The sequence below is a fragment of the Meriones unguiculatus genome, chromosome 16 (assembly GCF_030254825.1).
Source record: "Meriones unguiculatus strain TT.TT164.6M chromosome 16, Bangor_MerUng_6.1, whole genome shotgun sequence".
Lineage (NCBI taxonomy): Eukaryota > Metazoa > Chordata > Mammalia > Rodentia > Muridae > Meriones > Meriones unguiculatus.
Window position 1 is genome coordinate 17,312,030 of NC_083363.1, and position 144,179 is coordinate 17,456,208.

Below are 144,179 nucleotides of genomic sequence, written 5' to 3' on the forward strand. Positions count from 1 at the left end.
CTTGGTATGTATTTTCCTTTTTATATCAAACATTCTTGCATTATTTCAATGCTAGCTACTACAGGGTGCTGTCTAAATCCCAATCTCCAGAATTCTTAATTCTCTTCCTACTATTTGAAGGATGAATTTGAATGTTTCTGGCCTGATCCTCTAAAGAATTTCATGGGTATCAATTACTCAATTGAAAACTTCAGGAAAGGTAGTGTTTGAACTCTTAAGACACTGTGAATCTCACTTATGACATTATTTCATCCATTGTTCAAGAATCTGACTGATACTTAACATGATCCAAGGAAGATAGAATCATGAAGAGTGAAATTAAAATGCTTAGCTGTTATAAAAAGGAACTGTGAGATTTCAGGATCACCATGTTTGGCCACATATTGCTGTATAAAGCCATCAATGTTCGTCATCAAATTAGATTCTTTGTATGTCGCTGCGTGCTCCTCTGGGGTTCAAGGGCACACTTTTCTTCAGCCTCCAGCCTGCACTAGAGTTAGAAAAAAATTCTGAAAATGCTCATCGCCTCAGGTATGGCGACGGCAGCACTTTCATTACAATAACGATCTAGCTAAATGATCAAATAACGTCAAATCACCCCACGTTTTATAAATGTGCCAAAAGTCAGAGAACATTAAAAAATAAAATAAATAAATCACTGTAAACTCCAAGGTCGATTTTTTTTTCTCCTTTCCAGTACTAAAACAACAATGTAGAGCTAAGGAGTGGCAGTCTGCGGGCTTCACTTAGAATCCTGTAAGCTCAAGAGAGGCCTGAGCAGGAAGCCTTAGCCAGCCCTGATGAGATGTCTTCCTCAGCGTCAGGTCTCTCCCCAAACAGCGAGAGGCTAGTGTCAGCCAAAGCTTCTACAAGTTAAAGAAGTCTTCAGGCTGATGGGTTTTCAACAGTGTTCTATCCTGGGACAAGCATTCTGCCCCATAAAAAAGCTTCCTCCCAACTCGGTTCTCTACAAATTACGACATTAAATGTGGTTCTCTATAAACTACAACATATAAATGTATCAAGGTAAAATTTGGAATGTCATGTTTCCTTGAGGTAGCCCTCCCCGTCCGCCCTGTCCGCTGACTCCATCTTTAATGTAACATTCCAGCTACTTCTGAAGTCCCAAACTAGAAAAGTGATGAAGAGAACTATAAAATTGCCAGAGAAAGGGCAAAACAACTAAGGGGCCGCTTAACGAGTCTCTCAAAGTCCTAGGAAACCGCAGACTGCTGTTAGGAGAAATAAATGTGTTTGCAGTTTAGCAAACACTAAACTCCGGGGACGTGAGCCCATGCGAGCCCTTCTAACCTCGCAGAAGGTGGCTAGCTGCACTCCATTTCCTTGGAGCAAAGATCAAAAGGCGAAAGAGGAAAAAAAAATTAACCATTTTAATGAGTTTGGAAGTTGGCGGCTCAAATGAAGCCTGGCAATCACTACGAACTGAGTATATTTTCACTAGCCGAACACATTCTAATATAGCCTTTCATAAGTGGAGTTGAAAGTCATAACGACATCGTCGGGTTTATGCTTTGTACGGAGGCCCCAGCCAGTCCCCTTGAAAAAGAAAACTTCCAAGAAAAGGCAACATTACAACCGCTTGAAGAGATGGACCACATTTGAACTACCAGGTCTTGGATTGTTTAAACTTGTGAAAACACTTGCAGGAGAGGCACATTTGGGAAGCTACGGAAAGCAACACGTTAAATTTGCTCCGAAGGGCAGCAAGAGAGGTACACACTGACCAACGGTACATGCGGGCGGTAAACGGGTAGCTTTGTTCAGGATGGAACCAGTCTGGGGAAATATGATACAAACAACCAGCATTTAAGAACACTAGGAGGTGCCAAAATCCCCCAAACATTTCTAATGTAATAATCTGTGCAATCTCTTTGGGAAGCTTTGAGGTCAAGAGTGGTTGTACTTTTATTTTATGCTGTGGGGTGAACGGAGCCCTGTACTTTCTGGATTTGACAGTAAGCACCTTGCAAAAGCGACTGTAGGTAAATGCATGGTGCATCAAAACGCGTAGGATCGGGCTTGTAGGTCAGTGGTTAGAGCGCTGGCCCAGCACTCCGGCGACCGAGAGACCCTTTCAAAACAAACAAGCATGGTGTATATCTTCATACCTCCAAAATAACACCTACTTGTTTCCAGGTCTTTGACTATGGAAATTTTAAACACGTGCAAGGCGAGAGTACCTCCCGGCTACAGCAATCTCAATTCACAAGTCCATCCACCTCCCTCGGGATTTCGGAGTCGGTTGCAGACTATCAACTCCATCACTAGCTAAATATACACTTCTAAAATTAGGGTCAGCTTTCCTTCTAAAGACCACAAGGCCACGATGCCACTTTTAAACGTGACAAAAATTGTTTAAGGTCGTCCATAGCCGAAGCCCCCAAACGTTAACCACCTCCCTTTTATAGTTAGCTTTCTGCGTCAACACCCGGAATTGCTGCTTTAAGTAAATGTCTCGGTTTCCACTGTAATTCGAGCAGCAGGTGGCCTCGTAAATCCCACGAATGGGCGGGGTCCGGGTTCCGGTTCCGTGCGCCACTGGGTCCCACCCCTGTTGCCTAGGCGACGGCGACGAGGGCTGCTTCCTCTAGACAAAACATGGCAGGGTCGTCCTCCGGAATGACCTTAGGCTCTGTGACCCCCGCAGTGACTCTGGCAGGCACCACGGATGACTCCGAGGTATGCACCCCCTTACTGTCTTGGCATTAGGTCCTCTGCTAACGCCAAGGTCACTCAAGGTCAAGGCCAGAACCACACAGACGCAGCCTGTGATGGCTTGCTACCTGCTCTGTTGTGTCAGGGGGTCCCCAGGACCCTGTGAGCTTACTCTGGAAAGGTCCATGCTTACACAGCTTCAAAACCATGCAAATCTTCAATTGAAAAAAAAAAAAAGTAATCTCTGATCTTAAAGGGGACCAACCCTTTTTGCAGGTGCCACTGATTATAAAGATTAGTCACAACTGATCAAAAGGTGTTTAAAAGATAGTTGTTATCTGAGTGGGTCAGGTTTAGTTTCTGTTGTCGCCAGGCTCCTTTGCCAGGAGACAGGACCAAACACCCTGAGCTTGAGTCTGTTCTCCCTCCATGGCTTCCTGGCTCATCACGAACTTGTCCCTGGTACCTCAGGGTTCTCTTGGGTAACACAAGGTCTACGATCCCCTCCTGGGGGGATTCTAAGGGGGACGACATTAAGTCATTTTGCCCATTGACTTAATGCTTCGTGGTTTATTTTTATTAGGTTTTTACTTATTCTTGGGTGGGTGAGTGGGCGCCTGGATGAGTGCCAGTGCTCATTGTGGAGGTCAGGAGACCACTTGATGGTGTCCACGCGGGTCCCAGTGATGAAGCTCAGCCCTGACAGCAGGTGCCACCATCCTGTGCTAAGATTTTAACCACAAGTGCATCGGCTAAGCCGTCTATTGCTAACTTTTTAAATGTCTAGATCTCCTCGCTATCAGCTTATCAAATACTGTTTCAAGGATGTTATTTTTTTATTGTTATTATTTCCTTTCTTTAAAGACTCTGAAGAGTGAATAATAAAGTGTTAATTAACAGGGCTTTGTTCAGGCTCCATATTAGTCTAAACAACAGCCTTTGTGAAGAAGATAAGTATTCGCTACGGTCTCAGCACTCAGGAAGCACAAAGCCAATAATTTCATGCCTCCCTCTCCTACAAGCGAGCCAGTCCCCCGCTCTCCAGGTCCCCCAGTACTGCAGGCATACAAGCCTGCAGGCTCTCCCAGGAGCCTTTCGAAATAAAATTAGCATACGTTAAATGCACATTTTAACATGATAAACTGGATTCTAAGCTCATTCCTCCCTTGTGATCTCTAATGTAAGTTAACATAATTTTAAAACCAGCATAGGAAACTTTCTAATTAAGTCCTGTGTCATTTAAACGTATACAAAAACTTCTAAGACTATATCACTATATCGTCTTCTTGTGCACACACACTAACTTAACCAGTGAACGTAAGGCCCTCTCCAAGAACATTTAGTGATTTGAGTTTTAATGAATCGGTATTTAAGGGTGGGGGAGTAGGGTGGGAGGGTTTGTGCGTGGTGTAATGAATAAATCTTTTTATTAGTAAGAAAATGAAGAAGCCCAGTTGTATCTGGGGCCTCGCTGAGCAGTGCTCTTTGAGTAAGAACGACAGTTAATACATAGAGGGGTGGACGCTCCATTTCCCATCCCTGTAAAACTGAGTTCGTGTAGACCACAGCAAGGTGGTCCACCCTCAGGACTGCCCATCTGTCTATGGACTTTGAGGTTAGAAAGAAAACACAGCAAAAGGCGCTCTTATGGGCCATTTCCAAGGCTGCTGCAGGAAAAGGCCCTGGGGGCAGATTTCTTGCAGAGTTGACTCCCTTACAGTTATCCACTTTAGGGTTTTCTGGTAAATCCTATCTCTAAAAGGATGTAGCCAGAAGACCGTCCAGTCATTCAGGGCACGCAAGGATGAAAAGTTTCTTTTTGTGGTCCAATCAAGGAGAAATAAAGCACAGGCTTCCATCACTGTGGGTTCCCTACGTGTTGGCGAGGGGCAGTGTCCAGGATGAAAACAGTTGCCCTGATCACATAGTGGGTCCTGAAGCAAATATGGTTGCACATCAAAATCATAGGCAGCCTTCCATGTACCAGAGAAGGCAGTCACCAGAAACTACAATCCACACTGGAATGCCCTGAGCAGAGGAGAGGGCACTGGGGCACAAACCGAGAAAGCAGATTTTGGGTGTGGCATTCCCTGAGCTCTGCTTGCTAGTACCTGAACGATACAATCCAGGTTTTAAGCCTTTTTTTTTCTATGAATGTGCAAGAGCAAAAGGAATAACCAAAAAAAAAAAAAAAAAGAAAAGAAAAGAAAAAAGAAAAAGAAAAGAAAGGTTTGCTATGTATAGAGACCTATGTGAAAATAGTTTATAAATAAACACCTAGCTCAAATTCTGCTGCCTCCCAGCCAGTTAGTTGTTAAATTGACTTTCTTAGTATCTTCAAAAATGTTAATTAGTAGTCTTAAAAGGAATGTGGTTTAGCTCACATTAGAGAGCTCAAGGGAATGAAAGTGCTTCTGTCCAAATCACTGATGCTGAATATGATTCATAGCGTGTCCAAACCAGGAGATGTGAAGCCATTGTCTCTGGGAACTCAACAGAGGGCAGACATTAACTGCCAGGGACAAGTGCTGGTGTTCATCTTACAGACTCTTTGACATGTAGTCCGGTAGGATTCTGTAGACAGATTTCATCTACACGCGAAAGTCCTCTAAGATGGCGGAGGTGGTCCTCTCAAACACCCTGTTAGCTAGGAGAAGCCTGAGGCTCGGCTTGAATAGCATACCTTCAAGTCCCTGCATTTGCAATACATTCTATGAATTACTTACTGAAGTTACGCGCTGAAACTGACATGTAACTTAGACATGTAACTAATTCAAGTTACGCACTGAAGTGTGGCATTTCAGTGTGGATGAACCGTGGTCTAGCACAAGTCAACCTGGGCAGACACTGGGGTGACCCTGGCTAGTGTCTGCCTGTGCTTAGAGCTTACGTCCTCCCCAAGCCGTCCTGTTCTTCCGCCGGCTCTTCCTTTCGGTGAGCCCAACTCACTTTCAGTCTTCCAGTATTGAAAGGGCAAGGCTATAAGGACAAGTCTTTAAGAAGTCCAAACTCTTACTTATTAGTGGGGGAGTGCCTTGCATATGTCGTGGGGGGCACACAACAAGGTCAAAAGGCAACACTGGGGAGTTAATTCTTTCCACTGTGAGTACCAAAGATCAAACTCAAGTTATCAGGCTTGAGCTACAAGCACCTGACCCACTGAGCCATCTCGCAGGCCCCATAGATGCCCAATGTATATAGAGACACACACACACATGTAACAGGAGGATCCTTCCTATTGAATTTGCCAGCCTGCCTCCTCCCATCACACACATAACAGATGGAGCTAAAATGAATGGACTAGCCATTGAAGCAGAATACAGATTTTCTATGTGTGTGTAAATTAGATATTTAAGATTGCTCTTCTGTGTGTGTGTGTGTGTGTGTGAGAGAGAGAGAGAGACAGAGACAGAGACAGAGACAGAGACAGAGAATGTGTGTATGTGGAAGTCAAGAGGTCTGCATCAGATGTCCACCTCAGGCTGTTTTCTCCTTTCCTTTGTGAGACAGGGTCTCTTACTGGGACGTGAACCTCAAAACCAGCGGTTTTCAACCTCCCTAACTCTGCCACCCTTTCATACAGTTCCTCATGTTACGGTGACCACCCCCAACCGTAAAATCATTTTCATTGCTACTTCACACTTGCTACTGTTATGATCCTAATGTAACTACTTTGGGAGACAGGGTGTTGCATAGGGGTCTCAACCCATGGGTAGAGAATGCTGCTCTAGACCAGCTGGCCAGGGAGCTCCCAGTAGTCTGCCTGTCTCCCCCAGTGCAGTGCTATGATCATTGACGTATACCACCTGGCTTTTCACGTGAGTTCTGGGGATCTGAACTCAGGTCCTTGAGACTTCAGGGCAGGCACTTTACCCACTAAGCCATCTCCCTAGCCCGTAGTCTGTCCATTCTTTACTGTTGTCATACCATTCTTTATATTCAGCTAGTTTGGGAAGGTCCTTCCTTCCCATCATCTTAACTCCTTCCACATGTCTGTCTCTTCCTGTAAGAATGTAAAAGTTATCTTGTAAAGTCCTAGGAAAATCCCACTGGAATTCAGAATTGCCCCTGTGTTACATTTGTTATGTGAGAGGAATTTTCATTTCTTGAAACTGAAGGAGTTTCTAATACATTTCATTTATCAATTCTTATCCTTCAGTTTCTGACAAAAAATTTAGGAAAGAAAGTTTTAGAATTTTATGATAATTCCTATGCCTTTTTTATACACAGAACAAAGTATAATTTAATAAAGTCTTTGGCCATTTCCATTTCTAATTAGTTTCTCAAATAGAGAAGAGAGCCTGGCTTTGTGTATTTATGTTATGGAGAACCATCTTACCCAGTTTCTTAGCTGACTGTTAGTACAATGTCAGCCTTCTTAAGGACACTATGATGTAATCTTCAAATAAAGGTCTTTTTGTTCCTTTGTGTCTAATGTTAAAGCCGCATATTTCATCATCTTATCTTCTTACCGTAATAGAGAAGAATGACTCTATGTTGAATTACAGTAAAGTTGCAAGCCTGGATCGCATTTCCAGCTCTGGGTTCCAGCACTGATCACTATTCCAATGTTAGATGTGATGGTGATGTCCGTTTTGGCAAACAGTCTCTTGTCTAGCTCTGTTTTCTTGTTCCATGTAAATTTACCAAGCATCTTGCTGCTGAGTTTAGAAGGTACCCGCTCGGCATTTACCTAGCAGTCCGAGAATTCATGTTGAATTAGACATAAACTTATGTTCCCTCTCGCAGTGATGGTTCTGTCCAGGCAATGACCCATTGTCCTTAAATCGCAGTCGGATTCACATTTGCAAGATCTTTTAACTTAGACCACAGCCCAAGTTCATTCCTTGGGTTTCTGTATTCTTTTGTTTTTCTTTGGGCTCTTGTATGTAGATGTGCAGCTTTTTAAAAAAAACGGAACCTTTGCCAAGCAGTGGCGGTGCACTCCTTTAATTCCAGCACTAAGGTGGCAGAGGCAGGCAGATCTCTATGAGTTTGAGGCCAGCCTGGTCTGAAAGTGAGTCCAGGACAGCCAGGACTGTTAAACAGGGAAACCTTTTCTGGAAAAAACAAACAAACAGACAAACAAAAACCTGAACTCTTAATAGCCTATCATCATTTGATTAACACAGGTTTTGACCAAGTGTGATACCAGATAGGCAAACTGACTTCACAAAAGGTAGAGTCTAGTTTGCATCCTGTTTGGTAAGGTCAATTTTCTCCTTTACCCCCACTAAGTTTAGACAATTGACATTTTCCTAGGAAATCATTCATTCTCTTGTACTTTCTAATGTTTTGCCACCTGCTGTGGCAGACATTCACTTTTTTATTTTTTAATCATATTTATCAGAGAGTTGCCTTTTTACCCATATTTTTAAATATCTAACTCTTTATTTTGCCTGTTTTTCTTTCCTCTAGTTAGTTATTTTCTTCTAAAAATAATTGGCTTCGAGCCCCAGTAGGAAGGTCACGATGAAAAGAGTGAGGCCCTGCCCCACTCAGCACCTCAGAGTGCATCCAGTGCCTTAGAAATCCAGACAGGTGATGCTTCAGTGAACCACAGTGATAAAATCAAAATGGATGCAGGAAAAGCTGGGATGGATCAAATTTTAAAGTAATGACAGCATCAACATTCCTGATTTTTCTTTTGCCCCGGACTCTGATATGGTCTAATACAACACAGCTCCTTAATTTGCTTGTTTTTAGGTTTGAAAAAAAAAAAAAAGCTTTCAAAATCTGGCATTTGTAGAAAAGCTCATGTTCCTTCTGACTGGGAAAGACCTCTTTTCTAATCAGATAAATCTGTTGTCTTTCCACTAATGAGGTTTGTTTTTCAGAGACTCTCCTATATGAAGCCCTCTCAAGGATGGAGCAGACAAATTCCTAAAAGCCTGTGTTCTGGGAAGAAAACATATTTACAAGGGTGGAGTGTTTAGGTGATGCCCAAGGAAGAGAAATCACATGAGAGATGATCTGGTGAAGAATAGGAGGCTTAAACTGCTGTTTTTGGAATAGGTGCTTAAATCCAGCAGGTGATGGGATGAAGTGAGTTAACGGTGCTACATAGCGACAGAATGTCCAAGCTGGAGACCCAGAGACGACAGGAAACCACAGAGACAGGAGTGCAATTTTAGCCTGTTTGTGAAGCACTGTTGTATCTTTGGGCTGTGCAGATCAGAATGTATGCACTGAAAGATCAAAGGATTTTAGTCACCTAATACTCTTTCTAATTCATGGCAGCATAGAAATACAAAAAGAAAAAGAAAAGAAAAAAAGGAGGAGCTGGGGAGAGTCATCATTTAAAATAGGTCCAGAAATATCTATGTGTTTAAATGCTGCTATTATGAGCAGTAATACTAATAAAAGAGACAACCTCTGCTGAAAAATGATTGTCTTAAAACCAAAAAATTTGAGTAAAAACAGTGGCACTAATATCAGCCATCATTGCTTGAGCTCTGACTATCAAAGCGTTGATACTATTGAACTCTCTTTCATATAGTTCTTTCTACATGACCTTTTTTTCCTATCCTGAATTTTTTTCATCAAGTAAACTGATTGATCTGTATGTCCGTAGCATTCTTTTTCCATGTATTTCTTTTTTTGTTCTGATTCATCGTGGAATCCTGTGAGTACCCAAACATAGAAAATGATTTAAAAAAAAAAATCTGAATCCAAATTTAAGATCAAATGACTCGGCTTAAGTAATAAAATTAATCAAAAACAAAACTACCACCTCATCTACCGTTCCTCTAAATTCCCGGTTCTTCAACGCCATCATGGGATGAAGATGAACCCCAGCAGTCCCTTAGTAACTCATGTTGACCCAGCAGGGTTTACAACATTCCAGACAGGAGGGGAGGTAGAAGCAGTGTGTAAGAGAATCTTACACTGTATGAGAATCTTGTCACTGTAGGGGGAAGTGTACTTTAGTTCTAATAAAGGATGTGTGTAGGCAAAACACACTGAAGCAAACATAACCCCATGTGTCTGAGGAAAATACTATCGTCTACCCAAATCCATCGATCTGATTGGGTTTACAAGTGTCTGAGAGCCCAGCAGGTGCAAAGCATATCTGCTAAAATATCAGATCCAATCAATCATATGACCTAGTTGAGATTAACATGCTCACCCTATGTTAATAATACACCACCGCTATAACAATGTAATACTAAGTTTTAAACACTGGACCCATAACAATTGTGTTAGCTTTGGAATTGTCCATTAGAAAGCAGAGGGGCCAGTTCCGTAGCTCAGTGGATGGGGTGCTTGTGTAACAGGCAGAAAGGCCTGGATTTACCTCCTGCACCTCATGAATTCGCCGTGGTAGAGCACACTTGTAATTCCAGCATCAGGAGACAGAGGCAGGAGGTTCAGAAGTTCAAAGTCATCCTCTGCGATATAATAAATTCCAGGCTCTCTTGAGAGATGGGAGGAAGGACATGATAATTGTGATGTGGCCTGGTTTTTGGCTACAATGAGCATCTCCTCCTTGCTCTAACCCTGGTACATTAAAAAGCATTCGCCTGTGCCCTCCACTCCCTGAAAGCTTTGGTTTCTGTGCAGCTGCCTTCATCTCCTGGCTGTATCGTGTCTCCTCTTCCATCTTGATTCACAACCCTTTCTCTTCTTACTGTAAACAGGGACAGCCTCATCCATTAACCAGCGTCTTTAAACTTGAGACCTTCCTGCCTCTGCCATTTCTAATTAACGTCTAAATATTTGTACCTCGCTCTGCACGACTCACTGTCAACTCTACTGTTGAAATAGGGCATGTATCACCATGAAGGGCCCTGGCTCATTTGCTTTTGAGACGCCAACTCTCCATCGAAACTGTGTGCTTAAGAGTGTTTTCTTTAAACCCTTTCTCCACATCCTTGCATTACCCATTTTCTCCACCTCTGCCATGGGTTATAGTTGTTTCTGTTGTTTCCCTGCTCAGAAACTTCACGCGTCTTCACACATGTACTCGTGATAGAAAACGCCACAGCTTACCGTTTTGTCACTGGCCACAGTCTAAAATGTCTGTGATTCCACGTGAAGTTGTGCTTTCTAAGCCTTGAGGAGGCATATATCGCCCCTTAAGTTTAGGACCGCCCACAACCTGCTGTCGTGGGCACAGGCCACCCGACCCTATCTCATTCCTGATACCTGTCCTGGGCACTGCTAGGGATTGTTCACCCAGAGTTCTGGTTATGCGGGTCCTGGAAGATCATTCCTAGAGCCCCTTTCTGTAAGGTCACCCATGACCTTGCGTTGATACTATTGAACTCTCTTTCATATAGTTCTTTCTACATGACCTTTTTTTCCTATCCTGAATTTTTTTCATCAAGTAAACTGATTGATCTGTATGTCCGTAGCATTCTTTTTCCATGTATTTCTTTTTTTGTTCTGATTCATCGTGGAATCCTGTGAGTACCCAAACATAGAAAATGATTTAAAAAAAAAAATCTGAATCCAAATTTAAGATCAAATGACTCGGCTTAAGTAATAAAATTAATCAAAAACAAAACTACCACCTCATCTACCGTTCCTCTAAATTCCCGGTTCTTCAACGCCATCATGGGATGAAGATGAACCCCAGCAGTCCCTTAGTAACTCATGTTGACCCAGCAGGGTTTACAACATTCCAGACAGGAGGGGAGGTAGAAGCAGTGTGTAAGAGAATCTTACACTGTATGAGAATCTTGTCACTGTAGGGGGAAGTGTACTTTAGTTCTAATAAAGGATGTGTGTAGGCAAAACACACTGAAGCAAACATAACCCCATGTGTCTGAGGAAAATACTATCGTCTACCCAAATCCATCGATCTGATTGGGTTTACAAGTGTCTGAGAGCCCAGCAGGTGCAAAGCATATCTGCTAAAATATCAGATCCAATCAATCATATGCGTTTGTTTCGAGATGGAATGCCCCATTTATTACAGCTCATTTGTCGTGTTCTGTTTTCTTTGAAGTGGTCTTTCTTGTTGTTTGAGAATTTCATATATACACACAAGGTGTTCTGATCAACTCCACCCCTACCCTGCCCCGCCATGGTCATGCCATGGTTTACTCACCTGTGGCTCCTTCCCCTGATTCCATGTTGAACTCCTTGGAGTGAGCAAGTCTCCCCTGACCTTACCGACATCTTCAGCCTGCAGTCCAAAGGGAAATACATAGACGGTCTTAATTGCTGAGTTGTAAAGTAGCCCTCAGTTCTGCATACGCCCAAGGACGTAGAACTGATCATCTAACCATCTAATCGTGTGACTTTTCAGAGGAAAGCCACTACCACATAACAACAGAAAAGAAACCGACTAAGGGTCTTATATCATGAGGTTACTATGCAACCTATACAATGCAGATAACTCCTTCTCTTTTGTTTGTTTGTTCGTTTAATAGAAAAATGCTGAATTCCAGGAGATTGAACAGATTCTGTCTCCAGATTTTCTCCCAGCTGACCAGATAACCAACTTGCTGAGAGAACACAACGTGGATATAATTCAAGAGTAAGGATTTTAGAATCTCCCTCAAGTGGAGATCAGTTCCAGGCCTTCATTGCTAAGTGACCGTGGTGCATTATCTATACACATTTAAACTTTTATTTCAAACTATGTGCTATTACTGTACTTACTAAAATATGCCAGGTCTTGGTCTCTCTCTCTTTCTCTCTCTCTCTCTCTCTCTCTCTCTCTCTCTCTCACACACACACACACACACACACACACACACGTAAAAATAATTCACTCTTTGCACAGCTCAGCAGCAAACAGCGTTTGCTGGTTAGTAACATGCCTTAGGAATCTACCTGTTAATATGACCATGGTCCACCTCTATATGCCCTGGGCCCTCTTCTCTTCTATTCATGAAATTGTCAGTATGTCCAATAATCTGAAGGACATCCTTTTGTAACATGAATTATGTTAGTATAATATAGTAATGAATAGTAATTAATAGATATTAATAGTAATTAGGCTGTTGTCTTAGTTTGGGTTAGAGTTGCCGTGATAAAACATCACGGCCAATGCAGCTGGGGAAAGAAGGCTGTATTTGTCTTACACTTCCATGTCACTGTTCATCATCCAAGTAAATCAGGACAGAAACTCAAACAGGTCAGGAACCTGGAAGCAGGAGCTGATGCAGAGTCCATGAACAATGCTGCTTACTGGATTGCTCATCACGGCTTGCACAGCCCGATTTCTTATTGAACCCGGGACCACAGTCCAGATGTGGCCCCACCCACAATGGGCTGCCCATCCATCAGTCATTAATTAAAACTATTTCCCATGGATATAACTGCAGCCCGATCTTACAGAGGCATTTTCTTAATTAAGTTTCCCTGCTCTCAGATGACTTTAGCTTGGGTCCAGTTGACGGAAACCTATCCAGCAGAGTTATGGTTTTGGAAATTCTGCATACTAACCATTTACCAGTGACATTTATCTTTTAAAAAATGATGAAAAAGGATACTATATCCTAGACTCTTTTTTTGTTTTGTTTTTGCTTTTGTTTTTGAGACAGGGTTTCTGTCCGGGACTTGCTTTGTAGACCAGGCTGGCTTTAGACTCACAGAGCTCCATCTGCCTCTACCTCCCTGAGTGCTGGGATTAAAGGCATGCACTACCGCACCCAGCTTATACTCTAGACTCTTACAGTAGGTGTTGTTTTAAAATGTAGGTAAGACTGAATCGGTCACAGTAATTCTAACATCATGCTGTCTTGGCTATACAGTACTAGGGAATGTATAGCAGCTAGAAAGGTGGCACAGGGCTAACAGCACATACTGCTCTCATAAAAAGGAGCCAAGTTCTGCTCCCTGCGCCCACTTTAGGAAGCTTACAACCACCTGGCTCCAGAGGATACAACACACTTTCTGGGCACCTGACTCATTTACACATAACCCCCACACAGGCAGACAGGCAGGCAGCACGCTCACATGTGCACACACACACTCTTAAAAACACACACACACACACACACAAATGTTTTAAAGAAAAAAAATATTTTAGTAATCACCCATTTTAAAAAAGTTATCCCATCTTGAAGCGGAAACCCACTTGGCTATAAGGAGCAGTATTGGGTTGCTGTGAGGAGACGACCTTGAAATCTGACCTTTGCAAGGCAGTACCCAGGACACAAGCACGGTGTCACAGACCATAATGGACACATAGAAAAGGACTCCGTCAGCGGTGACCACACACAGATTTTACAAGTGTTATGTCATTGAAATGATTTCCTCCCGAGGAACTATGACAGATGTCCTGGAGGGGAGAGGAATCTAAGAAGAGAAGGCTCCCCAGGAGGAGGCAAATAGCACTGACAGCTTTTTCCCAAGATGCACTTCACCTCCATTGCTTGTAGGCTCTTCTGGGAGGTGACAGCAGTGACTGGGCCATCACAGTCTACTGCCTGCAGCTTCCCAAGAATTAGTCAGAGAATCCAAATTCCACCAGTTTTAAGTGATTTCCCAGAACACTTTTACCACTTCTCCAAAACAAACATTCATTGGGAATTCTGATTCTTCAGGTAGGGATTGATTTTTAAACAACAAAAGCAAAACACTGATTGTAGATGGAGCCTGATGCCTGAGTGTGAGTCCTGATCTACATAGTGGAAGAAAAGACTCAATTTCAATCAGTTGTGCACTGTCTTCCATACATGTGTTATGGTGTGCAGGCACACACACACACACACACACACACACACACACACACACACCATACACAGAAACATAAGCAAATTCAAAACAATCTTGAAAACTTATTTAAAATAATTGCTCATGGTATTAATAAAACACAATATGATTTTACGTAAAATGTATTTTTCCCCACATTCAGGCCACTATATGAAAGCGATCTTTGTCATGCAGAGCAATACTCAACAATAAGTGAGAGTAATTCATTGCAAGTGACAGGTATTTAATCCAGCTTCCAATTTACTTGTATTAAATAGTAAGCAAAATGTCAGCATTAAAAATACCAAACATCTATTATTTAATAGTAATTAATATTAAATAAAATGTTAGTTTTTAGACTCGTGTGTTTTTACCACATTTTAAGCTGTGTTGGGCTTATGTGTCCTCCCATAGAGAATACATTTTTTTTTTAATTATTGACCGTCCTTTGTTGTTAGATATCCAAACTCAAAAACTATTTTTAAGCATCAGTAGCGTACACGTTGAACAAAGTGCAGGACGCTGCCAGTATGGAAGCAGCCAGAGAAGAACCGGACAAAGTGGCTTATTCAGGGGCAGAATCACAAGCTCTCCACCAGTTCACAGCCAGCCTGCTGTCCAGAACACACCCAGAACAGCCAGGGCTGCCTGGCCAGATACTATCCCAGAGAACCAAACCAAACCAAACACAGCATAAGACTTAGCAGTATAGGAAATACGTACAACGGCTGTGTCAAAAGCTGGGTGACATTTCCAGTGACGGGCATGTACAGTCCGCACAAAGGGATGCAAAATTTTAGGACAGTGTTATCTTCAGAGCCATTTTTTGGGGGGGGAGTTTTCTCGTGTTTTTAAATATAATTTCTGTAACAATAATCTACATGTATTTGCAATCATTTCCAAGTTAAAACAGCATTATCGTAAGTGATGGTTATGTATTTTTCACAGACAGTAGTATAATTTAATTATCCTCTCCCGGGTGACCAAAATAGTCCCAGATCATGCCGTTTGAAAAGCTACAAACTTACTTAAATAAATTACAACAGATCATCATATTTCCCTACATTTCACAATTCTGAATTTTTCTTTATACCGACAGGCAACCCTAAGAAATATAAGGGATTATTCAAAATACATTTCGAAATAGACTTCACATGTCTGGTATTCTCATGAATTCTAACTGCTCTCAATGTTTTATTTGCATGTAACTCAGTAGTACTTACAAACCTACCCCCAAATTTCATTAAAAAAAAAGATGTCTACAAAATTGACTCAGCAGCTAAGAGCACTGGCTACTTTTGCAGAGGACTGGGGTTTGATTCCCAGCACCCACACTGTTGGATAACAACCATCTGTAGCCCTAGTTCCAGGGAATTAGATGCCATCTCCCAGCCTCCTCAGGTACCAGGCATACAAGTGGTGCTTGGGCATACATAAAACAAAACACCCATACACATAAAAAAATTAAAAATAATTTTTTAAATCTTTTAAAATGATAGAGGCTTATTAAAAATAACTTTATAAACACAGAAGTAATGCCGAACCTTGGTTTTCTTTGACTGTGTGTTTGGAGCTGAGTCTTACTTTGTCACCCAGGCTGGCCTCAAGGTCAAGGGAACACCCCCGCCTCAGCTTCTCAAGTGCTAGGCTTTGGGCTGGGCACCACCAGCACCCCACATCTACCATGATGCTTCCTAATAAGCTGATGCAGACAGACCTCTCAAGCTGCTTAACTGGTCCACAGAGTAAGTCTCTACATAAGGGCGCACTGCAGAAGGAAAAGGCATTCCAAGGGAATGACGGGATAGTTTTCCCGACACTCCTGATAAGGCAAAGAAGATGGTTCCATTATCTCTCGCTGCATCACAACGTCCCGAGAATCCACTGAACTCCCTCCTCTTCGTGTGCATGAGCCCACACTAGCTGTGGTTCTCCCCCAAGCACCTCTTGCTCCACCCTACCTTATGACCAAACTGGCCAGGAGAAGACACGGAAACTGCTCTCCAGATGTGGCAGCACCGTGCTCTGCATGATTTCCGGTATCACCCCATGTGGAATAAAGTGACTAGGGGAAGAATAGAAGTAGTCAACACTAAGCCCGGAGGGGCAAGCCGAGGAAGCCAGTCCTCTGACACTAGGGCTGGGTCGGGTGGGTAGGGTTGGGTGGGTGGGGTGCAGGGAGGTCAGGGATTGGTCACCAAAAAAAAAAAAAAAATGCTTGAAAAAGCCATTGAGTTCATTCAATCACAAGCACTGCAAAATAAAAACAAGACACAAGGAACACGTACATTAAGTCAAATATTTACTTATGAATACACAGAATGCAGATGGCAGGTGAAGAGAAAGTTTACCAAAAAAGCCACAGAAGTGAGAGAAACGCCAACCAAAAAGCTCATGATTAAAGACTGAATCCACTCCACAAAGCAAGAGATTAAAGAGAGGGTAAGATATGTACATAAAGGAACTATTTGAGCTAAAAGAAGATACTAAGCATAAAGAATGATGCAAATGTGGAGTCTGCCTTGCCAAAAATGAAGTCAGTGCAACAGAAGATAAATGTGAAGATTTGTAGCAATGCGTGAGTATTAATGTGATGGGATCTAACATAATGAACAAGAAAAGAATTAAAGTTCAAGAAATAATGTGCTCCGGTTTTCCCGTTACAGTGGAATGAAACTTTTAGACATTCCATTGTGTCCAGCACAATGACCCAGGGAGGACATTGAATAGGCAGGCCTTACAAGGTCCCCTGTCAGGGCTGGACAACAGCTACCTGGAGAACAGAAAGAGTCATCAAAATCTGGTTCGTGGAAAGAACATCATTTCAGAATCATATCCTAGCAGAGGGTCTTCAGGACATTTTTTTTATTTAAAAAAAAAAACCTCAAAAACTAGTGTCCTGTGGTTTAACTGACAAATAGCCCCAATTGCCTCAGGAGAGATTAATCAATTCATTGATGCATCTAACACGTCAATAATAAGAAAACTGCCAAAGAGAAATTGTGATATAAAAAAAAATAAAATAAATCCCTGGCAGCAAGCACAAGATTCATTTGAAATTAAAATAAAGGCAAACAGGATAATTATAAACTAGAACAACTATTCTAGAACATTCTGGTAAAAATAAGTATGTGCATGAGGGGGAAATAACCCAATTTCTTCCTTTTACAAAAATAAAACTGAACTTCAGAATGCTTTGTTTAAAAAAAAAAAAAAAAAAACTGTATCCCAAATGTGAAGGGTCAATAGTCCTTGTTACACAAAACGAGTTCATAGAAAATCATTTGTAGAAATTAGCCGATAGGGGTTGAGCAGGTGGCTCAATGGGCCAAGTGCTCACCTTGTCCTGGGGACTGAAATTAGGAGGCCCATGATGAAGCTGGACAGCCACAGAGGCCGCCTGGAATCCCAGCATTTGAAGGCAGACAGTGGAAGGCAAGCTGTCCTCCAGCCTCCACACACATGCGTGCATACATATTATACATTTTTAATGGGTGCTTGTACACAATGTGTACACACATATAAATATGTATAAACATAGGCATATATTGTAAATGTCGCTACCAAACTCAATTATGAAGTCCAGCTGCCTTTACGTTTCCTGATAAGTGATGTTTTAGATAAAGATTACAAGAGCTACCTTGTCCTAGTGAATTAATAAAGTAATCGAACACCTCCAGCCAAGTCTTAGAACAGTTTCAGAGGCTTGAACGGCCTTGTGTGGCATGGTGGGAAGGGGAGGGGAGATGGACGGTTGCTTAATCAGACCTCAGGTAAGGTTTGTGGTTTCCCCTGACAGCACTGCGCTTGAGGGTAACAGTCACTAAAAACGCTTCTACAAGGCAGCTCAGGGTTCAGTCCACAGAGGCCGTTCCTCCCTGCTCTTTCTGAGTCCTCGGGTGTCTTTCTTCAATCATCCCTCACATCTCAGATTACCAACACTTGAGCTCGACGTTGATTTGTTACACCCGTGTCAAAAATGTTTCATTAACATCTAAACTTGTTCTAACCATCACGCTTTGAATAGGGCAAAGGACAAGTGCTCCCCTTTTGAAGACGGTGGGGTGAACTTGCAGACAGTTTATGTCGCAGTAAAATGAGCCTAGATTTTTTTTCTTCTTTTATCTCACTACTCAAAACAGAAACGAATGTTTAAAGAATTGACAGAAAGTAACTCCACACAGGAAATGCCTGCGTTTGTTATCAGAACACAGGAAGTACCAAGCAGTTTGTATCATGGCACCGGAAGAGCCTACTAGTTGCTATAATGACACAGGACGCATCTAATAGTTTGTATCATAGCTGGGTCTCACATCCATTTAACTTCCCGCCAGCAGCTGTCCACAGACAGAAACTAAGTCCGTCTAAGTCCAACTAACCCATGAAGAATACGCATGCAGAGACGGTGGCGGAGCATAGAAACAGAACAGGTTAGGAACGGGACTGCCAGAAAGATGTAAGCAGCAACACACAGAAGATACAGGCAAACATTGTGTCCCAAAGTTTTAAAACTTATAAAGCAATTGCAACAAAAGAGTAAAACAGATTAGGCCGTAGGAAGAGATCGTGAAAAGGAAAATGTTATGAACATCAGAAGAAAAATCAGTAGAAAAAGAAAGATCCAACAGCACTCCAGAGAAATAACAACCACTAAACACATCCTGAGAGAGAAGTAATAAGAAATAGACTCAAAGAAAGGAAATACGTTTGAAAAAAATTCAGTGTACCTAAGACAAATTAAAAATACACTACTTGTTTCCTTTCTGAGACAGACAGAGAAAGGGACAGACTATTTAACAGTCTGTTTTCAGAAAAGAAACAAACTTAATCAGAAGATTGATTTGTAGAGGGATCCTGGCGGGAGCTGTGTGTGGCTGGGTTGGCAGAGAGAGTGTCCTATCCTCGGCTCCACTGAACTCGGCTTGGCAGACCTGTCTCTAATTCCAGCAGTAGCAATGGGACTAAAGCAGGGATATCAGGAGCTCAAGAGAAATCTGTGGCTGCAGAGCAAGTTCCAGACCAGCCTAAACTGCGTGAGGGCCTGTGGTGAATGTTAACTTTCAAGTTAAAAAAAAAAAAAAAACAAAGCAAAAAAAACAGGTAATAAAGGTATAACAAGTGAAGACAGGTAGAAAAGAGAATTTGAAGAGAGAGAAAGAGCAAGCCTCACTCCATTCTTTTCCTTCCCTCCTCCAGTCTCTCCCTCTGGATTCTGACATGACCTAACACTTGAAGATGAGAAACACTCTAGACTTTATTAAAATATTTGCTTTCAAAACTTCTAGAAACTGTTCAGTATTTAATCCCATTTAATATCTGCATTTTTTCTCTCTTTGTTACAGAAAAATGAGAGCATTTCTGAATTTTCAAAATATTCATATTTGCCTAAAAGACGCCATTCTCTTAGACTACTATGTGTCTGGGTTCTTTTGGGCCAAAGGAATGGACTTTACTATCGACCAATGTTCAAAATTTATGACCTTGCTGGACATGTTACTTCATAATCTTCAAAGTAAGTACAGTCTCTCCCTGCCAGCGTAAGGGGAGAAAAGGTAGTCTGTGTAAAATAATGATCGAGAGCCGAGATGCTTGCTTTATTGTGATTTCTTCAGTAAGAACTGCGGGCTTGTTTCCTGGATACAGCAGCTCATTTCTGCTGAATGGCAAATCCTCAAAGAACTCTTAGTGAGACTAAGGTCCTCTTTGTTGATTTGCCAAGAATATTCTAATTAGTATCCTCTACACCAATCCCACTCCAAATATCTGAGGAACTCTGATATTTTGGGGAATTTCTGTACATCTGAAACTGTTTTGAAATTCAAATATTATTTAATCTAGCTTTAAAGTGAAATACTATGAAGTAAGAAAAAAGAAAAATGAGGGGGCTTTCAGCATACGGTGTGAAATGAATACACATTATTAGGGTAAAAGAACATGAAGAACTATGCACTTTCGTTTATAAAAGAACGTGTTCTTATTTATATGCATATAGGAAAGCAGAAAGAATACAGAAAAAGAAATCAGAATTGTCTGTAAAGCCAGGCATAGACACACACACACACTTGAACCTGAGAGGCGAATTGAAAGTTGAAGATGAACCTGACACAGAGCAAGAATGGGTCTTAAAACAAAACAGAACTCTGGGGATGGTGTGGAAACTAGAGTGCGAACAACTGGGGTTGGAGGAGGCCTTTTCAAGCCAGATCTACATATAAAGCAAAACCTGAGTATGCCAGTCATACAAAAAATTGAAGTTTCAAAGGACATTTGATGCGGCTGTCCTGAGCGCTGCAGCTTCTGGGCAGAGTATTCCTAGTCAGAAGAGAGCAGAAGAAGGTGAACGTTTTCTAGAGCTTTGTAATCCAAATTTGAGGGAGTATTTATGTTTTACACCTTCCCTGCATCTCCCAGCAGCCTCCAGATGGCCTCTGGTTGAGCTTCATATGGTTGGTATCAGTTCGAACTTGCACTTTTGACCTTTCAGCAGGTCCCATCCAGCTAAGGCAGGAGAGGATGAAAGCAGAAATGCAAAATGAGGGGAAAAAAACAAGTTCATTGTTACCTCTGGTTGGACAGCGATGTTCTCGCAAACCCTTTGATGTAATTAGACTGTAAACAAAGAGTACAGCTTCAGGGGTTTACATAGCAGAGAGGTAAAGAGTGTTTTCAGTTAAACCAAGGGACCATGGGTCCTGACCATGAAGTCATCACGCCCCACTCCACCACACCTCCAGCCAGGGAGCGTGGCCCAGGTTCCCAGCTGTCAAGTGGCCGAGCCCACATAAGAACTGCTTTTGGACAGATGGCTTTCTGACCTGATCCTTTGCTGTAATTGTTGCATGTCTATAAGCCATTCTGCAGAGAACCCACCTCAAATCAAAACAGATCATCTCAAAGATACAAAGTGCAGCTCACAGACTTATCTTAAGAGTATGCTTTTGTAGGTTGTACACACCGAAGGCAGAAGTGTTTCTGAAAAAAAAAAAATCACATCTATTCAACAAGTTCAGACTTTTCATTCTTTTCATTATTGTCAGCATTCCCTGAACATAGATGAAGTCATGTAATTTATATGTTGTCATTCAGAGAGAGATGAGTAAGAATCAGAGACATAGTTAATTCCTTAAGATGACATGAGGTCAACTTCAGCAAACAAGAGTCTGGCCTTTTGATGCCATATCAGACATGACAGGCAGGAGTCAGAAACCTTCAGTGAGCAGCAAAGATAAAAAACACAGCCGACTGTTAGAAAAGCAAACATGTTGATAGAAGAGAAATGACACGTATCAGGAACAGCACATATGTAGTGGACCAGAAATGGGTACATGAAAGCAAAGGCACATACGTGAAGGGCTAGATACGGGTACACACTGCGCAGGGCACATATGTAAAAGACCAGAAATGGGTACATGCTAGGAAGGGCACATATGTCAAGGGCCAGAAGGCGACAGCACAGATGGAATAAGCTTGAAGCCGGATCTCAGTAGAAATAGTATATGCCTAATAGATGAAAAAAGTGGTACACCTGGAAACAGCACATTCCTAGAAGAACACAAACTGGTACATGCTCAAGTGTTGCAGGAATCAACTAGAAAAAGCACACACATAGACTAGCTTTCGGGGGTTCCCTGTGAACTTCCTATTTGCCTGTCCCAATAGCATGCTCATCTTAGATGCAGGAGGTTGAAGATAAAATGATGAGACCGGTGACCTAGCTAGCAAGCATCCCTTTACCTGACCCTGCCTCAAGTTTTCTTACTAGTTACAATCTAGAGTTTCCTTCCTTACCTCAGTTTCCCAGAATGTACTTGGTTTAGTCCCTCTCAGTCTTGTCACTTCACTTGTGGGACTTCAGTCATATAACTGAAAGGTTAACACATATAGTTTTCAAAGAAATCATCGCAGAAAAACCTGGGCTCAACAAAAATTCTAAAGAGTCAGCCACGGGTCAACACAAGCCACAGTTATAAATAGATGCATTCTGTGTTTAATAACTATAGTTCCATCCAGAATTCAAATCAACAATCTAAATCCCCTTTTTCTTAGCCTTTAAATTAATGAGTTTGATTTTCTATTTTATTATGGATTGCTTTCCTCCTCCTCATCTTTCTTTCCTAAGTTCCCTTCAGCTGCGGGGTGATTTTTTTTAAGGTTTATTGTGAAAAGAGTGCTTTACCTGAGATGAGAAGCAAAAGCCCCTCGTGAGTCCCGTGATAATCACGACCTGTAGGAGGGCATGATTGCGTAAGAATTACCGCTGCTAAGTTCTGGGTACCTGCCTTTCCAGGGTATGTACCAGCACCGGGTACATTTACCGCACTGCTCAGTGGGGTGTAATTACCTGGCGTTTGGTTCTAATTGCTATAGATAGAAGAAAATTTGAAGGAAATAAACTGTAAGCTAGTGTTTGCTTGTAATGTCTCTCTAAAAGTTATATTAGTGATTTTGCTATCTGCGGCGTGTTGAATATGCATTCCAGAGGGGAGGGGGGAAGGAGGTACAGGGAGAGGTGCCTGACACAGCTGCTCCAGATGTGGCTGGGCCACCTAATCAGTACATAGTCTCACGATCCATCTTTACCTCCATCCTCATCCTCCAACATTCCATTCCAATACAGCATGTAGGATGTTAACTGATGGGCTCCTGAGAGATTTTCACCTCTGAGCTGCAGCTTTCTCAAATAATCTCCTCAGGCCCCTCAGCCAGGCACTGCAGCTGACAGTCACCCATCCTGACCCACAGCCTGCACACATTTCTCCACGACCTTGCAACAGAGGTGGTGCCTCCATCCACCTCTGTTTTGTGTGCATGCCTATCCATGAGTGTCAGGAAAGATTCTCTTGACACTCCACTGACCTGCATCCAATCTCCAAGGGGGGTGGGAAGGGAGAGGGCATTACAGATTGCAGACAGTATTCTATCACACACACACACACACACACACACACACACATTCAACCAATCAAAAAGGATGGTAGACATTTATACTTTCACCAAAGACACCATGAGTTAAGACTGAGATCATTAATATTTAATTTTTATTTTCAACTGGACAAGTGGAGGAAACAGCCTGCAAAGGCGTGTTGGTTGGTTGTGTGCACGTGTGTTTTGTTGTTGTCTGTAGTTTTCTGAGAATCTTCTAAAGCCACCACCTGCTCTTGGTAGGTCATGGTGAGGAATTTCTGTCATTTCCATCCAGTTCTGATACTCTCACAATGGCATGTTCAGCAAACAGGTTAGATGGCTTTGAAGTCCGAAACGTGGTGATATTTTATACGAAAATTCCCACTTACACTATAAATATTTTAAGTGCTTTCAAAATAGCTCAGTAGGCAAAGGCACCTGCCACCAAGCCTGATGACCCAAGCTCAGTCCTTGGAAACCAACAGGTGGAAGGGGAGAACCAATTCAATGAAAGTTTACTCTGTCCTATACACAATTCATGTGATGCAAACAGAGACACAAAATAAATAAAACGTAAAAATAAGTACACAAGATTTGAAAACATTCATACATTTGACTCTATCAAAAATCTTCAGGCCAAATTTTCACATGATACCACCCAGCTAAGAAACAGGAATCTGGTCATTGGCCTTCCCTGCTGAGCTCAGCACTAGTGTTCACAGTGGCCAAACCTATGATCTGGGTCTTTTCGCCACCTATGACAGCCATCTTCTCTCTAATTTTTATATACCCTTCTTTTTTTCCTTTCTATTTAAAAGTAGTATTTAGATAGATATTTGTTGTTTTGCTTTTTTAAAAGAAAATAAACTGTCCAGACAACCAGACGCATATATGATCATAATGATGACTAACCCAACTGCTACTAATCCAGCCAAAATGCAATTACTAATTGTTGTAAAGAAACAAGAGACTTGTCTTTCCTGTCCACAAATACTAGACGGGGTAAATTTGGGCACATTCAGGGCACCATGGACTATTGTATCCCCACAACAGCTATCAGGATAACGGAAAGGCTCCCTGGCTTTGATTTCAGCACTCCATATGTCCTTAGAGGACAGCATCAAGTGGCTTGGCGAAGTGATGGCAGAAATTGGACCAAACCATTCACAGAAGAATGAGGAGCTGCACATCTTTGATGTCAGAGAATCAAAGGCCATCATCGACTACTTAAAAATCAGGTAGGTCTTGTATTCATCCCATTTATCTTTCCATTCCGTGCCTTCTAGAAAAGACCCATTGAAGACAACTTAGCAAGTGCAGATGGAATTTGTGCAACAACTACTCAATAAGCAGATAGCACACGCTCTGGGGACATGGCTCAGTGAGTCAAGGTGCTTGCCACCAAGCCCCTAGGACCTGACTTCAATCCCGGGGAACCACAAAATGGAGGAAGGGAATCAACTAACCCCTCCAAGCTGATCATTGATACATGGCAGTGACACAAATGTATCCACACACCTACAGGAACACAGAAGTATTGTTAAAAAAAAAAAAAAGAACACTCAACTCTACCATGTAACAAATGAAAATGGGAACTTGAACATTTGTCTCATTCTCCATTCCTAAAGTTGATTCACGAATGACGCTGTAATTTCATCTGGCCTGTAATCACCGCTGCAGATTGACTTTCTTCCCTGAGTCTGTAACTAGCAGCATTTTATTAATAGAATTGAATATAGTTATAATGGGGCTATATTTTAGGTAGCTGGTTTATCCAAAGAGCCACGTTTACATTTTAAAGAGTAACATTCATTTCCACTTAAAAGTTGATGTTACATGATTTGTGTTTGCAATGAAAGAGTTGCAAGTCCCTATGGCAGAGGCCTGTAATTCCAGGTAGGGAAGGCTAAATCTCACAAGTATTTGCAAAGAGGGTTAGGAATGTAGATCATTGGTAGGGTGTTTCTCTTCACCAAGCACGAGGCTGTAGGCTCAAGCCTGTTATGGGAGGGAAATGAGATGCACCTATTTCATCAAATTTATTAAATAACCTAAGATAGTTTGAACTAATGTCCAGTTTAACTCATTAGAAATCTTAATTTCTACTTAGAAAATGATTGTGGATGGAGTGGAAGTTTTTTCATATCACAGTGGCTCCATTACCAAAGCAAGACATCTGCCTCTTTTTTGTTTTGTTTTGTTTTGGTTGGTTTTGCCTGTGTATGTGTAGTCTGCATGTGTGTTCGCTTATATAGGGGTGCACAAGGGTGCACACATGTGCAAATGTGTTTGGAGGCTCAAGGTTGACCTCAAGTATCTTCTTCAATTGCTCCCCATGTCATTTATTGAGGCAGAGGCTCTCGCTTGAACCCAGAGCCCTCTGCATCAGCGTATTCAGCTAGCCGGCTTGTCCCAGGGAACACTGGCTCTACATGCTGAGTCATAGGATAAGCGGTTGTCTGCCATGCCCACCCAGAATTTATATAGTGCTGAGGACCTGAATTCCGGTCCTCAGGTAGGTGCAGCAAGGTCCGAGCCATCTCTCAGCCTGAAATCTGTCTTTGTAGAACCTGTCACACAGAGAGGCACTCTTCTCTCCAAAGAGACATTTCACAATACTGGAACATCGCTGATGAAAGTCTGCCTCCAACACACTGCGTCTTTCTGCACAGTCTCCTTACTCTCTCTTTTCAGCTATGTCTATTTTCCAACATTCCATTTAGTATCCTTCAACACAGAGGGCCATCTGAAGCCCTTCACAGCTTCAAGATTCGCTTGGCAAAGCCTCTGGTTGTCGTCTGGAAGCCTTATAAACATTAGTGTGTTTAATATTATAAAGCTTATGTACTGATTTCTAGTGTGGCTTAATAGTGGCTTGTGATACAGTACTTTTTATAAGGTGGCATTTAATACAGGGTGATTTTTTTCAAAGTACAAAACATGTTTCCTAATGTGCACTGAATGTCCTAATGTCCTGGTGTCTCACTGAAAAGCATGGAAGTTTCCTTATCTCGTAGAGCAAGACAAGTTCCACCAGTGGGGGAAGGGGAGACATGGACAGGAACTTGCCCTTCGGCTGGGGTAGATGATGGCTGTGTGTGTAAAACACTTGCTGCAGAAGCCTGAGGACCTAAGTTCCAATCCTTAAAGAGCCAGGTATGTCTATAAGACCAGGATACCCACACAGGGAACCAGGAGGTAGTAGTGGGAGAGTTCCTGGAAGCTCCTGGACCAACCACACACACACACACACGTGCACACACACACACCATGCACACACATGTGCATGCATGTGAGAATCCGTGCCTTGAGGCCCTTTCTGCCCCTTCATGCTTTTGAGTGTCCCTGAACAGGGTAAGTTGGCCATTTACCTTTGCACTGGCTTTCTTCTTCATCTACACATACCAGTGTGTTCTAGTGGCCACATTTTTTTTCTTATAGCCGAGAGCCCTAAGCCCAGGTTTATAATGCATAAAGGGCCCGACAGCTGACCACAGCATCAAAGCCATGCCGTGGTGACCGTTCCCTGTCAGTGAGGGACAAGCTCCTTCCCCCGTTTCAACTCATCCCTCCGGGAAATGTTCCTCACCGCACATCCTAACAGCTCCACATGCCCAATCTTAGATCTCCTAATAAAAAGGATATTTAAAGAGATTAGTCCAATACAGAAAATCCAAATGTAATGCTGCTAAATCCCTGCATTGTGATTACAGAGGAACTATGCATTTAAATACAGTTATTACACAAAAGGGAAAATATCAGTTACCAGGATATCTGGAATCGATAAGGAAGCTGTATGAAGCAATGTGAGCTTTTCCACAGCTGTTCAGAACCCCTCATGGGCTCACAAATAGAGATTTAGTGGTGAAATTACACAAATATTCATCTCAATGATTATTAAGTTTTATAAATATAGCAATTACTAAACTATCAAAAGTATGTGTGCTTCAGTTTAGCCTAATAGTCTGTTGATCTAACTACTGAAACCATGCTAAACTTAAGGGAAGGATTGTGTGTGTGTGTGTGTGTGTGTGTGTGTGTGTGTTTGTTTGTTTTGCTATGGTCCATGGCATGTGCATTACAAGACTATTAGTGAACAAATTCCTGTTCGCCCCAGAGAACAAACACACACAGAACAAAGAAATAATTTCGCCCAAGTGTAACTTAGTGAAATCATGAGTTTATCAGAATTACTTACAGGAGCATGGGTAACTCAGAGACAGCTGAATCACCCTTACTCCCAGCATGGGTGAAAACTAATGAAAACCACATCCTTCCAGCTCCCTGGACAACGTGACAGAAAGCTTTATCGGTGACTCTCCCCAGCCACTGCCTATTGCTTCTAGAGCCTCGGTGTGGAGCCTCTGAATCTTGTAATTTTTCTGGATTTCTGGAGCCCTTGGATTCAGGGATCTCCTCAGCCTCGCAAGATTTATTGTCAACTTTTCCTGCAGGAGGCAATGTTGCAGTTAGGAGGAAATAGTCAAACAATAAGGTAAAACTTGTCAAAAAAATTTACATTTCAGTTGAGCTTAGAGCCCTTTCCTGACCTGCCTACCCCACCTGGGACACAACCAGCAGAGGTGATTCATATGAAAGCCAAGACCTGCATTGTCCTCCATCCAGAGGAGGCCTGTGAGGCCCCTTCCGCAAGTAACATTCAGCTTAGAGCCCTCTCACCTTACTCCCTACCTGCCTGACCCACCTGGGGCACAACCCCCAGAGCCACCAGGGCCAGCAGAGGGGCTCACCCAGCATAGCCCACACAGGCCTTTGGGACCCCAGAAATATTCAAGTTCACCTGAGGCACAGCTTTCAGAGCCAATACCAAGGCAAGCCAGATGGCTAAAGGGCAGCATAAGAACACAATCAACAAGGCCCAGGGCACTAAGACACCACCAGAGCCCAGCTATCCTACCACAGCAAGCCCTGGAAATTCTAACACAGGTGAAGCACAAGAGAATGACTTTAAATCCAACCCTATAAAGATGACAGAGGCCTTTAAAGAAGAAATGAATAAATCCCTAAACAGATACAAGAAAACACAATTAAATAGGTGAAGGAAATGAACAAAACTGTTTAAGACCTGAAAATGGAAGTGGAAGCAACAAAGAAAGAAAAAAAAAAAACTGAGGAAATCCTGGAGATAGAAAACTTAGGGAAGAAAATAGAAATTACAGAGGTAAGTATCACCAACAGAATACAAAAGATGGACAAAGAATCTCAAGCATAGAAGATACAATTGAAAAAAATCAATACATCTGTCAAAAAAAAATGTTAAATCGAAAAAATTCCTGACAAAAACATCAAAGAAATCAAGAACACTATGAAAAGATAAAACCTAAGAATAGTAGGAATAGAAGAAAGAGAAGAGTCCAAGACCCAGAAAATGTCTTCAACAATATCATAGAAGAAAATTTCCCCAACCTAAAAAAAAGAGATGCCTATAAACATCCAAGCGGCCTCCAGAACAACAAATACATTAGGCCAGAAAATCCTCCTGCCATCTAATAATCAAAACACTAAATGTACAGAAAAAAGAAAGAATATTAAAAGCTTCAAGGGAAAAAGGTCGAGTAACATATAAAGACAGACCTAGCAGAATCACACCTGACTTCTCAACAAAGGCTATAAAAGTCAGAAGGGCCTGGTCAGATGCCATGCAGAACCTAAGAGACCACAGATGTCAGCCCAGACTACTACACCCAGAAGAACTTTCAATCACCATAGTTAGAGAAAACAAGATATTCCATGACAAAACCAAATTTAAGCAATATCTACCCACAATTCCAGCCCTACAGAAAAATGCTAGAAGAAAAACTCCAATTCAAAGAAGTTAACCACATCCAAGATAACACAGGAAATAAATAATTCCACACCAGAAAAAAAAGGAAAAAAAAGGAAGCACACACACACACACACACACACACAAACAGCACCAACATGAAAATAGCAGGAATTAACAATCTTTCAACATCAGTGGACTTAATTCCCCAATAAAAGACACCACACCAGAAAAAATTTGAAAAATATCTTGTAACTCTAACCAAACAAGTAAAAGACTTGTATGACAAGAACTTCAAGTCCTCGAAGAAAGAAACTGAAGAAGATATCAGAAGATGGAAAGATGTCTGGTGCTCCTGGATAGATAAGATTAACATAGTAAAATGGCCATCTTACCAAAAGCAATCTACAGATTTAATGCAATTCTCATCAAAATTCCAACACAATTCTTTACAGACATTGAAAGAACAAGTCTCAACTTTATATGGAAAAATAAAAGACCCAGGATAGCTAAAACAATTCTGTACAATAAAAGAACTTCTGGAGGTATCGCTGTCCCTGATTTCAAGCTAACTACAGAGCAATAGTTAAAAACAAACAAACAAAAAATGCCTAGTATTGGCATAGAAACAGACAGATTGATCAATGTAATCAAATAAATGGTCCAGAAATAAACCCACACTCCTATGGATACTTGATTTTTACAAAGAATCCAAAACCATACAATGGAAAAAAATGAAAGCATCTTCAACAAATGATGCTGGTCAAACTGGATAAGTGAATACAGAACAATGCAAATAGGTCCATATATACCACCCTGCACAAAACTCAAGTCCAAGTGGATCAAAGACCTCAACATAAAACTGGTTACACTGAATTTATTAGAAGAGAAAACGGGGGAAAGCCTGGAACTCATTGGCATAGAAGACAACTCCCAGAACAGAACACAGACAGCTCAGGCTCTAAGATCAACAATTAATAAATGGGACCTCATGAAACTTAAAAGCTTCTATAAGGCAAAGGACACTATCAATAGAACAAAACAGCAGCCTACAGATTGGGAAAAGATATTCACCAACCCTACATCCAACAAAGGGATAATATCCAAAATAGATAGCGAACTCAGAAACTAAAAACCAACAAAACAAATAACCAATTAAAATGGGGCAGAGAACTAAATAGAGAATTCTCAACAGAGGAAACTCTAATGGCTGAAAAGCACTGCATGAAATGTTCAGCCTCCTTAATCATCGGGGAAATGCAAATCAAAACGACTCTAAGATTCCATCTTAAACCTGTCAGAACAGCTAAGATCAAAAAAATCAAGTGATGGCACATGCTAGCACATGAGGATGTGGGGCAAGAGAAACCTCCGTTGCTGGTGGGACTGTAAACTTGAAGAGCCACTTTGGATGTCAATCTGGCACTTTCTCAGAAAATTGGGAAGAGTTCCACCTCAGGACCCAATTATATTGCTCCTGGGCATATACCCAAAAGATGCTCTGCCATACAACAAGGACTCAACTATGTTCATAGCAGCTTTACTTGAAATAGCCAAAAACTGGAAACAACCCAGATGTCCCTCAGCAGAAGAATGGATGAGAAACTGCGGTACACTTATGCAATGGAATACTGCTCAGCTATTAAAAACAAGGACATTATGAAATTTGCAGGAAAATGGACAAAACTAGGACAGATCATCCTGAGTGAGGTAACTCACACCCAGAAGGAGATACATGGTATGTACTCGCTCATAAGTGGATATTAGCCATATAATACAGGATAACCAATCTGTAATCCAAAGCCCCAAAGAAGCCAAGCAACATGGAGAGCCTAAGGGAGGATACTTGAGTCCCACTCAGGGGAGAAATAAAATGGGTGCCCAAAGTGAATGAAGAGAGGGAACTGGGTGAGAGAGGGTGTAGGGAGGGAAACAAGGATGGGAATCAGACTTGAGGAGGGTAGGGATGGGAGTCGAGAGGGCAGGGAGAGAGATGGGAAACCAAGGGGGGAGGAAATCTCTAAGACAAGCTGGAGATCTACTGCAGCATAGTCTCCTGGGAGGATATGGAGGATATTCGGGGACCATGGAAGCTGAAGGGGCCACCTCCTAGCCATGTGGGACTTTCAGTGGAGGGAAGGGGACACCAACCCACCCACAAAACCTTCAACCCAAATCTACCCTGCCTACAGGATGTGCATGGATAAAAATGGTACAGAGAAAGAGGGAGTGGGACCCAACCTGAGACCCACCCCATGGGAGAAGGCAACCCCTGACACTATCAATGATACCATGCTCTGCTTGCAGACAGGAGTCTAGCATGGCTGTCCTCTGAGAGGCTCTAACCAGCAGCAGAATGAACCAGATGCTGAGACCCACAGCCAAACTTTAGGTGGATCTAGGGTAGTCTTCGGTGAGGAACAAAAACCCCTCAAGAAGATCAGCAATGTAAAATTAACCTAGATCCATAGGGGCTTACAGAGACTGAAGCATCAACCAAAGAGTATGCATGGTCTAGACCTAGGCTCACGACACATATGGGCAGCGTGGTCCTCAGGTGGGTCCCTAGCAACAAGGGGAGCATGGATTGTATCTGACGTGGACCCAGCTACCTGCTAGCTGGGTTGCCTTGCCTGGACTCAATAGAAGCGAATGTACCAAGTCCTGATGCGATTCGATGGGCCAGGATGGGTGTGTAAGGGGAGGGAAGGCCGGGGAGGGGGAATAAAAGGAAGAGAGTGAGACTAGGAGGAGAGGAGGGAAGGGGCTGTGATCAGGATGGAAAATAAATAAATGAATAAATTTATTTTAAAAATTGCATTTCTTCAGATACTCTCACTTTAGTCTAAATGATACGTTTTTACCTGCTGTCTGGAAATACTGCTACCAAAATTTCTTCTCCATGCGAGTATGGGTACTACTGCTATCTGCTTAGGCAATCTAAATAAGGACACACACACACACACACACACAGAGAGAGAGAGAGAGAGAGAGAGAGAGAGAGAGAGAGAGAGAGAGAGAGAGAGAGAGATCAGCTATCTGCCTGTGCAATACATAGATATTTCTAGACACATATATGTTACATGCAATTGTAACTGCATATACTGTTTACCCAGTTTTTCACTGAGTGCTCTCTTCCTCTGAGAACCACATATGTCTATCTCACTGTAAGAAAACCAGCCCCATCCCTACTTTGTGCCCAACAGTGCATGACACTGAGCCAGCCAACTAGAACGATTTTTTTCCATTTATGCCATCTTGCTTCGAGGTCTAACTTGAGAGTTGGAGGACATCACTGGAACCTGAGTCAGACAGAAGTCCAATAGGCGAAATAACTGCATTCCCACAGTTGACTTATCACTCTGGGCTCAGGCAAGGCCCCTATCAGCTTCCTGCAGAAGCTGAAGGGAACAGAGAGGCAGGGAGAGAACTTGGCCTGTCCCTTAAGAAGCGACCCCTTAAATATCTTCCCTTGGGTCCCCTTAAATATCTTCCCCCATTCCTGCTCCAGGCCCTGCCTTCTTACTGCACCTTGACCATCATATCCAAGTCATGGGTGCTGTTTTCATTGCTCAAGTTTCCTCTCGGCAGACACGGGACAACTCTGTATGTAACAAAGACACAGGGACTGAAAGAGTATGTCATTTCAGAGTGGAAATATTTTATCCTATATCCTGTGTCACAAGGTGGCCAAGATGGGCAAAGTGGGATTTTCCTTTAGAGCATCAGTTCTCAACTTGTGGGTCAGGACCCCTGTGGCAAACCTTTCTCTCTGAAAATATTTACATTACAATTCATAACATAGCAAAATTATAGTTATGAAGTAGCAACAAACAAAATTTCTTGGGGGATCACCCCAACATGAGGAACTGTACTAAAGGGTCACAGCCTTAGGAAGTTTGATTGAGAGAGGAACAAGGTAGACCCCCCTCTATGGTATTTGATTTTACACCCCAAAATCAATTACTGCCAGCCTGAGGCTTTTGACCCTACAGCTCTCTCTAGGTCACTAATATCAAGAAGGGAGTATCTGAATTTATTTTGCTTCGGTGAATTATCAAGAGTTCACTCATCTTCCTGTGTTTTTCTAGCCAACCGATCAAAGCAATGTCAAAGGCTAAGTTAGCCTTCTGAGTGTTGATGAGTGAATCAAGTATTCAAGGTGTGCCGAGGAGAAAGCAGACTCGACCGTGCCCACACAGCCAGCACTCTTTAATGGACTGTGCTCTTAGGGAGACCCACTGCTAATGTAACTCAGAGAGACCCAGCCGCCCGAGGATTTCTTCATTGATTTCAAATGAATTGAAACTTTGATCCATTACGGCGTCCAGAAAAAGCCATCATTACACATGCTTTCTGGCTACATTTTTGCAAATGTTAATTTCTCAGTTGTATTAAAATCAATTTTCTTAAATAGCAGAAGGCACCAGAGTGAAAGAGAAGCCACTAAGACACTTTGTTGTTGTTGGTGTTCTTGGGCGTTTTGCTGTATTATGAGCCTATTAATTTTCCCAACCAGCAGGGAGAGAATTAGAAAAATTCAAATATTATCACAAACAGGATATTAGAAGCCAGCCCTCTTCAGTAACATTTTTAACTCTCAATGACACAGCGTCAGGCTCTTAACTTACCAGAAATAATTATTTGCAAGCGCTTGTGACTTCGAGCCCCACGTAGCCCATAGTCACCGACCGCCTAGTTTTCAGGTGAGAAGAAAGCAAACGATCCGCCTTAATGTATGCCAGCCTTTGTTTGACGTGTGAACACATAGCCATGTAAATCAGACACCTTACAAAACAGATTTCAGTCCTTGCCGTGCTATCTTTCTGGTGTTGGTAGAGACTGCTTTAACCTTGAAACACTGTCAGTGTGAGACCTTACATAAGGAGAAACACAGCTCTGTCCGTACCCGGACTAAGTCTGGTTAGAGCTAAACACAGCTAGTTCTGTGAGGTCGGCTGGTGCCTCCTGGAGGGTGCTGGGTTTCAAACTAGGAAATATGCTTTAGATCAGTGGTTCTCAACCATCCTAACGCTGCAACCCTTCCCCATGGTGTGGTGACCCCGAACCGTAAAAATTATTTTGTCACTACATCAAAACTGTAACTTTGCTGCTGTTAGGAATCATAATGTAAACATCTGATAGGCAGGATATCTGATTTGTGATTCCCCCAAGGGGTCGCGACCCACAGATTGAGAACGACTGCTCTAGCTGTTTCTCTACCCTAGACACACATGCATGCTCCCCCACTCCGTGTCACAGTCTCAGAAAGCAAACCTTGCATCTCCCAGCATTCTCAGGCAGCTTGCTTTGGGATGAAGGAAATGGGTTTCCATACCTCTGTTGACTATTTGTAGCTTCGCCAAAGCCCCCTTCCTTTGAGTCACACCTTTAAATAGTTGCTCTTCTCTCCTGCTGTATGCTAGTGGCACGTTTGGGTTTTTTATTGTTTGTTTTTTTGTTTGTTCGTTTCAGCTTATTCCAGCACTATAGACTCTATGAGTTTATGTTCTACTCCAACAGGGAAGAAATTGTCATTGGAATGGAGGTAAGTAATGTGGGGCAGAACCCACACACATGCACGGTCTAGAAGAAGGGGCCTGAGATCAGTCAAATGCCCTGCCATCTGTTGTGAGAAGGCCTGTGATTTCTAACATTAAATTAAGTATTATTGTTCATTATCTTTATTGTGAAAGTTAGGTAGAAACTCACTGTGTGTGTAGATTTCTAGCATGTGGCATATATGAGAATTTAGAAAAACAGCATTTTAGTATCAACTAAGGTAACTCTGTGCTAGATTTCCATCTTATACAAAATTCTAAAATGAGTTCAACTCACTAAAGGTCTCTTTACTAGTGGCAGACACACGCATTATCACATACTATAATTCACCTTGCCCTAACCTTTTCACAGCTAGAAAAACAGGACAAGACATGTTTTTAACTTAAGTGTTTGAGATCTCAGCTATCAGCTAAAAAACATTATGAATCTGGGACTGGAAAGATGGCTCAGCAGTTAAGAGAATATTGATTGCTTCTGCAGAGAACATTAATTCAGATCCACAGTACCCGCAGCAGGGGGCTGGCAGTTCTCTGTAACTTCAGTGCCAGGGAACTCTGACTCCCTCTTCTGGTCTCCACAGGCACATGCACTTATCTCGCATGCACATGCCCACACACATAATTAAAAACAATAAATATAGCTTTGCTTTTTAAAGTATGATCAGGGGTAAGCCTGGCATTGGGTGATGCTTTCTACCTAAGTATTTTTAAAGGAGGATAAGAGACAGAGAAAATAAAACATGGGGCTTTGGTGGATGCTTGGAATAGGAAAACAAAGTGAGAGGAGAGTATATGTAACCCCCGGAGCTGTATGCCACATGCGAATGGATCGCCTTTGAGGAAACCAGTCCTCGTGTGGACTGAATCCAAGTTTAAGATTATCCGGAGTGTTTGAATCAACAATGTGTAATGCTAACCTCCTCTAACCCAAAATAACACTCCACCCCAGATGATGGCAACAATTTCCCCACAACCAGTGCCAACCGTACATTAAAGGCCCCAATCCCAGAAAAATTGATAACAACAGACTGCAGGATAACTATCCTAAAGAAATAATTATTAATAATCAAATAATTATCCTAAAGAAAAAGATGGTCTTCAAAAACTACAGGACATTGGATTTTGGCAGAAATGTGTCATGGTGGGATCACTCATTGGCCTAGATCTCACTGATTAGACAGGGCTGGGTGTCCAGCAACCCCGGAGCTCTGCATGTCTGCCTCCACTCTGGGAAGTCTGTGTCCCAGTGCCCAGCTCTTTATGTGCTTCTGAGGATTGAAATCAGGTCCTCAGACTTGGGCAGCAAGACTTTATTCACCAAGTTATCTATCACCTTTCCCCCAAAAAAGGTTCATTCTTGAAAAAAAAAAAAATGTTGTCTGTGGTATTCTAGATCGGCAATTATTTGCTTAGCACAATTTTAAGTCACCTGATTTTCTTCTGGCTCTCATAGTCCCTGGAGAGAAGTCAACTGTCCATCAACCTCCTGTGGCATCTCTGAAAGGAAGGCCTTCCCCCTTTAGTATTGGTTGCACCACCCTCTCCCGGGCTAAGCTCCACTATGCTTGGGTATGGATCTACTTGGGCTGGGGAATTTGTTTTCGCTAGCTCTAAAATTATGTGTTTAAGGAATAGCAGCAGATAAATATGAGCACTTTGATCATGAAAGAGAGAAGAGACAATGGAATCAAAAGACTCAGTTTAAATTTCAGAACTATTAAAACATGAGAAACGTGGAAGAAAATATTCTTGTCTTTAATGTGGAATGAGACACCTGACTTTCTGTTGTTGTTTTTTTTTTGGGGGGGGGGATCTCACTGTGTAATGTAGCTTAAGCTAGCCTTGAACTTGAGATTTCCCAGCCTCAGACTTCTCACTGCTGTGGCTGCACACTGGGATTTATGTGTTTTTTTTTTTTAAGATATTTTTGTGGGGAAGGGAAATTTATTTAAATTTATTGAAGTATGGTCTCTTTCACTCTGTAGTCTGGGCTGGCCTCAAACACATCACAGTTCTCCTGTCTCATCCTCCCAAATGTGACTACAGGCATGAGCTGCCATGCCAGGCTTTCTGACTGTTTGGTGAAAAAAATCAGTCTCTTTAAGTCACTTGGAGAAAAACACTTGGAAATTATTAATGACAATTAAAATACTTCACAGATTGTTTATATAATAAAAATGGGTAAAGAGAAAGCCAGGTAAGAGGAATATGGGTAAGGAAATGCAGAGAGTACAGCAACTAAATTTTTGTCAAGTTGGGGTTTGCAGAGATGGCTCAGTGGTTAAGAGTTCACACTTCTCTTGCAGAGGACCGAAGTTCAGGTCCCAGCACCCATTTCGGTGGCTCACAGCCATTTCCAACTCTGGCTGCAGTATATGATGCCCTGTCCCGGACTCCTTGGGCATATATTCATGTGCACATACAGACACACATATACAAATAACCAAAAACTAAAACATTTGAAATGCCACATCAGGGGCTAGGGAGATGGCTCAGCAGTGAAGAGGGCTTCCTGCTCTTGCAGAGGACCTGGGTTCAGTGTCCTGCTCCCACACGGAGGCTCACAACCATCAGTAACCCCAGTTCACGTCTCCAACCAGCCTTCCTGGTCTCTGCAAGCAGCAGGCATGTCCATGGAACACAGACACACCTGCCGCCAAAACACCCCAGTGCATGAGATAAAATGTTATTTTTAAATTGCCAAATCCAAAAGGGAAAAGGTGAAAGCAAATGCCACGGAAAGCTATGACATCATTAGAAGGAATACGGTAGAGTGTTAGGTACAGGTATGTGAGGGACCCTAAAAGGACACTGAGTGTTGGAGCGAAGAACAATATGGACAGTGTCCCAGGACTGACTTTAAGGGCAGGTAAACAGGAAGACGTGTAGAGATGAACATGCCAGTAACAGGACAGAAAGACGTCACAGGAGGCATTGCTATGGTCTGCCTTCAGGCAGCAGGGTGTAAGCTGGAACTGGCTGGGGAGTGGAAAGGGGCATTTTGCCCTGTCTGTTCCAGATTGATGCTGGTACTTACCAATGTGAATGGCTTTGTGTACCACTTGTAAAAGAGGAAAATAAATCCCAGCTGATTTCTGAGAAGGCCCATTTTGTAAATTAAGGGCAGGCGTCTGTTTACTCCCCATCACCATGCTGACAGATAGACAGTCGGTCAGAGAGACATTACCTGGAGTTTCACAAGAGGAAAGCTAAACGGAAAAATAATTGGTGCATTCTCAGCCCATAAATTCAAATGTTTTACAACCGCTCTGCCATATTTAACTTTTAACTACGAACTGGGTCTAGCTGAAGCGTTGCTTATAGAGCGAAAAGCTGACATTCTACTGTAACATCCCAAATTTTTCCTCCACGAAAATAAAATTGGCTTCATGAATCATGAGCTGTGTATCACATCTTAAAATATAGTATTCAGTTTAAGTTCAGCAATGCGATGACAAAACAGATCTTGAATTATGGGCACACGCAAAGGCTATCAGGCATTGGGGTGTGCCCACGTGTGCACGCATATGTGAGTGTGCTTAAACACACATAATTCATATGCACGCATGCTTTTGGGAGATGAAAAAACTTGTAAGATTTGCTCTGTTTCACGAATTCTCCCAACTTCTGAACTTCAACGGGAAGGGCAGTTTGAGGGCTAGCCATCGGAGCCAGCAGGCTCCATACTCTGTGGGAGATGCTCTGCCATCCGGATGCTTCCCCAGGCCCCTGGTGTAGCGGCCTGGAAACTGTGCACACTGTAACACGCGCCGTTACCGTGCAGGCTGTAGCATGTCCCATGTAGCCATTGGCAGAAACCCTGCTTTTGTAAGCAGCGCTGTGCCCAGATATGACTATAATGCTTGTGATAGATGTGTGGAGATATTTAAAGAGAATCATAAATATACCAAAGTGCCTACCTCGCCCGAAGTTATACTTTGGCAGACTCTCAAATCCCCAAATAATACCACTTAAGGTCAGCAAATACAGGAACTCAGAGCACTTCCAACCCAGCAGATGTCAATAGGATATAATTTCATGTTCTGAGCACACACTCTTAAGCAAAAATACAATGAAGGAAACATTTTTTTTTCTTTTTTATTTCAAAAGTTACCCAGATTATGGGTGTTAATGACATTGTAGTTTGGGGAGGAAAATAAAAAGACAGAAACACAAATTTTCTTTTATTCGTTTAAAGTATAAAGTTGGATAAACAAAACAGCTAACTTAGGTAATATTCCCTAAATCCACTGTCTTAAGGAAAAGAGCAATGTAAACAGCATTCAAGTCAGGACAGATTTGGAAAAGTAAGAGACAGCTGAAGGGTAACTTTTCCCCCTTGAGTTTTCCCTTACAATGTAGTACCTACCGAAATCACAATATCTTATAACTTCAACTCCAGGATATCCCACGCCCCCTTCTGTCCACCTCCAGCATCTACACTCACATGCACATACCTACACACAGACACATAAATATATACACAGTTAAAAATAAAAATAAATCTTTAAAAATACTATCTAAACTTACACAAATGTTTGGGTTTTTTTATTTTTTATTTTTTATTTTGAAAGAGGTTTCTGCCTTGAATTAGGCTATTAGCAAGCTGCTAGGAGGGAATATCAGACAGCATGTAATTTGCCGTTTGACCCAGTGGAATTGGGTATACAGAGAAAAATCCATCAGAAATTGTAGTGTTGAAATAACTTTATCTGCTCTCCCTGGCATGTGTGACAAAGTGACTGGAGAATCTATCACTTAAAGAAAGTAGTCGATGTTCCAGCCCACAATTCATCAAACTTCACTCTCGCCCTTTTCCCTCCAAGCTCTGAAAAATAATCATCCTCCATTAAATACCAATCTTTTCAGAGAAATTTGGGCGAATTTGTCTCTAGCCAAACAATTGATAAATGGCAGGTGCATAATTTAAAGATGGTTTCCATAGCAGCTCACCTGGCACCTCAGCTCTTGAGCCTATCACTCAAGTGTTTCTGCCCTCCTGGACCTCTGTAGCATCCGTCTCCACACATCTGTGGCCTGATATTTGAATGAATAAGGCTGGGCTTTTGGTAATTACATTTTCCACTCTCTTCTGCCTGGATGTGTAAGACCTCAGTTGCTGTCCAGTACTTCTTTGCCAATCCAAATTGATTATTTATTCACTGTGCAGCTTTAGAAATGATTTTACTGAAGGAAGGCAGAAAAGAGGGAGAGAGGAAGGGCGGGAGGGAGGAAGGAGGAAGGGAAGAAAGACACAGAGGAAATTTTTACCAATGCTTTTTCTTTCTTCGGCATTGATTCCATTGATGGAAATCATAATCCTCGTGTGCTGCCCTAGGAGCCAACTTCCAAAACCGTAGCTCACGACCACGGAGTTTATTATAGACCACTAGGTGGGCAGAACACCAGCCATTATTACGTTTCATGGTTTGCCCCACATGGGCCTATCCACATTCAACCAGTACTCAAAATTTTACCAAATTTAAATGATAAGAAATATCATAGAGGCAGTATTTCCTCGTCAGATTTGAAAATACCACGCTTGCAAGATATGATTTTGTGTGCCCAGTGAAAAACCTACGCCAGTCTTTAAATTATAAATGATCGTCCACTAAGTCCTTTACCAAGGGCTCACAAGCTGCTCTTAAAAGAAAATGTGTTTCCACTACTCATGATTAATTATGAAAACTTTCTTTTGTATGGAACACTGTAGTGGGTTGCATGTTTTTCCTGCGGGCCCCAAGCTCCCAGAATAATGATAACTCGTAATACTCAAAATACATTTACAAATACCTAGGCCATATAGCTATGTCCATCTCTGGCTAGGTCATAACTTAAAATAACCCATTTATGTTAATATACATTGTGCCACGTGGATGGTTACCTCTGCTCAGGTCCCAAGAGTCTGTCATCCTCACATCTCCCCAGACGAATCCCTCACACCTGGCTCTATTTTGGAATCCTTCCTACCGGCCCGACGGCCCACCTTCTATTCTAGCCTTTCCTTTAGGCCATAGGTTTTTTAATTGACGGGCAGTGCACCCATACAACCTACAAGATATCCTCTCTACAGAACACCTTGTGAAATGGCAAACTACAGCTCATTACAAGTCAACATTTAGATAGCAGATGTCTTTGCCTGCGTCAGAATTTTAACTTATATCTAGGGGTGGGAGGTTACTCTAGACAAATATAAAATTCAAACTTCTAAATAAAAACCTGTGATATAAATAAGTAAGTGACAGAAGGGGGATAATACTCTTGATGTGCTCTGTAATTCCGAGATGCAAATTAATACAAAAGACTTGTGCTGGAGGAAATATCCGAAGCATGTTCATGGGGCTGCAGTGATGACCCTGCACTTGGGAGCCTGCACTGTTCCAGCGGAGGACTTGGATTTGATTCACAACACCCAGCAAGCAGCTCACCTACCTGTAGTTCCAGCTCCAAGATATCTGATGCCTTCTGATCACCAAAGGCACCCACATGCAGGTGCACAAATTCTAACACAGACACAGGAACATACATATGATTTTAAAAAATTTTTAAGAATTTTTTATACACACAAGAAGATACATAAATGGCCAACAAACTCACACAAAGATTTTTGCCATTCTCAGTCCTCAAGTGAAGTCAAATTAAAAGCCCTGTGAGTTCATAATGACCCATGGCTGTAGAGAGACCCTATCTCAAATCTGCTGCCCCAGAAAAGAAAGAAAAGCCACTCAAAACCCCTACATTCTGAAAAGCTTAAACTGCAGCTTCCTGTCTTGTGAGAATGTGGTAATAAATACTTCCACAGTGGACTGGCAACTTTGAAACATGGTTGCCTTTCATGCTGTTCTACACTTTCCCAACTTTATCTCACGTAGATAGGAAGATGACCAGCAGAAATATGTGTGTGTGTATTTGCCTGCAATATTGAAAAACAATAGTGAAATAATTTGGGACATGCCTCGGGGGTTAGGGGACGCCTATGTATGGGTATGTGCACTGTGTATAGGTGCCATTGGAGGCCGGAAAAGGATGTTGGATGTCCTGGGTCTGGAGTTACAGGCAGTCACGAGTGGTTGGAAACAGCCTCGGATACTCTGGATGGGCACTAATTGTTCTGAAATACTGAGCCATCTCTCCAGTACCAAGACTTAAAAAAATTTTAAAAAAAGTGAAGAAAGGACGGAAAGAAAACATTTTTCTTTATTTTATTTTGTATTCATATAGGCAAGGATGTGTGCTACTGCATGCCTGTAGAGGCCAGAGGAGAAACTGCAGAGCCAGCGGGTCCCGCGGATGGGTCCTCAAGCTTGGCAGCAGGAATCTGTACCTTCTGACCCCTCTCACCTGCCATGTTTTAGATAATCAGGGCAGGGTTTTATGCCCCCTAAGCTAGCCGTACTCTTTTTGTGGATGGCCTTGCACTCCTGTTATTCCTGCCTCTACACCCTAAATGGCACCTCCAAACAACCCCTGCGGTGATAAAGAAGTGTTCATAGAGTGAGGTCATTCTGATGGAGTATGGGACATTACTCACATCATGGGAGTCATCCATTAAGACAACCAGTGAAATGTGCCAATGGGAATTGCTGTTCCTGGGTCATCTCTGTATCATCTCTGTGTATCACTGTAATTTCCTTATTGTAGGACAAGACTTTCTAGCCTCCGAGAATCTGCTCAGCAAAGAATTCATCTTTCTATCAATTCTTTCCTTAGGAATTCTGACTTGACACAAATCTTGTTCACTTTTGTCTTTGTGTAACACAGACAGACCACTCCCTCTGCCTCACTGTTTTCCCATCTCCTCTGCATTGCTCTCTTGCTCTTTGGACACTCCTTATACCGGTTTAACTCATTAAGATCTGCCAAAGCCTTTCCTGATTAGAAAGACCTGGCCCCACCAAAGAGCTCAGCAAAGCTGTTAAGGTCCTATCAGCCTTGAGGTCCACACTGGATCCACCTTTTCTTTGAGCCCTCTGTAAACATAGTTCTCTCTGGCTCAGTGAACTGCTGCTCACACACAGCATCCCTCATTCCATTCTCTTAGGGCATTAGTTCTCTTAAGGGCATCTATCCCTCCTTTATGGTCCTCCAGACCTTTATATTTATGAGAACCTCAGATGAAGATAGGTAAGTGTTCCTAATGGCTCTGATAAGTCCCTGACATCACTCACACTTGATAGGTTACACAGCATTTGCCTTAAAGAGGGAGGGAGGGATTGCATGGCGCAGTTTTTCTATAGCCACAGATCCCATCTGTACGCGTGTCCCATGCCCTCACAAGCCAGGCTGTAACAGGCTCTCTCATTGCTTGCTTAAAATGTCTCCCCTAATTTCAGAAGCTGGAAGGCTGAGCATCTCCTGATCACCCTTGTTTCTTGTACCATTGTTCAGGACCCCATCTTTTTATGTTGGATCGCAATTCTTTTTTTCTCTTTTCTTTTCCTATTAAAGGTCAGGCCCTCAGGTATTGTTTACTGCTTTTTACAATGCTCTCCTCAATCTCTAAATCTTCCCACGGGTTCCAAGTTCATGGATCCCAGGTAGGGTTTATGAGCATAGCTTGAACTTCGACTGTCTTTATTTTCTGGCTCCCATACCTTAAAAAACTAAAAGTCAACACCCGTTCTCATCCTTCCCTTTAATTTATTTGTCAAATCACAAGCTAACACAGAGGACACTAACTGAATCTCCCTTTCTTGTTCTGATTACTCCTTTACACAAACAAGTTCCTGCTTTACACAAACAAAACCTATTCAGAAGCCATCTTGGCCACAGGTGCTTTGCTAAACATGGGCAGCAAAGGCCAGACAACCTCCGCCACTGCTTGCAAACAATCTCAACCCTTGTGCGCTAACCTCTAAGACCCGTGAAATTTCCTCTAAAGCTTTAACGGTTTTCAGGGCATCTCTGTATTCATGCAGTGGAGCCCACTCATCAAGCATGCATGCCCACTCCATACCACACAGATGAAGGCTGCCATGCTGGGGATCCACCCACAGATACTCCTAGTCCCAATGGCTCAGCCTCAGGTGCCTGACCCACTACCCGTAGCAAGGACTATGCAGCTGCTGTCACAGCACAAAGGCACACTGACACACACTGCACAGGGAAAGACAACTCTGTCAGAATGTCCTCCATCGATACCCTGCCCCACAAGGCTTCTCAGCCTCAGCTGCATGCTTTGCTACCCATGGCCTGGACCATATACTCACTCCTCTCCAACTCATCTTTGGTTCTGCCCTGCCCCTGTTTAGTTAGCAGTTACCTTGTATGACAAAACTATTTGTGGGGAGAAGCAACATACACGTCCACTCACCACAGGTAGGAAGCCCACAACAGACCAAAGTACAGATGTGACAAAAGTCCATCTTGGTGAACCAATGAGTTTAATTGGGATTACTTACGTGGATTTGGGTGAGAGTTTACATACAGGAGCTGAAATGACACAAAGACAGCTAGCTGCATCACCAAAGCCCATCCCATGTGGGTGACAACTCACAAAGCTGTGAACCTGGAGCTCACTGCACAGCCTGCAGGCAGCTCAACAGCTTGGAGGATGTCTTTTCCAAGAGACTCACATAAATCTCTTCCAGGCATCTCGGCTCTTCTCTGCTTCTTCAAGGCAGCTGCTCTGGACCCCGAGTCTTCTTTGGAGCTTGGCTTGTCTCTCATGGGTGGACCCTTTGTTTTTACAGTTTAGTCAGTCAGGGTGAGGCATAGTGAATCTGGTCAGTTTCAGGGACTTCCTGTAGCTATTTTGAGTTGTTTGCCTTCCTGCTTAAGGAGCTTTCCTGGCAAGATAGAATGTTCCAATATTAGAGGAAACTGTTACACAAAAGGCCTGGCAGACATATCAAATTGCTGATAGCCGTCACTTTTTGTTGACAGGACCAGGAAAGTCTGGCTTCTCCTTAGCTCTTGTCTCTGTATGCTGAGATGGTTTTCAACCACCAGCTTGAGGCTGTTTGATTTTAATAGTACAGGCATCAAAATCAAAGCTTTATTCCATCATCTTTATTTTCCCTATTCAGCATTATGTACTTCTTGCATTTTTTTTTTACTTCAGAGGCATGCACAATATGAAAGCTCCTATGTTCTTTTGAAGGGCTGCATTTCATGATTATGTGATTAGTCAGTGTGCTTTTCCCTAAAGCCAAAGGTTCTATTGCCAAAGGAAGATTTCATAATTATTCTAGCAGGAGAAGCATCTTACTATTTTCAGGTTGTATAAATCACACCACACAAAGAATGGCCAGGGCAAGAAAAGTAAGATCTGGAAAGCAAGGCCTCTAGCCACAGCAACTTGCTATTTAAAACATTAACTGGCAATAGATGCCAGGGTGTAGAGGAACGGGTACAATTTGGAAAAAGCCAACATGACTCTGTTCTGTGATCACATGCCCACAAAATCCACTAATAACCCCAGATTTGGTTTCCAGAAAAATCAGCCTCTTCAGTGTTGTCCAAGGTGCCCAGACATGCCCAGGGTAGGCTGCGTCTGTTTGAGCACGTGTTAAAAGGAACATTTTCAACTGTGTAAAGGGAGCAGAACCTGGGTCTTTCTCTGCTCTGAGCCGGAAGCCTCCGAAGAATAGGACGTTCCGCTCAGCGCAGTAAGTGCCTTTGATTTCTGAAGGACCAGTAACACAAAACGGCATCCATCTGCTCTGCAGAACTCCTAAGGACAGACCAAAACCACTGGATCCTCTTGGGATAAATAAATGTTGTCTATCTCTTTTTAAATAACAAAATTGTCCAAAACTGGAGGAGATAAGATGGAGAAGACGAGCTCAGGCCAACCCGTCTCTTAAAGTACTGCCTCTTGGCACAGGGCCTGGCATACAGAAGCCCTTGGCAGTTGGTAATTGATTGCCTATTGACCAGATCGGAAGCTTCACAATGTTATTCTTACTGCAGTCTTTTGTAAAACTGTTCAAGGACTTGGCTGGAAATTGAGTTACTTGATTTATCTACAAGTATGGCATCATCTATCTTGGATTTTTCTAGACAGTTTAAGCTACTTTGTCCTCTTCTCCCCTATGAGTCAATCTCCAAGTGTTCTTCTCATCCGTGAGGTTCAGAATTGGCACTGGGCTGGTCCTAATCAAGGTAGCACATGTAATAGGATGGTCTGGGGGTCAGCTGGACTCTGGAGCTGAGAAACAAAGAAAGATGGCTTCTTACAGAGATGGCGCACAGCCCACTCTAAATGTAACCAGAGAAAAGATCTTAGGATGTGGGATGACACATTCTCATTAGCTGTTTTCTTTAGAAATTGCTCAGCCATTCTCTGCTAAGTTTCCAGGTGTCTACATTTGGTGACCATCACCCTTAAGCTTTGGTGGGTAATATATATGTGCCGGAGAACAGGCAATAAAGATTGCATTACCCAGAAAGTGCAAGTGAAGAACCAGTGGGTGGGGAACAATAACCACACAGAAAAAGGCTGGCTGCCTTGTTGGGGTCCTTACTGTGAGCTCCAGCAACATTTCTGAGCAGATTGTGACTATCAAAATGAAGAGGGAACACATGGCAAGGTGAAACAGAATCTGCTCAGGAGTAGAGATTAAGGCAAGGGCAGAGGAGATGGGTGGGTGCTTGAGTTCCGGACGTGGAGTCCCTCTCTCCTTTGGGTTGACACACGAATGGCTGCAAGCAGGAGGGGCATGTTACATGTGGAGAGTTAGAGTTCCCATCCACTTTGGCATGATGATGGCACAGGAGGCAGAAGCAGCCACATGCCCTTGTTTCATGGTATACATGATTGAGACACACAAAAAAAGAGTTTCATTTATATTCTCTCTTTCTCTCTCTCTCTCTCTCTCTTCCTCAACAGTAGCCACCTCATACATGAGTAGATTTTTTTTAATCTCTTATTAAGTACTGATAACTTATTAAAGACTTTCAACCAAAGACATGGAGAATTTTGATAGAAAAATTTATCCATTCTGATGTTTTAAGGCTTAAAAAAATAGGGTAGAATTTTTAGGGTTGACTCCTAAACAAAGATCAAACTGACATAAGTAAACATTCCTCATTAATATTCAGTCTGGCAAGTCATGTGTCTTCTCTGTCTTCCTAACTCCTGTGACCCTCACTGAGGCCACACAGTCCCTACAGGCCTGGCCACTGCTGTTATGTGACCAGGATGTTGTCGCTTACAACGTGTGTATTACAGTGTGTATTCTGACCAGAGCTGGCTTTTGACCTAGCTCTTCTACGCAAACACACACACACACACACACACACACACACACACACACACACACACAGAAAGAGAGAGGGAGAGCACTTGGGGAGAGTAGTTGTCCATTACTTTATGTATCTTTTACATTATTTTTTAAGCGGACATTAAAAACCAGGTCTCCCACAAGGGTTCAGACTTGATCCAGGTTTCCTATGCTGGATTTAAAAGTTCTTTTGCATTCCTGCCCTCAGGAGACACCTGCCTTAAAACAGTGCTGAACTCAGTGTCTGGCTTCTATTGAGTACTGTGGGGTGGAAGGGAATTTCTCTTCCAAAATTAGTCTATGAAGAAACTGCAATGTCCTCTTGAGTGCTCCCCTTTTGCTCCACTCATTCATTAGTGTATATTAATTGTGAATGTTATAGATTTTATATGATGTTTGTCTGCATAAATAATGCATTTCATTATATTCACCCTCGGCCTCCCATTATGCTGGTCCTCTTCAATATCTCAAATAGTGGCCTTTTATCTTCATGTCTTCTTTTAAACCCTAAGTTACGTGTGTAAGAGAAAATATACAATATATTGTTTCTCCGAGCCTAGCTTTCCCTCTTGACATGATGGTCTCCTGACTCAGGCTCTTTCCTAGAAAATGGATGATTCCATTGTTTGTAATGGCTGAACAGGACTCTAGTGTCTTCTTGTGTGACAAGTCTTTTCCTGGGGGATCCCACAGAACACGTCTATTTACCACAGCTAGGAAGGCCAGGGCAGACTACCATCAAAGTCCAATTTAGTGAGCCAATGAGTTTTATTGGGATTACTTACCTGAGTATGCGTGAGTATACTTACTTACAGGAAAAAAAAACTCAAAGACAGATGAATCACCAAAGTCTACCCCAGCATGAGGGACAGCTCACAAAAGCTGAGAACCTGGAGCACAGTGACAGCCTATATGCGGCTCAGTAGGTTGCAGAGTGTTATTTCCAGGTGACTCAGTTGATCTAAACATTTTCCAGGCAAATGGGCTGATTTCCGCTTCTCCCAGGCAGGTGCTCTGTTCTCAGATTCTTCTCAGCTTGGTTTGTCCGACTAAGAGTGACGCTCAGCCATCTTCATGGCTTACTCTGGGAAGAAGGAGGCTCATGAATCAGGTCAGTTTTAGGGACTTCCTGTAGCTACTTTGTGTTGTCTATTCTGTCTTAAGGAACTTCCTTGAAATGAAATATGTCAATCATAGAGGAAACTGCTACACAATAGGTGTGCGTGTGTCTTTCTTGACATCTATGTATTCTTGCCTCTTCTGTGACATGGGGACACTCAGGAGCCTCTTCAGAGGTCCCGTGGCATCCCACAGTGCCTTGTGCATGGACTTGGAAGTGATGCCTCCTAGCTGAGCCCAGTGAGAGCTGTATGTTTGTAAACCACTCAATCTCAGCCTTAAGAGTCCTCAAGACAAGGCCCCTGGCAGACCCATCCTGCAGCACCTGTTTCATGTGACTCTATGTCTCTAAACATCTATTTAAGGTGGTCAGGTTTAAGATGATTTGTTATGAAGCTCCAGCTAACATATGCCTGCTGCCTTCAGAATGTGCATGAAAAACCCCACCCACAAAATGCTCAGTCTCATCTCTGTGTCCCGACCAGATTCCTGTACAGCCTGCCTTGGATGGACACTTAAAACAACTGCTACAACTATAGTTCAGTTCAACACCCTGTACATACTAGATGCTCAGCAAACATCTACACACAACTCAATGCCAATTTCTTTTTGCTTATGCGAAGAGACTACAATCCCTTGATTGATTGATAACGCCATACTTCACACTAAGGTCCAGAGAGACACACTTAAGTGTTGGAAGTGAATCCTCCTAGAAACAAGGCTCGGAGGCTCTGACCTGGCAGCCAGAGCAATCCCCCTCACATGTGAGCCCATGAGATGCCAGACCAACTTACACTCGCCTCTGCTTCCGCCATGGGAGCCGGCACACGCCCACATAGGCAGAGCTGTGGTGCAGGGAAAGCCCAGAGGGGGCTTCAGTGTGAGAAGCAGTCCCCAGGCTGACCTGCACAAGCATTTCCATGTCTGGGTGCTGCACACAAGCCTCTGCTATGTGGTTATCACATTTACTGAGCAAGCGTGCGCGCCTACCATCCTCATGCGTGCCTTGGGTTCAGTGTCTACGCTCATCAATTTCCTGTACAGACCTTACTTTTACTACTGTTCTCTGACATCAGCCTGTACTACGGCCCTGGTTGCTCGCCATCAGAACACTAGCAAAAGAAACTGTTGTCCATTTGGTAAACCCATGAGAATGCAATTCGCAACCAGAGGAAAGAGTCAAGTTAGTAGAACAAGCTGGATCAGAAAGCTTTCTGGTCTAGGATCAGTGGGCAGAGGGAATCCACTTGAATCCAGTACTGATGGGCAGACATCACAGGATAAAGTGCAAAAACTGGGCAAAAATGCAAGGCCAGTCAAGATAACTAAGCATTTACCATTTGCCTGGTGCTTCCAAATATATTAACTCTCAATCCGTGCCCCCTTCCAAGCTACCATCAGAGGTAGGCACCACTCTAAATATTCTGGAACCCAGGAAGATGGCTGCATGCTTAATCACTGTCCCAGAGGCCTTCCGGAAGTGTGATGAAGTCATTCTGGAATGAAGGACTGTGGCGCCCACTTGTAGAGTTGAGCCATAGGTGACATGTTGATGACCCTCGAACGTTTCAACACTTAAAACACAAAATAGGACCTAGTTTAACTTTATTACCTCCCAAACATACACTCCTTAGAAAATTAAGTATGGCATAAATAACATCGTAACAATGTTATTTTAAATATTCATCACTTTTACAACCCTTCAAAGTACTTTGTGCTTTCTACCCAAAAACCTCCTGATAGTCTCGCTCACACAGTAAATAATGCTAGTCTATTACGTGTGCTTCCCTTAACATACAGTGTGTGAAAATGGACAAACTACATGTATTAAATTACAGCCAAAGCTGAGGAGAGAAAGGGGAATTCAGTTCATTAGCTCCTGGTAAATAATGAATGTATTTGAAATAATATGATCATTAAGTACAAATTAGCATAACTGTTAGAAATGCATGTTTTTTTCAAAAGTTCAGCTTTTTTTTTTTAAATAGGTTCTTTGGCTAAAGTTTCTTTTAAAATAATTCATTTACCAGCACATAGCTGGGTATCTTCTGTTTATTCTTCTAGACTCCTCTCTACCCTCTCTTACCCCGCCCTGTTCCCCAATTCCACTGCAAGGGAACCTTCATTAAATAGGCCTCCTCCTCCTCCTCAGGCCTCTCTCTGGGTCACTGGGGACATCACACATCCTCCGGGGTAATTTCCCTACCATCTGCAATTCCCTTATTTCATCCACTAAGCAAGAGGAACGCTCTCCCCTCCCAAACCTCGCATCGTCACAAGGATAACCAAGATGGGGCCTGACTGGGCAAAGCGACTAAGCTAACCCATCAAGATGCTCCTGCAGCACCTGTAGCCCAGAACAGCGACTATAATATGATGGAGAGAATTGCCTGTTACAGCCTGCTTCCTGGCCCAGGCCGGCACAGACCCGGCGCGCCTCACCATGGATTGAATGCGAGACTGGGTTTGAGGAGGCTACGCTGGGAACGGTACCTCTAACTTCTTTTCCTTCCCGTCACCTGACTCCATCCCACCTCATCATGGATTGTCTTTGTAATCAGAGGTAGACTCCTTAACCTTTCTCTTGGGCACACGTCTCATAGGCACTGCTGTGACAAATGGGCCGCCCACAGGAGGCTTAGAAACAGCAGAAACATTTCCCACAGAGCGGAGGCTTGGAAGTCCAAGGGCAAAGAGATAGCCAACCTGGTGTCCGAGAAGGCTCACTTTCTCCTCCTCCGTAGATGGCGCCTCCTTCCTGGGTCTTCACGGAGAGAGGAAAGCTCCCTTCAGCTTCCATGAATAAGGCACTAATCTATCTGGGGCAGGGGTTCTGCCCTCAGGACCCATTCACCTAGAAAGGCCTCACCCCAATATTGCACACTTTAATTAGATTTCAATATCCATGTTTTAGGGGAACACACATTAAGACCATAGCAAAGTTCTAGCCTAGACGGATTATTACAAGGCATAAATTACATAGAGACTGAAATACATAAAAATACAAAGTAATCCATTAATCTTATTTCTCTTCCTGTCTTCCCTTTAGTAGTTCAGATGCCAAATATGTTACAGGCTCTGAAATAAACATTCTGTGATGTGCTGCTGGACGAAGCTCTCATTTTGAGAGCCCATACGCTAGTCATTCCTTTTATGAAACTCCTAAATATCAGATTACTGCCCATGGGGTTGCAAAATATTTCTACGCCTTTTATGGTTAAAATGCTCCAAGAATTTGGACTCGATCCCACTTGTGAAAGTTATTGCAATAAATCCAAAATGAACAGACAGGGAAAGTAGTCAGCATTCAGCAGTTAAAACTTTGAAGAGGCAAGTTACACGGTTAAGTCTGTGCCCCGTGTTCCTGCAAATCGTAAGAGACACTTTAAAGCATTTACCCCAAAGAGGTTCACCTAATCATCTCTAATGGGAGACATCAACTCGTGTCACCCAAGGATTATTCTTTAAAAATGCATACATTGTCTGACTTTACTTGGAATAAACAGAAAGCTCAAATTAGATTATTGCTTAGACATGGAGCCATTAAAATCAAAATAAGGCCAGACATTTGGAATTAAGTCCATTTAAGAGAGTCACCTTGCATTAAATCATGACTACAATATTTGCATTGTTTTTGAGCTTTATGCCCCAGCCATAAAAACTCCGTAAAAAGAAAAAAAAAAGTCATAATCCATGCACACAGTAGGTGCACAGTACTTCTATGCAAATTCCAAAAACCAAACGTAGCCTTCAAAGGCATCTCTTTTATATCCAACAGTCAACGCAAACACCTACTGAACCACTAAAGAACGCTCTAATATTTCAAAGGTCATTAACATCGCTAACTCCCTGACTTCTCTCAAATTAAAACAAACAAAAAGTACATGTCTCCAGTGCACTTCCATGCCATCCCCTCTTCTCCCCGGAATTCCAGCAGGGCCAGACACTGAACCAGTGGAGCTGATGTGAGAGAGGGGGAGCTTTATTTATAGATTTGTGCATGTTCAGCGGCTTTGCAAAAAAACAAAACAAAACAAAACAACATTTTTTCAGATGTCAGGGAAAAACAAAAAGCTCTCCTCGTCATTCCAAAACAAGGAAGTCAGTTAGGCAGGGGTGGGCATTTGTCACAGCCTGTGGGATGTGAGCACACACCCCACAGCTTAGCAAGTCAGGCTCCTGCACCCCAAACACGGGCAAAGCTGTTTAAGAGCACAGTGTACTTATCTGCCAAAAATGAGAAGAAATTTGCCTGATTGCTGTTTTTTTGTGGGTTTTTTCTTTCATTGAGCTCTCTCTGCAAACTTTGTTTTTATGCTCAGATCTCTAATTCTAACATGGTGTTATGACTGCAGAGCTGAGATGCTGAATCTGTGTGTGTGCCTGTTCACATGTGTGCCCAGGTATATGTATCTTTCTATATGTACATCTGTATGTGTGTGTGTGTATAGTATATGTTTGTGTCGTCTGTGTGTCATCTGTGTGCCCATGTTTGTTTGTGTGTGTTTGTGTCTGTTTTTGTATGGATATGTCTGTGTGTCTGTATGCTGTGTGTAGGCATGTGATCATGTCTGTTTGTGTATATGTGTCTCTTTGGGCATGTCTGTGTCTATTGTGTGCACCTGTGTGTGCTATGTGTTTGTCTGTGTCTGGATGCTATATATGTGTATGTTCTATCTGCCTCTGTGTGTGTGTGTGTGTGTGTGTGTGTGTATGTATGCTATGTGTGTGTCTGTATACTGCCTGTGTCTGCTTGCTGTCTCTGGCTGTGCCATCTGCCTGTGTGTGTGTGTGATGTGTCTGGATACTTATTGTATGCAGTCTGCCTATGTATATATGTGTGTCTGTATGGGCTCTGCAAGCCATGTATCAGTGATTGTGTGTTGTCTCTATCTGTGTTCTTCCTGCCTGTGTGTGTGTGGTCTGCTTATTTGTGTGCTATGTGTGTCCTGTCTGACTGTGTGTGTGTCTGGTTAGCCATGGCACTGAGACAGCGAGGGCAACCTTGTGACTGCTTCTTTACGGCGCCATCAGAGCTCACTGGAGAGACTGTGCATTTCTGTGGCACAGTTGAATCTCATGTAGTTGTGGTGCTATTTATCTTCATTGAATACGCAACCAATGCAAATACAGTCTCACCTTCCCAAACAGTAGGAATACGTTAACGATAAAGCATACGTGTTTACAAATAATTCTGTATCTTCCAAGTATAAGAAAATACCTCCTTCATTCAAAACCCAAGATGTTGGGGCTAGCCCAGAACACTCTCTAACCAGAGAAAGTAGAAAGGGATGAGTCCCACAGTCCATCTCAAGGCCTTGGATATTCCCGGACTGACAGGAACTAAGACGCTGTCTTAGCTTGGGTTTTTATAGCTATGATGAACCACCATGATCAAAAATCAAGTTGGGGAGGAAAGGGTTTATTTGCCTTATACTTCCACAGCCCTGCTCATCATCAAAGGCAGTCAAACAGGTCAGGAACCTGCAGGCAGGAGCTGATGCAGAGCCATGGAGGGTGCTGCTTACTGGGTTGCTCCCCGTGGCTTGCTCAGCCTGCTTTCTTGTAGAACCCAGGACCACCAGCTCAGGGATGGCCCTGCCCACCATGGGCTGGACCCATCGCAATTGATCACTAATTATGAAAATGTACTAGAGGCTTCCCAATCTCATGGAGGCATTTTCTCATTGGTCCTTCTGCTCTCAAATGGTTCTAACTGTGTCAGGTTGGCCCAGAACTACCCATCACAGATCACAAAATCTCAGAAAGAAGCAGAGATTTCTGAGTGACTCCATACTTGGGTGCTACTTTACCTCCGTGCATTTACAGAGGACTGGATGTGAACTAGAAAAACAGGAGATAAACCCTACAAAACAGAGAAGCAAATAGAATTGTCCACAGTGTCTTGAGACCAAAAAGGTAGAGTGTGGACTTGCCAAAGGTGACAAGGAGTCAGGGAAGGCCTGCAAGTTCAGGAATGAGGTCACAAGGTCAGCAGAGTAGACGTGATCCATTCCAGACACTGGCTGATCCCCGAGTTGTAACCAGCAATCCTCTCATCCTGGAAAGAGCATCTATACAATACAGTGGAAGCTTTGGCGGGAGCCAAGCCACAAGATACTTAAAGTTCAGAAACAAGAGGAAGCAGCCCAGTGGGCATGACCTCAGAGTACTGCCTTGAGAGTCAGGGGTCAGTGGTCAGTACCTCCCTTTAGCAAGTTTGAAATGTACAACCCAAGTCAGCTTTCATCTGTGGATGGATAGAAGTGAGCTGCTCCTGTTCCTGAGTGTCTGACGGAGATAACGAGTCATAGAGCCATAGACAACTTCAACTGGAGAAATTGTATGTGACCGGACAGAAACAAAGATGGAAGAAGAGAAAATTGTAGAGATTCGTATCTATGGTTATGAAAACCATTAACTCAGAAACCCAAGAAGCCCAACAAACTCCAAGCATGAGACACTTAACTAAAAACCAAGCCACAGGACCTAATGCTGGAAACTACCACTAAAAAGAACCCTTTAAAACACCCAGAGAATAAGGCCATGCCTCGTCCACTTGGAAAACCGAAGATGGGAAAGAGAGCAAAGCTGTTGCTGAAGACAGTGGACCACAGAAGAGAAACAAACTGTCAGTCCAGAACCGTGTGAGCCCTGAAGGCTTTTGAGAAATGCAGGTGAAATACTTCCCAGGTGTACGAAACCTTAAAAGTTCATCGTGGGCAGACTCACGTCACAGGAAATGTTTAGGCGTGTTCGTCAGGCGAGGGAAAGCGGTACATGCTAGAAGTCTGCAGCTACATGAAGAATTGGAAGAAACACAAAGGGGGCCCCAGTGTGGATCAATTTTTAGCGAAGAAGATAAGGCATTGCAGGAAGCGAAAATGAAAACAGTGCGCTGTTGGATTTATGTCATATAGAAACTAAAATGTAAGCAAACGTTTGGACAGGCACCAGCCGGAGAGAGATAAGAAAAAAAAAAAAATGCTGTCCGGAGTGACTTTGCACAAACTAGTGACTGGATTTAAAGTAGATTAAGTTGAAGGTGTAATTTACCCAAACCTTAGAACCAAGAAGCAGACAGAAGAGGGGAGATGAAATATAATTATTTTTCAATGCTAACGAAGGCAGAAAAAAAGACAAGACGATGCGAGACCAGGAACAAACAGATACGAGTAATGACATGGTGGATTTAAACCCAGCTTCATCAGTTGTCGCTTTAAATGTACCAACCCATGGAGCAGGGCCAAGCTTTTATGACATGCGCTTCAAACACAAGGACAGAAACACACTAAAAGTGAAGCAAATGGAGAAGTGGGTGTCAAGCATCTATTTCTTTTCCAGTTGCTGTGCTAAAACACCATGACAAAAGCAATTTACGAAGGGAGAAAACGTTTATTCTGACTCGGAATTCGAGGGTACAGTCCATCCAAATGGGGAGCTGAAGAAGACAGGAGCTCTAAGCAGCCACTTGGGAGGAAGACAGCAGCGGTGAACACTTGCTGTTCAGCTCCCTCTCCATCTGTGTAATTCAAGATACAGGGCAGGAAAGGGTGCCCCCCCCCCAAAGTGGGCAGGTCTTCCCGCCTCAGTTCACATAATCAAGACGATATCTCACAATCACACCCGGACTCTAAATTTAATCTAGATAATCCCTCACAGATATGCCCAGAGGCCAAGTTCCACGAGATTCTAGATTCTGTCAAGTTGACTAACTATAACACCCAGTTAACAGAAATAAAAAGAAAGCGGTAATGATCTTACAATCACCAGTTGATGTCAGGCCTAGGAAACTGCCAGTGAGGAAGTGACTCCACAGTGACAAAGAGGCCATAGAATCCATAACAGTCCTGTACACGCATGGGCGTCATAACAGACACTCAGGTTGCATGAAGTAAAAACTCAACAGAACGGTGAGAAGTTGACAAATCCACAATCAGAACAGATTTCAACACCTCCTCTCAATAACTGATAGACTAGTGAGATAAAATTAGCAAAGACGTAAACAATATGACTAATGCCAGCAAAGAATTCAATGTAATTGACATTCATAGCACAGACAGCACATTCAACTATGTAAAACAAAGGATACTGAGAAAGCAGCCCACATTCTGGACTATAACACAGGTCCTGAATTAATCTCAAATTCGTAACATATACAAGTGTTATTTTTAATAACAACTGCATTAAGTTAAAAGTCAGAAGTATGCATCAAACATGTACAAGCAGTCCCCAGTAACATACCTATGCAAGAACTAACAAAAGAAACTTGAAAAAAAAAAAAACGGAAACTAAACAAAACTTAATGTGCTAAAGCTGAATCAGTAAATGGGGAGACAGGTCAGTTTTTGTTATGGATGTGGCCACGAGTAAATTGACCACACCCCAGTGGCTGCTCCACACCACACTCTGGGCTTTTAGACAGTACTAATTTAACTCAGTGGGTTAGGAAAGAAGAAAACAGAGAGGAAAGAAAGGAGAGAAGAGAGAGGGAGGGAGGGAGGGAGGAGGGAGAACTGGAAGGAGGGAAGAAGAAAGTGAGGAACAGAAAGAGATGGGAAGGGCAGGAAGCTGGGAGGGATCTGGGCAGAGTTGCAAGGTGAATTTGATCAAAATACATAGTACACATATATGAAATTTCTCAAAGAATAAATAAAACTATTATATTAAAAAATATCTCCACTCTATGACCTTAACTTTCAACTTGAAATTCTAGCAAATGAGAGAAGATTAAATACAACCAAACAAAAGAAATAATAAAGAACAGAGTTCAATTTTCAAATAATAAGAGGCTTTTTAAAAACTCATTAAAATTTGTATCTCTCTTATGGCTGAGCAGGAAACAAATGACAGGAGGAGAAGGCAAAGCTACCAATATCAGAAATAAGAGACATAGCAACAGCTAAACCTCTACAGATGCGAAGTCTAATAGGAAAGGCCCTGAAGGAACACAGCCAAGTATACAATTTCTATCTTCCTTCTGACTCGGTATGTCACTAGCTCATAGACTCTGGCAAAAAGAAAAAAAGAATTAAAAAATCTTGACACAAAGCTGAAGAATTAAAACTGGAAGATATCAGGAGCCGGAGCAGTGGCTCAGTGGCTAACACCGCAAACAGCTCCTGCAGAGAACCAAGGTTTGCTTCACAGCACCCCTGGAGCTGATCACAACTCTCCGTCACTCCAGCTCCGGAGGATCCAATGCCATCCTAAGGCCTCCTCAGGCACCTGCATATATGCGGTGCACATACAGACAGACAGACGGATACTCATACATGTAAAATATACTCACATACAGAATGCTTTAATATGTAAAAATAAATATTTCTTGAATTTTTTAAAATTTAAAATTTTTTTAATATTTGAAAAATATCACATTGATCCTGAGAGAGGGGATCGGACAGGAAATGAATTAAGTAAAAAACATACAATAACAACAGTAGTAACCTGTGGGTTGGTTCTTCAGAGAACCTAATGAAACTTAAAAGGTCCTAATAAGGTTTTTAAAAGAACAAGGCAAAGACCATAATGTCAGCAACAAAGCCTATGACTCATCAGACACTCAAAGATAAGTATTACCACTGGTTTTCATACTATGTAACAGTGATAAAATTTGGAAAGTTTTAAGATCTATGTATCAAAGAAACTAAAGTAAAACTCTGGCCACAAAGAAATCTATCAAGTCCGGGTCACTTGATAATTAGGAAAGAAACGAAATCAATTTTTCTGCAGTGTATATAGAAAGAGATCAAAATGACTGTGTCTGTCAAACCTGACCACGACAATAAAAGAAAGAAAAAATTCTCTAAGCACCCTCCTTTCTGAGCATGCACGAAAAAAAAAAAAAAGCTGAATATTAACAGATCAAACCATAGAGTGTAGAACCTGATGGTACCCGTGACCCTGGGAAGCGTGGTGCTTTCCAGACTGCAAGGACCAGTCAAGGCACTTGCACAGACTAATAATCATGAGGGATTGTGTCCTTTTCCTCAGGACGTGTAGAGCGTTTGTCTCACAAACCCAACACCTCGTCATTACAAAATCTATTAACCAACTCAGAATGAGAGGAAAACGCCTTGCTATATGACGGGACCTTAAAGGCTGCTACAAAGCCCGCATCAAGTATCATCATCAGTGGTCCAGAGCTGAGACCTAGCCTCCTGAGAGTCAGAGACAAGCTGTCTGTCATCGCTCTTCTTGTTTCATATACACTGGCAGCTCCATCTAGTCTGGAGAAGCAGAAGGAAGAAGCCAGGGAGTATAAAAATGAGAGAGTGGGATCTGAAGGGCTTGTCACATGGGACACAGTTATATCTGTAGGATGGAAAGGAATTTGCAGAAGAATTATGAAACCTGCAAAAGAATTTGTCAGACAGTTGAGCACATGGCAAATACACAGAATAACTCTTCAGTATGCCAGGCAGAAGCAGCTAGAAAATAAAACAATAATATGGCATTAGAAAAACATGAAAAGCATTAAATGTCTTCATCACAAATGTGTGAAGCATGTATGCATGCAGACTGCAGAACATTGCGAGCAAAATTGAATCTGTACCTTGGCATTTGGACGTTAAAGTACATGAAGAAATAGGAGGAGGGCTTGGGAAATGGGTCGGCGCTTAAGAGTGAGGACTGCTCTTGCAGAGGACCCTAGTTCAGTTCCCAGGGCCCACCTTTGTTCTGTAACCCCAGTTCTATGACTCCAACATCCTCTCCTACCCTTGATGGGCAACTTCACTCATGCACATACCCCCCCCACAGACATGCACATAATTAAACATAAAAACAAATCTTAAAATAAATTAAAAAAATAATTTAAGAAGGGCAAAGAATAGATAAAACAATGCTGAAAATTCAAGCTAGAGGCTTTATATTACTGTCCCAAGAGTTATGAATTGATAGTGATTTCAGAACACTGATTAATTCATAGTGGTATAAATACAGGCAGATCACTGGAAGGAAATAAAAGAGGAAAGCACCCAGATTTGCATAATCATTTACTATATGACATTATGTTGTAAAGAAAAAGAAATGATGTTTCCAAAAAATGATTAAGGCTCTAACGAATATTTCACGAGGAAAATAACGAATTCAAACGTTTAACCCACAATACAAGGAAACATCCTGTCCACATACATTATAAATTTCAGCATGAGGGGAAACTCTTAAGCTTCTAGAGGATGACATTATAGCCTTCAACAACACACACACTCTCTCTTTTTCTCTTATACACACACACACACACACAAACAGCACTAACTGTGCAAGAAAAGTTGATAAACTGGTTCTGGAGAAAGGCTCAGTGGGTAAGAACCCATACTGCTTTTGCTGAGGACCCAAGTTCTGTTCCCACAGGCACGCTGGGTCACTCCCACTAACTCTCTCTCCGGGAGATCCAATATCCTCCTCTGGTCCCCTTGGGATCTACACTACATGCACACACCTGCACACAGACCCACACAGACACATAATTTAAAGTAAGTGTTTGGGTTGTTAAACTGTACTTGATAGGAAGGAATTCTTTTTGACAAAAGGCTCCTTGAGGAGGACAAGTCTTGAAGTAACTGGAAGATAAAATAGTGTGACAAAACACACAGCTACGTAAATAAGTAAGGACAAACCAGTGAGAGAAGGAAAGCAGACCCCACCTAGAAATGGGCAAGGGCTCTAGTGTGTGCTTTATGAATGAAGATATCCAAAAGAAAGATTTTACTCATCATTTTTAGAAGCCAAGAAAACACATATGACCTGACCTGGCTATTGACTCTCACTGTAGTCTCAATCAAGAGTCTCTCTGTCCACAGCTCAAACTCACCAGGAAATAGTACTAGGCTCCCCAAGAGGAAAGTTACCCAGGGAGGAAGCAGAAGCCAATGGTCCTCTTGGAGATTAGGCCCAGATCTGCACTGGCTGCCTTGCTGTGGTCAGAGGGAGCGCTCAGCCAGTTAGAACCTCGTGGGAACAGAAAGAATCAAAGCCCACTCTCAATGGGAAGGTTCTGGAGACTCTGCAGCCATCCCCAGCCCATTGTATTTTCCTACCTTTCTCTGTCCCTCTGTGTATGCTTGTCCAATGCCAACTGTACCACCAAAGTTGATAACAAATCCTCTCTCTTCCCTGAACTAGTAAGTCCCTCAGCAGAAAAGAGCTCCTTCCCCAACCCTCTGACCCCTCCGTAAGACTTCTTTTTGACCATCTGGTCGTCTCTGTTTTAAATAACCTTGATGTCAAGTTAGGGAGCTAAGATGTTTCAACTGTAGATCAGAGGATATAGTTTATGACTCAGACACAGTAGCTCTGTGTATGTAATGCACACGAAAACCCGAACTCTCTAGTAGTTTAAAGTATGTTTTCTGACATGATTATTTGGCTCACTGGTTTCTTCTTTATATTCAATCATATAATTTAGCTATAGATACAAAAAAAAATAATGCTGAATACTTTACAGGTACATATTGAAGGAAAAAAAAGCCACACTTAATAAGGAAAACAGCATAATGCAGCCACTTACAGAGCTCTTAACTATGGCCAGGCACAGTCAGAGCACTTATCTGCCTGCAAGGTTTGGAAGGAAAAGAAAATAACCAAAGAATCAAAGCCAAAGACAACAAAAGAGCCAGAAAAAATGATCCTGTAGACTCTGAGCAGCTCAGAGGCAGGACATTCTGATGCATGCTGCCTCCATGGGGAGGAGAGCCAGCTCCCAGAACACACCCAGGCAGGAAGGACTTCAGAAGGAAGGACCATCTTCTCTGTGAATTAGAATCTACCCTTTTTGTGTTACCCACAGAACCATCTAGCTCATAGCTTCAGTATTTGAAAAACGCAGTGCTTTTATGCCTGCTAGAACTTTGCAGGATTCAATTTACTTTCATTTTCATAATATTAAAACCTTCAAACAAACATTCAGAAAAAGAAACCCCAATGGCAACTTGGCTTGAAAAAAAAAAAAAAACTGTGTTCTACATGGAAGAGATTGAACCTTGGTAGTATCAGGGAAGATGAGTCAAATTTATGATGCTTTCACTTAGCAACCAAATCCATTGGGTGTTCTGTGCGATACCTGATGACTGTTGAAATGACAAACAGGGATTGTGGGGGAGTGGCATTAGGTAGAACTCATCGTGAGAGAACTCTGTGACGTGTTTGAAAAAAAAAAAAAAAAAAAAACAAAATCAATGACACCTAAATGAACATCAGTACAAAGTCCCAATTTATTTCTAATATCAGAGATCAGACCTCTACTCTTGCCTGATGAGTCTAAAACAAAAAGGGGGAACTGTAGAGAGCTGCGTAATGCCGCGCCTTAAAGATGGAGCTGGTTTCCGCCTTCTACCTTCCCGATGGTGAGTGCTCTCTGTCACGAACAGCTCCACATTTGGCTAAGGCTGAGGATCTGGCTTGCTTCCATGTATGTGGACCTATCTGCATTGCCCACGTGGCATGCTGGGGTTGGCTACCCAGAGGCTATTTAAGCTGTGGGCTGGCTTTCCTCAGGGTCAGATGATTGTTCAAGGTTCCTGAATAAACTGTATTGAAAAAAATAAAATAAAATAAACTTTAAAATGTAAAAAAAAAAAAAAAAAAAAAAAAATCAAAATTCTGGGGATTGACTTAGCCTAACTTGGGTCTATAGAACAGAGCTAAGAGGCGGGGAAAGCAAGGAATCCACATGCAGCAGGAAAGTAAAGTTATGTTAGAGGGGTTGAAAGGTGGAAGTGGCCCTTCAAGGACAGAATTTAGACAGGTTACCAGAACGTTCCCAGATTCAGTTTCGAGAAGGCGGAGATCCGTAACATCATAACCAAAGACTCAGAAGCCAGAAGGGAGCCAGGACCTTTCCACCCAGCAACAAAGAGGAGACTGGAGCATGTTTATCATGTCTGTTTTGGAGAAACTGGAAACTCCAGTCTAAGGATACCAGGTGATTTGTGCATGCAGGGTATAACTAGCCTATGCTCGGCAGCATGGTTCAGGGTTAGCCCAATAAACAGCCTGAAGCCTTTGACTGTGGGAACACAGATGATGCTAAAGGGAACTCTACCTAGTTTTATCGGTTTTCAATATTTTGAATGATCTCGTTTGTTGTTGTTTATTTTTGAGACTGTATTTTAATTACATCTCTCCCTTGCCTTTTTTCCCTCTAAATCCTCCCACATACAGCCCTCTCCCAACTTTCCTTCAGATCCATGGCCTCTTTTTACTGAGTTTTAACACCAGCACATTTTCCCCAAAGTGTGCCTCAAATGAAGTCTCCCTCCTTGTTTTCCATGAAGTCAACATGGTATTCCATAAAGAGAGTATTATTTTTGACATGAAGCAAAGGTTAAAGTCCATGTGTGTGTTTGCACCCACAACATGATGATTTGTGTATGTGTTTTAATTTCCAAGGTCAGGGTCAAGAGGCAGGTTAGAGCAATATACAGTTATGGCAACCAGTCAGCTGCCCGCTTCAGTACAAAAATAAAAAACAGGCAGTTCACTGGGGAAATGTTTATTCAACTGCGATTAAAATAAGTTATGAATTATTTGTGAAAAGTAAACAGTTTTCCATGAAGAAATTACTCTTTAAACAAAATCAAATGGCAGGGTCTGCAGAGATGATTTACCAGTTAACAGCTCTTGCTGCTTCTGAGGGGATCAGAATTCTATTCCCAGCACCCAGATCTGGTGGCTCACAACCGCCTGTAACTACAGCTCCAGGGAATCCGATGCCCTCTGCAGGCAGCTGAACTCAAGTGCACACAGGCCCATATAAACACATACCCACACACATAATTAAACATAATTTTTTAAAAATAAACAGAGGTCTGGGCATGTAAGAGTGTGTGTTGGGTGGGGGTGGGGTGTTGCTTTCATAAACGGAGCTCAGGAGGCAGAGTATGACAACAGCATCAGGACAAACCATCAAATTGCTATTCTAGCCCTCAAAGAAGAAAAGTCACTAGAAAACTTTCAAGCTACTAAGTTTAAGATTAAATATTTACCAGTTAATTATGAAAAGTCACAGAGCCTCTTATAAAAGTACCAAGGTCTTTCTCCACATTCAGCAACTGGAAACTTAGTCACACATAACTAAGTTTGATTAAATATCTGGGACTATTTCTCAGAAACACATGTTCATTTCTGCCCACGCCTCCTAGGTCCTTAGAAATTGATTTCCAATTTGTAATAATAAAAAAAAAAAAGTTCAACAAAACAGGCAGATGAAAGGCTCAGGGATGAATCTCTATTTCATTAACCTGCTTCAAAAACAGTTTCAGAGAAAGATACTAGGCTAAAGAAATGCTGCTTTGGAACATTTACTGATGGTGCAGAATTATTCCAGGACACAGTTTGAAGAAACATTACTATGACTCTGATTTCCTGTGACATAAACCAAACACCAAAATTTGTCATTGCATTCCTGTGTCTCAGAAAGCTGACTTATAACAGTCACTGTGGTTGTTCTTGGAACAGTAATGATGTGAGAGTGTGTTTACAAAATGACTTTGTTTGATTTTCAGCTTAAACTGAGGAAGGTAAAGCCACTTAAATGGTGTTGAGGGTGGGAGCTGAGAACCAACCTTAAACTCTTTAGGTATGAATGCAACACAAGATCACAAGTGATACAACAGAAAATCCAAGAAGTGCTTTACTTGGATGAACTGTGGAAAGGTCTCTGTTCTTCCACTCCCGGTGGCAAGATGGACAGATAGTTGGGGTTACATTCTCTAAACAAGGCCTGCTGTTTCTGACCTGGCTTTTCCACAGAGAGCACCGTCACATCAAGAACAGAGTAGCTTAGGTGACAGAGCCTTCCATCTGCCTTTTTTCTCAAAATCTTTCAAAATTCCACAAGGTGAAGGTTCTTCTCTCTGTTGGAATTTATTCTATTTGTGCCATAGCCCTGAGTTTTTTCATACAGAATTTAGGTGGTGTTCAGAGAGAACTAGGTAGGAGTCACCTCATTAGAAATGAGTAGTATTTTTAAATTAAATGTAATAGCACTGCCAAAGCCAAAAAGAAGGAAAAAAGTGGAAGGGAATAAAAGCAAAAGTAAAATGGAGACAAGAAGAAAGGAACAAAGGAAGAGGAAGGGCAGGGAAAGGAGAGGAGGAAAGGGACAGGAAAGAGACAGGAGGGGAAGTATAATGAGAATTCTGGAATTTTGATTTCTTAAGAGAAAAACACAGAACACAGAGTCTAAATGTTATAAGAATATGTTGTTTTAAGCTCAGTGGCAAGATAGAGCTGCTTTGTAGCAGGTGACTATGATTTGCCTCATGCTCTAGCAGAGGTTTTTCCAGCTGCAGATAGTTTCTGCAGCTTTGTGATGCTTGGCTATTCTGGGCAGTTTTCAGAGGGTATATAAATGATAGAGCCCTGACAGGTGGGGCTGGCGGTTGGTGGTCATTCAGGGGAGTTGGTTGCAGTTTGTTAGTAGTTGTGCTCAAAGAAGAAACAAGAAGAAAGAAATTAGATTCAGGGATCTTTCTTTCTTTCCCCCCTCTTTGTCCTTCTTTCTCTCCTATCTAGTCATAGGGGAGTGAAACTGGGGGCATAAGGGGTTGGGAAAAAAAGAATCCACAAAATAGCAAAAGCCATCTACGTAAAAGAATAAATATACTCAGTAGAGATAGATGAAGATTTACTTTAAAGAAAAAATTAATATAAGTGTGCTTTGATCACCTAAATAAATTAAAGGGAACCTCTCTGAAATTAAAAAAAAAAAACATAGTGAAAAGAAAAATGATGTAACAGAGAAGGCTATATGCTGTCACTACAGGATTTTTAAAAAATATCTAAAATAATAAAGAGTCAAAAACAACAGTGCAGGGAAACCGCCTGTGATGTCAGGGCAAGTTCCAGAAGACGACACAATCAGTGGAAAGAAAAGACAGAGAAGGGTCCCAGTGTTTTAATGGCAATACAGCACACAGAGCCCCACTATGTCCAAATAGTGGGAAGAGAGGAATGGTAACAAGCCATCCAAACATGGTAGTGAAACATTATTTCCAAAGTGCCTGAAGACATGCTTTAAAGAACAAAGGGAAAAACCATTCCAGAAAAAGGCAAAGAATGACAAACTCCAAGACATGGCCTAATAAAGATATTGCGATTCAGTGTCAAGGCACCCATCATTAACTGATCCCCAAGAAAAAGAAAGGGGAAGAAAGAGAAAGAGAGAGGAGAAGGTGGAAGAAGAAGGAAGAAGAGGAGGAAGCTAGGAAGGAGAATGCCAGCTGAATCAAATGGCTCAAGAATTTTGATTAGCATCATTAAATGCAATAAGAAAAACTGCATGAAAATATCATGCAAATTCTAGAAGAGAAGGCTTTTGTGTCTAGAATTGCATAGTCAAGTTGGTATTTAGCAGTTCACACAACAGGAATTAACGTCAAAATTTGAGAAAGTCTGTCCTTTGCATATTATGTCAGAATCATTGATGAAAAATCCGCTTGTCAACAAAAATCCAAGCAATATTTCATGTTTGGTATCCCATAATCCAATGTCAAGGTGGAGCTTGGGATCAACAACTGTGAAGAAGAGTGGGTAGAAAGGTGGAATGGACAGAGAAAGATGCTGACACACAATGGGGAAGACGGACCACAAACTCAAACTCACCCAGGGAATATTCCTGGAGCAACAGCTGTCCATCAGAGCGACTACACCGGGTCTAAATGGTCACTCCTGGGCCTGTCACACAAGCCCCAAGAAAACTGATGAAGAAAGCTCACTGATGTCAACTGGTTGAGCCAATTTGTCTCACTACTCTTGGGTAGTGGGTATTCTCTGGAGGCCTTTAACTTGGGTACACACACATGCACATTTAAAACCTTTGTGCTTTTCATGGCCTCCAGAAAAGACATCCTCTTAAGTAGTTGTAGGAGTTCTTTAAGGGTTATAGTTTTAGTTCCTAAAATGTTCCTCAATAAATTCCTGCATTATACATAGTACATAAAATTCCATCAGACAACATTGATTACAATTAGGAATGAAAAGCACGTGTACAAAATCAACACAATAGACGTAGCTTGAAAGCATTTGAATTCTCTGGGGCCACTCTGTAGCCGAAGAGTGGGTCCAAACAAACACTGCCAAAGAAAAGCAATCTATGCACAGAGAAAGACACTTACATAAATAACAAAGTATGATCTTTGACTCATCGCCTTCAATTAGATGATAAGCCTCCTAAAGGTAGGGCTATTTATTATTTATTTGACACTTCTACAGATCTAAACATAGGAAAATACTCATTAAACATTTATCGAGTCAAACCAATTGCATTCATGAAACTGATAAAAATATCATCATTTTAATATCTATGTGAATGTGACTGGAATTTACAAACACTTTAAATTTTCAAAGCTCTTTAGTTGCGATAAAGAAGACCCATAAATTTTCTGCTACATAAATCTCAAGGATAATTTTTACAATAGTGAGCTTTTCGGCGATGTTCTCTGAATACTGAAGAAAGCTATTTAAATTGCTTCAGGTTAATTACCACATAGCTCAAAAAGTTCTAGATCTCAAAGACTGTACGGCCCAAACCTTTGCACACAGAATCTTTCCAGTGAACAAAGTAATAATAATTATATGTGTCTGTTACATCCATAACTCTTGTCAAATTGCAGAGGTTTTTTAAAATGATTGTCTCCCATGCATCTAAAATACAAGCAAAATACGATGGTCTTCCTGGTCATTTTCACTCAATATTTTTTTCTCTGTCTTCAGCAATGTGCCTCTTTGTTAAACAAGAACATTTTCTGATGTTTCAGATGATCAGAATGACTCACTTAAAAAATATATCTAAAATAATTTTGAGTGCCTAGCCAGTGATATTTTTCAATATCCTCGAGGAGGAAGTAATTAGATGTCTGAACTCTGACCGCTGATGCAGGAACACTTGTCCCTGTTCCACAGTCACCTCTCCACATGAACTCTTTAAGTCACAGCGTAATTATGGAAAACATTACTAGTAGGCGGGCAAAGTGTTTGTCAATGTCTGCATGCATCATTTGCATTGGTGTCTGTTATGGACTCCCGCCTAAATTTTATTGCTACAGCCTTAAAACCAGTGTTTCACTAACATCCGTGTTCTACAGATGATGTGGCCCTCAGACTAAACAGTTTTAAAACTCCCTTTGTTTCGAGACCATTTTGGGCATCTCTAAAAAATATGAGTGAGTTGCCTTTCTGATTCTTTAAAAGTCTTTCTTTCTGGCGCACTTAATTCCTTTCTGTGCTGGCAGTTTTTTCACTTGTTACTGTCTTTTCTGTTTTCCTTGTCTGTTCTTGTTTTAAGTATACAGTGCACACTGTTAGCTCTTACCTGTGTTTATATGCATCTCTTTAATACTTGGCATGTCAATTTTTAGATGTTTGATTACAAAAATCTCATTCTTGGACATACAGACAGTACCTCAGTTGGCCTGTTGTTGCAGTGTTGTGGGTCACCAGGCAAGGGAAGGTCTCCAGGGAAAGCCATAGCAATAGGAAGTAAGACCATTTTGCAATCCCCTTGCCAACTCATGAAAGGAAGTAATAGCTCCGTATTCATAGCACATTTTTAAAAGTAAAGACAACAGCAAGTTTTGAGCCCTGGAGATTTTTGAGGGGAGAATTAGGACAATGCCGGGTTCCTTTTCGTGTTTACATTGTTAACCTGATGATGTCAGTTAATATTAAAAGATCCAAAGATTTCACTTCAGGAAGTGGATCTTCAGGAAGCTTGGCCAGGCTAAGTTTCTCCTGCACAGATGTCAGGGGCCTGGCTCAATGTTGCTTGCTCAGCTCTACCCAGCCTTTAGTCATTAGAATAGAAAGCAGCTGCCCTCTAGCTCACAAGGCCAGAGTCAGGGCTGCTGAGTCCCGTTTTTCTTCCTCTCTTCTTTCTTTCTTCTTGTTGTAGCCTGGACAGGGTGAAAAGGGGGAAAGAATGGCAGTATATATCTAGAGTGAAGCTTTTGAGTTCCCACGGCTTTGAATTGTAGTTACATATTGGCAAAACTAGCAAACAAATAAATTACCACATAGAGAATTTTGGTGGTTTTGCCTATCTAGAGAAAAGAGCCCTAAGTGTGGGGGTAGAGATCAGAGTAAACCCTGAAGTGTTGGTGTCATGAGTACGAACTAGTAAGTTTTAAGATGATAGTCCATAGGTAGTAGATTCGTGATACGTACATTGGTGGATATTAGATAGATGGTAGATACACAATAGTTGGTAGATAGGTAACAAATAGGTAGGTAGATGGGTAAGTAGATGACAGATGTGTGGGTAAATCAATGATAAACAGTATAGGGATGACATGACAAATAGATGATGATGGATATATAGCTATGTAGGTAGATAGACATGATAGGTAGGTAAATAGTTCTATGACAGATGCTAGATAGATGGATGGATGGATAGATAGATAGATAGATAGATAGACAGATAGACAAATATATTGGAATATCTTTCCAGATCTGTCTGCTGAAAAAGCACATAATAGTAACACGGAAGAACAGCAGCACTTTTAAGGGCCAACCTTTACCTGGAAGTCCTGATGGCTGTGAGTCATTTTGATGACTCCAGCACAGCCTACGCAATTAATTACTATAATTGTTGCTGTCTTGCAAAATCTGGTTCAAGACACTTCTCCAAGAAATATACAAATGGCCAGAGGACATATGAGAAAGGGCTGACTGTCACCAATCAAGACCAAACACAAATCAGAACTACCATGAGACATCACCTCACACATGCCAGGATGGTCATTTTTTAAGTAAAGATGAAGACAGCCAGTGTTGAAAAGGACGTGGAGGAACTGGAGGCCTTGCATGTTGTTGGCAAAAAATGAGAAATGGTCCAGCTGCAATGGGAAGCAATATGGAGTTCCCAAAAGTGTCAAAAGAGAACTATCATTATGACCAAGAATCCCGTTTGTGTATTTATCCAAAATAACAGAATCCAAGTCTCAAAGACATTTTATTAGTATGAACTCTCCTGTTCATACTAGCTACAACACATAATAGTGAAATAAACCAATTACAGCGAAACAATTATGGAAGAGAAAAACAACCTAGTTACACAAAAGACAAATTCATGGATTCAGAGAGTAGAGTGATGGGATAAGGGATGGAGACGCTGTGTTGCTATAAAGTAGTACATAAAGTTTCAGTCATACAGCATAAATAAACTGTTGAGAACTCCTTCAGACCACTGTATAAAATAATGCACTCTCCAAAAATTGTTAAGGAGTATAGATCTCAGGCTGGGTGTTCTTGGCAGTTGTGGTATAAATGTGAAATCTCCTCCCCAAAGGCTTGTGTGTTCGAATATTTTGTGGCCAGCTGATGACGCCGTTTGAGGAAGCTGAACTTTGGAAGGTAAAGGCTGGCTGGAGGAAGCAGGTCACTGAGAGGCAGGCCTTCAGGCTTTATAATAACCCAATCTACTTCCTGTTCTTTTTTTTTTTTTTTTTGGTTTCCTGAATGTGAATGCAAAAAGATCTCACAGCCTCCTGCTCCTGAGCCCATGCTTCCCTGCCTGCTGCCATGTCTTTCCCACATGATGGACTAGGTTTCCTTTGTAACTATGAGCCAAAAACAAAAACAAAAAACAAAAAAGAAAACCATCTTTCTTGAGTGAGTTGCTTTTGTCAGTTTTTTTTTTAAATCACAACAAGAAAGTAAAATAATAATATTAAAAGCCCAGCTCCTGACTTATAAATGCCAAAAAAAGCAACCACTATCACCTTTTCCAACTAATAAAAATAAATGAAAATAAATGATACAAATAACTCTGTACTTTAAGATTTGAACTCTGAGGTACAGCAATGGAGCTAGCACTGGTCTGCAGATTATTCTCAGTGGTTGTTCAGAACACTGCATTACTGTGACAAGTTAAGTCACCAAGAAAGCAAAAAGTAAAACAAATTTTAAATGTTGACCAAAATACACTATGAGATTTTTCAGTCCCAGGGTCAGCATGACGGGGACATGCAGAAGTTTATGTCTACCATTGAGGGAATGGGGTGATGAATCCTAGCTACAAAGGCGTGATGGTACCATTTCCTTCCCCTGAAGAGGAAGCCAAGATACAATCCAGGACCATGACTTTCTGATTTTGTGTATGTGTGTGTGTTAAAATAAAAACAGTAATTGCCTCTCAAAATTCTAATTGTTTTAGGTAAGTCAAACTTAGAAATTAAATGTATTTTATACAGCAATGCTTTAATTAGTGCTTTAGAAATGTAACATTTTGCCTTCACCACAACTTGATTTCATTTCTGAGAAAAAAAAAAAACAAAACAAAAAACAAAATCTCCCTTACTTTGGAAGAAAAGAGGAAGGAAGCCCAGAGGACTGCGTGTCCACATGTCACAAATACCTTAACAGGGCTCTTCAGCCCAACATCGGTCATGGTTGCTAAGGTGTGGAACAAACCCAGATCCTCGACAGTAGAGGGGATAAGAAGCTGAGCTGTGCGTACACACTGGAATTGCATTCCCCCCTTGGGAAAACTGGAATCACGTCATTTGCAGAAAGATGGATGGACTGGAGATGGACTTGGTATTGTCATACTAAGGGAGTTAAGCCAGAATCAGTAAGACAAATGTGTGTGCTCTTTATTGGTCCTAGATTTTACATTGATGCATAAATCATATATGTTTATATGACATAAAAGGAGATGTGTAACTGTCTTTGGGAATGAAGAAGACCAGGGGTATGGTCAAAATACACCCTATGCTTGTGAGAAATCTCCTGATAAGGCACATCACTGTGTATAATGAAAATACAAGAGGGAAAAGTTACTGATGGCATTTCTAGAAGTGACCTCTGAATGTTACCATACTGACCTGCCTGGCAAGATGTACCCACAGTGGTTTGGTCAGTGGGTAACCAAACGCTTTGGGGGTCAGATCCGAGGCCTGCCTAATAAGAAGGAATTCATACCTGTTCCGTAAACATGATCTAAACTCATGGTTTGGAAGGTCACAGGCCCGCAGAGGAGAGCTGCTATTTCTGTTTGGGTGCTAAGTGGCCATGTTGTCAAGCTTCCTTCTAAATATTAGCGCTTATCTTCACAGATTAGTGTGGCTCTCGGCCTCAGTGTTACTCTCAATATACACACGTGCGCGCGCGCACACACACACACACACACACACACACACACACACGACTAATAACAATGATGAAAACCTTAAAAAGAAAAGAAGAAAGTAGAAAAAGGCAAAACATCGGTAAAATGTTTTCATGTGCAAGCAACACACTGATGTCTCACAATGGTATAAAATCTAGTGGAAGCCGACTCAGAAGCTGGGTTGGTTTGACTTCCTGGTACCATGGCATTTCACAACAACAAATCTTTTAAGATTTTGAAACAATAAAGTAACTCATAAAGATCCTGATTAACTGGATTCTGCATGACAGGGCGGGAGGCATAAGCCAGTGGTAGAGCATTTGCTGATGCCCATCATCGTACAGCATCGTATAAAATAGAATAAATCTCTAAAATAAAAAAACCAAAGAAAACTGCTTAAATGTGGTTGAATTATTAAAGCATCTGACTACATGAAAGTTGCCAAATTTACATGACAATATTTTAAATAATATTCTGTATAAGCACATATCCAAGTCTCTTTGTATTTTTGAACCTACCTTCTGAATTATTTATTGACATAAAGGCCTGTCAGTGGGAGCTAAAAGAAAAGAGATTTAAATTTAGACAGTGTACCTGGATTTCCTGGGGAAGCAATGAACTAGCATTTTAATTACTAACAAATGTAATTATTCCAACCAGGTGTAAACCATCAAAAGTTTACCAGTGCCTCTCCCTAAGCAGTGTTTTCATTTGGGTGATGTTTTTAATTCTTTTTAAGTTACGTATTATATGAGTGATGTCTGTTTGTGTGTGTGAAATGTGTGTGTGTGTGTGTGTGTGTGTGTGTTAAGGCGTCAGTTCCATCCATCACGTGTTCTGAAATTGAATCCAGGTTGTGCTCGGCCAGTGCTTTCACCTACGGAGACATCTCTGCTGTCCCATTTGTATGAGATCTTGATAGCCTCGCTTTCTAATAAGGAATGTGGCCTCTGACACCTGTCAAATTTGTGCTGCACTTATGTTATTTTGTTTCGACTACAAATTCCTAGACTACTAAAACTACCAACACGGTGACTGCAAGCAAGTCACACCCCACCACAGAGGTTCTCAAAATACCCGAGAGCCCCTCCCCCGGCCCCTCCACCGTCAGGATTAGCCCACATGACATTTTTTTAAGCAGAAACTATAACGAGATGAATGGATTTCTTACTGGAAATATGTATGTTATATAAACAGTTATTGGAACCATATAATCTATATCGATATCCACCAGGCCTGTTACTTTTCAAACTTAATGAAACTGTCCATTCAGCGCAGCTGGCTCATCTTACCAGGCTCTGCTAGTCCTCAGAATAATAAGGCCAGGCTCACAAAGACTCACAGCGACTGCCAAGATCATAATTACTTTTATATTGATTTAAAGCTAGTAAAATATTAACATTTCTTATCTCTTGGAGAATGGTCTGAAAATACACTACTGAAATTTGCGAGTCAGGATAAGAGACGGTGTTTAAAATCTACATTTGGGCCAAATATCTACCATCAACCCTGTAGCGGATGTTTCCAGAGTCTTTATGACAATAGAGAGAGCCACTCTAGGATTTATATTTTGATTCTGTTTCCATATTTGCTGAGTTTTGATTTATCTATCTACCATCTAGTTAGCTAAACATGTCATTATAAGTAATAGATATCATTTGAAAATAATGTGATCTGTGCCAACAATTCATAAACACATCCCAGTGATAAGCAGTAAGACCACTTTTTTGTAATACCTTCAGTTTTGATTAATTAGATTTCCAGTTCTAAAATACACCAGCCATTTTTAAAGCATGCTGTAACTTTGACCTGTTTGGCTTTGGCTTCCTTTAAAACATGCATCGTACCCATTTCACTGTTTCAAGATAAAATTTACACTGACTGCATGCTTCCAACGAAAGATTAAATTGCTTAGTCTTTTTTTTTTTTAACTGACAGAGACACGCAAGCTCACACGAAACCTGCCATCCTGAGTTTTGACAACATAGAATTTTCCAGCTCAGGGAATGCGCAGTCTGTTTGAGACACTTCATGAAAACCAGGACAGGGACAGAACGGGCCTGGGCGGCTGCCGCTTCAGCCAGCCTCACGCTATAGTGCCCTCCTGTGGAAGTTTGCTTAAAGCTGCATTTGCCTGCCCTCAAGAAAGGTTTTTCCATGGGCAGTGGCAAAACTCAAGGCATTCAGAGTTATGGAAATTCTATCCAGTTGAGTTGCTTCTTCGATTTGTAACCAGACATTAAGCTGCTTTTCAAATCCAAAAGACATTTACAGTTCATAGGATTTGCAGATCAACATACACGAAAGGGAGACCAGCTTTTCATCTTTCTGTCTTAATTATTTCATTGAAGCCGCCTTTCCCTTGATTTTTAACTTAAATAATTAAGTACTAAAGGGGAAACCAAAAACTTACACCCTGAAGTAGGACGATACATTCTTCAGTAAAGACGTTTTTCAGATTTGGTCAATGAAAACCATTTTCCTGTTAGAAACATAAAGACTATAGTTTTATAATGACAAAAAACAAAAACAAACAAAAAAACGAAGCTTAATTTGACTATGTACTTATTTATGTTCCTCAAATGTATGCAAAAAGGTGACTTTTAAATTTTCAAACCATTAAATTTTTAGCCCCACTAAAAGACTTTTCTTTTTCACCCAGGATAAATCAATGTCGCTTATTAGATATTTGTCTCAAAATAATTGGTTTATTTGTATTTTCTCCCAGCACTGGTCCTCCTTTTATGCTCAATTTTCTGGGAATGGAAAAGTGACCTGTATCATAGGAGACACATACACACATGCACACACACACAAACACACACACACACACTCACATATACCACTGTTTCTCTTCCCTCTTGAAACACATTTCTGAGTAGATTGCAAAATGTATGTAAAATCCTCCTATCGGTGGATTCATATGCCATTGTATTTCCTATTGTGTTTTCTCTTTTCCCGCACCAGCACACAGCTTTCCCATGCATCCTTTTCAAATCATTAATGCTGAAGATTCCCCTCCCCAACTACTCAAAACACAAAGCCTTTCTTTCTCCTCCATATGTCACAAACCAGTGGTTCTCACCCTTCCTGATGCTGCGACCCTTTAACACAGTTCCTCATGTTGTGAGGACTGTCAACCATAACATTATTTTTGTTGCTACTTCGTAACTGTAATTTTGCTACTGTTGCAAATTGTTATGTAAATATCTGATATACAGATTGTCTTAGCTGACTCCTGTGAAAGGGTCATTTGACCCCTCCCAAAGGGATCTCTATGCACAAGTTGAAAACCACCTCATTAGACCCTAATGAAGAGTCTCCTGAAGGAGAGGAGGTGACTAAAGAGAGCTCAGGGGAAAACAGGAAAGCTACGAGGAGCATTTGACTTTAAAATACAATGGATATTTTTTGTCTCTTCATGTAAATCTCTTTAAATCTGTCTCCTACAAATGGAAATGGGAAAACACTGGATTTTCAAAGTCTAAATGTCTGTATTACAAACTATTAGGGAACTGCGGAGCCCATAACTTGAGAAGTGAGCTCAGCTCTGTCTGAAGCCGTAGCCATGATCAAGAGACTATGAGTTAGCTCATCCATGCTACAAGTGTAGGACAAAATCTTCAAAATAGAAATAGCATGAGAAAATGTGTGATGGAGTGGGGATGGTGTCAGCTTCCTTTAGCAAAAAAATGGCTTCATTTGTAGAACCAGGGTAGATTACAGAAATGCAACCTATCCAAAGAGTTGCAAAAACAACAACTCAGAAAAAAGAGATTAGGAGGGCTGGAGGGTATGGTCAGTGTACAAAATACACACACACACACACACACACACACATATTACTAGGTTATATGCCATATTTGTGTGTATATATATATACATACATACATGATAAAAATTATGTATATATATATATATACATTATAAAAATCAAAATAAATAAATAATGACAAAAATTAGGTAAAGAAATTTTAGTGTTGGACAACTTTTGCCTTTTGGGTTTAAAATTAAAACTTCTAGAAAAAAAATGAGATTTGCCAAGGCCAGGAATATATGATTTCCATCAAAAAACAAGTGTGATATCCAAGGTACTTAACAGGTCAGACTTAAAATAAATAAGATAAAATTGGGTGACAATTAGATGATGGTCCCTCAAATGGCATCCCATACTTGAAGGCATGCCCTCTCCAGAAAGCTAGGTAGCATCAAAGAGACAGTGACCTTCCTAGGCCCCAAGCTGGAGCCCAGGCGAGGCCCCAGGCTAATCAAGCAATTTCTGACCGTTGGTTTCGATGATGTCACAGAATTGAAATTACCTAAGACTGGGTGACTGTGGTCCTTAAATACTGAGTCTATACTTCTGACCAAGAGACCCCAGGCCAACCAGCCTCAGAGAACTGCTGTCTCTGATTCCAATAGCTTAGTGTAGTCTCCACCGCCCCCCCTCCCAGCATGGTCCCATTCAAAACGCGAAAGCCTTCCTTCCAGAACACAAGAGTCAGCTGGGAACATTCATATTGTTTTTATCACTGATGTCCCTTTGGGAAAAGTTTGTTTATTCCTAAATTACTTTTAGTCTCCCTGCTTTTCCTGTCATGTGATCCAGAACAAAACCCACTCTGGGTGAGTGAGAAAGAAAAGCAAAAGGGAAAGAAAAAGAAGGGGTCATTCACATGAGTCCCATGGAGCACAGTGAACAGGAGCTCCACAAGGAGAGCAACAGAACCAAAGAATCGGGGCCCAGGGCTCTTTTCTGAGACTGATACTCCAACCAAGGACCATGCATGGAGATAACCTAGACCCCCTGCTCAGATGTTGCTCATGGCAGCTCAGTATCCAAGTGGGTACCCTACTAAGTCTCTGACATGAACTCAGTGTCTGGCTCTTTGATCACCTTCCCCTGATGGGGGAGCAGCCTTACCAGGCCACAGAGGAAGACAATGCAGCCAGTCCTGATGAGACCTGATAGGCTAGGGTCAGATGGAAGGGGAGGAGGACCTCCCCTATCAGTGGACTGGGGGAGGGGCATGGGAGGAGAAGGAGGAACAGTGGGATTGGGAGGGGATGAGGGAAAGGGCTACAGCTGGGATACAAAGTGAATAAACTGTAATAAGTAAAAAAGAGAGTATTGACAGACATCACAGCACTTCTTTATGCAGTAGCTTGGAACCTTTAGCTTCTGGAAATAAAAAAGTCAATTAACTATATTTAAATTGTAATTTGCTGTAGCTGGGTATGATTGGCTAAAATAAGTCCTCCTACCATCGCCTTCTCTGGTGATACAGGAACTCTGGCTTGTTATGTCACAGTTGGAGACACAGAGGACATCTGATGGCCTAGTCTAGGCATTGACTCTTAGCATCCATTTCTTGCATTCTTAGCAACAGAAGACTATTAACAGGATGGAGAATAAGCAAAATAGAGGCCAGGTGACCTAACGGTTTTTGTAGTAAGCCTTGGGGTGATTTGTTTTTGCTGTTTGGGGGGAGGACTTGGAGGAGGGGTATCTTCTGTATTGTTTTATGTTTATTTGTGTATTTTTTTTTTCTGGCAAGAATGTGAAAGAGATGCCCACAGCAGAACAGTCATTAATCTAGAGGCCTGCAGAGGAGCGCCCTGAAGGAGACTAGGTCTCCCAAAGCTGACCCACACTGGTGGCTTTGAATGATTGTTTCTGCCCATTCAGGTGAAGACAACATAGAATGTTGGTTCCTAAAGTCTATGGAAAGCCAGACTTTCTGGCGCTTTAGGAACTGAATACTAGCCCAAACACAGCAAAGCCATGTTGTTAACGTGTGTGTGTGTGTGTGTGTGTGTGTGTGTGTGTGTTCACAGTTGATGTGCTATGCACTTAATGGAGAGAGAGGAGAACACCATGTATTTTGGTCTTTCACTCTCAGGTTTATGCCCTTGAGACAGGGTCTCTAGCAAACTCCAGCAATTCCCCTGTCTCAGCACCCACACTGCTGTGGTCACAGACACATGAGGCCTTTTATGCATTGCTAGAATCTGCGCTCAGATGCTCATGATGCGTGGTAAGCGCTCTTACCTTCCGAGCCATTTCTCCTGTCTCCATAGCTTTTGATGCTTTATTATTTTATAATTTTGATTAGAGTATCAGGATCAAAACATCAGTTATATTTTGTCTTCCCTCAAAATATTTTTCCTAAAATTTGGGTACAGCCTCAGTGGCAGAGAGACTGCCTACATTCACTAAACCCTGGCTCTGATCTCCAGCAATACCCTACCACAACCAAAGAAAGCATTTGTATTACCCTATCAGAAAATTATTTTAATAAATGCTATATTATATTGGAAAATAAATTATGTAGTAGTTTAAACCATCTTACAAATTATGTAGAGTAAAACTCAATTAATTTAAATTCAAATCATTTTCAATTTTACACAATCAGCCTGACTACCGAGATAATAAACTCTGGTCTATAAAACAATAAAGACACTTAACAATTTAGATACTGTTACATAGAGGCAGGTTAGTTTCAGGAATATAGAGAAGCAAACTGTACCATATGTTGAGTGTCTGTGTATCCACATACACACGCATTTGCATACACACACACACACATACACATTCATAGATGCCCCAAGACCTCTGCTCTCTGTTGCACATTTATGTTCTTACTCTCTTAGTAAGATCAAATTTGTATCTGGCAACATTTGCAGTTTATATGCAAATGGCCATTTCTAATTATAAATGGTGTTTGTTTCTGTTCTGTCTTTTTGTTCTTCTAAGTCATTAAGGTAGCTCCCAGAATATCTACTCATAACACTTTATTAGTAATTAGTAATTACAGTTACTCTAGCAATATTTTTCAACGGAGGTCATACAAGAAACGGAGTGCTACAGAAATCGATTAAAATTTTGAATTCTTTGAAATAGAGTATGTATAAATAGACGGCAGATACATGGGAGAGAGGTTAACTCATGACAAGCAGTGGGTTCCTTTGGTTCCCCAAATCTTGTTTGAGGATGAAAACTATCTCCCTTGAAAATGTACATTGTCTGTTTAGAAAACACCCTACAGTTCAGACTGCCATAAAATTATAACCGGCTTTCTGGGTCAACCCATCTAACTTAATATATTTGGTAAGTATAAAAGTATCCTTAGTTCTTAGGAAAAGTGAATCCATTTTAAAATTCTGTCTATGATAAGAGCACTGCATGGAACTGACAGCAATTTAGCTTGTAGATTTTGAGTGTGAGACTGTTACAAAAGCAGAATTTTGAGGGAAGTAACTTGGCTCTGATTCACACAGCATTTTGAAGTGAAAGCCATTAGGGACAGAGAGACTAATTAGGAAGATAAGAATAGGAGGAATCACAAAACATGGCTAGAATGTGACAATAACAATGGGAAGGAAAGGGCAACTATTATACTGTAAAGGAAATTTGAAGCCAAAGCTAATGACCACTTTGATATGAAACTCTGGGCACTGGTTCTCAACCTGTGGGTTGTGACCCCCTTTCCGGTCAAATGACCTTTTCACAGGGGTCACCTAAGACCGTCAGAAGTATCAGATATTTACATTATGATTCATAGCAGTAGCACGATTACAGTTATGAAGTGGTGGTGAAAATATTTTTACATTAAAGGGTCACAGCATTAGGAAGGTTGAGAAACACCAAATGAATCAAAATCGGCACAGCTCCAAGGAAGAGTCCAAAAGAGTAATTACATAAAAGAGTGATTAAACTGTCAATATAATTAGTAAACTACTTTTTACGTAGTTTTGCTATGTAGGACACACATAAACGCTGTGTCCTACAAACAATTAGTGATACAGGGCCGGAGAAGCATAGAGGTCAGGCTGTTGATTTACCTGGGAAGCAGAACACTCGCACAGTAAACTTCGTACAGGCTTCTCCTACCATCCACCGTGACATCATTGTACAAAGGTGCCAGGTCCAAGGTCATACTGTGAACACATCCTGTGTGGCTGGGTTCCGGACATGCATGAACAGTGGAGGGAAAAACTAGCTCCAAAATGCATGAAACTAGAAGCTAGTCTGCGGAAAATTCTTCTAAGCGTCAGCTGTGTGAAAAGCCAGTCAAGTCTTGCCATGAGTTAAATGACATTTTAAGAACTCTAAAATATATTTTTGAAGACTTGGAATAAAAACCAAAGCGCAAATGAAATGCAAACATTTGATTCAATGCATTTTGGATATACCATTTTGACTGTAATTTGGACAGACTTTTGGAATGTTTTAGTTCAACAAGTGAGAAATGATGTCTTCTGATTTGGATCTCCTTACAAGGCATCTTTTGTCATCCAAGATTGACTTATTAAAAAAAAAAAAAAAGACAACCAAGAAAAAAATCAACATACAATGAGAGATAAAGTGAGAGTAATATAAATCATCAAAATTTGTTCTGACAACAAAAACTAAAGTGTAATTTCCAAAATTCATGGGAAAAGCAGTAGAGCACTAAAAAGATGCCTGGAAACACTGGGCAGCCTTCTAGATTGTTTAAAGTCATTAACGGAGATGAGTAACTCACGTGGCAGTACTGGAGAAGTCATTTAAGTTTCTCACATTTTAGTGAAAAAGAATCCTACAATCTATTAAGATCACTTGACAGGCACAATGTGCCTTCACCATGAGGACATCAGCACAGAAATTGGATAATGGCTGTCATTCACTCAGGAATAAAGAACATCTCAAATTGTCCCTTACATGAAAGAAACTGATCAGAACCTGAAATCTGTGGCCCACATCTGAAGGAAGTTTACGAATGTCTGCTGATAATTTGTATCAATCCTAAAATGTACGGGTAATTGTCAGTGAGAACTTCTGAGGCTGAAATGGTCTTAAACTATCTGATTAAAAACATTTCTATTAACCAAGATACAGGAAAGATTGAATATTTTGTCTGTATTGCAGTCTTGTAATACAGACAAAAATATTGCAATATTGCTGTGTCTGAAGAGCTGATCAGTGTCTGAAGCTAAAAAAAAAAAAAAAAAAAAACTACAAAAATGTAGTATTAGATGTGGATTGGGTCATTGACATATTTAGTTTAATTTACAGTTTTTTTGTATTTTTAAGATTTGTTAGCTTTATAATAAGTTCATCATTTTTATTGTTATTCTGTGTACTCACATTTGTAAATTCTACAGACTGTGGTTTGAATAAGGGTCCCCTCAGGGTATAAGTGCCAAAGTCTTAGTCCCTGGAATGCTGTTGCTAGAATTTGGGGACTCCTTCAGGAAGAGGGCTCTGTGGAAGACACCCCAACAGGAGGGGATCTTGTGAGAGACCCTTCAGTCAGTGGAGGCATACCCTTAAAGAGGACTGTGTGATCCTGGTTCCTTTGTCTTTCTATCTTTGCTTCCAGGGCAAGAGGAATAACTCTCCACCATTATAATGCGCCAGTTCACTTTACTCTAGGCATGGAACCATGGTCAATCAGGGACCAAAGCCTTTACAAGTATGAGCTAAAATAAACACACGCTTGCACACACACACACACACACACACACACACACACACACACACAGATAAATGCACACACACACCATTCACCTTTGCATAGAGTGTAGACTTCAATGGCAATCTTGTTGTGGCCTGCTTTGGGTGTTCTCATCAATGGTTGAGTGAGGAAAAGAGAAAGAGCAAGTGTCACCTTTGCGACAGCTTTGATTTTGGTATCTTGGAACAGAGTGGAGGCACAAAAGGCTGAAAGAGCTATTTTACATACAGTCCAGAGCAGCTCTAGAAGGACGTACTGATCAATCGATGCAAAAGTGAAGCAAAAGGAGGGATCTAAGAAGCTTCTCAGGGTTTAGCTTGACGGCTGCATGGTCATCAACACTATGACCTAGCGTAACGGGATGGGCGTGCTTCAGGGAAGCAAAAACGATTTGCTCTGTTTGGGGCTTGTCAAGTGTATTGTTTTTTTCTCTCTGCCTTGCCTCCTGTTCCCCAGTGCTTGCCTATAGCACGCTAGAGTCCCCCCCTGCATTAGACGATAAATGCAGTGAAAGCAAGTACTGACCGCTTGCCTTTACGGAATAGAAGGTTTATTTACAGTTGAATTAAACCATGTATTGTTTCAGCTAGTTACTAGATGCTTTCCTGACCTAGATTAAAATTTTTTTAATTAAAGTAAATAAATAAAATGAACCAGTGTGGTGGCACACACTTGTAATCCCAGCACTCGTGGAGGCAGAGGCAGGCAGATCTCTGTGAGTTCGAGGTCAGCCTGGTCTACAGAGTGGGTCCAGGACAGCCAAGGCTACAAAAGAGAAACCTTGTCTCAAAAAAAAAAAACAGGAAAGAAATAAAGAAAAGAAAAAGAAAAAAAAATTAAAATGGATAAGAGCCCAGATTGAGGATAAAGATACCAGAATTAGAACTTTAGTTCTGTCCCTTGTTATCTGGGAGCCTGGGAACAGCAACATAGCTTCTCATCCAAAGATGAGAATGAATACATGCCTAGGATTATCATAAGATGAAAAACTACAACAACGCCTGTGAAAGCTTTGCCATGGTGGCCGGCGTGCATCAGCACTTAATGAACGTCAGGATGCACTTGCATTTGGTTCCCTTCCTGGTGCAGATAATACCTTCAGCACAGACACCACACAATCAGTGTCGTGGGAAATGTGAAGCAAGAGGAGTCATATCTTGAACATAAGAACATATCTTAAATAATTTCAGGACAAGATAATAGGTTTCTTCATCCTTGCAGTGCTAAGGGGAGGGGGGGAGGGCTCAAAGTCACTGTGGGCAAAAATAGAATGAATTTACCCGATTCTTTACTGCACTGTTTAACCTCTGCTTTCTTAATCATATGCACAGCAGGGGAAAGGATGTGCTAAAACAATTCATGTGTCACGAACAAAGCAGCCACAGATTTTAGCTCAAAAATCACACTAGGAAAACCACCAGTTGGAAGTAAAGTAATAATGCCAAATTTATTTTCTTAATTGAGTCTCAAGTTACAAGCAACCCTTTAATTACATTAATCAAGAGGCTTCCTCTCAGCAAATGAAGAAGGAAATGCATTGTTCGAACTTTTGTTAAATTCATTTCTAAAAATTGCTGGATATTATTCAAACATATGGAAAATAGGCCCCTTGATTTATTTTTCTTCTGAGGTTCCCCCCCTCTATCTTTTCGTTGTAGCCATAACAAAAGACAAACACACACTAACTTCTAGACATGATGGTAAGTCACATTTGAAGCATTTAAAACATTTACATTTTCACGTTCTTAAATATTAGCAGGCTTTGACGAGACTAAATTCCTTTGTTGCTGTTAAATCCTAACAGTGTATTTTTTTCATTGCTCCAATTTTGGAATTTCTGATGTATTTCCAAGAAAATTGACTCTGCCGATTACATGACTGCCGACCAGAGAAACACTGCTTTACCTATGTAAGAGGTGAAAAACCTAAGGCAAACAGGAGATCAAATGAGTTTTCCCAAAGCTCATGTGACCATTAGACATCAAAGCTGGACCTGGACCCAGGCCTACTGGCTTCATCTCATTGCAAACGCCATGTAAATCTTTTGCTCTGGAATGCACTTCTTTGGTGTCTTGTTCTTTAATATGTATTGCGACTTCTCCTGATGGTTTGCCTTCTACCCTGTGCAACCCTGTATGCACACTCTTCCTTACCTGACCTCAATTTGGGCACCGTCTGCTCACTCAGCTTCCCTGAACCCATCCGTGGCTCTCTTCCCCCATCTGCCAATGAGTAGCTGTGTTTCTAGGATACTCTGTATATACTCTGAATAACTGTCTCTCTTGTCACCCTTACCTCGCTGCATACCCACACTGAACCGTGACCTCTTTGAAAGTAAGAACTGTATTGTTCGTTGCTGGGTCCCACACGTGAAGTGCATGGCCAGTAAAGACACCTGAGAAATGAGAGAATGGATGAGAGAGGACCTTGTTATATAGCTCAGGCTAGCCTAAGGCTTACAGTGCTCATGTCTCACACTCCTTGGTGCAAATATCATAGGCATATCCTGACATATCTTGACATAAATAAATATGGCTCTCCTTCTTTTCTGTAAAGGGTGAATATATATAAGAAAGCCTTAAGGGAATGCTTCGAGTTAGACGTAACTTTTGAAGACACATGGGACCTACAGAGGTGGGCAAAGGGAATGTTAAAATTTAAAGCCAGCTATTTGAAATAAGCCCTGAATTGAAATGTTCAAATTTTAACATCATTACAGGAAATATTAAAAAAAATCATATTTTATGTTTCTGTCACTGACAGTCACACTTTGAGAATGTAATAAAAATGTCTTACAGTAAGACCCTTAAGCATGTACATTAAACATTTTCTATTTTCCAGCCTTTAAAAATTATTGTTGCCATATCATTTACATAGTATCCAACCAAGCCTGAGAAATAGAGTGTTGCCTTAGCAACGTTATCAAGCAACCCATAAACAATTTCTTTGATCAAATATTTTATAAACAAAACTGATCGGAGGCAGGTGTTGTTTCTTGGATAACCACAAGTGTCCTTGTTTTGAGAGGAAATAGAATTAGTCTTCTGTAGAGAGTAGGCCTGTGCTATACCTGAAAATCAGCCTTTTGTACAGTAGGAGGTGCTGAAGAGCCAGAGCCACTGTCTTCAAAAGGAGGAACCATTACCCTGCTTCACCACACCTCCATAGCATCCCCTGATTACCATTGCATTCATCTGAGGAAGCAGGCAAGCAAACAAACAACAACAACAAAAAAAACCTTATACACACAGAATGAGTCTCAGGAAGAAAATGGAAGTAAATGAGATAAATATCTCAAAGGAAAAAAAAAACATGAAAAGTACTTTGAGCAGGAGGTAAAGCGATATTAATTTTCATCTTAAATGTTCACCTTCATTCTGGGAACATACATTCTAAGAAGATTGTCTAGTTGAGGGTCTTTTCTGGGAAGAAGATCTCATCCTTCAAAAGTGTAGCCACCTTTCAGTGCTATTCCTATGTCTATAGAGTCAGTCATTTACTGGGGTAAAGGACTATCTATATACAGGTCAGTAGTTACCAGTATTTGTATTTTTTTATATTTAGCTATCAAATATGTTTTCCATAATCTATCACCAGTTCTGCTAAATATAAACATCTTAAGTAACAATAACAATTTGCCAACACAGTACTTTTCCTGTTCTCTGTAATCAAAGAAATATGTATCAGAAATTAACAGTTATACACAAAGTCCCCAAGAGCTAAATCCATTTTGGCATGTTTTTATTTTCTAATTCGTTTCTTCACATTCATTTCTTTGGCTTTGGGTCAGATTTTGTTAAAAAGCTGGCTGACAAAGGTGTCCCCTGGACCCCACCACATCCTTCCCTCTCTTTCTTCTCTGTGGCCACCACTGACTGGCACATTGCTACTCCGTTGTCACTTACATAAACGGTGAAACCACCAGGTGAAAACCAACTGTAGCCATTTTGCCGTTCTTTAAATTGATTGTACGAATGTTTGTTTCTCTAGGCCTTCTAACAACATCTGTAGATCTCTACCCTATACCCTGCCCTGCCGTGAGGACACAAATCTTGCTTATATCAATACTTAATACATGATGCCCAGATCATGTCTAAGTATTACACAAGAGGCAAAAGTATGTACAGTACAGTGTAGAGTTTACTAGCAGAGTCACAGGACCTAGCAACAGTTTTGATTTGACATCAACATGCATGTGCACACACACACACACACACACACACACACACACACACACGCAAAATAAAGTAAAGCAGAAGCAGGAAATAGTTTGCAGGGAGGCAACAGGGGTTGGTGAGGTGGCTCAGTGGTTAAGAGTGCTTTGCTGCTCAATCATGAGGACTGGAACCCACAGTGCACAACTCATAAATCGCTGTGACGCCATCTCCAAGGGATCTGACTCCCTCTTCTGGCCTTTTTGAGCATTGCAGTCACATGTGCACATACGCACACAGAGACACGCACATGTGCAAACATAGATAAAATTCATCTTAAAAATAAAAATGAGGGAGCAGTGTCCATCTATGAATGACTTAAAGACCACCCCAGCACCATATCAGGCATGGATGCGTAAGAATAAAAGCAGGTCACAGTACTCTGGCAAAGGGAGAAATCTACAGAATCCAGGCCTGTGCTCCACGGCTCGTGCCAGCAACATTAACGTTCACTTTTGCCAGCCCCGAATTTCACTCTCATTTATTAACCATAACAGCAAATATAAAACAACAACAACAACGCCTTATTTATATAAGACACTTATCTTGTCGGTACTCTGAGGCCAGCAGAGCTTTATAGGGCTCAATTTGCACTGTCTTTAGTGATTTAAAGGTGATAATTCAATGTGACTCACTGTCATCTAGTTCTGGATTCTAATAATATGATGCATGTTTTACATTTCATGGAAAAGCAACTTGGTTAAGACCTTGCCACTGTTTCTTACTGGTATCATGGGGAAGACAATTCTCAGACCATCCGTGAAAGGGATGTGCTTTCTGTGTGTGGAACAATTGTAACCTATCATGGCTGGCACTGGGCCCTTGGATTACAGGTTTACAGTGTCAGCCCAGTGAATTAAAAACCCAACAAAGCCCAGCTTTGTTGTGGGCCAGCTTGCTATGGTATTATTTTCCGTTCATGCCCTATCAATCAGACTTGCTCTCCACCAACCAGAATCTTCCACACAGCACACAAAACACCTTGTTTTTTTATTAATCATGCTGTGGGATGCAGCACCCAGAACTGTATAACATTACTGCTGTCCACAGCTTGGAAAATAAATTTCCCTGTCTCTAGAACCTATTTTAAGGGATGGTCTGTGTTCTCACTTTTTTTTCCCCCCTGTGGCATGCTATTTGGTATTTATGCTGAAATAATAGGAAATGAATCTAAATAGAAACACTTCTCATGTCTTATCTCTCTACAAACAAAACAACAAAAAACATAATTTACAATAAATTATCACGGCAGTTGTTGGTGTAACCAGCTTTGCTTTGTGAACTCACACCTAAGCTTGTGAGATGGCACTTCAGAGAAGGTAGTCCATCTAAGGTACCGCGAGAGGTGATTACATCTGACAGATGTTGGAGGATAAGTGAAGTTCAGTGCAGACACCTTAGAAAATTCTTGTTAAAATAATAAAGCTTCTTACATAGCGATAAAAAAAATGGCTCTGCTAAAAGAATGAATCGGTTGCAATGTTATTCTTTCCTGTGTGAGATCAAAGGACAATTATTCACCAATAAGCAAATAAATGAGCCAATTACTACAAAACAGACTGTACAGAAAAGCGGTGATTTAGGAATGTAGAATATTGTCTCCCCAGATGTCCATATTTACACATCAGACCATCCAACCCAGTGAGAATAAAGACTTGTGCTCCACACAGGAGCTAAAGAAATGGAGTGTGTCTTCTTTTCATAACATTTTGATAGGCTCCCTGCTCTCCAAAACACACCTAAAACACCAGATTCTTCAAAGGTAAAGCCTTTCCCTCTCCTCCCCGGGCAGTGATGACGATCAGATGGCTGGTGTTTACAGCAAGACTCACAATCAGAAATATGTTAAGACCTAATTGCGGGCTGTATAATTAGATTAACTCAATTAATGAGATAGCTCGTTTTCACAATGCACCTTTATTATTTGAATGGTTTTCTTCCCGGTTTCTTATTTCTAGCAGGGGAATCTTGAAACAGTCGCTTTGTCCTTTCAGTTTTGATTACCGCAGCAATGTTAGCTTTTCCAGATTGACAAGGCGATGTGAGGAAGCGGCGTATCACAAGACACGCTGTTTCCTGGTGTCCTTACTTAAAGGCAAGAGCCCAGTGCACAGCGTTGGCTACCTTAGACTTGAAAATCCTATCAGCCATGAAAAAGTTATTTCCCCACTATCTTCCAGCCCGAGTCATTTGGGCCATATTTAATTTTTATTCATTAATACATAAAAACAAGAAAAAGCCCCCAAAATAGTCCTCAGTCAATTTTCTGATAAAGTAAATTTGCTCCTCCTATCACCACCATTTGTCACTTAAATGGCTTCCAGAACGTTGTTTTGAAACTAAGCGTTAATTAAAAATATGGAAATAGATTTCAAGTATATGAGAGCACAGGGTGTGAGAGGCCCTGCTCACACAAGCATCACCACTCCTAAAAGCATTCTTTACTTCTAGGTTATTGGTTGGTTTTCCACATTCCTCTTCCTGGAGAAAACTGATCCTGGTAAAAACAGTAATTACAATTACAAGGAATAGGACAGATGGCTAGTTGAGCAAAGCATGCCATTTCGTCACCACTGAGGCTGCTGCTCTTGAATTACACCACAGACTTCAGTATAACCTGAACGCTTTCTCTCTAGCGCCAGGTTTAAAAGAGAATTCAATCCCCCATGCCTTAGGTCCAGGCCTTGATTTTGGGACAAGTTCTCTTTCTGAATTCACTCGAGAATGTTCCTTTCCACGTCCTCAGTGTGTGTGTGTGTGTGTGTGTGTGTGTGTGTGTGTTTATTCTTCTGCGCTTCCATTTCCTCACCCATAAACTACAGACATATTTTAGCCAATCAAGAACTGGTGTAGAGTTGGAATTACCCCTCAGGGATCAGATAACACTGGTTTTACTGTTAACCACACACATATTCAAGTTATGACTAGAATTCACCATTTTCTACCTGTGTAACCTTGGCTCAGTCATTTAGCATCTTTGGGTTTTAGGGGTTTTGTTTGTTTCTTTCTTTCTTTATATATATATATATTAAAAAAAATTATGTCACTAAAACCTCTCCTCACAGTGAAGCATAATTCCAGAGCATGTCTGCAATGTGATTTGTAAATCAGCCCCACCCCAGGGCCCATTAGTAAGTGCTTTATGTTTTGCCTCCTTAGAATTTTTTTTTGGGGGGGGGGGGTAGCAGGTGGCACTTTCCTAGGTGCTTACAATCTGCACAGCCTCTCTGTCTACCTTTCCCAGGCAACGCAAAATTTGCAAGTAGTCGTCCTGCAGTACGGCATTTCCACTGCCCTAGAGAAAGTTTCTGCAGCTGTTAGGGTATAAATGAAAGCATGAGAGCACACAGTCTTAGTAAACCACTATCAGGCCTGGGGAGGTGGTTCAGTGGGTAAAGTATTTGCCACCTCATCATAAGGACCAGGATGCAGATATCTAGCAGCCTGGTAGGCATGGTGGCCCACCTCTAATTCCAGTGCTCGGAGGATGGAGACGAGGGAGTCACTGAAATGGCCAAGCTATCTAGACTAGCAGAATCTGTGAGCTCTGGGCTCAAGTGAGAGAGCCTGCATCAGGTAGTGCATGATCAAGGAAGATACCCAGGGTCAACTTCAGGCCCCTACAGGCATGTTCACAAACATATGCACACACATACACACACACAACTGTGTGTTCACTTACCTGTAAACACCCATGCACCACACACCACAAGCAAAAACACCATCACCAATCAAGTCCCATAGAAACTTAACTGTGTACTTAAAACCACCACAAAGAGCAGCAAATCAGGAAGAGTCTGATTGTCTGTATTGTGCTACTCAGATGACTACTCTGTGGGTGCTGCCCTGCTGTGAGCGAGCCAGCCTCAGAGTGGGACGGTTTCCCATCACACCTTTATCAAGCCAAGTTGTAGCCTCCCAAACAAAACAGACCACCATGAAACAAAAGTGCGGCCCTCCTGAAGTATATTAAAGGAATCCACAGCCTCATGGCATACCCCTGACCTAGAGGTCTCTGCGAGAAGCAAGCCACAGCCCCCTTGCCTTGAGGTTACTTCCATAGAACAAATCAGCATGGCTCAAACCCAGCTATAACTCAAGGTCATTGTGACAAGCACCACTCGAGAGAAGAAGGGGAATGCCATTGCAGTGAAGGAACGGGACCAGAAGACCAGCTGGAATGATGCTGGTGGGATGCAGAGGAGAGGCATTCCCCAGAAGGCACAGTCTGGAAGGCAGCGGTGAAAAAGCCACAGCCCTCCATCTTCTTTCTTTCCTTCCTTTTCATCTTCTTTTTATCCTTCCATTCTTTCTTTGTCCTTTTGGTGGTGGAGATGGTGTAACACATGTGGAGGGTCAGAGGACAACTCTGTGCAGCTTTCCATGGGGTCTGGGAATTGAACTTGGGCTGCCAAATTTTCATGACAAAGACCATCATGTGCTGAGCCTCCTCATGGCCCTTCCATCCTATTCTAAACTGTCTTTAACTAATAATATTTACGGAGCACCCACTATGTTTTAAGCACTTTGCACGGTAGAAAGGAGTTTGAAGAAGTTGGTAGTTCATTACAGCTGGAGCCCAAGGTCTGTGAAAGCAGGAGCTTGGACTTCAAAGATGCAAATGCTGAGGGTCATGAAAAGCAGGGGGGAGAGGTATGGCAGTCATCGTGAAACATCCTGGAGCTGTCCCAGTGAGCTTTGTGGCTGATTTCGTGCAGACACAAGGCAGAGGGAATAACCACTGTACTTTGAGTCCACTGGGGGGCGGGGGAGGAGCTACTGATATCAGTAAGATAGAGAGAATGGAAGGAGGAGGAAGCATGGAAAGACAACAAAACTGTAAGTGGACAAGCCCAGGCCTGCCCAGTAAAAGTCCAGTTAGCATGGAATGCAGAGTTGAGATTATTCTACACCACTTCAGGAAAACACCGGGTCTGGGCAACTTCTGTCCTGTGTAAACAGAGCAAAGGCCACTTGAAATTCAGCAGCATGGAATGTGATGTCTGTAGCTAGAACAGAGATGACCCAGTCCATCTCAGAAGGACTTTACGAAGAAACTGTTCTCAGTCACAGTGGAAACAGGAAGAGCCAATCTAGGAATCCAGTATACATTGTGACAGGCGGGGGTGGGGGAGGGTGGGATGGGGTGGTGATTTCTAGAACATTCCAGCCTAGCATCAAGGTATCACTTAAATATTTCAGAGATGTGTTTAAGACTCAACTGGCACAATTTACTAAGTATAAGCAAAAAGGTCTTTTTTTGAGAACTTTGTGTGTATAAACGGCATTGCCCACTAAGCCTGGCTTAGACTTAATATCTAAGGTTTTTTGTTTGATTAAAAAAACAAAAAACAAAACAAAACAAAAAAACCCTCCAGAGCCTTAGTGTTCCTTCTAGCCTGTTCTTTGCAAGGAAATTCGTGATTTCCCCCGAAGCTCGCCATGCATGCACACCTTCTATATAAAATCAAAAGCTGACCTCGGAAGAGGAAAGGGCCCAGGCTGCTCCTAAGCAGGTCTGCCTTTACAGTAACAAGCTTCGGAAAGTGAGGCACAGTGATGTCTTCAACACGGGAAGACCTTTCCCTGCCAGCCCCAGACAGCACCTAGTGCAGTGAAAAGAATCAGCCAGCAGAGATTAAAATGGGGAGCAGGGGGGCCAAGGAGAGCTAACCAGAGAGGGAAATATTTAGAGCTATGACAGCATATTTCCTAAGAGTAATTTATGAGCCTGTTGGAGAAGAGAGGAGCGCACAAACTATGAATAAGAAAAAAAAAACTAAAATGTAAACATCATGCCTCTGGCAAACTTTCTTTAGTTAAAAACTCAGGCTGGGGTTGACAAAAGCAAATGTCTGCATTTTCGTGGTCTCTTGCTTCCTTGACGCTACGGGTTACTGGCTGATTTACTACTTCCTGTGTTGTTTTTCAAATCTATATTTGTCAGCACATTTTTTTAATGTCAGATTACTTAAAATAGATACCTCGGGTCTTCAAAGTCAGGAACAATAACAGCATTGACTGCTCTAAAAGTTTCATAGCACTTTATAAACATCCTAAACGTTGAGCCTCACAAATGTTGTATTTCTAAATGAAATTCACTTCGCTATGGTTTTAAAAAGGTTTTTTCCCCCATTCCCAATTTTTCTGATGACTCTAAGACTGAGCATAGTTTAATCAGAACTCTTTGAAGTTAATGAGTTATGCGAATACTTCATCCAACTAGATGCAGCCCCCTCTTGCTCAGGGATTTTAAACTGTCAAAATTACAGAAAGAATCCCTGATCCCATTCACCCACACCCCACAACCGACCAAAAAGATTTCGTATTTGTTGTTGCCAATAAATTCTGCAAATGACAGGTAGTTAGTTGTTCATGAAAAGAGAGAATATTCTAAAATTTGAAAACCGTGGATTAGTTTCATTTGTACATAAGGCCTCAGCAGGGCCAATGAATATGCAGAAGGGAAGAAGGTAAAATAAAGATTTAAAGTATCTATCTAACCATTCAAAACAGGCTTTCTACGAACAGCTTCACTAATCTTTCTGACCCTCTGGCCACAGACAGTGCTGTTTAAGTTCAAGCCCTTCCCAAGGAGATAATTTAACGCACTTCAATCTTTAACACTAAAACCCTCAGAAATAATATAACATCTCAAATGAAACCAGCATAAATGCATGTATGACCAGAGGGGTTTTTTAATACTTCATATTGTTTGCGGGTGTCTATTATACAACACGATTGGGTAAGGAAGCATACTGCAGGTGGTCTGAAAAAAAACAAATTCTGAAAACTCATTCGGTGTTTCCTGGCTATTTATAACCATGTTTTCGACTCTCACCCTGAGGAAGTTGCCAGATAGTATAAGAATCAAAAGTACAAATCCAAATTTAGTACTTTCAAGATCATCACCGATACTTCATTTTCACAAGAAATGAAGTATCGAAAGCCCACCTCGTAAGGCCAAACTCTTTTTGATTTAAAAAAAAAAAATAGTGTTATGTGTTAGAGGGAACACATGAGATCTAGGCCAACACGGGCCACATTTGACACAGAAAAATAAAAGATAGACTGATAAGTTAGCCAAGGGAGAGAGTAAATATCCCCTCCTCTACTAAGCAGATGAATTGCTTAACTTTCTGATAGCGTGACACAGTTGTGAAATACCTAACAATACCAAAGAGCACAGGGAGCTCATCCAGCGAGGCGGCAGCGGGTGCGTTTGGCATCTCGCTGCATGGAAAGCCCTGTGATAGCACATCCTACTGAGTGTGTCAGTTTGCACACGCAACACTAACAGATATAGATAGCATGGACCCATGTCTTCAAATATGGCTGCTGCAGTCTGTCTTCCACTGACCCCCTCAGCAAGATGATCCTTTGAATAATAACAGTAATTATAAATAATAATAAGGTTTAATAATACCTCTCTCTTTGAAGAACGCCCAGCATTTTTATCTGCATTATCTAATTTGTGCTTGAAACAATTCGATGTAGTGGCCAGGTAGCAATTATCATTACCCTTGTTTTATAGATAAATAAACTGAGGCCTAGGGATTTTCTTCACATCACACAATTAGGAACAGAGCCAAGCCCAGAGTCTATAATTCAGCTTTCGATCTTCCAGATTATTGCGTCCTCAGAAAATATCTGGGCATCTGAAGAACAGTTCTACCCCTCAGGAAATGTTTGTACCAGAGCCAGACCAAAACATCTTTTGCTTCTAAATTGCATTTACACTAGAGAAGTTAGGTCTTTTCCGATTCATTAGCAAGGGTCTGGCTATCTGTGGTCATGATGGGAGGCACACCCCGGTTCTATCAAATATTATCACTGGCCCCCCACAGAAAAACCCTTGCAAATCCCAAAGGGCTCTAAAAGACTCTAGAATCAGTTTATTTAATTATCCAACTTTAAAAAAAGAAAAATCTTTTTTTCAAGCCTAAGATAAACAAGATCAAGTCAAGATACAGTCATAAAAATGGGTCCAAGGTGTTAACTGGTGTACTCTAGCCAGATTGCAAATTGGTTTTCTGGGGCTTGCCAATTTAAATTCTTCCCTGCAGCTTCAGCTGGAGTGGGGCGTCTTCATTTCCTGCCCAGGCTTGTTGTGCTGTGTTACCCGGGTCCCTCTTTAGGTGATTAGCATGTGTGTGGATCTGCTGGTCCCGAAGCTCTGTTAAGTTATAAATGTTCAAACTACCAGTGTGCTGTGGGTAAAAATAGCACTCGTTATTAGATGTCAATTCATAGCCTGCAGGAGCCTGGCAACGTTTTGAACCTTTTCAAAATGTAAATACTGCATATTAAGCATAGGAGAGAAAAATTAATCTGCTGCTTCTGCATTTCCAAGTCAAAACACTAAAAGAGGAGGAAGAAGAAGAGGAGAAGGAGGAGGAAAAGGAGGAAGAGGAGGAAGAGGAGGAGAAGGAGGAGGAAGAGGAGGAAGAGAAGGAAGAAAGCCCTTCCAACAAAGTGATATCTGCAGCAATGGATATACCTTTACAATATGTTTGTAATGGCCAGGACACACACACACACACACACACACACACACACACACACACACTATTCCAGAAGTGGATTGCTTAGTTTCTGTGCTCATCTCTGCTTTTGAATTTCCTCTCTTCATTTTATGTTCGGGGCCTCCCTGTGACCTTCCAGGTGCCATTCATACGCTACAACTTTAGATGCAGTGTATGTGGGCAATTGGGCACCATTTGTTGTCGCTAAAGTTTGTCCAGAAGCACACAAGCACTTCCTCATTAGACTTGCAAATGAGTCATGCCTTTCCTTTGGGGGCGGGGTGCAGGGGGGGGCGGACAGTTAAAACTTTACAGGAATTTTTGCGTGTGCCTTTTCCCTTCAGTTAATAGCGGGGAGAGTTGGCAATCAAGTTTGCTTTCTGAAACTTTTGACATATTTTAGTAAGTTCTGATTTACACATGAAGTCATTCTCCAACAATTCCAAACAAACGTCTTTTCAGAGCAAGCCCACTTTTTGTCTTTGGCTCACAACAGAACCCAGTACATTTTTTCTCTCCTCTTGCTTTTCTACCACTCAGAATTGTGGCAAGTTGTAATCTTGGTAGATTCTCTAACATCACAGATGAACTACTAACAGATTTTGATAACTGCAAATTTACTACCTTCAGGATTTGTTAAGAGTGCAAACTTACATTTGTGGCTTCCCCATTCTCCGAAAAGAAGCAACGGATGGGACACTGCTGGCAACGTTAGTTCAGAAAGTCTAGAAGAATGGAGTAGCACTGTGACATCTTCACAGGACTGCTCAGGCACACTAAGATCTGGAGACGGAGTCTGATTTCCTATAAGCATATTTTCAGAGCCAAAATGACCCTCCAGAAGAGGTCAAAATTCCTAGCATTTATTCCCATGGTAGATATCCAATTCATATTGAAAACACAACATTTCAAAAGATTTCTAGTGATTCGATTTGGCTCCTAAGTAAAGGGCTTACATTAAAAAAAAAAAAAAAAAAAAGACATTTGATGGTGCAGTTTTGTACTGATGAGTATTAAATTATGCCAAAAAGCCATTCATTTGATATTCCTTAAATACCGTAGCATAAGTCAAGTTAAGCACAGATTACAAACGATCTTAAAAAACACAAGTGCAATGCACACACAAAGAACAATATAGCCAGCTTCAGGTAATTTCCATGTAACAGATAACATCTGGGGAAAATGCAGAAAGTAAGTTATGCAAAACTAATTTGCAAGTGACCACATCTGTGGATGTTATTTATTGCATGTTCACTTAACAGTCCATTATTCTGTTTAGAAATCTCTTCCCCTCTTTATTAGAGCTTTTAATGTACTCACCTTCGTTCAAATGGCCTGCTCATAATCAGAAAAAAAATAGTAAGAAGTGGTGTTTGCATGGAGCAATGTGGCTGTTTTTATTATATCCGTTTGCATGCAAGCATCCAGAAATGGCAAGAGAAGCACATTGGTTGCTTTACATCCAAAGCAATATTTTGGGGGTATTTGAAAGTCAAGCAAAACCAGTCATTTGGCCAAATGGATGCGTGTGTGTATCAGAAAGTCCTACCTTTTAAGCTCAACCTTAGGCCTGAGTAAAGTCACTCTAAGTATCACCCTTTGATTCTTGGTCTGAGTGACATGGGTGCTAGTCTTCTGTGAAAAGGGGCTGGGGTCATGAGGTGGTTAAATTCAGACAAATAGGTTGGTTTTGCTTTTTGTTATTTTGCTTTTTGTTTTTTTTTTTTTTTTAACTAAGCCTACTTTATCCTTTCTCTGTTTTTATTTTTCCAGATTTAAAAGGTAACATATTAGACTTTTGAGGGGGGAAAAATATGAGACAATTGCCATCCTACAGGAATGTACAAAAATAGTTATAAAACTGGCTTTATTTAATTTGCTTCAACTATTCATAGACTTGAGGAAATTATAATGTTCTCTCAGAAAATCTAACTCAATAAAGCTGACCATGTCTCTCTGTTTTAAATAGATTTTATTACAGACCCAGCGCTGTTGTAAAACATGAGGTTTTGTTAAAAAAAAAATACAAAGGCCTAATTGTATTTTTTAAAGAAAGTATTGCATCAGACGGTTTCATTTAAGCATGTTTGCTGGCTCCGTGTGCTCGCCACAATTATTGATTCTAATTTCCCTTGGACTTGTTTTTTAAGGAAGGCGACCACTTTCCATAGGGAAAAACTCACTGTGATACTCGGGAGCCTTTTGTTTATTTCAAACTCTGCATTTAAAACTGCACCTTCGTCTCCTGCCTAACACAGCTAAATTTAATTCTTCGTGAAAGAGAGAAACAGCTGTGGTTTGGTTCATTAACAGTATGCAGAGCATGCAAAGAAAAGAAATTCTCACCCCCACTCCTGTGCATGAATTGAATCAATTTAATAGTTATATGAATACACACATTTAAAAAAAAATCAAGAGGAAGAAAACCTCAACTGTCAGCCATAATTTCAGCTTCTGGGAATAAATACAAGCTTCGATCTACCGAAGAAAGAAAGCCAGAGAGATCCAAGGACACATGTGTGCCAGGGCACACACATGCATATATGTACAGGGACACAAACATGTACATTAACACACACATACACACACACACACACACACATCTATATATATATACATACACGCGAAGTACATTCACAAGCATAGACTCATACACCATACACATGTACATTCACACACAGACACAGTATATATACATGCAGAGATGCACACATATCCTATGTACAAACATATATACATCCACATGTACACACACATAGGTACATGCATAGTCATTCGCATATGTACATATAAACACATATAATTGCACATCACATACACATTTACACATATACACAGACACATACATACAAATACATCCACACACATACACAGTTACACATATACATATAGACACATGTACACACTCTAACATACATACAGAAAGTGAGGGAAAAAAGAAAGAAAGGGAGGATGGGATAGGATGGCTTAAGTGGTTTGGGTTCTAGAGGACCCGGGTTCAGTTCCAATCACCCATGTTGGGCACCTCAAAACTCTATGGGGATGCCCTCTTCTGGCATCCAAGACACTCCAACGCATACTTTACATACACACATGCATACATGCATACAATCTTTTAAAAGGGAATCAGTCAATCAATCTGGACCACAGAGGCACTGAGGAAGAAAACATAAAACTTGAACACAAACATCTGTTTGCATTTAAGTGTAGAATCTGAGGAGGACCAGGGTAGCAGAGGGCAGACGGTGGGCTCCGCTTCATCAAATGGAGAGGCTCTCTGTAGAGAATGTCAGTAGATGAGGGCAAACAAGCAGAAAACCCCTCAATCTGGGTGCCCGGAGCAGAGCAGGAAGGCGGCGACAGTGAACAAGGACAGCGGTCTACCACCCATCAGCGCATGCTCGGGGCATCGCCCCGCCCACCGGCGCATGCTCAGTGCCAGCATCAAGCCAATCAGCTCTTTTCAATGTCTCTTGTCGCTATCACCCCCGAACACACCCTGCGCCATATGTTAAAGTCCACGACTCCACGCTAACACCCCAGCTCCTTCCCAAGTCTCCGATTCCCACCGGCATTTTCTGTATTTCACCTTAACGTTTCAGAGGACACTGTAGCATGGTCGCCCTTTTTCTTGCCTGAGAAAAATGAAGACCAAGAGATTTGGGAGTTTCCAAGTCAAGCCTGATGGGGGGCAAATAATAGTGAGGAGATAGGGGTCTTCTACCCCTCACTCGGCAAAAAGCAACAGTTTGTGAATGTGACTGTCCTGATGTCTCCTCAGTACTCTGCTGAACATTTAATCTACTCAAGATAAAAGCAGGAATGACATCATCCAAGAGAACAAAAATTAAATGTTTAGCAATATCAATAATTTCCCAGGATGGCCACTTAATGGTAAATTATAGTTTACTGAAAATGGCCAAAGCTAAGGGCCACTGCGCTCGGCTTGATCTCCACCACTGTCATCAAGTAATTATTTGATCTTAGACCAATGATTTCACCTCTCCACTGCCGAATCTCCTTGCCTTTATATAACTACAACTAAACAGCAACTTTGTACATGTTCAACCAAGATTAATGATATAAATTCAGTTCAAATGCATACACACTTGTAAACCCATGGAAAAAAAAATCCCCCTCCAGCACTATCTAAAACCTGTAAAGGAAAAACATTAATATTTAAATGAGAGAGAGTAGTACAGAAAAGATAGAAATGACTGTACGAGTCTGTGTGTGTGTGTGTGTGTGTGTGTGTGTTTTCCCAAAAGCATCCTAAGATGGTAATGGGGTAGGGTATGCTTTTCCATAGTTCTGTCTTCAAATTTTTTGTGCTCAGGTCCAACTCTGTCAGCACAGCGTTGAATGACTTCATCTCAAGGCATCACTAACAAGCTCATGAGAGTTAGCTATGTAAATTGGAACACGTTATTGATTTATAGTGAGGTATGTGGAAGACATGAAAACCAGAGCACTCAAGTGGGCATGTCCTTACAGATCAACTGAGATGGGAAATTAAATTATAGTCAAAAACATTGCTTGTTAAACACGGAATTAGAACAAGAGGAACTAATTAAATGATCCGGAGGTTTAATGCTGTTAGTACCCTCATCTCCTCTTTCACTCTACCTAGTGGCGGCTGGATGGACCCTGCCAATGCTGGCACCAATGGCTCTCCTCATCTTAGGCTGCCATTGCTGACAGTCTTCCTCTACTGCATTTATACCCTGTTGGCTGGGTACTGTCAGCTGGCTCTGCCACACAGTTTCTGTGAGTCCCTCTGCTGATTCACAGTGCTCTGGTTTCATTTACACACTGAACTTCAGAGATTCTGCTGTGTTTGCTGCTGGGTTCTCTGTGTGTGTGTGTGTGTGTGTGTGTGTGTGTGTGTGTGTGTGGGCGCGCGCGCGCGCACGTCCACCACATGCACATGGAAGCCAAAGGTTAACTTTGCTTGTGGCACTGTCCACCTTTTACTTTATATTAAGTGATGGAGCTTCCCAGCGATCCCCAGGAACCCTCCTGTCTCTCCTTCCCCAGCACTGGTATTACAAGTACATACCAACATGCTTGGCTTTTGTATTTTCTTAATGTGGATCCTAGCGATCAAACTCAGGTCAATGGCAAGGCCAACCCTATCGCCCCAGGTTGTTGATAGCCACTTTGCTTGTACCCTCAAGAACATTGACATCCTGTTAAGTTGTGTCAATTACTTGTTACTGAGAATACTAAGTCCTGAACCCTCTGGCAACAACAGATAAGACAGATACACAAGGAGCCTGAAGCTTCGCTCTCTCCCTACAAAGAGCTTGCAAACAGGAGTGAGAGGCGGGGCCTGGTGCCAAGATCAAGGCAAACCAATGAACCCTCAACCACAGAGTACAAGAACAAGGAGAAGACAATGCTAATTGTGAGTGAGAGATAATGCTTGAAAAGCGCCAGGCAACCAAGAGGGCAATGGTATTAAACATTCCAAGCAGATGGCATCCATGCCGATTTGTTGAGGGAACTGGCTGTGGCGGTGCCACTCACCAAAAACTCTTCTTTTCCAGCAAACCATTGAGCTTGTCAAGCCTGCGGACCTCCCTTTCCCAGCCCCGCTGGAGGAAGGCATCTCAGTGGACATCTATGCAACCTTCATGGCGCCATCACCACCCCTGGAGTCGGAGCTGAAGGTAGGTAGAGGCTGCCCTTCCTCCTCCTGCTAGGCGTTATCTGGGCACAAGATGAGAAGAACCTCATGTCCTCCCATTATCTTTGCCTCTGACTATTTCCTGGCCAGTATAAATATTCCTTTTAGAGTTGATTCACACATGAGCCTACTGATGTTTTTGGTTTTTTGTTTTTGTTTGTCTTCTCCCTGCATGCTACCCAGGCTCCACCCTTGAAGTCCCCAAAGTCTCTGGTAATCCCCAAGATATGTGGTAATATAAAATTATAGTCTCCTTCCAGTTCACCATTGCTCCTGGTAGGACAAAGGCACCGAATAGACGTTTGAGATTGCCTGGAAATCTCTGAGCACCTGAGCGCTCGCTTAAATGTTGTTTACTTTCAATATCTGAGTGTGTGTCTTTCCAATGTCTTAGGAGCTGGATCAAGAGCAAGGATCTCAGGAGTCCCTGCTGGAGACTGAAAGGGCAAAGATGGATCCTTTAGCAGGCTTCACCATTGACGATGTAAAATCAGCGCTGGCTCGGGTGACAGATGAGGTTCTGATGAACATTCAGGTACTGAGAATGGACAGTAAACTCCACCTTAGGCTGGGTGAGTTAGGCAGCGTGAGCCTCAACATCTGTAAACACTGCTCAGTTCTGGCCAAGCAAGAGCAAGGTTTACGGTTTGCACACTATCTCACGAGGCTCCATAATCCTCAGCTGAGTCGTTTGGATTCAGTAAGATCCCAAAAGCAGATTTTCCAGCAGCACCTCGTGTGCTGTGTGTTATCAGCCTGCAAATCTTTCGACACTGCAACCCCAGAAAAACAGCACGGTGAAGGCTCTGAGCCACGCCACACTGTAAACACACCTTATGCAAGAGCGAGTGGCTCTCAAGGGCCTCTGAAGAGCGAGCACTGCCCGATGGAGCCATGGTGCTTCACTGAGTCACCTCACCCAGTTTCAGGTTTGAAATATTTCTCAGGCCCTCACCACCTTCACAAATCACTGATCTCTAAGCCATGTGCACCCAGGGTGCCCTGAAAACGGGTAATAGGCACCACCTCTGGGCAGCTGCCCATCGTCCCCCATAGGGCCACTTCGTGTTTAACACATCCCCAGCCTGTCCAAGAAACAAACAGCTGCTACCACCTCCAAGTAAGGACTTACAGGAATCCACATCGCTTCCTAAGCCAAGTGCTGAAATGAAGTGAATTGCATCTTTTGAGAAATGACCATAAATCACAACAGCACGATGCATCTGAGGGAACAATTTACCTTTCATCTGAACTTGGGACCGTATCTTTAAAAAAAGCACACTGCATTAATAACTAATTTGGGAAGAGCAAAGGCTTAGATTGTCCTAAGCATACCTTGTTCCGCGTTTAATCATCAAGTGTTATTGCAATATTTACACGAGCATCTAATGATCCGGTGCCAACAGAATCAGCCAAAGTCCCCAGCTTAATAAGGGGTGTTTAGTGTTTACCAGAAATAGTGGAAGAACACGTTTTACACAAAGGCCTATTGTTAACAGGCCTGCGAATGTAATAACTGGTTACTGTGTAGAAGGGCAGAGTGCAGCTGAATTAAGCTGAGTTCAGAACATACCTCCTTTTCAGATTTGATAACATTTCCTCTAAATATAGTTTATGTATAATCACGGCCCAGGGCTCCTTTGCAATCTCACAGCTCTGGAATTATTGCCGGGGAACTACCAGACAAGCAAGAGAATTGTTTGCAGGACCCACAATTGAAAACATCTTGACCAAGGCCGTGTTCCATGAAGAGAGCGGCGTGTTTTTAACTATTTGCTGATGATTTTCCTTTAAAGCCTCGGAGTCTGCAGCGCCGGCACCTCACTCCTCTGACAGAAAGAATAGGATTAGTGTGGCATGTGTGCTTGTTATCTTCCCACGGACACGGAGCCATCCTGGAAGTCCAACAGCCTAAGTGCAATCATGCACCGAGAGAACGCGGACGAGCAGGGACACACCCAGACCTTGAAGGCACCGTTAGCCTCTCGGTGCTGGGTGGGTCTAATCAGCTCAGGCCAATTGGGAAGATGCTATGGAGTTCTCTAGTGTCTCGTGATAGCAAACCACCCTCCGCGTTTTCTCTCTGTAATCCTGATCACCTCCATGCAAGTGAAGTGGGCGCTTCTGATGACAGACCAAAAAAAAAAAAAGGGACCCAGAGCAATTGCTGTTTGTCTACAGTCTCCAGGCTCAGCAGGTGCTATGAGCCTGGTCCCAGCTACACCTCCAGCACCATCCAAGGTACTTTGACTGTTAATCCAGCAATACACTTTGGCTTCATCCTTTCCCTCTGGTCGACCTTCCTCTTGGACAAATTCCAAGTTGGGTAATTGCCCCGAGCCTCACCTAAGTTTTTCCTCCAGTGTCACATGGGCTGAGTTACTTTGCACTTTTATGTGCCCCTGGTTCTAAAGCCTGACGCACCCTTTTTCAAGCCTGTGTGTCGCTAACATGCGTCTGCCATACGTACAAAAAAAAAATTGCGCATTTTGCTCTCAGCATTTATGGTTGTTCCATAGTTTTCTCTTCCTCCTTCTGTGAAAGTCATACAGTTGTTGTGGCGTTTGCTGAAAAGGTCAGTAGAGAATTCGAGAATTCGTGTCTTAGTACATTGTCTCAGAGCTACTTGTCTGTTGTGATTCCAAGCCCATATCAACTTCTCTGATATAGAACCTCCTGAAATGGAGTGTAAGCCCTTAATATTTTATGTTCACCCACTTATTTTTTTTTCCATAATTCACTTTGCAGTTTTAGAGATTTATTAAGAATGAAGTTACCGTGGCCTTCAGATGTCAATTAAAATTTCACAAAATAGACCGAACATTTTAAGCCAATATAGTTTAGGTGTTTTCATTTTAAGGATACATTAGAAATGAAATTAGTTTGGCCCTGGGCTGCATAATAAAAATAAGACCCAATGAAACAAATGTTCATATATTTAAAGAATCACATTTTAGAGAAATTGGAATGATAATCCTAAACTCTTACATTAAATGTTGGCTGTTGGCCCTGACAACAGCAAAGAAAAGAAAAAATAATAATAATCACGTGAGGAAAAAGTGAACAGAATTTGCCATTATGCTGTTGATGGTGTCTTAGGTCAGCTTTGAACTGTCCGTGTTAGAAAAGTCATCTGAGGTAGTGGTCGGTGAAAGCTACTGAACACAAGGGGGTTCAGAACAGTTGCTAAGGAGATAGAATGAGGCCCAGCCCCAAGCTGAAGGCAGCGTGCCTAGTCAGGAGTGTTGTGAGAAGTAGCAAGGAGACACAGCAAACCAACGGATCCAGTGAATACACACAGAGCTCTTTCAGTCAGGCTCTGCGGGCTGGCCCACAACTAAAGCACCAGTCACCGCAGTCTGAAGGTCTGGAAGCTTTCTCTCCTGCCAGGACAGCGTTCTGTGGGGCACGTGCTGCCTTCCTGAACCTTCCCTCCAAAGCCACCACGCTCAGCGTAATCAACTCCGTCTCCTGGAAACACAAGAAGGAATCCCAAAACCTTGTGAAAACCTTGGTGAGGTGCCACAGAGGGAGCTAGTGCATGGCGGGCCGGCCATAAGGTGGACACAGAGGGGCATCCGTGAAGAAGCCCATCGTCTGGCTAGGGCACATCTTCCCAACCAATTAGAACTGTGTCAAAACCATTCATTAGGCCCTTTCAGCACCTACACGGTGCAATAAGCCGTAGATTTATGTCAGGCCATAAGCTATAATACTTTTTCCTATTTTGTGAGAATATGTAAGTGAACTATGCCATTAGTAAAGTATATTTATCAGGATTACAAATGCACAATTTTAACTAAACCCTATTCACTACTTCTTTTCCCAGATAGAGGTTAAGTGGCTGCTTGTCCAAAGTGATCCATCCAAACTAGACCACGTTTTAGCTCTACCAAAGTACCGCATGGGGGTATCAGTGAAAAGGGTGACTAGGGGACCACTTTGTCCCTTCCCTTGCCTCATCCACTCTACCACTAATGAAGAAAAAAATGGGACAAAACCAGAAGTCAAAAGTTGACCAAAGAGGAAGGAGGAGGAAGAACCACCTTGAAAGCCCTGCCCCATTCTATACTCACACAAATCCTAAGTCGCCAAGGTGACCCATGAGGAATATAACTCTTTCCATGGTGTGAAAACCGAATCTCATTCAAGTGGTAATCATGGGAAACATTTCAAAACCACTTGTTACATTTATTTTCTTAAAATTACATTAATCCACAAAAATGTTTTTGATCATATCTGCTAGTAAAACAGTACTGCTTTTTATTTCTCTATTTAAATTAAATAATAATAAAAGTCTCTTGCAAATACAGTCCCCATAAAGATTTCAAATTATGTCGTATACGTAAATATTCTAGATTTTGACTCACTGAACTCCTGATTTCACAATAAACATACTTGTCAGTGTCCCCTGGTCACGCAACAGCAAAAAGGCTCCCAACTGCCATTGTCCCTGGGTGCAGCGTGTCATTCATCTTAATGAAAAGAAAGCGTTTCCTGAGTCCCTAGAGTTGAGATATAGCACAAATACAATGAGGTGCATTTCTGGGATTACACAGGTAGGTGTGTTAGTTTGCAGAATATCACCACCAGAGGCTGCCATGGTCACCCAAAACCTGTCACCAATTTTTTTTTTTGGTACCAACTATACATTACATAGTGGCATGCATGCAAGAATTGTAATATATGATGAGCACTCTTAATTATGAGATTATTTGTGTTGTTATTCCACACACCGAAGCTTCCAGGAATCCCACTTAGAACGCCCCAGAGGGAAGGCCAAAACAAAGGGTGGAGGGGCCCACCACATTGCACCAACCGAACCCGAAGCAGTTATTTTGATTCAGCCCTCCTTGGCAAATCTGTCTGGAAATGCAGATCAGTCGTTCTGTCTTCCAGCATGAGGCTGTGTGAAAAACGGCTGTCCAAATACCACTTCCTGTCCATGGTAGACATGCTATACATTGGGAATGTGCAGAGAAATACGTTAAAGTGTTATCAAATCACCACAGGCTGGAGCACAGCCCTGTCTGCAGAGCAGGAAAGTGTGTGAGGGATAATGCCTGTCTTTAGGCACTCTAGTATGTCAAAACCGCAAAGACAATGTGCAGCCAAAGATAGCTCCATCATAACCACTAGTTTATGATTGTCTCCACAGAACGAGATAAGCGAAAAGCTGCAAGTACAGGAAGAGGCCTTTAATGCGCGAATAGAGAAATTGAAAAAGACCTGAGGACTCAGTAAGAGCAAAGCGAAGCTGAACTTCAGAGAAACCAACAAAACTGGCCAGAATAATAGAGTCTCTAGAGTGCCGTGTCACCTGCATGCAGCCGTGGAAGGAAAACCCACTTTTCATCATCCTGACTGATTAAGCAGCGCGTCGTCCTGCGTCTCACATCCCACCCCCACCCCTGAGTTTGCAGCGCCGAGTGCAACAGCACGGCCTGGTGTGCAAGACTTGGGAGAATTGTATATGAAAATACAATTACTGTTAGCACGATCCTATGGCATTTGACTAATAAACATATTCCTCTTCCACGGGAATGAAACCAGCCTTTTGAAATAACCCCCCCCAAAAAAGAGGAAAAATAATAACAGTTTTAACCCTTATTGGCCAGATGGGCTGTCATGTTGAGGCAGCACTTTGAGGAGAGGCCAACTTGCTAAACAATGGCCATTCCAGCATGTGCTGCAGGATTGGTTTACTTATTTTATTTTTTTTTTCTTATTTAACTCATTTGGTTTTCTTATTTAAATGTTTCAGTGTGAAACCAATTTTCTGAAATTATACAATGCAGTTTGAAGCATTTTAATTTATTCTGCACTGTATTTGCTGTTTCTAATCTTGTTACCCTCCCAGGAGAACACATGACCTATATAAAAAGAAGCAATGTATAAATGATTATTAAAGGCCAACCTATATATAGATTGTAAAAATCTTAAATACAAATCAAACTCAGAGTTCCTAAAATTAACCCATTATATTGCACAGGGATAGGGGCAGGGAGACTCAAGGAGAAAAGCCTCAAGCCTTTAAATACCCTCATGAAAACACGATTTCAGGATGAAAATAGCTATGTGCCAATGGTTTGTCCGTAATTAGAAAGAGTAATTAATCACTACCTGTGCCCTTTCATATATTCCTAGACTTAGGGATATTCTAGAATGAGGACACAACAGTGTTAAAGGGAGAGGGGTCCCTCAAGAATTTTTGAGGTATGTGATTCTTGGTGGCACTTGGATAGATATGGATGATGGCCTTACTCTCTCAGACAGGATGCTGGGAAACCATCCATAACATGTTCTTCTAAGACAGAGATGAAACTGAGAGCATTGCAAAATCCCCAACTCCAGAGACATAAGGAATTCTTAGGATAAAGGCACCCCTGCTTCTCATTTAGAGACCTTGGGATTGCCTTCCAACCCTAGCTCCTCTTCATACAGAAAACATGAAAAGCTGCATGAGGTCACCAGGAGGGCTCCTGGCCTGCACTCTCCTGGCTGTCTTTTTCCCAGAGACAGCAATGAAGAAACCAAGGACAAGTAATAAAGCAGCTTCTAGAAATGATCAAACGAAATTTCAACAGCAATCGATGACCTAGAAAGGACCTAAACAAAAGTGCATCCCTGGACAAGGACTGCAGGCATGTAAACCCAATCAAGAACAGTGTGAGATATTCATAGATAGATAGATAGATAGATAGATAGATAGATAGATAGATAGAGATGTTTGACACATTTAATCTTCTTTGTCCCATGAGACCGGTAGGTATGTAAGCATTAGTGGTGGATGGAGCCGAAATCACGCACATAATTTAAACCAAGTTACACAACTAACAATTAGCAGGTCAGGAGCTGAAGAGCTGGCCCAGAGCGTAAGAGAAACTGCTGCTCCTGCAGAAGAACCAGATTTTGGTTCTCAGCACCCATATGGTGGCTCACATCGGTCCATAATTCCATCTGCAGGAATCCAGTACCCTCTCCTGGCCTCTGTGGGTCCCAGTCACACAGGCAGTTCACACACATAGACGCAGGCAAAGCACTCACGTAAATAAAAATAAAATAAAGAGTAAAATAATAATTGGCAGGTCACAGCTTCAAACCCCGTTGCACATACTTTGCGGAAGATAATTTGTAGAGGGGTTTTTATAGTAATGTTCCCATTGCTACACAAGTGGTAGAATAGGGTTTTGAACCTGGACTCCCATAATAAGCTGATACACTCAACCTTTGTCTTCATCCATCTCCTAGTTAATAGGAATTAAAGAGAAAATTTACCATTTTTTTTTAAATTTTGGCACTGAACACCTACTTACTACATGACCAGTACATCCAGACCCATCCACTCAGTCCTCTGTTGTCCACTCAGCTGAGCATGCCTGTGTGATTGGGCATTGACTGGTTGTCCAGGGACAAATTTTATCTCCGCCCTGACTGTCCTAGTGAACACCGTGGCCAAAATAAGTTTCAGGGAGATCGGGAAAAACTGAATGAAGCATCCTGGTGTAGCCTGAGGGGTCGGAGAGGGAGCATCCATCAAGAGCACTGTGTGAGTACTTACACTGGGGCTGGGACCCGAGAGACAGAGGCTGCTCCTCAAGGGAAAGTGCGAGAAAATGCATTTCAGGCAGAGATGTGAGTGCGAAGACCCTGCAACAGAAAGGAAAGCTGAATAACTGGCCGGAGCAGAGCACTCAGAGGGTCACTGGACACATTTCTTTTTTGTATTTTTAACCTAAAAAGAAAGCATTAAAAAAAATGTTGTGGAGTGGTGGTGGTGCACTTGGGAGGCAGAGGCAGACAGATCTCCAAGTTCAAGGCCAGCCTGCCCTACAGAGTGAATTCCAGGACAGCCAGGGCTACACAGAAAAACCTGTCTCGGGAGAAAAAAAAAAAGGAAAAAAACGCTAACAAACTTTACATAGTAACATTTAATTGATATTGATATTTTTACAAAGATAATCCCTCTAGTATGAAGACTATAATCTACGGACCTCTGGAGAAGAGAATATTCTCATGAAAAGACCCCTGATATTATGAGGTTATATAGTAGGGGTAATTTTTTTTCTGTTCAAATTATTTTATTTTTTAATTAATTAATTTGTTTTTTAATCACTTTCAACACTTACAACATTCTGGTTGTAGATTCATGACCCCTCCCCTCCCAGGCTCACCTTTCCCCCCACCTCTTTCCCTATCCACCCCAGCTCATCAAGTTACATCAGGACTGAGTGTGTTCAATTCCACTATGGCCTGGCAAGGCAGTCTCGCCAGGGGGAAGTGATCAAAAAGCTGGCAGGTGAGTCCTTGTCCGATGCAGTCCCATCTTCCCTTACTAGGGGACCCACGTCAAACCTAAGCTGCTCATCTTTGACATCTTTGTAGGGGGCCTAGGTCCAGTTCATGCATGGTTGGTGGTTGATGTGTCAGTCTCAGCAAGCCCCTCCGGGCCCTAGTTTGTTGGTTTTTTGACTAAAGAGACAAAACCATATAATAGAAAAAAGACAGCATCTTCAACAAATGGTCCTGATCTAACTGGATGTCCACATGCAGACAAATCATATAGATTCATATTTATATGAATAAATATAAACAAATATTTTGTTGGATATATTTATATGAATAAATATAAACAAATATCTCCCTGAACAAATCTCAAATCCGAGTAGATCAAAGACATTAATATAACAGCAGATACCCTAAATCTATTAGAGGAGAAAGTGGGGAAGAGTCTCAAACTCATTGGCACAAGAGACAACTTCCTGAACAGAACACCAGCAGCTCATCCTGTAAAATCAACAATTGATAAATGGAACCTCTTGAAATTGAAAAGCTTAGGTAAGGCAAAGGACCCTGCCCATGGAATGAAATGACAACCTATAGATCTTCACCAATCCTCTATCCAACAAAGGGTTAATGCCGTAGGTGTGTGGGTTTATTGCTGGGTCTTCTTTTTGATTCCATTGATCCACCACTCTGTTTCTATTCCAGTACCAGGCAACTTTACTATTTACTTTTGTTGTGGAGTACAGCTTGAGATCAGGGATGGAGATACCTCCGGACGATCTGTCATTGTACAGAATTATTTTAGCAATTCCAGGTTTTTTGTTTTCCCTTATGGAATAGAGAATGGTTCTTTCAGTTATGTAAAGAATTGTGTTGATATTTTGATGGGAACTGCATGGAGTCTGTAGATTGCTTTGGGCAGGATGGCCATTTTCACTATGTTAATCCTACCGATCCATGAGCACGGGAGATCTTTCTGATATCCATCTTCTGATATCTTCTTCAATTTCTTTCTTCAGAGACTTAAAGTTTTTTCAAACAGGTCTTTCACATGCTTGTTTAGAGTCACACCAACGTACTTTATGATATTTGTGGCTATTATGACAGGTGTAGTTTCCTTAAAGAGGCCAAAACCATACAATGGAAAAAAAGACAGCAACTTCAACAAATGGTGCTGGTCTAACTGGATGTCTACATGTAGATAAATGCAAATAGATCCATATTTAATATCCAGTACAAAACTAAAGTCCAAGTGGATCGAAGACCTCAACATTAAACCAGATACACTAAACCTGCTAGAAGAAAAAGTGGGGAAAAGCCTTGAATTTATTGGCACAGGAGACAACGTCCTGAACAGAACACCAACAGCACAGACTCTAAGAGCAACAATCAATAAATGGGACTTAAAAGCTTCTGTAAAGCAAAAAACACTATCAACAGAACAAAAAAACAGCCTATATACTGGGAAAGGATCTTCGCCAACCCTATATCTGATAGAGGGCTAATATCCATAATATATAAAGAACTCAAGAAGTTAAAAAAAAAACAATAAATCAAGTAATCCAATTAGCAAATGGGTTACAGAGCTAACCAGAGAATTCTCAATAGAGGAATATTAAATGGCAGAGAAACACTAAAAGAAATGCTCAACATCTTTAGTCATCAGGGAAATTCAAATCAAAATAACCCTGAGATTTCATCTTATACCCATCAGAATGGCTAAGATCAAAAACTTAAGTTACAACACATGCTGGAGAGGATGTGGAGAAAGGGAATCCCTCCTTCATTGGTGGTGGGAATGTAAACTTGTACAACCACTTTGGAAATCAATCTCAGAAAATTAGGAATTGTGCTACCTCAAGATCCAGCTATACCACTTCTAGGCATATATCCAAAATATGCTCAAGTACACAACAAGGACATTTGCTCAACCATGTTCATAGCAGCTTTATTTGTAATAGCCAGAACCTGGACACAACCCAGATGTCCCTCAACTGAGGAATGGATACAGAAACTGTGGTACATTTACACAATGGAAAACGACTCAGCAATTAAAAACAAGGAAATTGTGAAATTTGCAGGCAAATGGTGGGAACTAGAAAAGATCATCCTGAGTGAGGTATCACAAAAGCAGAAAGACACACATGGCATATATTCACTTACAAGTGGTTATTAGACATATAACATAGGATAGACATACTAAAATCTGTATATCTAAAGAAGCTAAGCAAGAAGGAAGACCCTGGGTAAGATGATCAATCCTCATTTAGAAAGGCAAATGGGATAGACATCGGAAGAGGGAGAAAACAGGAAACAGGACAGTAGCCTACCACAGAGAGTCTCTGAAAGGCTCTATCCAGCAGGGTATTGAAGAAGATGCTGAGACCCATAACCAAACTTGGATTGCAGGGGATCTTATAAAAGAAGCGAGAGATGAAAGACCTAGAGGGGACAGGAGCTCCTCAAGGAGAGCAACAGAACCAAAAAATCTGGGCCCAGGAGTCTTTTCTGAGACTGATACTCCAACCAAGGACCACGCGTGGAGATAACCTAGAACTCCTGCACAGATGTAGAGCATGGCAGCTCAGTCTCCAAGTGGGTGTCCTAGTAAAGGTAACCAGGGTAGTCTCTGACGTGAACTCAGTGGCTGGCTCTTTGATCACCTCCCCCTGAGTGGGAAGCAGTCTTACCGGGCCACAGAGGAAGACAATGCAGCCAGTCCTGATGAGACCTGATAGACTAGGGTCAGAGGGAAGGGAGGAGGACCTCCCCTAGCAGTGAACTGGGGAGGGGCATGGGAGGGGAAAAGAAAGGGTGGGTGGGTAGGGAGGGAAAAGGGAGGATTTGCATCTGAGATACAAAGTGAACAAATTGTAATAAATAAAATTTAAAAAAATAAATGGCTAATACCCAAAGTATATAATAAACTCAAGAAATCAAATACCAATAAAAAAAAAAACCCAAGCAGAGGTAGTTTGTTGATGACTTTAAGTGACAGGGTCTCTCCACTCTAAGTGGAGAAGGCAGTCTGCTCAAGAGACAATTTAAAACAATATCCTTATACACCTGGGATAAGGCTTGGCCTTTCTCTCATCATCTACACAAGTTAGGAAGAATCCATCCGGAATTTCCAGAGTCGTGTAATGATTCTGACAGCAATCACATTCACTGGGTTATGAGCAAGCCAGAGCTGCCACCACTACTGCTCTTTTCACGTGTGGTCACCCCTGACAAACACTGTGTAGTTTCTCCAAATCCCGAATAAGAAGCTTCCCTTTGACTGGCACCTTTCAGCCATCCTGAGACTCACCAGATTTGCTCCTTCTCAGATGGCATTCCATTAGGCTTCTGTTCTCCTAGAGAATAAACACGAGTCTTCTGAATCTTCCCAGGTCTCGGGAGAATGTCCTCTGCTTGACATAAAAGTAAAGAATTCTTCCTTAACTAATGTATTATGTAACTAAGTCATAGCTCCTTTATGGCAGCCAAATTTCCTTTTAATTTACATTTTTAAAGAAAAATCAGTCTAAATCAGAATGAACTCATTTTGTTGGGACTTATAAATGCCCAACCAAAGCCAGGCACAATGGTGCATGCTTGTAATCCCTGCACTCTGGGAAGCAGAAGCAGGAGGATCTCTGTGAGTTCAAGGCCAGCCTGGTCTACAAAGTGAGTCCAGGACAGTCAATGCTCACAGAAAAACTCAAAAAACAAAACAAAACAAAAAAAAACAAAAACAACAACAAAAAAATCAAACAAAAATCAGATGCTGATAATACAATTTGCTTTCAGGACCTTTTCCCTTCTGTGGAAGTGCAGCCATTGGTTATACTGGCTCCTCATACTTGGTCAGAGTTGTGAAAGAGCTTTTGCATTTATATTAATTTGTAGCTTCAGAGAATCTTCCATGAAATTGTTCTCAACGGTCAGCCTAATGTCTGTATCTTCTTTTGAAGCTAATCTAATTTATTTGGGGCAGTTTCTTGGTATCAGGATGAATAAGACAGATAGTCCTTGACTGCAAGCAGCTAATACTGGTTATCATCCAATGTCAGATGATAAATAAGTGAACAAACAGGGTGATTTAATGCCTAGGATGGTCTGACGATGGCTTGGTGGTGATGTTAGCTAAGAGTAGGAGGAGGCATCAACCAAAGTTCATGCAGCAAGGATGCAAGTGAGGTGACCTTTCTGTTGCATTGCCAAGCAGAACCCCTTGTCCCTCAAACAGCTTTGAGGGAAAGGAGTATGTGTAGGGCCATGCCTCTGATAAAATGGCTGTGCTGGTTTTCAGTGTCAAACCCTCGCATTTCTAATTCAGCGCTCTTTCTAGTGCATCAAGTTGGCATGGTGATCTGACTCCGCTCTTCCCAAAGAACATGCAGAACTGTAGCCACAAAGTGCTCAGCACTATAACCAGTAAACTGTCTTCAGCCCCTCTGCTTACAAACTTCAATGAAGTCTCTCATGTAAAAGAATTACACGTAAAATTATGTAGGTAGGCCACTCTAAAAATGGTCCCGCCTGTGTAAGGAAGGACTGAGTGACTTGCTTCCAACGTGTAAGATGTAGAAAAGGAAGAGGTAGGAATCAAAGCTTCACGGTGGGCATCCCTGGTCAACACTATTTCAGGTGGGAAGACAGGGCCATATCAGTCTTCATGAGTCATATCGGTAACTGTCCCTCTCCATCACCTCTCTCCCTAAGTAAGGAAAACGAGAAAAATACCAAGAGAACACCATTGGGAGAAGCTACTATATATATCTCAGTGATACTGCCCAATACTCTCCAAAGTCATCGGAAATGAGGGAGGGATAAGAAAAGTTCACCTCCAAAAGCAGTTTAAGGAGATGTGATGGCCTAGGGTGCTTTGGCAGCTGAATGGGATGATGGAACACAGAGGGAATAGACAAAGCTATGAATAAACAATGCATTTACACAAAAACCCTTATTTATCGGTTAATTATTTGAGCCAAAGGCACCATACTCATGTAAGGTTAGTGACAATGTTAGTAAATAGTAGTAACTGGGAGGGATGGACGGTGGAGTCTGTGTGAGTCTGTGCTACCTGACCAATCTGTCTACAAATCTAAAACAGCCCAACCAAAATAAGATCTATTAATTAATTAAAAAGGAGGCAATATTGAACAGAATAAAACAAAGTCATTAGGAAGAAAAATGATCCTGGCCACATTTTGTCATTAATGAAGTGACCCTGCCTTGTAAACGGCACCAAGAATATTAAATTTCCTTATCTTACAAACTAAAGAGTAAATGCTCATGAAGGAGACAGCAGTGAGGGTGCTTTTGAGGGACAGTAAACATCTCACATTCCAGGATCTCCCCACACCCTGCTCAATTCTGTGAAAGAGCTCAAAACTTTCTGAAAATAGAATCATTTTGTGTATAACGAGCATATTGAGTTATTTTAGAACTAAAACTTTGGTGCTGGAGGAACAGCTCTACAGTTAAGAGCATTTAATGCTTGCAGAGGGCCCAAGTTTGGTTCCCAGCACCCACACACACCAGGCAGCTCATAGCCCACCGGTGGTTCCAGCTCCAGGGGATCGGATGCCCTCTTCTGGCTTCTGCAGGCTCCTGCACACATGTGGTGCACATAAACATACAGGCACACATATGCGCATAAATAAAAATAATGAGTTATTATTATTTATATCTGAGACAACTCGGATATAAAGAGGTCCAAGAATAAAAACAGTGCAGTCTTTGACTCTCTGCCTTTACTCCTTGATGGTGAATGTGCCCTTCTTTCCTGCTGCTGTTGCTGCTGCTGCTGCTGATGATGATGATGATGATAACGATGACGAAGATGATGGTGATGCACTCTGTCCATGACATCAATATCCAGCCTCTTGACCTTTCAGAATAATAGACTGAAGACCAAAGACTCCCCAAGAATCCTCAAGGCATTGAGGACCAGGTTGAGACTATTAAAGCATCCATCTAGCTGTGTGCCCTGAGCAGCTGGATGAGGTGCTCAGTCTTTCCATTACACAGCCTATTGGAATATCAGACCTGCTCAACTGTAAACCATTCAACAGAATCACCTCCTCCTTCACACACACACACACACACACACACACACACACACACACACACCACACACACACACTTTCCATTTTGTTCTTCTAGAGAACCCTGCACAATACAGTCCCAAATGTCTCCCTGCCATGATGAAGAAAACCAAAGCCCAAAAAATTAGAACTTCCATGCTGGCAATGGGATTGGAGAGCTGTTCCCGAGGGACACCCATCTTCGGGTTATTATGATCTCTGTCTCACGTGCCTAAACCGGCTCAGTGAACCCATCTCTGTGTGTACGTTCAAAGCGTGTCTCCTACTCACCCCTCTGTGAGATGTGACTACTGACCAATTCACCAATGAGAGGCATGTGTGTCCTTGTACTGTGTAAGGTAACTGCCTTTTCACTCACACTAGCCTGAGCTTCTTCCCCAAGCTGGCAAGCTACAACATAATTGACACAATATCACAAGCATGACCAGCTCTACATCTCGGAGTTTTCTGACAGGGACCCATTCTCCTGTAGCAAACTTATAAATGGTACAGTTGAGTCAGAATTTTTCTAATATAACAAAAATATAACTAACATCCCAAATTACCCATTTACTGACATTCTTTTCCTCTGGCCAAAGACATTTTTTTAGTTGATGAACTACTTAATTCACTAAAAAATTCCATACTAAAGAGCTTCTCTAGGACTCTGAGCAAGGCCTTTACTAAAGCAAGCACTGATACGTTGGCTGCCGTAGCCATTAATTATATCCAGCTCAGAACACTGACACATACTTCTGAAACATCATTCTGCTTTGAGAGCTGGCAGCTGTGACTTAACAGAAAGGGCAGCATGTTCAGAATTGGAAATAGAAAACATTGATTTTTTTTTATATCCCTCAAACGCCCAATGACCAGTTGTCTACCTGTTGTGGTGACTGTGGAAGTTATAGGGAGTATTTCTAGAAGTGAAATCTAATCTCAAAATGGCTTAAAAATCAAGCAACAGATGCCGTATTATATAAGCAGAAGAGAGAAACTTGAATATAGAGAGCCCTGGGGACATCCTTGCAAACCCCGGTTGCCTCTGCTGTGGTACACACAGTTCAGAATCCTGGTTTTCATCCTCAAGGCTATTCCCTTATAATCCAAGGATGACAATAACATCCTCGTACACTCAAAGAAAAGGAGATTTCTCTTCATTGGCCTCTCTCTCTCTTTTTAATTTAAATTCCTTATTTTGAAATAATTATAATCAAATGCAATTATAAAAACAGAATACAAGAATTTCCTAATTACATCTTATGAGACAATAGTACAAAGTTAGAACCATAATGTTAGCAGAGAAAGCGTTTTATGCATGTAAGAAAATGCCAAAGAACAAATATAATTAATAACAAAGATGGAAATGAAAAGATTGCCCCAACTGTCTCTTTCTGGTTTGTTTGTTTGTTTGTTTGTTTGTTTGTGCTAGACAGGGTTTCTCTGTGTAGCCTTGGCTGTCCTGAACTAGCTTTGTAGATCAGGCTGGCCTCAAATTCCCAGAGATCTACGTGCCCATGCCTCTGCCTCTGCCTCTGCCTCTGCCTCTGCCTCTGCCTCTGCCTCTGCCTCTGCCTCTGCCTCTGCCTCTGCCTCTGCCTCTGCCTCTGCCTCCCCAAGTGCTGAATTACAGCTAGGTACCCTGTTTGTTTGTTTGTTTGTTTGTTTGTTTGTTTGTTTATACATTTCATTTCTGTATGTGTGTACTCAAGTGTGTCTCTGGGGCTGGGGATTGCTGAGGAGCCAGAAGAGGACACTGGATACCCTGGTACTAGGGTTGCAGGTGGTTATAAACCTGACCTAGGTGCTGTGAACCAGACTCTAGTTCTCTGGGAGAACAGTATATACACTTAAGAGCTGAGCCATCTCTCCAGCCCTTGTGTATTTTTAAGAAAAAAAAAAAAAACTTTTCCCATAGCCTCCTGTGCCCCTTTGGCTAGAAGCATGTCCCATGAGCAGAGACGGACAGGGGAAAGAAATTTACGAGTTTGAAGAGGCATGATTCATCAGCTGGGTCTGAAGTTGGCTTCCTAACACGTGGTCAAGCCAGTCCTTGCACAAAACAATGATTCTGTTAGAGAAGAGAAAGGATGGTCCTAGGAGGGCAGTGGTCACATCCACTGCTCCAGATAATCTCCTTCTGAAACACTAACACCAGGAGTGTCTGGGCACTCTGGGAGTTCTGGCATGCAAACTTAGATTTCGAGGAAGACGCATTCGTGCTGCCCACAGACAAGGTCTTTAGCTCTTTGTGTTCAGATATTATGCTTCAACCGATGATCATTATCTCTCTGTGTGAATGTGGTTAAAAAAAAATGTTTGTCTCAGAGGAAGCTACTGTTCTCACCTTATCTGTGAAAGATAGAAACAAGTGAAAGCAATCTTCCTCCACATATTGGGTGCTAGCCTCATCCTGACTTGTGGCCAGTTACCTTCAATAGAGGTGTGTATGGCATGGTCATCACTGATTTTATCAACTATGGCCTTTTCAGATCCAGCTGCTTCATTCAAGGAACCCTCGTAAGTCCCTAAATGCCTTAAAATTTCCACAAAAGCAGAGCCAGATGGGAGACTAGAGACCTCAGGGGCCAGGACCAACACTGAGAAGACAGACAAAATGGTGACATGAGTTTGGGACATTTCTTATGGCCTAACAAGACAAAAGGCAGGTGCTCTCACGTGCCATAGTACTCCACTGTACTGGGGTGGAATTGGGCAAATACAATCAAAATGATCCGGACAGTGCAGGTAATCTTGCTTCTGTTTTCCATGCTTGTAATTTGTGATGGTTTATCTTGTTTGTGAGGGGGTTCCTGGGACAGCAGCTGGGAGAAAAACGAACCACTTTGAAGGTGGGTGGTGTCATGACTCCCATAGCCCGGGGGCCCCGATGGTTGGGGTGGGCACTCCCAGCCTCTGGCATGTGAAAATCTCTGCTCCCCTAAAGCTCTCCACTGTGTTGTACGTCACCCGGCTCAGGGACTTCGGAGGCAGGGGGACACAAGCTGAATCCTCTGAAACCAGTGGCCAAAACAAGCATTACTTGCTTTTAGTTGTTGCCTCCCATATTCGTGACAGTGATGAAAGCCTTGCATGCACACTAACTTTGTCTTCCTGTGAAGAGACTAAACGAGGCCACCTGGAAATCTGCTTCTGAGAAGTTTATGATGTTCCATGGGCTGCCCCAAAACCACATGGATGACAAAAAAAAAAAAAAAAAAAAAAAAAAAGAAAGCCGAACATGATGGAAAAAAACATAAAATCCAAAAAATCCAAGACAGGACAATCCCAAGGCCAGTGAGAGAAGCTGTCTTAAAAACATCAAAAAATGAAAATAAAAAAAAAACTTTTAAAGTGGACAGCACCCAAGACACACAGGGATGGCACATGAGATTGACCTCTGGCTTTCACACACATATGTATACACACACACACACACACACACACACACACACCACACCCCCTACACATGGGTGTGTTCCCATAGACACACAGAAGCAATTGCCATAGTAAAAGCACACCATTGGGGGCTGGAGAGATGGCTCAAGGGTTAAGAGCACTTTCTGCTCTTCCAGAGGTCCTGAGTTCAATTCCCAGCACCCACATGGCGGCTCATCTATAGTGAGATCTGGTGCCCTCCTCTGGTGCACTGGCACACGTGCAGGCAGAACATTGTATACACAATAAATAAATAAATCTTGAAAAAAGAAAAAAGAAAGAAAAAGCACACCATTAAAGAATATCTCAAAGTGCCTTAAACTTTGAGCAGCAGGTATATTCTAGTAGTGGCTGAGCAGAGGACTTCGGCCAAAGTCGCCCGTATGTTCATGTTTAGTACCTGCTTCCAGGGCATCTGATGCTCTAGAGCAGTGGCTCTCAACCTTAACGGTGCCGCGACCCTTTGATGCAGTTCCTCATGCGGTGGTGACCCCTCCCCAGCCATAAAATTCTTTTCATTGCTACTCCGTGACTGTAATTTGGCTACACTTACGAATCACGATGTAAACACCTGATCTGCAACCCTGTGGGAGTTGCGACCCACAGGCTGAGAACCCGCTGCTCTGGAGGGATGGGTGGGCGGCCACTGCTCCCATTTCACTCGATGCACTCTCTCCAGGGTGAGCACAGTGCCTGGCTCGGAGCTGGTACTCATGAATATTTTGTGGAAGAAGCAGCAGATGGCAGACAGACTCGCTGGCTGCTTGGCTATTCCCAGAACCACTATTTTACTATTTTGCTTTTCTTACGACTGCAATAAGACAACACATAGAGATTAGAGCTGTAATTAACCCACAGCTGAAATCATTATTATGTGTAAATAATAAGATTACTTAACGGAAAACCCATGAGGAAAACTACTATAAAAAAACATCGTAAGATGTAGGAGGACACATAAATATTTTAAATTTTATATAAATTAATAATGGTTAGGAACATAGTGGGGTAGGGGAAAAAAATCCCTTACAACAGATACCCTGAGATAACAGCAAGAAAAATAATCTGTCTGGAGAAAATTATAATACTCTTCCGAAGGACCCTCTGCAAGGCGCGGCGTTTAAATATAGTAGGAAGACTGAGCTTTAAATGCAGTCGCCTGGGAAAGTCTCCGGCGGTCTTTTTGTGTCTGCTGATGTTGGTCTGAGGATGGTGTGAGTAATGAGGTGGTAGGAGGAGAGAGGAGAGGAGGAGTCTCACCAGCGACAGGGGCAGCAGCATTCTTCAGAGGTGAGAACGTCATAAAACTCAAACTCCTAGAAGCCTCTCACACAGAAATAGAAACCAAGTTAGCAGCTCGCGGCGGAGGGCTTCGAAATTGCCAAGGATTACGGATTTATTTTATGATAGCGTTTGCTTGGGAAGAAAAGTCTGTAATTTTGGAGCCATTCCATGAAGAGATTTGACCTACCATCTCAGCCTATTATTGAACATGCAACTTAATCCAGCTAATGATAGTGAACAGTGAATCAATGGTGATGTATCCCACAAGGAGTGAGGTTAGAACAGTTTATTATATGGGGAAAGTGTTTACATTTGTGTTTTGTGTGTGAAAATTTACAGAATATATGAAACCACGAAATAGCCATAAGGAAACCTGACTGTTTCATTTTCTCACAAGAGAGTGAACAAGTCTGTGCTGTATTATCACAAAGAACAAGAAGAAAAAATTTCTTAAGAATTAATTTTAGTCAAGTGTGTGTGTATATGTGTGTGTGTGTGTGTGTGTGTATACACATTTGTATGGGTACCCAAGGAGGCCACAGGACTGTGTCAGAGATTACAGGACATTGTGTTCTCCCTGACATGGGTAGAAGGAGCCATCAAACTCCGGCTGCCTTTGCTCTTAACTGCTGAGCATGCCGGGAAACTGAGCCCATGTCCTCTGCAAGAACAGGAAGCTCTTTTAACTCCCGGGCCATCTCTCCAGCCACCATGCCTCAGGAGGTAGGAGCACAGAGGCCCGGAGTTTGACGGTTCCCGGCACCCACATCAGGCAGCTCAAAACTGCCTGTAACTGTAACTCCGGGGGATCTGACACCCTGTTCTGACCTCTTTGGGCTCCTGCATATGTGTGATGCACATGAAGTCGAGAAGGCCTAAGCACAGACTCAAAAATAAAAATAAATAAACACACCTTTAACTTCTGAGACATTTCTTCAGCCTCTGGAAAGAAACTTCAATATTGGTATGGAAATTTTGAAAACCTCAAAATAGCCATAAGAATAATAAAGAATAAAAATTTACCATAAACACAAAAGAAACAAACCGAAGAAGCTATCTCCAGCATTGAAATTAGTGACTTTAATATAGAAACAACTCTTTAAATAAACACGAAAGGTGTCAATAGCTCAACAGGAAATTGCTAAGAAGCTAAACAAATAGTTCACAAATTAATAAACCCAAATTAACCAGCAACCACAAGGTTGAGTTCAACAATTCTTCAGTCTAAATGGCACTGCAGCTTAAGTCATTAAAATGCAAAGAAATCTTTAAAGAGAAAAGCAGAAATAAAAAATATTTGTCCAGTGCCCTTCAGGAACTAAGACTGCCTCAGACACGAAGAAACTCTGCCTTTCCCATTTAACCTCTCCGTGTTAAAAGAGTGCTTTAAATTTCGGGCGAGATGTCAGGACTCATTTTTGGTAAATTGCAATATGCCACTCACTCTTTCTGCCAGCCCACATTCTTCTTTCCCAACATGGCATGTGTAACTTTCACACCACTGATAATTTCCATGTCATAAATATCCATCCGGATGAGCATAAATGAAGTAGATGATGGAACAATTGCTGAGAAGAAGAAGAAGAAAAAAAAAAAAGCAGAGGTCTAGATCTGGATATTAACCGTGCATTCTCTACACGAATGGCGAATGCATGGTGGTTGTTCCTAATAGAGTCAGTGAAGCCTGAGTCCCACACTTGCCTTTCTGAATCACAAGGTGGAAGCAATTAAACTGCCGTGCACATGTGTGCTTGTGCGTGTGCACGTGTGTGCATGTGTGTGTGTTGCTTGTGTGGAGGCCAGAGTTGTTCCTCAGACACCATCACTAGCTGGCAACTTATAAAGCAAGCAAAGCTGGTGAGTTGCAGGCACCTGCCTCCCGCTGTGGGGATGACAAGTGTAAGCCATCACAGGTGACTCTTCATAACGTGCGTTCTAGGAATCACACTCAGGGCTTGTGCATGCAAGGGAAGCATTTTACCAAGTGATCTATCTCTCCAGTACCCTAAATTGGTATTTTAAACAAGAACCCCAATTAATCTTCAGGTGGTTTAATGTTTGAAAATTACTGTCATGGCAGACCACTAAATCTTTCTGTTAAGATCAAAAGCTCAAGAGGGGAAAAACTATGCACTCAGAATAGCAACTTTACTGTGCCTGTGAGTGACCATCCTCCTCCACTTGTAAAGTTCTGTTATTGGATCCCTGTTGTATTTGGGGTGATATCTCTTTAGGTTGCTCTCCCAATCTCCTGAATTGGATTATACTCATCAAAGCCCCCAGTCTTCAAAAGTACTTTCGGGGAGCAGGTAAATTCAATCCTTAGTCTGATGGTTCGGTCACCTAACCACACCATAAAGTTAATGGAATCCAATTTGAATGCAGACACCTCAAGAACCACTTTGCCTCGAACTCACAGCCTTCATAAAATACGGGTTTCCAAATGAATCACCAGCCTAATGGAGAATTCACAGCAGAATGCTTTTCTGCCATTGGCCACTGTGCCAATGAGAAGGACCAGAACCGTCGACACCACGTGCTGACAATCACCACAGGAACTTTTCAGCACTTGGGGAAACTGGAAGTTACGATGTACACTTTCAGATGTCCTCCAGAATGTTGAGGTAACCTGTGGCTTAGAGCAGTCATGGCTCCTCCAGAGTCAGTCTCTGCCCGTCAGTCTACACCCTCCCATTTAACAGAAAACAGGCTTCCTTGGTGAATCAGGCTCAATCCGACTGCTACAGGGCATGCTGTTTCAGCAGTGCCTTTACTCTGGGGTATGAGGATGGAGATATCAAGATCCCAAGAATCCAGTATGATAACATCAAGAAAGAAGAGCGTGGTCGGCTTGGCCTTGCCAGCATCCAGTTGCGGTACCCATGTTGCCCATGCTGTCTGGCATCCCTTCCTCTTTGAGGACATCTGAACGATGGCTGATGAGCTTCCCATCCAGATGGTCTACCAGGAGGGATGGAGGGACAAACTGAAAGTGGGTGGGTTTGCATGTGGAAGGTAGCTGTCTAGGCGGGCTCCCTCGAGGAAGTCTCATTATGGTCCACCTACCTCACATGGTGGCAGCTTTTCCCGAAAGAGCATTAGACCCTGCAGAACTGCTTAGATAGATAGACCACGTTCTTCAGCAGTTTTAATCATTTCTAAGAGAAGTGGGAGGTAGACCAAAAAAATCCTTTCTTAATTTCTTTAAATTTCTTTAAAGAGAGTAGCTGGAATCCAATCTTTCTTAATATTTCTCTCAAATAGTGGCCATGCATACCAAAGGAGACAAAGCTTTCAAAGTATCTTGTACACATTTAGTGTAATGTGCTGAACTGCAGATTTAATCCACTGAAGTGGCTTGATGTGAACGCTCCTTTTCAAATTCCTTTTGTACAAAATCTTGATGCAGAATGTCGAGCATTGGAAAGTGGATTAAACTACATTTGGAGATGTTTTGAGTTGTTCCTTTTTTTTTTTAAATAAGCAAAAATGAACAGAGGTGCACGCACCTTACGCTCTCTCTTTCTCCCTCTGTGTGTGTGAGTATTTTAACCCTTCCTGCTCTCAGGTAAATCATACATGAACCATGTCCTCTCAATGCTGTCCATCATAGAACATCTCTCTCTTTCTTTGTGTGTGTGTGTGTGTGTGTGCGTGTGTGTGTTATGAAAAGCTTGAAATATACTGCCTTAGTTGCTATTGTATTGCTATGAACACACACACTTTCTTTGTATGAAAGAATGTGAAAGCATTTAATTGGGGACTTGCTTATTGTTTCAAAGGGTTAACTTGTTACCATCATGGCGAGAAGCAAACAGGTATGGTTCGTGAGTAAAAACTGAGTGCTTTATATCCTGAGCCGCCGAAAGCCGGCAATTAGAGAGACACTGGGTACAGTGTGAGCTTTTGGAATCTCAAAGCCCGCTTCCAGTGACACACTTCCTTCAACAAGGCTATGCCTCCTCCTCTAAAGCCACACCTCCTAATCCTTCCCAAACAGTTTATCAAGGGTGGGGGGGGCGGGAGCGGGGGGTCTAAGCATGCAGATATATTAGCCTACAGGGGGCTGCTTTCATTCAAGCTACCACACGTATCAAGTTTTAATCAGGAGCGGAGTGGTAAACTGAACTCATTTCCCTCAGGTTTCCCAACCAGGACAGGCAAATAGAGTGATATGACTATCTGATTTCTGTCTGGAAGGTGTGCCGGCAACTGCGTAAGCAAATGAATAAAATGTTACTGCTTAAAGCGCTTCCTGGTTCCTGCCATCTTAATCACCTTGAGAATGAGAAAACCTGACTGTGTGCAGGGGAAGCAAGCACGGTGAACGTAGAGAGATACCCATGTGCAATAGGAACCAGAAAGAAAAGAGAGAGAGGGTCAGGGGGAACCTGGCCCCTCCCACAAAGAAATCACCTGGGAGATGGCTACCATGGGCCCATGGGTCCGGTCTGCGTGCTCTGTCGCAGTGCTCTGTTTCATCACTCGCTTATATTTGCATATCATTACTGGCAAGTTGTAATGAGGAAGGGCATTCAAACACAATGAAGCGACTTGGGCTCAGCTTTAAGTCTGGCTCTGCCTGGTCACATGACCTTGCCTACTGCGCTGGTTTCAAATTCAGTCTGGTCAGGCTGCCCTTCGTCTCTCGTTTCCTGATGCTGTGAAATATCAGCTTAGGGAAGGAAGAGTTTGGTATTGCTTCAAGCAGCTGGTTGCATTTCGTCCTCAGCCCAAGGAGCAGAATGCTGAAAGCTGGTAGTCTGTAACCCTCTCTCCTTAGTATGCAACCTTGGACCCAAGCCGAGGGAATGACACCTCGCACTTTGAGGATGGGCTTTCCCACCTCACTCAGCCTAAGCATCCCTCACATGCAGGCTCAGAAGCTTGTCTCCAAGGTGCCTTTAGATTGAGTTACTAGCCAACAATAACCATCACAGTCTCTGAATCCTGGGGTTTAAAGAAGGGACCATGGGACAGGTAGCAAGGACTTTATAAGGTCTTCTGTTGCCACTGCTCTGCTGAATTCTCGACTGTTTTGGATTAGCTATATTCCCTTCTGAGAGGTGATGGCGTCTTGTCTCACTTCCATCTTTTATTCAGTCTTCCCCAAACCATGAGTGGAGTGGACAAGTTGTCCTAAGGGACCACAGCTGTAGCTGACCACTTCGGCCATGAACCCTAACAAGAGATCTTCAGTTGGCATTTTTGGGTGCTCACAACACTTAGAGACATGACTTTTACATATATCTAACCTTGTGACTTTGCGGCATGATGCCGTCATCTACAGAGTTGATGCTGGAGAAATGTGTAATCAAGTCACAGGCAAAATAAATAAATAAATAAAATTATAAAACCAAAACAAAACAAAACCTCAAACTTTTAAGTACACCCTGATTTTTCATCCTTGGCTGTGTTCCTAAGTTTACTCATCCATAGTAGCCTACATGCTGCCCATGAATTACAGACTGGGCACGTTTGTATTTGGACACATGGGCAGATATCCGCTTTCCTGCCCACAACAATCCCTGCAGCCTGCTTTCTGAAAAGCTCACCTGGCCCATCTGGCTCCTCACATTTTGACCATCCTTTGCTCATTTTCTTCACCCTTCTGTCCTAACAGGTAGCTCCAAGACTCCGTTTTGAACCTTTTGGTTATCGTTCCCTTCATGATTCAAAGGATTCGCTTACCAATGCCTTCTTCACCTGCTCTATCTGGTCCCCATATCTGAAACACAGACCAAAAAACACAGACCAAAAAAAAAAAAAAAAAAAAAAAAAAAGCCTTCTAGGCAGTTAGTTACGAGGATACTGGTTAATCTCGGTAGTCAAGTCAATGAGATCTAGAATCATCTGAGTATGTGTGTGAAATGCTCTCCTGATTAGAGTGTGAGAGACCTGCCTACTGTGGGTGTCACCATTCCCTAGGCTGTCACCTAGACTACATAAGTAAGGGGAAGGTGAGCTGAGCATAGGCGTTCGAGGCTCTGTGCTTGACTGTGGATGCTCTGTGACCAGCTGCCTCAACCTCCCACTGCTTAACTATATGATCAACTATGATTAACTATATGCTCAAACTATAGGTTGAAGCAAGTTGTGCCTCCCCTTAGGTCGCTTTTACTGAGGTGTTTTGTCACAGTAAGAGGAAAAATAACTGAGACCACAGATGTGCCTCCCAAAGAAGCAACCAAAGGATTTCCATAGCACTGGGACCCTTTTTCTCTTCTGGAGCTAAAGACCTGGAACTACTGAGAAATTTCCAATTCTATGAGATAGAGATCTTGGGAGACGATGATGAGGATATGTAAAGACAGCGTACTTTTGCCATTGCTCACTTTCAGTTCTACCTCAAATGATGCCACACAGCAGCAGCAGCTAAAAGCTCATAAGAGGGTCTGGGGAGGTACCTTGGTTGATAAAATGTTTGCTTTACATGCACAAGGACCTGAGCTTAACTCCCAGACCCACATTTCCAAAAAAGTCAGATATGGTGTCATAAGCTTATAATTCCAATGTGAAGAGGAAGGAAGAAGTTGATACTTATGAATCAGTGGCCAACTAGCCTAGCCTACTAGCCTAGCGCACACACACACACACCAATTCACAGAAAAGCTATTCTCCTCTGGTCTCTCCTCTCTAAACTGTTAACTCAGCAGGTAGAGTTGAATGGTCAAGGAAGAGTAATCCAAATTCTAATCTATTCTTCATAGCTTTATAATTATAGAGATATTACCAAGCTAATCATTTTATATTCCCACAGCACAAAAAGAACAAGTATAGTGCCTGTCTCATTCACCAGTGTATTTCTGATCCCTGTAACCATGCTGAGCACATAGTAGGTGCTTTAAAATTCTTGTTTCCTATAGAAAAGTACAATGGGAAAGGAGTTATTTGAAAGAATAAATGATTTAGAGACCAAACCCCCACAGAACAGCTTCCTAATACCTTCTAAAATGTGTTGATGCTCATAAATCCAAAATAAACGACCTGAAAAATCACTTAAGAAGAAATAATACACATTTAACTAGGCTTCCAGAGGGAAGTCTGAAGGAAAAGAAAAAGCTGGTTGTTTTTAGAAGACTTATTAAATCCCTTCAACTTCAACTCCAGCCCCATCACAGACAACTCTGTAGATGATGGCATCATGCCTGAGGAACTGTCACCTTAGGGAGTCCTGTTCAGCTTATACTTACCAAAACTCCTAATACAGGCACTGCCAGGACCTCAGGACAAGGACAGGCTGAAAGAGGCAAACGCTTCCACCAGTCGACCTGGCTGCCTCTTCAAGGTTTCACAGGTAGACCTTAAATGAGGAAGGAGAGATGAAACACAGCTCCCAAACACTCCAGCGAGCATCTTCAAAGTCTGACACGTGTCCAGCCTCAGCTCCATGTCACAGGGGTTCTTCTATCATCCAATACAATTCAAACCACCGCAGAATGCCAGGTTCTGCCTCAGCTTGATAACCCTGTTAAAGTCTCTGGAACTTAATAGTGTTCCAGTACCTTCTGTTCCATCCCGGATTTTTCAGCTCTTCATCTGCTAATGAGAGTGACTTTACCTTTCCTGGAGTTTGATTAAGGTCCTGAGGGTGGGAGTAAAATGGATCCCTGTTTTTGCTACAAATTCAATTAGCACAAGTTGGAATTGCTCTCTTCAACAAAGTTAAATAAATTGTTAATGAGAAATTTACCTTCACTTGATTCGCCGGTTGCCTTATTAGCTTGGAGTCAACACTATTAAAGGAGAAGCTGTTTATTAAAGCTTAAGGTGTTTTTGCTGAATTGAATGTTAAAAAGATGGTGGAGGGAGAAGCGACATTGTCTGCCAGTTTCCAGAGTACTCGGGGGCTCCCAGGATCCACGGGAATCCAGCGGCTTCGTTGGTTCTTTGCATCAGGGAAAGTTACCCAGTGGAGGAGAATATGTGCATACCCAGTGGCCATCCAGCATTCCTCTTGTCACTCATCCTAAGGCCTTTTCCGAACCAAGCAGATGCCAGCCTGAAGTAACAAGTGAGTCCCGAAACGGAACAAGAAAGACCTGGCCTTTCTTTCCTTCACTGAGGAAGGAACTCACATGCCTCCACCACCACCAATGGGGACACAGGACGTAAAGACAGTTGCTGAACAAGTGGATATGAAGACCTCTAGATCAGCTACCCCAAAGAAACAGTAATGTCTACGTGGTGTGGAATTCCTAAAGTGTTTTGCCTTCATGACCAGCCCTAAGCAACACTGAGAGGGAAGTAACATTGGCTTTCAGGAAGTTCTTTCCAGGTTTCTCCCACAGGTTCTCCTGACTGTCCTGCTTATGTGGTAGGACCTCCAAGGAGCCCTTACCAGTCTGTATCATGCGCCTCATAGGCTGGGGGCAAAAAATAAACCCAATGCCTTATTTCCCAGGATTCCCAGCAGCTTACATCCCATGGAGGGCATTCTTCTCCTTCCCCACCCAGCCCAGCATGCAGGTTAAGACAGCTCAGGGTGAAGAGCTCAGTGCCACAGCAAGTGAAAGCCCGCTGTTTTACCACTGCAGGTTAGGACAGTGTTCCGGAGTAAGAGTTTAAAGATGACCTTCTTGTTTTCCAGTTTGGTAATGGCAGAGGCATACTTTCTCTCAGCCAGCCAGGTCTGAGTTCTTCTGAAGTAAGATTCCTGAAATGTATGCCTGCAGCTCATTCTTCCAACTTGTCCAGAAATCACCCCTTCCACTTAAACCACCAGATGTACTAACACATAGGTCTCTGCCTTATAATTGGTTGAGAAAGTGACTAACACCTATAAAGAACTTCTTCCTAGAGGCCAATCCCAGGCAACCAGATTCCAACGTGGGTGTTCAGGCAAGGATGGCCTCCAATGTTGATGGAGATTTTTTTTTTCTCAGATAGGAAGGGAACAGTTTGGTTTTCCAACTCTAAGGAAATTGTTAATGGTTCCTGATGGAAGCCCCCAAAAGAGAACAGTTTTTCTAAGGTCCCTAGAGCTAAGAAATCAGGGGAAGAAGGCAATCAGATACAGAATGATGACTAACAAGACCTATCTCTATGGTCAACTCAGCCCGACTCCTGGGGGGATCACGGGACGACAAGGAACTGCTACTTCCTCATCTCTAACCATGTTCTGGGTTTTATGGGTTTCATTCACTTAACATTTTGCTCTTGTTTTCCTGTAAGACACTGATGGGTTTCCCTTTTCCTCACTCAGTTGAAGGACCATGCTGACCCAAGTTGGAAGGAGCCAATGAGGTACCTAGTGCTTTCTTCATCTACACCTGAGTCAATGCAGTGAGGTTAGGTAGCTTCCTTCCTAAGGTTATACAGAATTGCAGGAGGCGTGACCAAAGACAGTGTTCTTATTTCTAGTCTAACCTCTCCTGCAGGTGGAACCTTTAAGAATAATTCCCAGGAGATCCTCTCGAGTCCTACGTGACTATCATGATTTCTTCCTGAAGGATCCCAGGATGTATTTCCAGCACTCCTTCTACTAAAATTCAGACTAAATTAATTAAAATGCTTGTTATTTCAGGTGTGAAAGTCCTGGAGAATGAAATCATCTTCCCTCCATCCCATGGCCTTTTCATACCATTATGGTGCCCAAGCTATCAATGACAGGGACAAATGGGGCTTTGCAATGGCAGAGAGAAGCTATTCAAACTGCTCCTGATTTCTCTAAAGGAGAGATCGTTTGATCTTTGAAACAGTCAAAGGGGCAGTTTGATCTTCCTCAAACTCATTTATTTTAGATTCTTGCAAATTTCTTTTCTGTAGGTTTATTTCCTTAGAAAACTCAATATTCAATTGAACAGTGACTTTTATACATTGAAATGCAATATTGAATAGCTGGAGTCTAATAAATGCCATCTTAGCTATATAGGATAGTTTAAAAATCATAAAAGGGCCGATTGAGCCTGATCCAGGCAGAGATGACAAAGTGAATTCAATGCTTCTTTTGAAAATGAGTCATGGTCAGAAACACTTTGACCAAAAGCATTTCTTTGAATGCCAGGGGTAAATTTGCTCACTTTCATTTTCTGCCTGGGTTTCAAATCAGCCCTGCAGAACGGAACAAAATCCACTCCGAGAGGCCCAGGCAGCTGTTGCAGATGTGAATGTGAACAGAGGAGTGAGCGAGGTGGGGCCTGTTTCTCTCCGTCAGCTATTTTCAAATTATGGAGATGATATTTGGATAAGAAAGGACCGATTCGACTTTGTATATTTTTTCAGAGAAGAGTAAATCATTGCTGTTCTCTGCAACACCAACATTCCCCAGGACCACCCTTCCTGGTACTTAGGGAAAAAAGAAAGAAAAGAAGGGGGGAAAAAAGGACATTTATTGTCCCAAACTTCCAAATTACTGGCAATGAAAGAATCTGACATATGTTCAAGTTGGGGAGGAGGGGAAAGACTCAAGGCAGGATGGGCACAACATACTCAATCGATTAGCCAAAAGGAACAGCCTTTGATGTGAAGGGCATCTCTCCAAATTTCACTTAAGACTCGAACAATCTGTGGGAAATCAAAGTTCTCAATCAGAACTTCTGCCTCACTCTCCTAGTGCAACCATGGCCCATGGCCCAGGAGCTTTTTTTTTCTCTTTTAGCCATATGTAGATATTGCTCAGTTTGATAACATGTTCTCCTGGCCCTTTCAACATTTGGGCCCTCTGAAGAAATGGCTAACTCCATCTTCCATTTTCTTGGTGCTATATGAACATTTTCCCAGTTGTGCATATGTTTAGGACAAGGAAGATTCACATTGCCAAAGATCCAGTGATTAGGCAGCAAGGCCTCCTTGACTTTTGCAGTTTTGAGGAAACAGCCTTAATTATATCCGTTCTGCCGAATGAGCTGAGGGCTAGATTGGAATTGAGAAAAGGAACTAGGGCAGAAGAGCAGGGGAGTCAGTGGAGAAGAAGTAAGAACCTCTTGGAAAAAGCAGACAGATGAAAAGATGTCGTCAGAAATGGAAGAAGCCAGACTCACCTTCAGAATAACAAAGACATGAGTTATGGCATCAGATAAAAGACCATTACTTAGGGGCTGGAGAGATGACTCAGCAGTTAAGAGCACTGGCAGCTCTTCCAGTGAACTTGCATTCAGTTCTTAGCACCCACAGGCAGCTGACAACTCTCTGTAACTAGAGTTCCAGAGGGTCTGACATACTTTCACAGATGTACTTGCAAGCAAAACATCAATGCACACAAAAATAAATAAATTTCAGAGACAGCTCCTGCTCCCCTCACTAGGGAACCCAAATGGAGACTGAGCTGCTCTTTGATCACCTCACCCTGGTGAGGTGGTCTAACTAGGCCACAGAGAAAGAGGATTCAGGCAGCCCTGACAAAACCACATAGGCTAGGGTCAGATAGTAGGGGAGGAGGACCTCCCCTATCAGTGGACTAGGAGAGGGACATGGGGGGGGAGAAGGAGAGGGATTGGTTGAGACCAGGAGGAGATGGAGGAGGGAACTAAAGCCAGATACAAAGTGAATAAATTGCAAGAAATAATAATAAAGAAAAATAAATAAATACTTAAAAAAAACATGACTTATATTTTGATGTCATATGGGCCTTTGGATATCCAAGAAAAACTATGAAGTTGTAGACATTGCCTAGGATCCTCTTTATAGAGAAGAGTTTCTCCAACAACTAAGAATGTAAGAACATTCTAGGAAGTACTTCCTTCGCTTTTTATCTGCTCTGGCCTGGTTACAAATATCTGAAACACCATCCCACCCTGATCCTAGACCTGAACACTATCAGATGCCATGGTGCTTTCTGCTACAGATACCCTCACAAACCAGTAACAACTTCTACAGATAGGCGGTCAAGACAAGTCAATAGAATCTGCATAGCACTCAACACTCATGGAGAAGAAACCCCAGAGAGAAAAACATATGGGAACACAAAATAACCACTGGGCCTGATGACCAGAACCCTCATTCCAGAAGGAAATAACTAACTTCCGCAAGTTGCCTTACAACCTCCACTCACACCCTGTGCCATGACATGTGTGTGCTGATCATACACACACAAATAATTAATAAATCTAAAAAGCAATCTAGAAATACTACACATTAAAAACCCACCATGTGAAAGTGAAGAGTGTTGTTTTAAAAAATGAAAATCCCAACGTTTGGTTTTTATCCATGAGCACTCAGGAGCCAGACAGTGGAGTGAAAAACTACTAGCTCAGAGAGGCAGAGAAAGCACCCAGCTGATCTTCCTATTCAGCTTACATCCCAGAAGGAAAAAAAAACTTTTCTTATTTAGCTCACATACCAGATGGAAAAATAACTAAAAGCCAAAAGTCCCCTCTTCTTCCCCATGATTCCTTAAATACCCTCCTCAAAGACCCTCCTTTGTACTTAATGCCTGTCAGCTGGTTTCTTGCTCCACCTCTTCCCTTAGCTTTATTTAGCTCTTGTTTACAGAAAGCTATTGGATTAAAGGAGTGTGCTAGGGTTGAGCACACTCAACCTAGATTAGAATTGAGAAAAGGAACTAGGGCAGAAGAGCAGAGGAGGCAGTGGATGAGAAGTAAGAACCTCTGCAATAAACTGAAAGTTCTTGGATTAAGGTGTCATGCTAGGGCTGAGCCACTCCCAAAACTAGAAACAGGATTTTACAGTTCACAGTCTCTGGGTTCACAAAGGGATCAAATATCCTGCAACAGAAGATGGGCTCCATAGAAGTTATAGGGGGAGAAAGGTATTTGCCTAAGGGCAGTTAATATGTATAATTGCAGAAACCCCAAATGATATTCCCTAACATGGAAATATCTGAGGCCCGAATCAGATTTATACACAAAGGGGAAGTTGTAGAATCAATGATTTTACATAATATTGGACCTAGAAGGGACCTGTAGTATCACACACACCCAGTCCATAAGATACAGGCTTCCTAGTCTGGAAGCACGAAGCTGACTTTCCTACTTTCTAACCACATTCTCTGAAACTACGAACAAAGTTGGCCCCAGTATCCTTAGAGGAGCCCTTTGATGAAAGAGCCCCTTTCCTTCTTGAAACCTTCAAAAACAACCTCTTTTTGGAAGGGAAGATGATTCAGTTGGTAAATTGCATGCAAACTGCATGGAAAACATAATAACCTAAATTCTACCTGCACAGCCCACATCAAAAATCTTCAAGTGGCCTCTCAGAGTGGGGAGGTAAAGACAAATGGAACCCTGGGCATAACTGGTTGCCACCCTACCTGATCCATGCCCGAGAAAATAGGTAGGTATCACCGTGGTTTATTATGTCTCCCATAATCTTGGTCTTTGTACTATGTGGAGGTGTTCAGGAAGTATGGTCTTGCTGGGGGAAGTCTGTCACTGGGGGTGGCCTTTGAAGCTATACAGTCTCATCTTGTTTCTAGTTAGTGAACTCACTGCTTTCATGCTGGTGGTAAAAGATGTGAGCCTTCTCAGCTCCACCAACAATAGATCACCAGTTCTCAGGCTGTGGGTCAAGAGCTATCTGGGGGTTGCGTTTCACATATCCTGCATGTCGGGTGTTTACATTGTGACTCTAACAGTGGCAAAATTACAGTTATGAAGTAGCAATGGAATAATTTTATGGTCGGGGGGTCACCGTTATGAGGGTCACAGCATTAGGAAGATTACCACTGTAATAGATTTGAAACTTATACTGAATTGCAGAGAAACACTTAAAGAAATGTTCAACGTCCTTAGTCATCAGGGAAATGCAAATCAAAACAACCCTAAAATTTCACCTTTCACTCATCAGAATGGCTAAGATCAAAAACTCAAGTAACAATACATGCTGGAGAGGATGTGGAGAAATGGGAACCCTCCTCCATTGCTGGTGGGAATGGAAACTTGTACAACCATTTTAGAAATCAACCTGGTACTTTCTCAGACAATTAGGAATAGTGCTTCCTCAAGATCCAGCTGTACCACTTCTAGGCATATATCTAAAATATGCTCAAGTACACAAGGACATTTGCTCAACCATGTTCTTAGCAGCTTTATTCATAATAGGCAGAACCAGATGTGCTCAACTGAACAATGGATACAGAAAGTGTGGTACATTTACACAATGGAATTCTACTCAGCAATTAAAAACAAGGAAATAATGAAATCTGCAGGCAAATGGTGGGATCTAGAAAAGATCATCCTGAGTGAGGTATCCCAGAAGCAGAAAGATATACATGGTATATACTCACTTATAAGTGGGTATTAGGCATATCATATAGGATAAACATACTAAAATCTGTACACCTAAAGAAGCTAAGCAAGAAAGAGGACCCTGGGTAAGATGATCAGTCCTCACTAAGAAAGATAAATGGGATGGACATTGGAAGAAGGAGAAAACAGGAAGCAGGACAATAGCCTACCATAGAGGGCCTCTGAAAGATTCTATCCAGCAGTGTATCAAAGCAGATGCTGAGACTCAACCAAACTTTGGGCAGAGTGCAGGGAATCTTAGGTAAGAAGAGGGAAATAGTAAGGCCTGGAGAAGACAGGAGCTCCACAAAGAGAGCAACAAAACCAAAAAATCTGGGCCCAGATGTCTTTTCTGAGACTGATACTCCAATCAAATAACATTCATGGGTATAAACTAGAACCTCTGCTCAGATGTAGCTCATGGCAGCTCAGTTTCCAAGTGGGTTCTCTAGTAAAGGGATCAGAGACTGTCTCTAAACATGAACTCAGTAGCTGGCTCTTTGATCACCTCCCCCTGAGGGGGAAGCAGCCTTGCCAGGCCACAGAGAAGACAACGCAGCCAGTCCTGATGAGACCTGATAGACTAGGGTCAGATGGAAGGGGTGGAGGACTTCCCTTATCAGTGGACTTGGAGAGGGGCATAGGAGGAGATGAGTGAGGGAAGGTGTGATTGTAATTAACATAAAAATTAATAAAAAGGGAACATCTGCTAAAATTCCATGAACTAACTCTTACCAGTGAGGGCTGAACCCCTCAAGGACATAGCTCTGAGCCTGAAGGACAGAGTGTGCTCTCACACCCCATCCCTGTCTCCAGGGTCTTTGGTTCTGCAGTAGGCCTTTGGGAAAGAATCTTTTGTAGCTCAGAAACAACTGGAGGCTTCTTTTTCTTTTCCTCAAGACTATTTTAAACAAATAAAAACCAATATCTGCATTTCTAGACACTCACAGGTCTATTATTTTATATATATTGGTTTTTATAAAAATATATTTTATATTATATATATATGTATATATTTTTTCAAGGCCTGTAACATAAGGGAATGATTCTAAGAGAAAGGTAAGCAATGCAGAAGGTAATTTCACCCAAGAAGGATTAACAAAAACCAACAAAAAAAAAAAAAATAAAACAAAACAAAACAAACAAAAACAAAAAAGGCCACACGTGTGTTAGAAGAGGCATGCTACAGTCACTCGGGGACACTTGTCCTTCAGCAAACCTTGTCTCCTTTTATCTGCTTTTATTTTTTCTAGTTGTAATTTTATTGGGGTATTGAATCAAGCTGTAGGGTTTCGTTGTCTTGCTGTTGTTGTTTGATTGCCTATTTGTTTGTGTTTTAAAGAATATTCAAGATTCAGCAATAGTAGCATATGTGATGTCTTAAGTGCCAAGAATTTAAAATATTGGTGTCAAAGAAATGTGTCCAAGTGGTACCATGAATGGCAGAGAGTAGTGGCTTGCCTGATCAGAGTTTCAGAAGACATTGTGATGGGAGATGCTCAGCACTGGAAGCAAACTAGTGTAAGGAGGCTGCTTCAAATAAGCAGAACGCAAGAGTTCTTCTCCAACCCTGCTAACACTCCCGGGGAAGACTCACCCTCCTCCAAGCACATCGTAAGACCTTCACCAAGCAGACTGGGGCTTTCAGCACATCTGTTTGTTGTGCTCATTAACTCTGTGACTGAATTAAGAGAAACCCTTGGATGTTGCAGTCCACGGTATTCTCAATGGCTCTGGCCTTTAACTACCCAAAGACCTTCCGAGAAACAAGACAGGAAGTAGCCACTAAAAGCCAAAGCAAGTCCATAATTTCATGGAGCACGTTCATGAATGGAGCAATGGAGGCTGGGAAAACACTCACTGATAATAAACACAACTGTCACCTTTCACCTCCCCCAACTTACTATCAGAAAAGCACTATCTAAACAAGCAAGGAAAAAAGTACATTCTGATTTCAATTTCCACTTCACCACAAACTTTGACTCTCAAAAGTGTTAGTTTCATCTATCTTGGCCTTCCCTGTAAAGTGCACAGTTGAGTGTCAGTGGGCTGTGGTGCCAGGAGGAAGCTGCTTAATTGAATTTCCAGGTTAGCTGTAATCTGGGCAGAAAACTACCTCTTTTCAGTTGTGGTAAGAATCATTTGCAAGGTGTTAATGAGTGATGATGATGATGGCGGCCTATTTAACCGTCATGTATGGTCACTTCCTTAGGAATTTATATGCAAAACAAATTCTGACTAAAGACAACAAGCTGTTCACGAGAACAGAACAACAAACCTCAACCAGGAGAAGGGAGAATGATAGCTTTATTTACTTATTAACCATGTGAGGTTGGCTTACTTCCACCCTGTTTGATGGCTTCTATGTCAGAAGAGTCCCAGACACATGTCCACTTCAGATATAAGGCGGGACACATCAATGTGCCTGTTGTATGACACCGAGCTTGTGGAAAAATAAGCCAAACACATGCGTGCTTACTCCATTCATGATTAATTACCCACAGCCAATTACAAGGAAGCAGACACACATGAAGAATTGCAAAGGAAAGCAAAGCCATAAAGAAACAAAACCCACTAATGCCAATCATAAAAACACCACGTTATTTCGTTTCCTACTGAGCTCATCAGAACACTATCAATGTTAGTGATTAAGAGAAATGTGACTCATGCCAGTCAGCCATGAAGTGATGCTTCAGTTCTTAAACTTTGAAATGTAAAGGGTATCATGAAGTGGGGATAGCATCTTCTCAGAGCCAAATACTAGGGATTAAAAAAAAAAAACAAAACAGAAATATAAAATCACAAACACACATATACAATACATGATATATAATATATACCAGATATATTAATATAGCAACATAACATATATTACATGGTCATGCAGGATAGGAAGAGACAAGAAAAAAATGACATAAGAAACATCCTAGTGTCCTTAAATAATAGACACTGTCATAAACCTATTATATATATAGCTAATAAAATTATATTCTATAATATTAATATATTAATTATATATTAATATATAATAGTATTATATTTTAATATTGTTTCATTACTAATGTCTTATATTATTATTATGTTGTTAATATATTTATATGTTACTATAATGCAACATAATATTGTATATTATATTATATATTTATTATATGTTGTATTTGAGTTCTACATATTATTATTATAGTATATAATAATTATACTATATTTTATATTATTATATTTACATAAATATTGTTTTATATAATAGTTATTAATATAATGTAATATATTTATTATAGTGTCGTATAAATTCTATAAAATCATATATATATATATAATTTTAAGAGTGTTACAAAGCAGAAAGAAAGAAATCCTCACCCAGACTTCTGGGAACCAGAGACAATGTCTACAAAAAGTGAAATTGAAATTGTAGTTCTTTTATGAAGTGGGCAGGAGATGTTTTAAAAATGGATTGGTACAAAGAGGAAGTTGAATAGTTTACCAAAGGAAACAGCACAGACAATGTACTCAAACTGAGAAGTAGTACAGAGTTTTAAAGAAACAAAAAGACTTGTTGCATAAATCCTAACCATTAATTAGTACAGACAACTCAGGGTTGGTAAGCTTTCTTACTGAACTCAGCTGTGATCTTAAAGCAGTCACTTGACTCCTGTGGGTCTCCCGAACAAAGCTGTTGTAAGCACCAAACGTAGCAATGTATAGAATGTAAAACAATTTGTAACCTTAAGGCACACAGAGGGAAAGAAAAGAGGGAAACCAGTTTAGAAAACCCTATGTGGTTAAGAAAATACACCTGGCTCTGAATGGGCCTCTCAGGAGAGACTCCCTTGAGCTTCTCATGTCTGTTCAGAATCTTAGGTCTCTTGCTCACTGGAGGGTTAAGCTAGGCCTTCCAGTAGCAGGTACAAGAGCCGCGTCTTCTGCACCAGTAATCAGCTATTTAGTGAGGAAGGTCTGAGTTTCCTTTCTGTGACTGCGATAAAATATTCTTATACAAAAACAACTTATATGATAAAGGGCTTATTTTAGAACTTAATTTCGGGTTTCAGAACGTCACTGCAGGGAAGTCAAAGCAGGGACTCAAGGCAGCTAGTTACACCAAAATCAAGAGCAGAGAGAAAGGGAGTGTAAATACATGCTTGCTTGCTCAGCTCAACAAACACAGTTCTCGACCCCTTGCATAGGGAATGGCGCTGCCCACAGTGGGCTGGGTCTTCCCACATCAAGTAGCTCAACTGAGACAGTCTCCCACAGGTGTGCCCAACCCTACATAGACAGGCGCTCCCTGAGACTCTTTCTAGGCGATTCCAGGTGGTGTCACTTGGGCAATTAAAGCTAACGGCCACAGAAAGACTGTGTGCAAAAGGAAATTAACAGAAGTATCCAAAGTGTGGACACAGCACACTGAGTTAAAATAAAAAAAAATAAAAAAAAAAAAAAAAAAAAAAAAAAAAAAACCAAACATCCTCAGTGAGGAAAAGGGACCCTTGAATTTTTACAAGAAAAAGTGTTTTCAAGCTAAGATTCTGGTGGAAATAGACATTCTTGGGAGACATGGGAGATAAGAAAGCACGTGAGGTGTGAAAAGATGATGGAATTGCAGGACCGGAGAGCCGTGAGGAAAAATAGAGGGAGTGAGGAGAAATAGAGGGAGTGGTTCGGGAGGCTTGTTCTCGTCAGAGTCAACCTGAGGTATGTTTAAATTGTAACTCAGGCCAGTGAGTCATGAATAATCAGTTTGTCTTGGAGAATTCTGGAATTATAAATAAAAGGATACAAAGCATTGTCCAAGGTAAATATTGACATGACTGAAGAGGAACCAGAAAAACTTTTAACGAAGCCAAAACGCTGAATCTGGGGGAGATGTTTCATATTCTTACAATAAACACCCGAGAACATGAGGTTGAAGGACGACGGGAAGAATCGTGTCCACTGGAAAATCAATTTAGAACAAAGGCCAGCTCAAATGTACAATAGTAACGCTGTCACATTTGTATTAACTTTTAAGGCCACACCACCTCTTAGAACCAGTTTTTCCTGCCAGACACTGACGTTCCCACAGATATGAAAGGACACGTATTCATGTCCTAAGGCAACCACCAAGTTTATATTCTGGCAGGCTCGCTCTGGGTTCTTCCTCAACTCTAAGCTGCTAGGAGGGAAGTGTTCTGGGAAGTCCCTTCAGAACAGCTGGACTTCCGAGATCCCTAAACCCTCCCACCCACCTCATTGACAACCCACCTCATTGGCTAAGACAATTCCCCTGAACAGCCAAGGCAGGACGCCATTAATTCCTCAGGGTTCACAACCCCCTCCCCCTCCCTGAAAGGTATTCAGGTGGGGTAACCTGAAACTCACAATAAACAGAAGCCCATTATTGCTGCTCTGTGGCAGCCAGTGAGGGATCTTGTCTGCAGAACACTGCCATGGCAACCAATTCTTCAAAGCATTTAAAAAAAAAAAATACAAGTTGAATTTCATCTGGCAACATCCCAATTACCCAATTAGACAAAGCTGCAAAGCCTTTTTAGAATAATCTCAGATCATAATTGAGTGAATATCTCAGACCCAAACCACGGCTTTCTAATACCTGGAAAATGCAGTTTGTTAGTCCTGTAAAGAAAGGCTTTTTTTTTTTTTCTTTCTTTCTTTTTCTATTGCCAGAGGAGGAAAATAACCCAGTCTGCATTGGTACAAATCTCTGCACTAAAGTAACATGTGATTGTGTCCCATGGAGAGCCATGAAATTCTGTGTTTATTTTTCCCACTTACCAGATGGGAAAACTAACCGGCTATAAGTAGGCTGAAGCCTGGGGGAACCCAGAAAGAGGCTTAAGTGAGAAAAACTGAATTTCTCTTACTTCTTACTTTTGTATACTTTTGTGTGTAGCCCCGAGGAGCTGGGGGAATCAAAGCCCTTCACCTACGTTTTCACTTAGGCAGTGGCTCATCTGTCACCCCGTCTGCACCTACACTAATCAGGCCTTGTGTTGTTGTGTCCAAGGACTGAGAAGGTCAACTTAAAGAGAGCCCTTTAATTTGCACATGGCTTCAGGGGGTTCAGTCCATCAGTCCAGAGGCCTGTGTGTCTAGGCAGATCACCACACAGCCAGGGTACAGAGAGCAGAGCTACTCATGTCAAGAAGGGCAGGACACAGAAAATAATAATAATAATAATAATAATAATAATAAATTAATTTAAAAGAAAAGACAGACTTCAGAAAGGAGCAGGGAAAGGCATATGCCAGCATTGTCTCTGCAGCCACGTCTCCCAGCAAGGTCCCTTCTTGGGCACCTCCCATTAAGTATAATGAATTTATATACTATTCATCGTATGATGGACACATCCACAGATTAATCCATTCATCAGGTAGACGGTCCCCAGATCTAACCACCTCTGGAAATCCCATCATTCACTCCCCCAAGGAGGCATGCTTTGGAAATCTGCTAGATGTTTTCTCAAGGCAATCAAGTAGACAATTAAGGCTAATGAAAGCACCATAACACCTTTTCCTTACAGGGCTTGGGGCCTCAAGCATCTACTCACCTAACAATGCCATCTTCTACCAGTGCACAGACCCCTGGCCCTCCTGACACTGAAGGGGTCAGAGCTTCATTCTCCACTAGAGGCTACATTACACCTCCATAAGCTCCTGAGTCCTGAACCTCTATACCCCAAAGAGTGACAATATTTAGAAACGGGCTTCTGTCAGTGTTATTCAACTTTAAGTTGGTTCATCTGGGTGAGCCCTTAAGACCATGACTATATCCTAAAAGGACTGTGCCACACAGACAGCGCCCTGCTGAAGAATGACCATATGTGAAGACAAAGAGAAGGTGGCCATTTGCGAACCCGGGAGAAAAGCCTGGGGGGGGGGCAATATCTGCCAGCAGACACCAAGATCGTGGAATGCTACCCTCTGGAGCACTGATTCTCAACCTGTGGGTCATGTCCCCTTCGAGGGTCACATATGTAATATCTTGTATATCAGATATAAACATTACAATTAATAACAGTAGCAAAATTACTGTTATGAAGCAGCAATGAAATAACTGTATGGATGGATGTCACCACAACCGAAGGAACTGTATTAAAAGGTTGCAGCATTAGGGACGCTGAGAAGCACTGATCTGGAGCTGAAAGAATACATTTGAGTTGTGTAAGCTACCCAGGCAATAGTGTCTTACCCTAGCATTCCCAGAAGATGAATGCGTCACCCTTAGTATGAAAGCCAAGGTATCCCCCAATGTCATGTCAGTAGAATTGTCTGCTCCATTCTCACCCACAGGGCCAGAGCTCCACCATGCCATGAGCTTGTCACACTCGTGTTCTGAGACGTCCTCCATTGGCCTAAAAGTAATATCTCTGCCTTTACTTCCTACAACAACCTCCTTCCTTCAGAGCTGGGTCCAGAGTAGGGAATTCACGAAATGAACTTTACTCCCCTCCAAGTATTCAGAGAGACACATTTCCCATGGGGAGCTATGCAAAACTATTTCCTGTGTGCTTTCTCATTTCATCTTCACGGTCTTTCTATGGGACAGAAACCCCTTTTTGATCCCAGGTTATGAGTGAGGACATTTAAATCCATGAACCATTGCAATCCCCTGGCTGTGTAGCCCATCTCTGGGGCAATGCTTGCTCTACACCCACCTGCATTCGAACGACAAGAGAACAGCATGCGTCTCACCCAGCTTTCTTTGAGAGCTGAGAGATAGCTTGAATAGTTATACTTCTGTTTGTGCTTCACTTTTCTCACTTATAAAAACAAAAACAATAATCAGTTGTATGTGCCTGATTTAGAAGGACTGTATGAGCTACTTCACTTTTTCACAAAAAAAAACAGTACTACTTTATGTATTAACTAATAATCAATTAATTAATAGCGGTAATATCAATTGATTACATCGCTATATTCCCAAAAACTTAAGCCCCTCTTTCCTGCGTATCTTGACCTTCCCAAGACCAAGGGGCAGTGTGTCTTGTACTGCTCTGCCAGGTACTGTGTGTATAGCTGTTAGAATATGCATTGGACATACCATTTTTAGCAGGTGCCACATGCTAACTGTTCTTCCTCTATCCAACAGCAAAAAATACAGTGACTCTGTCCTCCCCACACAGGGCTGCCTGCCTCAGCAACTGACAAGTCATTTGCCCTGGCTTCCTGCTTCTTGCTTTCTCTGTTCCAGCTATTTTGTGACTGCCCGCTTGCCTCAAACTCATCCACCCTGTCTCACAGGTTCTACTCAAGCTTCACTGTAGCACTGCTGTATTTTTCTTAATACATAACCCCTGCATTCTTGCCTTCTGCTCTAGTTAGAGTAGGTGTTTGCCTGGCGAATAGCACAGACTAGCCAATAAATAGCTCATACCTGAAAGAATAAGTAAATGAGCACACGAATCTCCAAATCCCACAAAAATTTATGCCGGAAAAATAAGTGATGTGTTCTACAGATGACGAATATCAAGATGCGCATTTAATAAGTGGAGGAGCTTAAATTTTACTCATCTCTGATATCAAAATTCTCTCCACGGTGTCAGTGTCTGCTGATCTTAAAGCACTGGTGTGTCGCCTGCAATATTGTTACCTTTCACACAACATCTAATCTACCTAATGTTTTTTATATATCATTTACATATTATGCAAATAATTTTAGTTAAAAAAAAAAAGGGCCAGCAAGATGGCTCAGCAGGTAAAGGCACAGGCCCCTGCCACCAAGCCCAATGACCTGAGTTCAATCCCCTATGCCCACAAGGAGGAAGGAAAAAATCAACTTCCAAAGTTGTGCTTTGACTTCCACAAATTTTGGTGGAATAAATCACATGAAAATAGATATGCATATATTAAAATTCAAAGTATCCATCAGTGTCTGGTGAAGCCTGGGCTCCTGCATATGAAAACACTGATCCACATGTTCTCCTAGGAACATGCCTGAGGCTGGTTCTAAACTCAGCCACTCTGACATTAGAACCCTCTAAAACCTGCAGAATCTTGTCTCAAATCCCCCTAGTCATTCAGCTTCCTGTCCTCCATTCACTCTGCTTTCCTGGGCATTACTCATTGATACAAGGTTAGGTCCAATGTGCAAAAGCCTTCAAGGCTCACCATGGAAGATGACCACTGAAGACAGAGAGAGGCAAGGGCTCATGGGAGCCTACATACATGATGGTGTCCTGGCTGCAGGCAAAAAAAGCAAGGCGAAAAAAGTGGAGAGGGGGTGATTAAGTGAAAGCTAGACATTTCAATCCTCCTGCTTCAGCCCCTTGAGTGCTCGACCTACTGTCATGCATCGCCATGAACTGCTCTGCATTCTGCGATCTAGAGGCTCTGGAAGCATGGACTCTTTGCACCCAGTTTTCTGACAGGGGACTGACTCTTTTTCTTTGAGGCTTTCACCTTATTTTTTTTTATTTCAATGCAGTTTATTCAGGAACCTTGAACAATCATCTGACCCTGGGGAATGCCAGCCCACAGCTTAAATAGCCTCTGGGTAGCCAACCCCAGCATGCCACGTGGGCAATGCAGATAGGTCCACATACATGGAAGCAAGCCAGATCCTCAGCCTTAGCCAAATGTGGAGTTGTTCGTGACAGAGAGCACTCACCATCGGGAAGGTGGAAGGTGGAAACCAGCTCCATCTTTAAGGCTCGGTATTACGCAGCTCTCTACAGTTCCCCCTTTTTGTTTTAGACGCATCAGGCAAGAGTAGAGGTCTGATCTCTGATATTAGAAATAAATTGGGACTTTGTACCGATGTTCATTTAGGTGTCATCCACCCAAAGAGCATCAGACCCGTCTGATACCTTTTTCTCAGAGGTGGGACCTGGGGCATCAACCCGCATGCAATCAGACATGCTCTTCTCTGGGTCCAAAGCGGCTGACCCTGAGTGCAGTGCTTAGCCTCGCATCCTGAGCATAACATTTTAGCTTTTTATGGTAGCCAACCATGCTTGGGGAGACTGTCCTGCTTCAATGGCTGTAAAGGCCTGAATGGTCATGGCTGCATTACGCTGCTGTGAGACTCTAATCAAGGGGCTGAAGCAGGAGGATTGAAATGCCTTCAAGGCCAGCCTGACTACAAAGCAAGTTCCATGGCAAATGACCAAACAAGAACAAATTTCAGAATGGAGCTGACCACTGTGGTCTAGTGAGTGAGTGTTCATCCCTCCTTTTTTCTGAATGAATATGTTTCCTGTAATCACTCTGCCTTTAGCCATGGAATGTGTGTTGAGAAATGGAGAGACAACTGGGCCTTTCACTTTACAGGATGCCAATGTAGAAGGAGACATTCCTAGATCTGATGTCTAGGTAAAGCATTGTATTTTGCTTGATTTGGGAAATTGATCTTATTATTTATGTCTAATAATAAGTTCATAAAGAAAGGAAAAAAAAGAATGAAAAATAGAATTTCAAAGAATACCTACTTGGTACTTTTAGTCTATGTATTTTATGTGACATAGAAAGACAGTTGTTTAAATTTCAAAATACTGCAAGAAATAGAGCATTCTTTCGTGCCTATAAAAAAAAAGTGAAAGCTAGAGACTGTCAATTCATATGGAGGGCAATCTCTCACAAAGTTAAAGACTGGGGACATAATCAAGAAAAGTAAATCCTATAAAAGAGCTGTTGATATATATATATATATTATACACACATATATATAATATAATATATGTGTGTGTGTCTATAAATACATATGAACTAAAAAAAAAAAAAGGCATGCATCTCACTTGCCTGATTAGGAAGAGACAGTTAGCACTGACAAGGAAAGAAACCCTCAACCACTGGAAACCCTCTGCATGAACTGACTGCTTTAGAAAGTATGTAGGCTCATTATCTTCTGCTCCTACATGAACATATTTCTCATGGGTATTTATTCTCGGCAACATAAAGTGTTGAATTTTGGTTTGGTTTGGTTTTCCAGTGACTTCATTTCTACCTTGGGCACTTAATAACTATCCAGTCTGTGCCCTCTCTGTGACATGAGAGAGGTGACAAAGAGGGCCCTGGGCCTTGCTGCAGCCAGGAAGGAGAGTGTATTGGGGAAAGCGCATTGCTTCAGCAAGACACCCTAACCGGCCACAAACTCATGATTCTCCTGCCTCAGCTCCCTGAGTGTTGGGATCACAGGCCTGCACCTCCATGTAGAATGAACAAGTTTGAATGGCTAGGTGATGCCTTGGGGATGGCACTGGATGGCGTCTCTTGGTTCATCTATAAAGCTGTGGTAATTTTAGCACTTCCATGCAGCACCGCTGTGATGAGGGAATTGGTGAGCATGGAGACTACAGGCAGAATTTTGTTTGGCACATGACACAGGAGAATGAGAAACTATTTTTATTCTTGTCTATGCAAGTTTCTAGTCTTTTAAAATTTTCTTTTTTATCTCACCTAAAATTTTTTAATTATTTATTTATTATTATTTATTATAGTCCATACACTTTGTATTTAAAACTTTCTTACCCCCATAAACATGTCACTTTTAATCTGAAAATAAAAATGTTTATTTTACTTTTTTAAACACATTTTGAGAGAAATAAAGACGGTAAGACAGAAGGGAAAACATGGAAAGCCTGGAACTGTTCCCTGGGCAACCCACTCTGCCAACATCTTTGATCTCAACGGACATGACAAAAACCTTTATGGTGTATAAAATCTACTTCTTAAAAGTTAGCATTCAAAAATGGACATGGTGGAACACACTTTTAATTTCAGCGTTCAGAAGGGAGGCAGACGCAGGCAAATCTCTGTGAGTTTAAGACCAGCCTTGTCTACATAGAGAGTACTAGCCCAGAAAAAGAAAAAGAGAAGGAAGGAAAGGATGAAAGAAAGAAAAAAAGAAACAAAGAAAGAATGAAGGAGGGAAGAAATGAAGAAGAAAGAAAGAAAGAAAGAAAGAAAGAAAGAAAGAAAGAAAGAAAGAAAGAAAGAAAGAAAGAAAGAAAGAAAG

General features: G+C 41.9%; 1 protein-coding gene and 1 long non-coding RNA gene across 4 annotated transcripts; one reads left to right on the forward strand and one right to left on the reverse strand.

Moving 5' to 3' along the window:
• The first annotated feature begins 2,563 nt into the window (after nt 1-2,563).
• Cabcoco1 (ciliary associated calcium binding coiled-coil 1) lies at nt 2,564-104,511 on the forward strand. Of its 3 annotated transcripts, XM_060369412.1 has the most exons (8): nt 2,564-2,700; nt 12,057-12,163; nt 19,671-19,840; nt 24,326-24,470; nt 34,493-34,565; nt 98,823-98,945; nt 99,357-99,497; nt 104,121-104,511. In XM_060369412.1, exons 1-8 carry the CDS (start codon nt 2,620-2,622, stop codon nt 104,193-104,195), a joined length of 915 nt encoding a protein of 304 aa, XP_060225395.1. In that variant the 5' UTR covers nt 2,564-2,619; the 3' UTR covers nt 104,196-104,511. The 3 variants fall into 3 exon arrangements, with proteins under 3 accessions (XP_060225395.1, XP_060225397.1, XP_060225396.1); XM_060369413.1 differs by lacking the exon at nt 12,057-12,163 and having other exon boundaries at nt 2,578-2,700; XM_060369414.1 differs by lacking the exons at nt 98,823-98,945; nt 99,357-99,497; nt 104,121-104,511 and adding an exon at nt 36,032-36,296.
• Nucleotides 66,114-79,009, reverse strand: LOC132648220 (uncharacterized). The gene is made up of 4 exons (XR_009586591.1): nt 78,880-79,009; nt 73,448-73,516; nt 71,553-71,593; nt 66,114-67,819 (listed from the first exon to the last, which is right to left on the reverse strand). It is a non-coding gene; the product is annotated as an uncharacterized LOC132648220 (long non-coding RNA).
• Nucleotides 104,512-144,179: the final 39,668 nt, after the last annotated feature.

Coding starts and splice junctions, on each gene's coding strand:
- Cabcoco1 (XM_060369412.1), top strand. CDS start 2,620: ATGGCAGGGTCGTCCTCCGGAATGACCTTAGGCTCTGTGACCCCCGCA. Junction 12,164..19,670: donor AACGTGGATATAATTCAAGA/GTAAGGATTTTA, acceptor TCTTTGTTACAG/AAAAATGAGAGCATTTCTGA. Junction 19,841..24,325: donor GTTACTTCATAATCTTCAAA/GTAAGTACAGTC, acceptor CTTTGATTTCAG/CACTCCATATGTCCTTAGAG.